The sequence below is a fragment of the Pristiophorus japonicus genome, chromosome 4 (assembly GCF_044704955.1).
Source record: "Pristiophorus japonicus isolate sPriJap1 chromosome 4, sPriJap1.hap1, whole genome shotgun sequence".
Lineage (NCBI taxonomy): Eukaryota > Metazoa > Chordata > Chondrichthyes > Pristiophoridae > Pristiophorus > Pristiophorus japonicus.
Window position 1 is genome coordinate 186,043,715 of NC_091980.1, and position 144,179 is coordinate 186,187,893.

At 44.9% G+C, this 144,179-nt stretch overlaps 1 protein-coding gene across 10 annotated transcripts; it reads right to left on the bottom strand.

Annotated features, from left to right (window-relative positions):
• Positions 1-3,854: 3,854 nt before the first annotated feature.
• LOC139263193 (serine/arginine-rich splicing factor 5-like) lies at positions 3,855-72,127 on the bottom strand. 10 transcript variants are annotated; one of them, XM_070878902.1, is made up of 8 exons: positions 71,941-72,127; positions 41,898-42,045; positions 41,728-41,798; positions 30,005-30,124; positions 26,093-26,162; positions 21,781-21,854; positions 12,297-12,404; positions 3,855-5,479 (listed from the first exon to the last, which is right to left on the bottom strand). In XM_070878902.1, exons 2-8 carry the CDS (start codon positions 42,018-42,020, stop codon positions 5,233-5,235), a joined length of 813 nt encoding a protein of 270 aa, XP_070735003.1. In that variant the 5' UTR covers positions 42,021-42,045; positions 71,941-72,127; the 3' UTR covers positions 3,855-5,232. The 10 variants fall into 10 exon arrangements, 9 of the variants coding, with proteins under 9 accessions (XP_070735003.1, XP_070735002.1, XP_070735007.1 ...); XM_070878901.1 differs by lacking the exon at positions 71,941-72,127 and adding an exon at positions 64,672-64,746; XM_070878906.1 differs by lacking the exon at positions 71,941-72,127 and adding an exon at positions 64,672-64,695 and having other exon boundaries at positions 41,898-42,042.
• Between the last annotated feature and the right edge of the window lie 72,052 nt (positions 72,128-144,179).

Sequence of the window (144,179 nt, forward strand, 5' to 3'; positions counted from 1 at the left end):
AACCGTCTCCTTTTCACCATGGATGTCCAATCCCTCTACACTTCCATCTCCCATCAGGGTCGCCTGAGGGTGCTCCACTTCTTCCTCGAGCAGAGGCCCATCCAGTCCCTATCCACTACCACCCTCTTTTGCCTGGCTGAACTTGTTCTCACATTGAACAACTTTTCCTCTAATTCCACTCACTTTCTCCAAATTAAAGGTATTGCTATGGGAACCCGTATGGGTCCTAGCTATGCCTGCATTTTCGTGGGATATATGGAACATTCATTGTTCCAGTCCTACTCGGGTCCCCTCCCTCACCTCTATTTCCGGTACATTGATGACTGTATCGATGCCATTTCCTGCTCTCGTCCCGAACTTGAAAATTTCATTCACTTTGTCTCCAATTTCCACCCTTCCCTCACCTTCACATGGTCCATTTCTGACTCTTCCCTTTCCTTCCTCGACTTCTCTGTCTCCATTTCTGGGGATAGGCTTTCAACCAGTATTCACTATAAGCCCACTGACTCCCACCTGGACTACACTTCCTCCCACCTCATATCTTATAAGGACTCCATTCCATTCTCCCAGTTTCTCCGTTTCCGTTGCATCTCCTCTGACGATGCCACCTTTCACACTAGTGCCTCTGACATGTCTTCCTTTTTCCTCAACCGAGAATTCCGCCCCACCGTGGTTAACATGGCCCTCGACCGTGTCCGTTCTATTTCCCGCACCTCTATTCTCACCCCTTCCCCTCTCTCTCAGAACCATGACATAGTTCCCCTTGTCCTCACCTTTCACCCTACCAGCCTCCACGTTCATCAGATCATCCTCCGCCATTTCCACCACCTCCAGCATGATCCCACTACGAATCACATCTTCCCCTCCCCTCTCAGCGTTCCGAAGGGACTGCTCCCTCCGCGACACCCTGGTCCATTCTGCAGTCACCCCCAGCAACCCCTCCCCTTCCCACGGCACCTTCCCATGCAAGTGCAGGAGATGCAACACCTGCCCTTTTACCTCATCCCTCACCACTATCTAGGACCCCAAATACTCCTTCGAGGTGAAACAGTGATTTACTTGTACTTCTTTCAATTTAGTATACTGTATTCGCTGCTCACAATGTCGGACTCCTCTATATAGAATCATAGAAATTTACAGCATGGAAGGAGGCCATTTCGGCCCATCATGTCTGCGCTGGCCGACCAAGAGCTAACCAGCCTCATCCCACTTTCCAGCTCTAGGTCCGTAGCCTTGTAGGCTACGGCACTTCAAGTGCACATCCAAGTACTTTTTAAATGTGTTGAGGGTTTCTGCCTCTACCATCCTTTCAGGCAGTGAGTTCCAAACCCCCACCGCGCTCTGGGTAAGACATTTCCTCTCAAAACCTCCTACCAATTACTTTAAATCTATGTTCCCTGGTTGTTGACCCCTCTGCTGAGGGAAACAGGTCTGTCCTATCTTACCTCATAACTAAAATTCTCCAGTCCAGGTACATCAATGTGGTGGCCAGAACTACACACAGTATTCTAGCTGTGGCCTAACTACTGTTTTATACAGTTCAAGCATAACCCCCTGCTCATGTATTCCATGCCTTGACTAATAAAGGCAAGCATTCCGTATGCCTTCTTAACCACCTTAACTCCCTGGCCTGCTACCTTCAGGGATCTGTGGACATGCACTCCAAGGTCCTTTGTTCCTCTACACTTCTCAGCGTCCTACCATTTAATGTGTATTCCCTTGCCTTGTTAGCCCACCCCAAATGCATTATTTCTCACTTCTCCGGATTGAATTCCATTTGCCACTGTTCTGCCCACCTGACCAGTTCATTGATATCTTCCTGCAGTCTACAGCTTTCTTCTTCATTATCAACCACACAACCGATTTTAGTATTATCTGCAAACTTCTTAATCATACCCCTACATTCAAGTCTAAATCATTGATATATACCACGAAAAGCAAGGGACCTAGTACTGAGCCCTAAAGAACGCCACTGGAAACAGCCTTCCAGTCATAAATATACCCATCAACCATTACCCTTTGCTTCCTGCCTCCGAGCCAATTTTGGATCCAACTTGTCACTTTGCCCTGGATCCCATGGTCTTTTACTTTCGTGACCAGTCTGCCATGTGGGACCTTATCAAAAGCCTTGCTAAAATCCATAAACGCTACATCAAACTGCTGTTACACATACACTACTGAATACAGAGCCCACGACAGCATCTGTCATTGGGGAGACCAAGCGTAGATTAGGTGACCGCTTTGCTGAACACCTCCATTCAGTGTGTAAGTGTGACCCTGAGCTTCCGGTCGTCTGTCATTTTAATTTTCCACTCCACTCTGATATCTCTGTCCTTGTACTCCTCCACTGCAGGAATGGGGTACTGAAATGCATGATCAGCCATGATCATATTGAATGGTGGTGCAGGCTCGAAGGGCCGAATGGCATACTCCTGCACCTATTTTCTATGTTCCAATGAAGCTCAACGTAACCTCAAGGAACAGCGCCTCATCTTTTGTTTAAGCACTTTATAGCCTTCTGGACTCATCAAGTTCAACAATTTTAGAGCATAACCTCTGACCACCTTCCTGCCCCCTGCAATCTTATGTTTTTTTCCCCTCTTTTATCCCTTTGTCTATAATGGCAACCGGTCATTACTACGCCATTCACACCCTATCCAGATTAACCTTTTTCTGACGTCTGTCATTACCATTTCAATTCAGCCATCATCCCTTTTGTCTCTCTAATCTCTCCTGCCTTCCACCTCATCACTTTTGTTCTTTCTTCCCCATCCCCTTTCAGTGTTTAAGTATGTGCTCTTTTCAAACATTCAGCAATTCTGACGAAGGATCATCGACCCGAAACATTAACTGTTTTTCTCTCCACAGATTCTGCCTGACCCGGAGATTTCCAGCATTCTCTGTTTTTATTTGAGTACAAGAATAGATTGGCAGCTAACATAAATGAGAATTCAAAAGTCTTCTATAGGCATATAAATAGTAAATGGGGCCGATAAAGGACCAAAAAGGTCAATGCACTGGGTACTAAATGAGTACTTCACATCTGTCTTCACCTCGGAAGATGCTGTCAAAGTCAAATGAAAGAGCTAGTGGAGATACTAGATGTGATAAAAAGTTACTAGAAAGGCTGACTGTACTTAAAGAAGTTAAGTCACCAGGACTGGATGCGATACATCCAAGGATGGTGAGGGAAGTTAAGGTGGAAATCACGGAGATACAGGCCGTAATCTTCCAAACCTCTAAGATACAGGAGTGGTGCCAAAGGACTGGAGAATTTGAAATTTACACCTTTGTTCAAAAAAGAGTGCAAGGATAAATCCAGCAACCGCAGGCCAGTCAGTTTAACCTCGATAGTGGGGAAGCTTTCAGAAACAATAATCAGGGACAAAATTAACAATCACTTGGATTAATTGAGGAAAGCCAGCAGATCTATTAAACGCAAATCGTATTTAACTAACTTATCGAGTTTTTTGAGGAGGTAACAGAGATGAAGTTGATGAGGCCAATGCGGTTGACCTGGTGCACATGGACTTCCAAAAAGGAGTTTGATAAAGTGCCACATAATAGGCTTGCCAGCAAAGTTGAAGCCCATGGAATAAAAGGGACAGTGGCAGTATAGATACAAAATTGGCTAAGTGACAGGAAACAGTGGTGAACAGTTGTTTTTCTGACTGAAGGTATGCAATGGTGTTCCCAAGGGGTCGGTACTAGGACCACTACCTTTCTTGATATATATTAATGACTTAGACATGGGTGTACAGGGAACAATTTCAAAATTTGCAGATGACTCAAAACTGGGAAGTATAGTGAACAGTGAGGAGAGTAATAGACTTCAAGACATAGACAAGTAGACATATGGCAGATGACTTTTAATACAGAAACATGCGAAATGATACAATTTGGTAGGAAGAACGAAGAGAGACAATATAAACAAAGGATACAATCCTAAAGGGGTGCATGAACAGAGAGACCTGGGGATATATGTGCACAAATCATTGAAGGTGGCAGGAAAGGTTGAGTAAGTGATTAAAAAAAACACACAGGATCTTGGGCTTCGTAAGTAGAGGCATAGAGTATAAAAGCAAAGAAGTTATCATGAACCTTTATAAAACACTGGTTCGGCCTCAACTGGAGTATTATGTCCAATTCTGGGCACTGCACTTTAGAGAGGGTGCAGAAAAGATATATAAGAATGGTTCCAGGGATGAGACACTTCAGTTATGTGAATAGACTGGAGAAGCTGGGTTGTTCTCCTTGGAGCAGAGAAGGTTGAGTGAGAGGAGATTTGATAGAGGTGTTCAAAATCATAATAGAGAAAAACTGTTCCTATTGGCGGAAGGGTCGAGAACCAGAGGACACAGGTGATTGGCAAAAGAACCAAAGACGACATGAAGAAAAACTTTTTTACGCAGTGAGTGGTTATGATCTGGAATGCACTGCCTGAAAGGGTGGTGGAGGCAGACTCAATCGTGGCTTTGAAAAGGGAACTGGATAAGTACCTGAAGGAAAAAGATTTGCAGGGCTATAGGGAAAGGACGAAGGAGTGGGACTAGCTGAAGTGCTCTTGCAGAGAACCGGCACGGGCTAGACAAGCCGAATGACATCCTTCTGTGCTGTAACCATTCTATGATTCTATGAATTAGAGGCAAAAGTGTATCACTGAGCCAAGGCTGACAAAGAAAAAGATGAAAATACAGTGAAATCATGCTTTAGTAAAAATGCTTTTATAATAAGCTTAAAGGTCATTGTGCAGTTGCACTCAGCAGCAATGGCAAACATTTTTATTTAAAGCCTTTCATTTGAAGAAACAATTAAATACTCTTTTTAAAAAAAAATAAAATGTTGTGTGATAACTTTTATTTAGTTTCAATCAAAGGTATAATGTTCAGTTATAATTAACAGAAAGACTCTCCAGTTCATATTAGTTTAAGATGTACCAACAGTTTTTTGTGAACAACATTCTGCTAGTATTATTTTACTCAATCTATCCATTATATATTCAATACGAAAACAACATACAACTTTTAAACCAGTTCTAATACAAGCAAATTTATTTTGCATTAGTGGATTTTTGTGTATTAATTAAAAGAAAGAAAAAGTGTCACCTTTCACAGTTCAACATAAACAAAAATCCAGCTGAACAAAGAAAAGCATCCGCAAACTTACAAACAGTCTCAAGTAAAACATGGTAACTATCAGTTTACAGAAGAAAACAACTTTTACAAACATTGTCTAGTCAGCACTTTCCACAGAACGTGACCTGGACCTTGACTGGTTTGTCAATCCAGAAGGAGATTTTGATCTTGAATGTGCCCGGTTATTCGTTGATGGCTGATCTTTTCTGTCAGGTGATCTGCTGGCAGAACGGGATTTACTGTGGCTCCTGCTTCTGGACCTACTTTCTGACTTTGAACATCTGGGTGATGGGGACCTACTGCGAGATCTTGAGGAACTTCTCGAATGAGATCTGCTTCTGGTTCTGGAAATGATTAGATTACCAAGTTTTCTTATTGTCAAATACTTAGTGACAACTAATCAACAATTTAAATAGCTAATTTAATGTAGAAAAAAGCCCCACAGCACTTCACAGGCATTTGAAAGTTTTTTTTCTAAAAAAAAAGATGTGATGCATATACAGTACCAGCAACTTGAACAATCTGTCAAGATAAAAAAAAATCTATCTGCTGACATATTTGTGATCTTAATTGTTTCCCTGCCCCCCTGGAGATAGTGGTATTAAGGCCAGTCGGTGACCAGCTCCACAACAAATTAGAATTCCTACAGATCAGCGCTTAATACATACTACCAGTTGTCTAAGCCATTGAAATTCAGTTTATGCTCAATATACAGTAGGATGAAACAGTGAATATCTTCCACGCATGAGCTAGGTTTTTTTTTGGGGGGGGGGCTATGGGGAAGAGCAACTTTTGTGGGAAAAGCACATGGACTTAATACACTTCCCTTTATGTTTAATAAATCCAGAGATGGATTCAAACATTGTGCTAAGTCTGGCTTAACCAATAATATTGGTCCCACTCATAAAAACAACCAGATGTTGGAGCCAGTCATGTAATAAACATTAGAAGTCTCACAATGGCGTAGTAGCTCTATATTTCTTTTTAATAGATAGTAGTAACTTCCATTTGCTGTCAGACAAAACTCAAAAGTTGAACCACATACTAAAACCCGTGACCTGACACCAATCCAGTTTGGCTAAAAAACAAATGCTGTGATGCAATAACATTTACATACAGAAAAATTTAGTACTCAATTCACATCCGAAATGCAAGAATACAGGTTTCTGGGATCAACTTCTGTAATTACTGTTCCATCCAAAAATATTTCAAAAATAAAATCAGCAATCCAATAAAGCCAAAGGCATAGCAAATGCATTTTCATTGGATTTAGAAATATTGGGCACTAGCAACTTCAGAATTCAGTCTTTGCAAGGGGTATAAAATGTCAGGTGCATTCCAGTTCCCTCTATGGAATTCTTCATGCAAGAACAGACCAAATCAATCATTCAAATGAGATCCTTCAGTGACTTAATAGTAAATGCATCGAGTGACATGCTGCAGAACCCCAGATAGGTTTGGTTCCTGATTTAACTGATCATAGCAAGAGCAGCAATTGGGGGAGGGGGGGTGGGGGTAATGAACAAGAGTTCCCAATCATTAATATAGAGACTCGACTGGAAAGTACACGTGTGACGTCATGCAAGTGCAGGATTAGATTGAGCTGTGATTTCCCCCTCCCCCTATGGTCGAGCATTCTGATATTCATTATCGAAGCACATACAGAAAGGATGGTCACTTGAGCAAGATATTAGAAGAGCCCCTGGACATATTGCGACATAGGACAGGAGGAGGCCAGTGAACCCCTTGAGCCTGTTCCGCCATTCAATGAGATCAGGGCTGATCTGTGACCTAATTCCATATACCCGCCTTTGGCCCATATCCCTGAATATCTTTGGTTAACAAAAATTTAGCAATCTCAGATTTAAGATTAACAATTGATCTAGCATCAATTGCCATATGTAGAAGAAAGTTCCAAACTTCTACCACGAGTTGTGTGTAGAAGTGTTTCCGAATTTCACTCCTGAAACGTGTGGCTCTAATTTTTGGACTATGCCCCCGAGTCCTAAACTCCCCACCCAGCGGAGATAGTTTAGCTCGATCTACCCGATCTGTTCCCCTCAATGGGCTCAAGTTTCCCTCCCTTGTAAAAACAGCGCACCTCCGTGTGGTGTGCTGAGTTTCTGGTAGAAAAAGTGCACAGAAAAATTAACTCACGATTCGGACCGATCCTCGGGTGTTGTTTACACGCAGCGTGGCGCAGCACAATGAGGGGGGCGGAGCTAGGGCCGTGCTAGCTAAACAGAGCCAGCAGGGGGCGGGGCTAGGGTCCAGTGTCTGTTTGTGCCGGCAGCGTTGCGCATGCGCGATGGAGTGGTTGCGCATGCGCAATGGTGTATTAACATTGGCAATCGGCCATTTTTAAAGGGAAAGCCTCGAGTGTGATTTTTGGTGCCTGATTGATTTTTGGAGCCTGAAGGTAAGACACCAAAGAGTCTTTTGTTCTCTCCCCCCTCCAGCCATGTGACTTCTCTCTCCTTCCTCGTCACCACCCCCCACCGCCCCCAGCCTACCGAGTTCAGCATTCTCCCTCCCTCCCCACCTTAAGATGCCGCGTTCTCCTGCACCTACCCCAGGCCGAAGGGACTCCCGTACCAGCTGGTGCGGGCCCGTAGTGCATCTCTTCTCTCCCGTCCCCCCCCCCTTAAAACAGCGTGTTTAGCACCCACCACGTTGAGCATTCTCCCTCCCCCCCCCAACCACCCCTCTCTATCCCAGGCCAAAGGGACACCCGCACGGACAGCCGCTGCCGACTTTAATTCAAGGTAGGATTTACTTCAGTTCTTGTTAATTTAATTATTTACTTCAGTTCTTTATTTTTTTATTGAATGCTCATTACTCTTTGTGCTTTGTTTGGTGCTTTAAGTGTAGTTACTCGCGCCGATTCCTTAACTCTAGGTAAGGTTTTTCTGTGCGGACAGAAGTAGCAACATACGCTGGCCGAAGTTAGTTTGGAGCAAATATTTGCCAGCCAAACTCGCTTAAATGGCCAAAACAGGGGTAACTGGCTGGGAATGCCCCCTTTTGAAAAAAAAATGAAACTAAAAAAAACCTAACTAACTCACTTACACTGGCGCAGATTAAATGGCCAGAATTGCAATTAAAAAGATACTCCAGAAAAATCAAGTTGCTCCAAAAAAAAGAAGAGCATCTCCTGGGGAAATTTGGGTCCAATATCTTGAAAACTGCGATCAGATCACCCCATAATCATCTAAATTATAGGGAAGACAACTCTAATTTGTGTAATCTCTTCTTGTAATTTAACCATTGAAATCCGAATACAATTCTGGTAACCCTATGCTGCATTCCCTCCAGGGCCAATATATCCTTCCTAAGGTGAGGTGTCAAGAACTGCTCACAGTACTTCAGGTGTGGTCCAATCAGGGCTTTGTACAGCTGCAGCATAACTTCTACTCATGTATTCTAGTCCTCTAGATATAAAGCCCAGCATTCCGTTAGCCTTTTTAATTATTTTCTGTACCTGTTCATGACATTTTAATGATCTATATACTTAGACCCCCAACTCTCTTTGGACCTTTACTGTTTTTAGCTTTTCACCATGTAGAAAGTACCCTGTTCTATTGTTTTTAGGTCCAAAAGTGGATGATGACCTCACTTTTGCCTACATTGAAATCATTTGCCACAGTTTTGCCCATTCACTTAATCTATTGATACCCCTTTGTAATTTTATGCTTTCATCCTCACTGCCTACAATGCCACCTATCTTTGCGTCATCTGCAAATTTGGATATATGGCTTTCTATGCCATCAACTAAGTCGTTAATAAATACAGTGTCATCAACTACATAGTCGTCAAACTGAGGAGTGAAAATAGGGGAAGGGGAGGATAGGAAACCAAAACTTTCACCGTTGAATCTGGACTGATCGTATAACATATACATCTATTATATTTCAAAAATGGCAGGTGGCTCACAACATTCCATTTTTAAATACATTTGTCAATATGGGCCTATTAAAAATTCCATTATTAAAAAAAGTTCCATATTTACCTACAATATCTGTCAATACTTGTGACGATGTGACATAAGTTACAATGTTAAGTTTGCTAATACTAACAGCTTATCTCAGGAACAAATCAGAAAAAAATCAGTGCTTGTTCAGAAATGAAACCGTGTCAGTACAGGTAGACACATCATTGTTTTTCAAAAAACAAATGGTGACCTCTTGAAACACTATCAGAACCTCTTGACTTCAAAAAAGAATTTCGGACCTGCCTAGTTTAAAAAAAATATTGGGCCCTCTTCAATGTATGAAAAACTGGACCCTTATCATTCATTGAAAAATTGGAGACTTATTATTCTTGGGAAAATCAGGGCATTTCTCCACTGCCGCTCCTTTTACAATCCCGACCAAGGTAATTATCTCCCAAAGTAGTTACCTCTCACCCGTTGCCAACTGAATTAGTTTGCCTACACCTTATCCTTTCTCCCCCTCCCATTTTCTCCTTATGTTCCCCATCCTCTGCCCTGGTCCAATTATTCCTCTGCCTTCCAACCCTCAGCACTTGATCTTGACTACCCTTGTGCAACGCCATAGGAGATACTTCGTAGATAAACATAATAGTTTTCTAGAACAATCTATTCATCGGAGTAGACAAATCAAGCATCTGGAGGACATATGGCTCCAATCATTCAAGAGAATTTTTTCAGTCAGTACGTAGCAAGCCCAACAAGGGAGAGGGCGATTCTGGACTTAGTTTTAGGGAATGAAGCTGGGCAGGTGGATGGGGTATCAGTGGGAGAACATTTTGGTGCTAGTGATTATAATTCAGTTAGATTTAGGGTAGTTATGGAAAAGGACAAAGAGACCAGAAATAAAAGTTCTTATTTGGGGAGAAGCCAATTTTACTAAGCAGAGATGTGATTTTGCCAAAGTGGACTGGAAACACTACTTTGAAGGTAAATCAGTGTCAGAGAAATGGGAGGCATTCAAGGAGGAGATCATGAGGGTTGAGAGCAAGTATGTTCCCTTAAAGAAAAAGAGTGGGACTAACAAATCTACAGCTACCTGGATGTCAAGGCACATACAGGGTAGGATTTTTTAAAAAAGGGAGGCTTATGACAGATACCGAGGGCTCAATACTGCAGAAACCCTAGAGGACTATAGAAAGTAGAGGACTATAGAAAGAGCAGGGGTGAAATTAAAAAGGAAATTAGGAAAGCAAAGAAAGGGCATGAAAAAATGTTGGTAAGTAAAATCACAGAAAACCCAAAGATGTTTTATAAATACATTAAGAGCAAGAGGAAAACTAAAGAAAGCCTATTAGAGATCATGAAGGTAATCTGTGCGTGGAGGTGGAAGTCGTGGATATGGTTCTTAATGAATACTTTACGTCTGTTTTCACAAAAGAGAGGGGCGATGCAGACATTATAATTTGGGAGGAGGAGGTGTGAAATATTAGATGAAATAAACACAGTGAAAGAGGAAGTATTAAGGGGGTTTAGCATCTTTGAAAGTGGATAAATCCTCAGGCCCGAATTAAATGTATCCCAGGCTGTTGAGAAACAAGAGAGGAAATAGCAGAGGGTCTGACCATCATTTTCCAATCCTCCCTGTCTACAGGTGTGGTGCCCGAGGACTGTTAACATTGTACCATTGTTTAAAAAGGGATAGAACAATGTCAATTCAGGCCAGTCAGCCGAACCTCGGTGGTGGGAAAACGAATGGAAAAAATTCTGAGGGACAGGATAAATCTTCATTTAGAAAGACATGGATTAATCAAGGATAATCAGCATGGACCCTCCTCAAAAAATTCAATCAGGTTAGTCAGACATGATCCTCCCTTATGTCTGACTAACCTGATTGAATTTTTTTGAGGAGGTTCGATGAGGGCAGTGAAAATCATGTAGTGTATATGGATTTTAGCAAGGCTTTAATAAGGTCCCACATGGCAGACTGGTCACAAAAGTAAAAGCCCATGGGATACAAGGCAAAGTGGCAAGTTAGATCCAAAATTGGCTGAGGCAGGAAGCAAAGGGTAATGGTCAATGGGTGTTTTTGTGACTGGAAGGTTGTTTCCAGTGGGGTTCCGCAGGGCTCAGTACTAGGTTCCTGAATGTAGAGGGTATGATTAAGAAGTTTGCAGATGATACTAAAATTGGCCGTGTGGTTGATAATGAAGAAGAAAGCAGGAAGATATCAATGAACTGGTCAGGTGGGCAGAAAAGTGGCAAATGGAATTAAATCCGAGAAGTGTGAGGTAATATATTTGGGGAGGGCTAACAAGGCAAGGAAATACACAATAAATGGTAGGATACCGAGAAGTGTAGAGGAACAGAGGGACCTTGGAGTGCATGTCCAGAGATCCCTGAAGGTAGCAGGACAAATAGATAAGGTGGTTAAGAAAGCATACAGGATACTTGCCTTTATTAGCAGAAGCATAGAATATAAGAGCAGGGAGGTTATGCTTGAACTATATAAAACACTAGTTTGGCTACAGCTGGAGTACTGTGTGCAGTTCTGGTCACATTACAGGAAAGATGTGATTGCACTGGAGAGGGTACAGAGGAAATTTACGAGGATGTTGCCTGGACTGGAGAATTTTAGCTGTGAGGAAAAATTGGATATGCTGGGGTTGTTTTCTTTGGAACAGAGGAGGCTGAGGAGAGACCGTATTGAGGTGTATAAAATTATGAGGGGCATAGATAAAGTGGATAGGAAGGACCTATTTCCCTTAGTAGAGGGGTCAACAACTAGGGGTCATAGATTTAAAGTAATTGGTAGGAGGTTTAGAGGGGATTTGAGGAGAAATGTTTTCATCCAGAGGGTGGTGGGAGTCTGGAACTCACTGCCCGACAGGGTGGTAGAGGCAGAAACCCTCACCACATTTAAAAAGTACTTGGATGTGCACTTGAAGTGCTGTAACCTACAAAGCTATGGACCAAGAGCTGGAAAGTGGGATTAGGCTGGATAGCTCTTTGTCAGCCGGCACGAGCATGATGGGCCAAATGGCCTCCTTCTGTGTCATAAATTTCTATGATTCTATGATCAATTGTAAGCAAAAAGTTAGAGATCAATTGAAAATGATCAATGATAGTCCACTGGACTGGAAACTATAAAGTTGTTTCCACATCATATGGAAACAGTAAGAAAGAACTTTAGTAAATTGAAAAAACAAATGTCAAGTCTCAGTAACAATTACCTGCGTTTCCGATCTTCAATTAATCTTATCTTTCGACCATTTATCTCTGTACCTTCCAACTTGTCAAGAGCATTTTTCATATCACTATATGAGGCAAACTCAACCACCCTAAAACAAACAAATTACATTTTGAGAAATTTACATCTGGTTATACTGATAATCTCAATGAAAGAGTTAAATCATGCAGTATTTTGCCCCTATCCCAATAGCTCAGGTGGTAAGTGCACTGCCAGTGTGAACTAAAGCCACAACAGAAGGTCCCTGGTTTGATCCCCAGTCTGTGCTGAATTAGCACTCAGTTGGTGCTATCATTTGGGACTATGGAGGATATCAACAAGAGTTCTCATCCTAATGGCTAAACTGAATACCTGCTGTAAAGTGAACCTACATGGACAGTGGGCAAGGATGGAGCAAGGATGGGCTGTGATGTGGAGAGAACCTGGTGTTCATGGAATCATTGCAAAAAACACACCTTCAAGAGAAAGAGAACATTGGAAGAATTTTTTTTTTAGGGCAGCTAATCAACATGCACGGATAGTTCCTCTACACTCCACGATTCCATCCATACTATAACAGAATCATCAATCTGCCTTGGAGTTGCCCTTGAGGCTGGTAGACAATGCCACGTAGACACTCTGAATTCCAGAATACAGTTGTGGCTTCTATCCACAAGAAGGGGGAATTATAGAGAGTCTGAAATCCAGGAGAGCCCACTGATATCAGCGGTTCTTACGGTGGCTCTCTTGGAATTGCTGCAGCACCTAGATCAGATGCTCTGGAGTCACACAGGACCGTCAGAAAGGAATAGACTGGATTCCAGTCTCAAGGAATGTGTAGAACAGATTGTGGCTTTATTTGAGATTGCAAGGCATCACAAGCCTCAGCGAAACCCACATTTCATTGATTTCCACAACACATTCAACTTAATGCCTCATCAACAAGCTGGCAGCCCTGGGAATATGCAGCCAATCTTGGATTTTATCTGGGATGATCTGTACTCCAGCTCCAAAATCCATACAAGGGTGGATAAGGTTCTTCGCGACCCGAACACTTTCAAAATAGGAGAGACACAAGGTGGTCACTCATCCTAACTGGTGTCATCATCACGATGTGTTGAAAAATATTGTATGGTATGAACTTGCAGTGTCTGTTCTGCTTAAACTATTGTAGCATTAATTCTTGAAAATTAAATTGTGTTGTTGGTGGACTCACCTAGAGATTTACTACTCTTATCAAGCATCTTGACAAATGGGCTAATTTGTGCGATACGCTGTTGGGGGCCACCAAATGCAGTATTATGCTTTGCACAGCCCAAAAGATGATTGTGAAGGTAATGTTTGGAAGATACAATGGGCATTTGCTCCAATTGTGTGTCATTTCTTGGGGTCCCAATGGATGCAAACTTTAGTCCTTTGCGACTGTTCAGAAAGGACAGAGGACACTTTGGTCGTTTTCATCTTTCTGCAAAATTCCAATGCAGGTAAAGCTTGTGAAATATTACACGTGCAAAATGAAATTCATGGTTCAGAACTTCTAAGACTGCAACAGAATGCCTTCCTCTGGACTGTGTGCAAAATCCAGGAGCTGATTGTGAGATGGATTGATAAGCCTGTATGTGACATTTGATTTGGACATCTGCCTGCATAGGTTCTTCCACCATGCTGAAGGCAGATAGCTCTTGTACAACTAATGAGGAAGCTCTATTGCTGGAAGGCACGACCAAGTGTGAGAGCATGTGCTCATATATCCAGTGCTCTGCACCTAACATGGTTGGCTTGCAGAGAAGTTTGGCTGCTGCTGAAGCTCCACACCTGCAACCAAGGGAACCATCATGGATATACTATGTGTGTCCATGCCGTGGTCAGGAGGATAGTGGCAATGCAATCATACATTTTTCAATGAGTAATGCTGCTCACCATACCACTGACAAGGAGTTCCTGGTACATGCTGTCCAGCTAATGAAAGTGTAACTTTGCATTTTTCAGTTATCTAATGACCAACTAGCGACTATACTCCTTCATGCTGATGTGGCTTTAAGATGACAAACATGATGATTGAAGTCAGCTCTCTGGTAAACTCGATAATCCAATACCTGAACCAAGCAGGTCCATAGTAACCAGTCTGCCTCAATAATGGAACCTGGTGGATGGCATTTTTCCAAGTCTGCTCCAAATAACCCCGCAATTGTGTCTTAATAAGTAGGTTGGTCCTACTTGGACAAGCAACAAGAAGCTTACTGGGGTGTTGCACTTCCGAGTGACATGGTTAAATTCCAGAAATATCCCTGCACATACCCTGGAATCCTAACATCTTAGTTTTACCTTCTTGCATCCAAGCTGTTTGGCTGTACCCCCTCGGAGAGAGATACCAGGGTGACCAAAAAATCAAAACAACTTCCATTATTGCATTTTACACAGATGCAATGAACAAAAACACCATGAGAAACTAAAAACAATGTAAGTGTTCTTGTACGTGCAAGAGTAATTATTTTTCCATTGGTCAAAGCAAAGGGTCGCTTGTCATCACACAGTAACATTACCAGTTACCCAATGTGTGATAGTTCAAGCTACTTTCCCCAAAATGCTGCTTTGATTAATATAATGTGTTGGAATTCCTGCATTGATTATGCAAATCAATGTCCTTTACCAGAAGTGACTGGGACAATTAGAATTGGACCACACTCATTTAGTTAGAGAATAATAAATGAGAAAATGTATATCTATCGTGAATGTTGACAAATCAGGAACTATTTAAAATTAAGCAATTTGAATGTGCCAAATCTAAAATACACCAGTTATTAATATATTACAAGGTGTATGTTTAATATTTTAAAAAATCCACCTCTACACAATTCTCTTCCCTCACAAAGTTACTAATTCATGCTGTACAGTTTCACAGGCAGCTGCACCCCTTCAGTATCTCACCCAAGTGGCCATCCAATGCGTGCCAGTGGGCTATTCAATCAGATACTCCAGCCAATAGTAGTGCTGCTATTGCTATCCAACTGAGATCAGCTAACTCAGAACAGCTGAGTGATTGAACCTGGACACTCTCTGGTGTGGAATGCTCAGTTCCACACTGGGCAGTACATTTACCATCTCAGTCACCAGAAGAGCCACTTTTGCCTTCTTTAATTGTCAGTTGTTCCCAATTCACTTGACTTCACAGCAGAAACTCAGATGTAGAACAATGAAGGTTCCTAGATGGAATGAAAGTTTATTTGGGGTATTTTATAATGACTCAGCCAATCAGAAAAATTCTAACATAAAAATATGCAGAATACTTAACAGTGTTCAATCAAATGCTATGTTCACACTGAGCTCATGTTTTCTTTCCCATTCTTATTTACTTGTTACCAGAAGTCTCTCAGATTTCACCTCCCCATAGAATCAGCAACATTCCCGAACAGACCACATGACAGAGATTAAATAGAAATAGATTGGTTCTACCACTACTTCAACTCCTTTAAAATAAAATACCAATTTAATAGCCTGGCTCAACCAACAAGTTGAGGCAAACAACCCCATATTATAACTTAAGTCTAAGTAAGTGATGCTGAAGCTCATCAAGCTCCAGTAAGGCACATCTGGAGTAATGTGTAAAATGTGGTTTAAGAACATAAGAAACACGTAGGCAGTCCAGAGGAGAGCTACAAGGTTGAATTCATGAATTTAGAGAGGGTTTAGTTTTAAGGAAAGCTAGTTTATCTTTGAACTTTATGGAGAGGAGGAGGATGAAAGGAGACTTGGAGGCTATTAAGATTTTCATGGGCATGGAAAGTTCTTTTGTCAGGCACAGGGTTTGAGTAGTAGTAGACGTAGTTTAAATTAAGTTTCAAAAGAAAATTAGAAATTTAGGCAACCTTTTAAAAAAAAAGATAAGAGGGTGATAGAATCGTGGAACAGATTACCAACAGTAATCATGGAAAAGAAATCCACGCAAGTTTTCGAAAAGGACTGCAGGAAGTCCTATCAGGAAAGGTCTTTTAAGCTCCAGAATCACTAAGGAAACTGATGGGTGGTTTGGTAAAGTAAACTAGATGGAGGGGCCCAAAACATCATGATGCTACAATAAACAATCAAGTCTGCAACCAAAACGTACAACCTTCTATTGAAGAGCTGAGCACTATTTCAGTCAGTCACCCATCATTCACAACATCCTTTCAAAGCGTTCTAAATCTGACTTGGGAACCATTCTAGTTTTGTTAACAATGCTCGGGAAGCTGAGCAGTGCTTACCAGAACTAGGCCCAGAAATTACATGATAATATCAGTAATTTTGGAGCCCAAAAAATCGACATGAGCTGGCTGGTGAAAACATGGACTTCTTCATTCACAGCATTCTCTGAATAAACTACAAAATAAAACCAAATTGCAATCTTCATCTTGATATTTACTTTGACACAAAAATGCTAAAGCAGTTATCATTCAGCACCATTACTTCAGCAAGTAACAACATTGTATAATTACACAGGGTGTTTAAAAATTAAATACTAAAAAATACAATTTGCAAAACATAAAGAATCCCTTCTAGTTGACATTCTTGGACATAGATACAGATGCATTAGTTTCTTTTTGGATCAGTCAACTTTTAGGGTACATTGAGGCAAACATATTATGACAATGTAATGACAGACTTGTGTAATGTAAAGAACACTATTCCATGTTGTGCGAACTTACATTGACAGCATCATTGACAGAAGTTATACAAATTACCCAAAATAAAAACTCTTGAAAGCAATTCAAAAATAATAACTTCAGTATTGTAAGCATAACTATCAAAATGTTCAGTATAGCTGTTCTTCAACTAAGTATTATATGCCACATTCATATATTTCCACAAGTAAATAGTTAGCTAATGAAGATACAGGTCCTTAATCTTCTCAGTTGATTTTCATTGTACTTGCCTCCAAAAAGTTAACACTTCCATGTTAAACATCTATTCCTTCTATGCAATCCATAAAAGCTTACAGCACAGGAGGCGGTCATTCAGCCCATCACTTCTGCACTGGTTCTTTGTGAGACCAATCAAAAGCCAATCTCACGGCCTTGATTTCTCCCCATAGGCGTTTATCCCGCTCTGATTCAAATGTTTATTTAATAATCTCAACCGCATCCACTCCCTGTGGCAAAGCATTCCATGTCTCAAGAACCAAAGATTTTCTCCCAACCACTCTCCATGACTATTTTAAATGAGAATCCCTCATCAGTGACTTCCCAACCAGAGAAAAAAGTCTTTCCCTGTTCATTTTTATCAACATTTTAAAAGAATCTGTTAAATCTCTTGTTAGCCATCTTTACTCCAGTGGAAATAGTCCCAGTATCTCAAGTCTCTCCTCATAACTATTGTTTCCCATCCCTGGTATCATATGGTCAATCTATACTTTCCGCTCCCTATGGTTTTAATGATCTTTCTATAATTCGTCCTAAAATGGCACTCAGACTTTCACAGTATTTGAACCCCAAGTCTCTGCTTATCCGATCCAATCCCATAGTCAGGTTCAGAATCTTTCCATTAAGTGTATATTCTCATCCCTTGCTTTCCCTCAGAAAATATTATCTCACACTTATCCACATTATTGTATTTGTCATATGTCTGAGGACTCCGTTAATCTATCTACTCACATCTTTTATAGCCTTCCTCACTGTTTGCCAACCCCTACTTATCTGTCATCAGCAAATTTTGAATTGTGCTGTTCAAATCTTGTACATATGATGTACATGAGAAAAGTGAACCTTCACTGACTCCTAGGGTACATCATTTCCAACCACTCTCCCATCTGAGCAACACTCATTTACCCTAACTCACTGTTTCCGGTCCGACAACCAATTTTCAATCCGTGCTACATTTCCTTTTCTAGCATACAGCTAAACTTTTCTAATAAACCTCTTGATACTTTATTGAATACCTTCTGAAAATTCATATGCATTTCATCTACTGCATTTCTTTTATCTATGCAATTGATCATTTCTTCAAAACACTATTAAATTTGACAAGGACAGCTCATCTTTAGCAATTGTGTGCTGACTACTTGATTAACCCATACCTTTCTAAATACTCACTAATTTTATCTCAAATTATGGCATCTAAGAGTTCGCTTATAACTGATGCTAAACTAACTGATCTGTTACCCGTTTATCCTTCTCTCCCTTTCTGAACAAAGGTGTTACATGGCTACTCTCCAGTCCCACAGCACAATTTGCATATTTAAGGAGAATTAAATAATTGCTGCCAGAGCTTCCCCATGTCGACTTCAAAAGCCTAGGCTGCATACCATGAGGTGCTGATGATTTATCCACTTCAAGTTCTGCTAACTTTCTCCAGAAGCAGTTCCTGTTCTACAGTTATCTCTTAACAATTGCTAGATATCCTGCTCTGGTACACCTACATTCTGATTTGGACCACAATTTTCAAAAACTGATGCAAAATATTTATTTAATGTCTCCAATATATATCTTCATCCTCCACAATTAGACTCCCTTTCATCCTTGAACAGTGCTATCTCTAACTATTCTGTTACTTTTTATAAGCTAACAAAAGCCCTTACTATTTCATTTTATATTACTGCTAGCCTTTTTCATATTCCCTTTAAGGCCTTCTAATCTCCCTTTTCATCTCACCACTGCGCATTCTATATTCCTAATGATTTGTGTACTATTTTGCCCTAATTGTATCACATGCCTCCATTTTATGTTTCAGTTTAGTTTTATCATCTTTTTATCCAAGGAATTCTATTCTTTAATGAGCTCCCTTTTTGCCTTGTAGGAATATATATATTTTGTACTCTATCCATCTCATATTTGAAGATTTTACACTGCCGATCCATCAACTGGTTTGCAAACTTTTCTGCCCAATTGCTCTCCTACTCGTCAATTATTTTTCCCACTTAATTTCCTCAAATTAATCAAGCAATGCTTCAATAACTTGTTGGACTAAAGAAAATATTGATTTCGAAAGCAATCCCGGGTGGATTCTAAAAAGCATTCTTCACATGCATTATTCTGGTTTAAATCACCCAATATTATTGTTCTGTTATTCTTACATATTTCACAACGTGAATGGAAACAAGAGCGAGTTGTTTGCAAATAAGCCAATAACTTAATTATAGCCGATCATAGTCCTTACAGCCAATGTGAACCAGAAAATACACCCACTTCCCCCACCTTTCTTCAATGGAACATTTTATTATATTTTCACGCTATTTTCCTAAATTATAATTTAAAATTAAGCAAAATTAAAGAAATATCCCAAGACAAGGCTAATATTCTTCTCCTTCAATATCCATCGACAAAATACTTCCTTTATTCACTTTCTCCCTATCCCCAAAAAGCACATAGTGGCTAGCTTTAAAATTACGGTCAATCACCTTAGCATTTGAAATTTTAGATAGACCATTTAAGGGTGGTAGATAGGCGAACTGGAAATAAAGATAAAATCATGTAACATATCGGGCCCAAGTTTCCACATGATAAAAAACGGGCGCCCCTCCGAGCTGGGCGCCCTTTTTTCGCGCCTAAAACGGCGCCGGAAAAAAAACTCGCGATTCTGGAGAGCCCTGCAGCTCCTTGTCTGTTTGGCGCGGCGCCCAGGGGGGCGGAGCCTACACTCGCGCCGATTTTGTAAGTGGGAAGGGGCGGGTACTATTTAAATTAGTTTTTTTTCTGCCAGCAACGCTGCGCGTTGGAGCGTTCGTGCACGCGCAGTGTGAAGGAAACATTGGCACTCGGCCATTTTTGTAGTTCTTTGTAGTTGTTTAATTTTTGAACATTTTTTAATAAAACCACATTGCCATCAGCACATCAGCACTGAGGCTTCCTGCTTACTGCCCCTCCCTCCCGTTCGCGGGAACGACGCTGAGCTGACTGTAAGGCTTCCACCTCAAGTGGAAGGCTGCTTGCTGCCTGGTTACTGCCTGCCTGCCCCTCCCTCCCGTTCGTGGGAACATCGCTGAGCTGACTGTAAGGCTTCCACCTCAAGTGGAAGGCTGCTTGCTGCCTGGTTACTGCCTGCCTGCCCCTCCCTCCCGTTCGCGGGAACGACGCCACATCGCTGAGCTGACTGAAGCACTTTCACACAGGTAGGAAGATGGTTTATTTAATCTTTTCTTTGCTTATAAATGTTTATTCAGGTTGGATTTATTTGTATAATATTTGTAGAAGTATAAATAAGGATTTATTGTAGAATTTAATGACTTCCCTTCCCCCCCACCTCGTTCTGGACGCCTAATTTGTAACCTGATTTTTTAATGTGTAGAACAGGTTTTTTCAGTTCTACAAAAATCTTCACTTGCTCCATTCTAAATTAGTTTGGAGTACATTTTCACTGTGGAAACTTTGAAATCAGGCGTCAGTGGCCGGACACACCCCCTTTTGAAGAAAAAATTCTGTTCCAAAGTAGAACTGTTCTACCTGACTAGAACTGCAGAAAAAAAAATGTGGAGAATTGCGATTTCTAAGATATTCCATTCTCCACCAGTTGCTCCTAAAAATCAGGCGCAAATCATGTGGAAACTTGGGCCCATCGTTTCAGTGATTAACTTAGAAAAATGAGGTCGAAACTGGGAGGCCAGCCACAATAAGATGATTTAAAATTTTTTTTTAACTTGTAACTATTTTAAAGGAAACAGAGCTACATTTTGCAGATGAATTTTCAAAGAGGAGGTTATTACAAGGCCTTAATCGGCTCAAACTTTGTGATAACGTTACAGAATATCACATAGTTTTCTGAAATGATACTAATTAGCTGGCTGTAAGCATGTTACTTAGATTGTATGTCACTATCTTTATGCCTATTCCTGCAGAAAGTGCAGATAAATAGTTCAAAGCTTTGTATCAAGAAATGCCGCATAAATCAATTAATTTCAATAATCAGAAAATATACATGTTCCTGCTTACAAGTGCATACTGTTGTATTAAACCACAGCTCCAAAGCTATGCCAGCTCACATTGCTTTCAGATGATCAATTTGGGGTTTTGCATAAATGTCTTTATATTAAAAGAATGGATCGAAAAAGATGAAAACATCTAGCGCAGTAATCCTAAATAATCGCATTATATTAAAATAAAATTGACAGCAAATCTTTTGAAATAGCCAGATATTTGGAAAGGTTCTTGCTCACCTATTTTAAAGATGCATTATAATACTGATGGGTGAACATTCATTACATTGAAAATCTTTACAGCACAGAAATAGGTCATTTGGACTAGCAGGTCTATACCAGTGTTTATGCTCCACATGAGCCTCCTCTCATCTTACTTGATCTCACCCCATCAACATATTCTTCTATTGCTTTCTCCCTCATGTACTTATCTAGTTTCCCCTTAAATGCCCGTCTCATTAAGTAATGTAACTATCATCTTGTCTTAAACATTAGTACGAGACAGATGGAAATAAGATAACAATGCATTTACTGCTGCCATAATATTATATTTTAAAAAGTCTAAATCATACAAATAAAGCTAATGGGCATAGCAAACTCAACTTACCCTTCATTCTTGTTGTTTCTGTGTGCATCCACAAAGGTGACCTCTCCAGCCTGTCTCATCAAGTCCTTCAAATCCTACATACAAGAATAATATTTATTTATTTAACAATGTACACTTTCATATTTACAGATTACACATTAAAACACGTTAAATATGATTTGAAAGTTTCCAGTGGCAGTATTAAGTTAGCTTTTGTTCATCATGGCTCAAAATTAGGTAAATTAATTTTTAAAAATCATTAAAAAAAATTCCTATTTGAATTATTAAACAGTACGAATATATATTTTTGCATACTTTTACAAAGAACTTTCAGTTACTTATTGGTTCTAACTGCACCACAGAACCATTACTTTAAAAAAAATCACAAATTAATTGATTGTGGTTAACCCTGAACAAGGGACAGAGTGAAAGAAAATTCACCCATTTAGCACCACCCTTGTGAGTTAAACACAGGTTCATTTTATTATTAATTTGTGAAATCTATTTGAATAAAAAGAGAAAAACTAAACGTATGCTTTCAATACCGTTCTTTTTATCAGCCCTAGGCTAGTCGCCTTGCAAGCTGTAGCTACTATCACCCAAGCACCAGCGCAGCCTTACCAGAGAGCCACTCTTCAATCTTGTGCATTTCGGACTTTCGGGAATTAGGCCTCAAGTTTCTGGATCCACATTCATTCACGGAAATGGAAACTGCTACAGAATTCCTAGGCAGTATTGGCTTCCCTTTTCTTATACTGATCTTCCAAACAACCCACTAATGAAATCCCATAATTTCAATCAGAAGCAAAAACCCCTCGAGATAAGGATAGGATACCTTGTTGACAAGAACCATACAAAAAAGGTTAACCTGATAAAAGTTGTCGTTAATATTCTCCTAGTTTCTAGCGCACCCATTTAAAATTGAGCATTAAATATATTATGCATGCCAACCTACAACCAAATTAGTCAAGCCAGAACTTCCATAAGTGTCACAAGTGTGCAAACTGCATACAAATGAAGGAGAACTGCATATAAATGTCAACTAGATTACCTGATCATATAAAAAAAGCGAACCGCAAGCCTCACAAGAAAACAGTGGCCACCCAAACATAGGCACTTGGAGGTAGTTTACATATCCTTGGGAGCGAAATGACAGTGGGCTAAGCATGTAGTAAGCATGTAGTCTTTGACAATTCCTCCATAATTGTAGAGTCAAGTTTAAACTAAGCCCAAGCATAAGCGAATTAAGTAACAATGGCAGGTATCTTTCAAAAAGAAATAAAGTAATAGCACTGGATACCAAATTAAAATTTAAAAAAATCTAATCTTGAATGACTGATTTCCAAACATGGTAACTTGCAAATAGTTGCTGAGCCAGTTATTGTGTAAACAAATATTGAAAATCAAAACCTTTTTGGTGTTACAGTGCAACATTGTGACACTTTCTAGAAATAACACAAGCCAAGAAAAAGCTTGCATTTAACTACCATCTTATTAGTTTCTGTGGACATCCTAAAGCACTTCTCAACTAGTTAATTACTTTTGAAGTGCAGTCACTTGTTATGTGGATAAATGCAGCCACCAATTGTGGAAATGGCAAAGCCATCAACAGCAAATTAGGATAACAACCAAAAGGTTCTGTTGGTTGAGGAAGCAATATTGGCAAGAATATTGGAAGAACTCTCTGTTCTACGAATACTAAGAACTTTAGGATACACCTGAACAGGCAGGACTTCATTTTTGCATCTCATCTGTTATGACACCCCGACTTTGCAACTTTCTCTGTACAGGTACAATATCTCAAATCCGGTAACCTCGGGACCGAGACCGAGGCAATTTTCGGATTTTTCTTGATTTTGGAAAAGAAAATCAAGAGCGGTATGCTACTGAGACAGACAAAGTACTAATGGTACTTGGGTCAGGTCGGGTTAGGCCGGGTCGCGGGTCATTCTTCAAGGCCCAGACCGATCGCACGCCATTCAAAACATAGTGGTGAAGCCGATAACTAGTCTGGCACGCCGGTTTTTGAACAATAATTCTGGATTTTATTTTACTGATTATCAAATGGGATTTTCTCAAAAAACTGTCCAGTTTTTGGACAATTCCAATTTTTCGACAGCCGGATTTGAGACGTTGAACCTGTACTGCATTTGAGTCTTACCCAGATTATGTGCTCAAATCCTGGAGTAGGGCTTGAACACACAACCTTCTAACTCAGAGGTGAAAGTGATACCAGATGACCCAAGCTGAAATCATGTGTTCTAAAAGTTCACCTGATGTTTTATGCAAAGTCAATTCTACCCAGGCATTCAACTGATAGTCTCAATTTTATACTTACAGGATACATCTGTCTATAATTTGGAATTTTCCTAAATATATGCTGTTTAAAAAAAAATTGAAGCATGGAGGTTTGTTTAGAGTTCCCCAACATCATTTGGCAATGTTGACATGAATTGTTAAGATCAAACAAGCAGCATGGCCAACTAAAGACTTATGCAGTATGTGGAATAGCTGTTCAAAGGGTCTCCCAGGGACTCGCATCACACTCCACATAAAATCATTAGAAAGAGTATTTTAAGATCAATGCAGCACATTATAGAGAAAAACTTGCCACTAAAATGTGTTCTGTAGCACTAGAGCAAGAGATTCTGTTTATGAGAAGTTCAGGATCAAGAACATGAGCCAAAGCAACTTACCAATTGAAGAATCCAACTCAGGAGATTATGAATGTGGGGATGAAGACACATTATCTAAATAGCATGCTAATATGCTCAAGAATGTTTAAACATGGTAAAAGCATTTCTTCATGTAATATCAAACAAAATTGTTCTAGGAAAATCCAAAATAGGGTCACCATGTACATTATTAAGCACACAATAAAAAGACTAATTCATTGAAACCAGAACAGCAGCACAGTAATCTACTGCTCTGTGTTGCACTACAGAACAATACACTATGCTAATCATAGATGTTAAGCTCATATTTCTTTTGCTTTCAATGCTCAATGTATATAGTCTATACACTTTGAAACTGAAACAGGGCAATTCTTTCCATTAAAAACTGTTTAATTGATTTCATTCAGTAGATGAATTTTAATAGCCCTCTGCTTAACCACTTGATGGTATGCCAGTGGCACGATACCACATATTTAATTAAAATACAGAGTGTAACTGGGCAATGTTTCATTCCCAGTATACTCCACAAATTATTTAAATTTGTAACATGGCCAATTGGTGACTTTTGCTAACTTACCACATTACTTTGTAGAAAACTACCTTTTATCATGGTTATCTTGTTTTGCAACCTTAGGTGGAGTATGACGTCTCACTTCCAGAGGCAAACCGAGACTCAATTGTATTCATTCAGCATTTTATATCTGCATTTACTCTAGAGATACCCAGCTACTAAACAAGATTTCCAGCAAAAATTAAGGAAAACATTAATACATAATAATGGTAAATATGTATTAGACTATACATTACATTTCACATTTAACGTTTAGTTAGTTTTGTTTAGGATGCAAAATCCAGGTTACACAAGGTTAAATTTAGGCAAGTGAAATACCAACTGATCAAAAAGTTAATGTTGGGTCCCTGTAGTATGTTAAATGTACACAGAACCAAATGTGAACTTCTTTCCCCAAGGCATTTGTCTTATAACAGAACTGCAAAAAGTTAACATATTCAGTGTTTTGCATAAACTGTATTTAACTACAGTACTGTAGCTTTAAAAACAATTAAACTACTTATGAAATTATATTTGGTGGCCCTGTAGCTTTGATGGTAGAGCACTGAACTCTCAAGCAGAAAAGTGCGTTCTATCCCCAGTCTGCTAGATGGGCCACTGTGTACCAGCAGAGCACTCCATCTCAGATGGAAAGGTAAAACAGGCAGGAACAGACCCACCGTACAAAAATGCACCCTTCCAGTTGTCTGATCACGAAGTGAACGGATGCTGGCCATGGAGAAGTCTATAGCCCAGACCATGCCACTTTCCCAGTTGAAGGAGGAAATGTGTTGACAAGAGGTAGCAGATGGGGACCTAACAGGAAAACAAGTTATCTGGTATCAGCTGTTTAAGTTTCTGGCACTTGATGTATTGGTAAAAGTATCATACTCAATATACATTCTTCAAAACAAAACCACAACCGTAACTATTCTAAGAGTTGTGGGTTTTGGTAGATTTGATTTTTCAGCTCTGGCACATTATACTAGGCTGATATTGTACTTCGAGGCATTGCCACTTGCACACATCCAGGCATGTAAATGCTATAATTCAAATATTTAACTAATTATACAATAAAAATGTTTTATAAATAAATCACAGCACTCACCTGCCAACTGACCCTAGAGGACAAGTTTTCCACAATGATTCTGTATTCAGTACGAACTGGACGGCCATATCTGAGAAACAAACCAAAATGTTTTATTGCATTCTGGTATGATACAGATTGCACTTCAGTGGTGATTTGAGCAGAGATGCAGGTACACTGTTCACTTGTATCATTGTGGAGCAGACAAAGCCGTATATACTCAAATGCAAGCAGCAAGAGCTGTCCTAACAGTTGGTCCTTCAATCACAAGAAAGTAAAAGGCAGGTTGCTGCTGCACAAGAGTTTCAGAAAACTTTAAGACAAGCAAGTTTAAGGTTTTCTTGCTGACTTAGTGGGTAAATGGAACTCATGGTGTGGTACAAGTGGTACTGTTGAGTAAGTTAATTTCAACTGAGGCAGCACAATTGGTTGCAGTTCTGCAGGGCTGGGATTGGGGAAAGAGAAATTGTCCATGTTTTTATTCATGATCACTATTCTTGTGACCGCAGCTGGAAACTGTAAGTGCGTGGATGTCGTGAGGATAGAACTAGGCTTGGTTGTGATGTTCCCCAAGACAAAATAGTCTATATATATTCCACAAGTGAGTACGATACTAGAAAGCTGTTGATTCTGTAAAACAATATGCAGCAAAGAGGCAGGGCCCAAAATTCGGCACCATTTAGCTCCATTTTTTTTTGAGTTAACAAGTGTTTTTTTGGAGCTAACTTAATTTTGCAAGTTTTGCCAATGGTATAACGCCGTCCTTAACAGATAATGGACCTTTTTTTAAAATACTGTTTTTCTGACGTCACTTAGGCTCAAACCCACCCATTACGCCATTTTTTCCCGTTTATGCATGTTTCACCAATAATGATTTACAATTTTTAAAAATTATTTTATTTATTTTAAGGACAGCGCTAAGGACTACTTTGTAAAACCTTACCGTACCAAGTCGGAGTCCGATCGAAATTGACGGTAACGGGGGCTTAGGGTTGATTTGTTGTGTTGATCTATATTTATTATGTTCCTATTGATTGTAGTGATGCAATATTATCTTTGAATTACTCCATTATAAAAGAAAGTTCGTTTATTTTTAGGACTTAATATTTACTGTGATAAAACACTTGGCGGGGATAGGGACGGTCGCAGCGGGCCATTTGGCCAGGGATAGGGATGGTCGCGGCGGGCCATTTGGCCAGGGATAGGGACGGTCGCAGCGGGCCATTTGGCCAGGGATAGGGACGGTCGCGGCGGGCCATTTGGCCAGGGATAGGGACGGTCGCGGCGGGCCATTTGGACAGGGACGGCGGACCATTTGGCCAGGGATAGGGATGGTCGCGGCGGACCATTTGGCCAGGGATAGGGATGGTCGCGGCGGGCCATTTGGCCAGGGATAGGGATGGTCGCGGCGGGCCATTTGGACAGGGATAGGGACGGTCGCGGCGGGCCATTTGGCCAGGGATAGGGACGGTCGCGGCGGGCCATTTGGCCAGGGATAGGGACGGTCGCGGCGGGCCATTTGGACAGGGACGGCGGGCCATTTGGACAGGGACGGCGGACCATTTGGCCAGGGATAGGGATGGTCGCGGCGGGCCATTTGGCCAGGGATAGGGATGGTCGCGGCGGGCCATTTGGACAGGGATAGGGACGGTCGCGGCGGGCCATTTGGACAGGGATAGGGACGGTCGCGGCGGGCCATTTGGACAGGGACGGCGGACCATTTGGCCAGGGATAGGGATGGTCGCGGCGGGTCATTTGGCCAGGGATAGGGACGGTCGCGGCGGGCCATTTGGCCAGGGATAGGGACGGTCGCAGCAGGCAATTAGGCCAGGGATAGGGACGGGCGCGGCAGGCCATTTGGTCAGGGATGGCGGGCCATTTGGCCAGGGATAGCGACCTACTTGCGAGCCATTGGCAGAGTCCGGCGGTTCGGCAGGTTCACGTTTCAGCATCAAAACACTCCCAGGGCAGGTACAGCACAGGTTAGCTACAGAGTAAAGCTCCCTCTACACAATTATATAAAAGCAGCCCTCAGTCCACATTTCCTTCCTCCCACACCCGTGAACCGGACAGCTCCTTCCCTCCCATCGTGCCTTGTGTTATCCTGGAAAGTTAAATTCTTGGGCATGCGCAGAACGGGCTTCACTTTATTGGTGCAAAAAATTAACTCCACCCTCAAAACCGAGGTGTTTCTGCGCCAAATGAAAAATAATTTTGGCGAAACTTCGGACTTTTTTGGACTAAGAAAACAACCATTAATCTGAAATAACGGCAAAAAACAGCAGTGTAGAATTTTGGGCCCGCAGAGCATTCAAGTGAGGAGAGAAAATTGAGGGAGAAATTTTTTTTCCCCAAAAAAGCATATTAAAAGTAGGGACCACAATGGGACAAACTGTAAAAGATGCTACATAACTGCAAGAACGTTCTTTAAGTTGTAGTGCAAATGCATCTGAAAGCAAGAACAAATCTGTTGCAGAAAAACTTCTCCGAAAACAAGGGACAGGGAAGAGCAGCAGCTTTGTAAATGTGATTATCAATTCATTTATCAAGCAAAATGAACAATGCACTTTTAATATTTCTACATGGTTTTAATAGGTATGGTATAGGTTTTATTGAAAAGAAACATTCCTTTTGGGAACATTCTTTTACTTTTTTTGACCTAATGTTGGTATTACATTGAGATAGTGGATAGCAGTACATTCCTCCCCTTTCCCTGGATGTTAAACAAAACAGATTCAACTATCACCAAAATATACACAACAAAAATGGCTTCAGACGACTTCTTATCCAGCGCCGCTAGATAGTTCATTAGAGTAACTAGCATTTAGGGGTACAGTAGCATAGTGGTTATGTTACTGGTCTGGTAATGCTGAGGCCTGAACTAATGATCGGGTGACGAGAGTTCAAATCCTACCACGGCAGTTGGGGAATTTAAATAATTAGATAATCTGGAATTAAAAAGCTAGTATCTGTAATCGTGACCATGAAACTACCGAATTATTGCAAAAACCCAACTGGTTCACTAATGTCCTTTAGGGAAGGAAACCTACCATCCTCTCTATGACTCCAGACCACAACAATGTGGTTGACTCTTCACTCCTAGCACACCATTCAATTGTACCAAACTGCTACGACAAAGTCAGCACTGTGGCAGTACCTTTAACTCAAGGACTGCAGTAATTCAAGGCGGCGGCTCACCACCCACCTTCTCAAGTTGCAATTAGGGATGGGCAATAAATGCTGGCCTTGCCAGCGACACCCACATCCCGGAATAAATAAAAAATAAATTATTTCAATCAGCTCTTCAACTATTAATCCCATTTAGAACAAATTAGAATACTATAGCGTGGAAATGACTGTTATGCAAATGTTTAATAACTCTTCTTTTCCGTTATCTTGTCTTGGCCCACTGTGCTAACCATAGCTTTATACTTTAGGAACAATTTGTTTTGCTTTCATTCTAGCCGGTACTTCCATTGTTATCCACATTGGTCTTTTTTCAGATATCCTTTTCCCCTATTCTCTACTCATTGCTGAGCATTTTTATTGTATTCAATCTTTGTCCTATCATAAGCCTAACCTTAAACTCCACATATCACAGTTCAGTGTTTCCATATTTGTTTTTCTTATGTATTTAACCCCTTGTAACCTGCATCACACCAGAGGGCCTACCTGTTGGGAGTCCCAAGGGATCCCAGCATCCCTTGGGAGCACAATATATAAGCAGGCCACCCATGAGGTGCCTGCACTCTAGAATCTTAATCAAGGAGCTAAGGTCATACTTGCTCATTACACATAGTACTCAGTCTGACCATTTATTATGAGTGTAACAGTTTTGTTCTCTGCAAGCATATAATTTAAACGCAAAGTCCAACATTCCCTTTCCAAGAACATGAACATTGTTATTACAAATGATTTATCGGAGGATCTCACCTTCCCTCTCCTCCTTCACCTCCATTACCACGTGATCTGCGATAACTGAAGCGTGGTGGGATTCTGCCTCCTCTGCGCCAACCTCCTCTTGATCGTGATCGAGCATATTCAATTGTAACCCTATGAAGATTATTCAGAAGGTTAAATTTCAAACTTATGTAACTTCATAGAAACATATAAATTTACAGCGCAAAAGGCCGCCATTTCGGCCCATCGTGTCCACGCCGGCCGACAAAGAGCCACACAGCCTTCGGTCAGCAGCCCTGAAGGTTACCTATGAACAATGGTGGACAGGTAAAGAGCATCCGACCTAACCTGTCCACGCCACACAACTGCGCTACCCCATGTATTGCAACATTTTACACTCCCGAAGCCATGCGTTCTCCAGGGAGAGGCAAAAAAAGATTAAAAATCCAGGCCAATTGGGGAAAAAAATCTGGGAAAATTCTTCTCCAACCCATTCAGGTGATCAAAACTAGTCCAGATCACTCTGGCCATATTAGATTCTCTGAAGTACTTACCATCGTATCTGCACCAGCCAACAAGAGGTTATCCAGTCTATCCAATCTATTCATTTCAGGAACTAAAGGAAAAGTTCCACCACCCCTATCTTCACCCCTCCACTTCTTCTAAAGGCACCAACTCCTGCCAGTGGACGGTTCCATACGTACCTGGCATCATCTGGCATGCACCTAGACAGTGATCGCAGCAGGCATTTTTGACCAAGCATGTTGGAGGTAGCTACACAGCATGATGTGCACATAGGGTTGCTTTTATTCCCCCAAGTAGGGCTGAAAAGAATATTTTAATATCGTGCCACCAATGCTGAGATCAGCTAACTCAGCAAAGATTAGGGATCAAGCTTTGGACCTTCTGGTCTATCTGGCTCATATACATGCTGCCTTTATTAATTGAGTCATCCAAGAAGCCACAAGGTTGCGGGCTAGATTTTTGGCGACTGTGACCGGGTTTTCACCATGATTTGACTCTCCGTGGTGAAAACCCGGTCGGCGGGATCTTCGGGCACCTTTTTGTGGTGGCGCTTCCACGTACCGCTGGGGAGAGGTGCGCCAACGTGAAATGCCGCGGATTGCATTACCGTCGTACTTTCAGCACTCTCCGCCACGCCCAGAATACCGTGCAGCCCTGCCAGCATTATGAAGACCTGAAAAAAATGGTAAGTTATAGTTTTTATTTTTTAATTATTTTTCAGCGATTTAGTTTTGTGAATGTTTTTTGTAATTTTATTGTTTTTGTTCCCCCGCCCCCTGCCCAAGGTCTCTCTGGCCTCAGACTAAAGTTGCCGAAACTCGCAGGTTGTGCCGCAAATCCCCGTGCAATGCCGACATTTAGGCCGAAAAACGGTAGCGCAGCGAAAACGGTAATTTTGGTGTAAAACTACCGTTTTCGCCGACAACCGAAAATCTAGCCATACATGTGTTATTTTCAGGTCTGAATTAGATTTTAGGTTAGGATTCTGAATGCAACAGTAAATTCTAGGTATCGGTGTAGGTCAGTATAAAATGAAATGCAGTACGTGGCCAAAGCGTAATAAACTATCACTTGAAATTGAAACAAAGTGTTATTTCTTAAACAGAGGTCTGTCCCCAGCCCCAAGTTTAAATCATTGTGAACATTAATATAGAATAATTTTTGGTCCATTGTGTCTGTGCCGGTTCTTTGAAAGAGCAATCCAATTAGTCTCATTCCCCTGCTCTTTACTCATAGCCCAGAAAATCTTTCCTTTTCAAATATTTACTCAATTCCCTTTTGAAAGTTATTATTGAATCTGCTTCAATAATGTGGCAACACTTTTAAAATTCACATAACTCTTCTCTGGCCATATGTCAGAAATGTATTTTAAGTAGTAACAGCTGAAAAAGTTGAAATGATCACCAATGCTTTCTTCCAGTTGCTAGCTTGTTCCTTATAGCTGTAAAAGGTGCTATAATTTTAAAAATAATGTTCTGAAGAAAATTAAATTGCAAGAACATGGGGCCCAAGTTTCCACACGCGCCTAGAACGGTGCCATCCCAACCTGGACGCCCGTTTTTCGCGCCACAAAGTGCGCCTAAAAAAATCCTCGGTCTCCACCTCCCTGCAGGTCCTCTGGCCCTCGGCGCAGCACGAGCTGTGGGGGGGCGGAGCCAGGTCCCTGCGCTGAAAACAGTGCCGGGACCTCTGCACATGCGCGCTACAGTGGGCACGCAAGTGCAGTAGCTCCAGGCGCCGAACTGTGTGGGAGGGGCCCGAAGCACGCAGCCCCTAGCCCTGGCTGAATGGCCTCACTGGGGCTGCGTGAATAAGGCTCCTCCCACACCCAGCTCCTGCTCCCCCCCCCCTCTTCCGACCAGACCCGACACCCGCTCCCCGCAGCCCCCTGCCTCCGGACCAGACCCGACACCCGCTCCCCCCCCCCCCCCCCCCCGCCTCCGGACCAGACCCGACACCCGCTCCGTCCCCCCCCCATCCCCGACTGACCTGCGCTCCTGTTCCCGCTCCCCGCCTGGACCCGACCCGCGCTCCTGTTCCCGCTCCCCGACTGGACCCGACGCGCGCTCCTGTTCCCGCTCCCCGCCCCCCGCCTGGACCCGACCCGCGCTCCTGTTCCCACTCCCCGCCTGGACCCGACCCGCGCTCCTGTTCCTGCTCCCCGCCTCCCCCCGCGCTCCTGTTCCCGCTCCCCGCCTCGCCGACTGGACCCGACCCGACCTCCTGTTCCCGCCCCCCTGACTGGACCCGACCCGCGCTTCCGCCCCCCGACTGGATCTGATCTGACCTATCTGACCTACCTCCCTCCCTCCCTCCCTCCCCCTTCTCCCTCCCTCCCTCCCTCCCCCTGACCCGAACCAACCCAACGCCACCTACCTGTAAATCTGGTGCTGGGGACGGGCCCTGCCCGAAGTCTCGGGCCGGCCCGTTCAGCCTTCAGTCTCGAAAGGCCTGCCTGAAGCACTTTCACACAGGTAGGAAGATGGTTTATCTTTTCTTTGCTTATAAATGTTTATTCAGGTTGGATTTATTTGTATAATATTTGTAGAAGTATAAATAAGGATTTATTATAGAATTTAATGACTTCCCTTCCCCCCCACCTCGTTCTGGACACCTAATTTGTAACCTGCGCCTGATTTTTTAATGTGTAGAACAGGTTTTTTCAGTTCTACAAAAATCTTCACTTGCTCCATTCTACTTTAGTTTGGAGTACGTTTTCACTGTGGAAACTTTCAAATCAGGCGTCAGTGGCCAGACACGCCCCCTTTTGAAGAAAAAATTCTGTTCCAAAGTAGAACTGTTCTACCTGACTAGAACTGCAGAAAAAAAATGTGGAGAATTGCGATTTCTAAGATAGTCCGTTCTCCACCAGTTGCTCCTAAAAATCAGGCGCAAATCATGTGGAAACTTGGGCCCATGGAATCAGAATTATTCTACAACTGCTGCACTCTGCCTGTACCAAATGTTTCAATATGTCTCCCAGCTCGACATTTTCAGAACAAAGTGGGTATGTAGCAATAGTTACAAAAAAGATTCAGATAGCAGACAGCAAGAGACAAAGCTCAAACTAGAATGAAAATTACATTTTCTGTTATATTTAGTTACAGCCTTCCCCCACCAAAAATACAACTGAACAGCTATTAATGACATATCCCCAAGATTTAAAAAAAAACTGGCCTATTCCTAAATCCATAGCTTATGTGAAAGAAAGCTGCGCTCAACAATTTCAAAAAATCTACTTGCTGAGAACAAGCCAATTGATCATTTGAGGCTGGATCCTAATACAGGCATACAGGATCATGCATGTAAAGATCTCTCAGATATGAGGAATGCACAGCAAAGATGGAACAGAGCTGCCAAGATCCTTTAGCTAATGCAAATGCATGGAGCCACATTTCAAAATTTGTCAACTCTTCACAATGACCTCACCATTATGAATTTGAAGCAAGGAGGAACTTCTGCCTGAACAGAGTCAGGAGATCGGTCCCAAGTTTCAGAAATCTTATCCAATTTGCAAGGTTCAGTCAGGTTTCTGCTCACTATGGACTAAAATGAATGATGAATTCTATTCATGGTGTTTTTCAAATAAATGTGAATATATTTGTAAAAACTGTCCCACCTCTTAAGTGTACTAAGGGTCAGTGGAAATTGGTGGATTTCAAAGAGTCTTCCATGGGTAAAACAAGAACAAGTATTTATTTTTCACGTTGGACCAGTAAACTCACTCCTGCATTAATGAGCACCTAACACAAAACAAATATTTAGTCTGGCAAGCTATAAGTGTTCATTATAGGTGGAGTTGAACAGCTACTGAATAGATTAAGTAACAGATCTAGCCATCATTGTACTGATCAGGCTAGAAGATTGGGAACATTTTAGAAACCAACAAAGGGTGACTAAAAAAATAGAGGGAGAAAATAGATGATGAGAGTAAACTAGCACGAGCAGTAAACTGGAGTACAAAAGCAGGGAGGTCCTGCTGCAACTGTATAGGGTATTGGTAAGGCCGCACCTGGAGTACTGCGTGCAGTTTTGGTCACCTTACTTAAGGAAGAATATACTGGCTTTGGAGGGGGTACAGAGACGATTCACTAGGCTGATTCTGGAGATGAGAGGGTTACCTTATGATGATAGATTGAGTAGACTGGGTCTTTACTCGTTGGAGTTCAGAAGGATGAGGGGTGATCTTATAGAAACATTTAAAATCATGAAAGGGATAGACAAGATCGAGGCAGAGAGGTTGTTTCCACTGGTAGGGGAGGCTAGAACTAAGGGGCACAGCCTCAAAATACGGGGGAGCCAATTTAAAACCGAGTTGAGAAGGAATTTCTTCTCCCAGAGGGTTGTGAATCTGTGGAATTCTCTGCCCAAGGAAGCAGTTGAGGCTAGCTCATTGAATGTATTCAAATCACAGATAGATAGATTTTTAACCAATAAGGGAATTAAGGGTTACGGGGAGAGGGCGGGTAAGTGAAGCTGAGTCCACGGCCAGATCAGCCATGATCTTATTGAATGGCGGAGCAGGCTCGAGGGGCTAGATGGCCTACTCCTGTTCCTAATTCTTATGTCTTATGCTTATGTAGCAAGAAATATAAAAACAGACAGTAAGAGCTTCTACAAATATATAAAAAATAAGTGAGTAGCTAAAGTAAATGTTGGTCCCTTAGAAGATGAGACTGGGGAATTAATAATGGGAAACAAGGAAATGGCAGAGATTTTGAACAAATATTTTGTATCTGTCTACAAGGTAAAATACACTAAAAGCTTCCAAATAATAGTAGAAAATCAGGGGGCAAAGGGTAGGGAGGAAATTAAAACAATTATCACTAGAGAAAAAGTACTAGGCAAACTAATGGGATTATGGGTTGAAGGCCTCCATCCTAGGGTCTTAAAAAAAGTGGCTGCAGAGATAGTGGATGCATTAGTTGTAATCTTTCAAAATTCCCTCGATCCTGGAAAGGTCCCAGCAGATTGGAAAACCAGAAAACCCCTATTCAAGAAAGGAGGGAGACAGAAAGCAGGAAACTATATGCCAGTTAGCTTAACATTTGTCGTTGGGAAAATGCTGAAATCCATTATTAAGGAAGTAGTAGCAGGACATTTAGAAAATTATAACACAATCGAGTAGAGTCATCATGGTTTTCTGAAAGGGAAATAGCGTTTGACAAATTTATTAGAGTTCTTTGAGGATGTAACGAGCTGGGTGGATAAAGGAGAACCAATAGATGTGTATTTGTATTTCTAAAAGGCATTTGATAAGGTGCCACAAAAAAGGTTACTGCACAAGATAAGAGCTCACAGGGTTGGGGATAATATATTAGCATGGATAGAAGATTGGCTAACTAACAGAAAACAGAGAATCGTGATAAATGGGTCATTTTCAGGTTGGCAAACTGTAATTAGTGGGGTGCCACAGGGATCAGTGCTGGGGCCTCAACGATTTACAATCTATATTAATGATTTGGATGAAGGGACCGAGTGTATTGCTGACGATACAAAGATAGGTGGGAAAGCAAGTTGTGAGGAGGACATAAAAGGCCCAAGTTTGAACTGTTCATTAGAACGGCACACCTCCGAGCCTTGTGCCTATTTTTTTTTAGAATTAAAAGTGCGCCTAAAAAGTACCTCGCTATTTTGAATTGTCTGCAGGCCTCCATTCCAGTCGGTGCAGCGCAGCTTGAGCTGTGGGGGGGCGGAGCTATTGACGTGCTGTGTCTACACAGCCGGCATGGGGGCGGGGCTAGGGCCCAGCATGTCTTGAGTGCCGGCAGCGTTGTGCATGCGCGTTGGAGCGTGCACACATGCGCAATGGCACAGAAACATTGGCTGGGTGAGTGCTTTCCCGCCCCAGGCCCTGGCCGAAGATATGCTGCTGCGTGATTTTCTTTGCTGCTGGGTGAACGATTTCCAGCCCCTGGCTGAACGGAGAGGCGCTGCGTGCTGCAGTAGGTGAGGTGGGGACTTTTTTATTTATTGATTGATTGATTTTTTAATTTTTTGAATGATTGATTGATCATTTTTATTGATGATGGTTCTTTTTTTTTTTTTAAAGTGAAGGTGTTTAGTGCTCTCTCTTTCTCCCCCCTCCCAACCCGCCAAAAAATCTCTGGCTAGCTGCGCTGATTTCTTAACTCTATACAAGGTTTTTCCTGGCGTACAAAAGTGGACACTTACTCCGTTCTAATTTAGTTTGGAGTAACTTTTCGCAGTTCAAACTTGCAAAACAGGTGTAAGTGGCTGGACACGCCCCCTTTTGAAAAAAAACTGAACTAAAACGAAACTAAACTAACTCACTAGAACTGGAGCAAACTAAATGTGGAGAATTGCAATTTCTAGGATACTCCAAAACAAACTAGTTGCTCTAAAAAAAAAAGGAGCAAATCCAGTTTAAACTTGGGTCCTTAAGAGTCTGCAAAAGGATATAGATAGGTTAAGGCAAAACTGTGGCAGATGGTGTATAATGGGGGGGAAATGTGAGGTTATCCACTTTTTATTAAATATTTAAATGGAGACAGACTACAGAATGCTGTGGTACAGAGGGATCTGGGTGTCCTCATACATGAAACACAAAAAGTTAGTATGCAGGTACAGCAAGTAGTTAGGAAGGTAAATGGAATGTTGGCCTTTATTTGCAAGGGGGATGGATTATAAAAGTATGGAAGTCTTGCTACAACTATACAGGGCATTGGTGAGACCACATCTAGAGTACTGCATACAGTTTTGATCTCCTTATTTAAGAAGGGATATACTTGCATTGGAGGCAGTTCAGAGAAGGTTGATTCCTGGGATGAAGGGTTGTCTTATGAAGAAAGGTTTAGCAGGTTGCGTCTATACTCATTGGAGTTTAGAAGAATGAGAGGTAATCTTATTGAAACATACAAGATTCTGAGGGGGTTTGACAGGGTAGATGCTGAGAGAATGTTGCCCCTCGTAGGGGAAATCTAGAACTAGGGGGCATAGTTTCAGAATAAGGGGTCGCCCATTTAAGACGGAGATGAGGAGAAATTTCTTCTCTCAGAAGGTCGTGAATCTTTGGAATTCTCTACCCGAGAGAGCTGTGGAAGCGGAGTCATTGAACATATTCCAGGCTGAGATAGACAGATTCTTGAACTATAGGGGAGTCAAGGGTTATGGGGAACCGGCAGGAAAGTGGAGTTGAGGCCAAGATCAGATCAGCCATGATATTATTGAATGGTGGAGCAGGCTCGAGGAGTCGTATGGCCTACTCTTGCTCATATTTCATGTTCTTGTGTACTAAGACTGATATGTACTGGTCCCCGAGGTTGAAGATGACATGCATTTTATGCTCAATAAGGGGTCAAGTTTCAGCCTGAGTTGCTACTATTTTTTTGGAGCAACTAATTTAGAATGGAGTATCTTAAAAATTGCAATTCTCGGCCTTTAGTTTGCTCCAGTTCTAGTCAGTTAGAACAGTTTCATTTTAAAACAGATTTCTTTTCAAAAGGGGGCATGTCTGGCCACTTACGCCTGTTTTGCAAGTTTAGGCAGCAAAAACTTACTCCAAACTAACTTAGAATGGAGTAAGTGTAGATTTTTGCACGCTCAAAAAAACCTTGCCTACACTTAGAAAATCAGGCGTAGGGAGTGAGGGGTGGGGTTAACAACCACTAAACACTTCACTTTTACAAATAAAGAGCCATCATCAATAATAAATAAACCAATAAACCAATCCAAATAAATTAAATTTTTTTTAAATATTAAAAATCACAATAAATAAAAAAATTATTTCTACTCACCTACTGCAGCACCAGGGAGAAGAGGGGAAGAGAAGATGATGGGGGGGGGGGGGGCGGCGAAGAGAAGATGATGGGGGGGGGGGAAGAGAAGATGATGGGGGGGGGGGAAGAAGAGAGATGATGGGGGGGGGGGGGAAAGAGAAGATGATGGGGGGGGGGAAGAAGAGAGATGATGGGGGGGGAGGGGAGAGAGAGAAGATGATGGGGGGGGGGAGGGAAGAGAGAGAAGATGATGGGGGGGGGGAGGGAAGAGAGATGATGGGGGGGAGGGGGAGAGAGAGAAGATGATGGAGGGGGGGGAGGGAAGAGAAGATGATGGGGGGGGAAAGAGAAGATGATGGGGGGGGAAAGAGAGAAGATGATGGGGGGGGAAAGAGAGAAGATGATGGGGGGGGGGGAAGAAGAGAGATGATGGGGGGGGAGGGGAGAGAGAGAAGATGATGGGGGGGGGGAGGGAAGAGAGAGAAGATGATGGGGGGGGGGAGGGAAGAGAGATGATGGGGGGGAGGGGGAGAGAGAGAAGATGATGGAGGGGGGGGAGGGAAGAGAAGATGATGGGGGGGGAAGAGAGAAGATGATGGGGGGGGAAAGAGAGAAGATGATGGGGGGGAAAGAGAGAAGATGATGGGGGGGGGGGGGGGAAGAGAAGATGATGGGGGGGGGGAAAGAGATGATGGGGGGGGGGGGGAAAGAGAAGATGATGGGGGGGGGGGAAAGAGAAGATGATGGGGGGGGGGAAAGAGAAGATGATGGGGGGGGGGGGAAGAGAAGATGATGGGGGGGGGGGAAAGAGAAGATGATGGGGGGGGGGAAGAGAAGATAATGGGGGGGGAAAGAGAAGATGATGGGGGGGGGGAAGAGAAGATGATGGGGGGGGGGGAAGAGAAGATGATGGGGGGGGGAAGAAGATGGGGGGGGGGGAAGAAGATGGGGGGGGGAGAAGATGGGGGGGAGGAAGAAGATGGGGGGGAGGAAGAAGATGGGGGGGGAGGAAGAAGATGGGGGGGAGGAAGAAGATGGGGGGGGAGGAAGAAGATGGGGGGGGAGGAAGAAGATGGGGGGGAGGAAGAAGATGGGGGGGGAGGGAAGAAGATGGGGGGGGAGGAAAAAGATGGGGGGGAGGAAGAAGATGGGGGGGGAGGAAGAAGATGGGGGGGGAGGAAGAAGATGGGGGGGGAGGAAGAAGATGGGGGGGGAGGAAGAAGATGGGGGGGGAGGAAGAAGATGGGGGGGAGGAAGAAGATGGGGGGGGAGGAAGAAGATGGGGGGGGAGGAAGAAGATGGGGGGGGAGGAAGAAGATGGGGGGGGAGGAAGAAGATGGGGGGGAGGAAGAAGATGGGGGGGGAGGAAGAAGATGGGGGGGGAGGAAGAAGATGGGGGGGGAGGAAGAAGATGGGGGGGGAGGAAGAAGATGGGGGGGGAGGAAGAAGATGGGGGGGGAGGAAGAAGATGGGGGGGGAGGAAGAAGATGGGGGGGGAGGAAGAAGATGGGGGGGAGGAAGAAGATGGGGGGGGAGGAAGAAGATGGGGGGGGAGGAAGAAGATGGGGGGGAGGAAGAAGATGGGGGGGGAGGAAGAAGATGGGGGGGAGGAAGAAGATGGGGGGGAGGAAGAAGATGGGGGGGGAGGAAGAAGATGGGGGGGAGGAAGAAGATGGGGGGGGAGGAAGAAGATGGGGGGGGAGGAAGAAGATGGGGGGGGAGGAAGAAGATGGGGGGGGAGGAAGAAGATGGGGGGGGAGGAAGAAGATGGGGGGAGGAAGAAGATGGGGGAGGAAGAAGATGGGGGGGGAGGAAGAAGATGGGGGGGGAGGAAGAAGATGGGGGGGGAGGGAGAAGAAGATGGGGGGGAGGAAGAAGATGGGGGGGAGAAAGAAGATGGGGGGGGAGAAAAGAAGATGGGGGAGGGAAGAAGATGGGGGAGGGGAGAAAAGAAGATGGGGGAGGGGAGAAAAGAAGATGGGGGAGGGGAGAAAAGAAGATGGGGGAGGGGAGAAAAGAAGATGGGGGAGGGGAGAAAAGAAGATGGGGGAGGGAGAAAAGAAGATGGGGGAGGGGAGAAAAGAAGATGGGGAGGGGAGAAAAGAAGATGGGGGAGGGGAGAAAAGAAGATGGGGGAGGGGAGAAAAGAAGATGGGGAGGGGAGAAAAGAAGATGGGGAGGGGAGAAAAGAAGATGGGGGAGGGGAGAAAAGAAGATGGGGGAGGGGAGAAATGAAGATGGGGAGGGGAGAAAAGAAGATGGGGAGGGGAGAAAAGAAGATGGGGAGGGGAGAAAAGAAGATGGGGAGGGGAGAAAAGAAGATGGGGAGGGGAGAAAAGAAGATGGGGAGGGGAGAAAAGAAGATGGGGAGGGGAGAAAAGAAGATGGGGAGGGGAGAAAAGAAGATGGGGGAGGGGAGAAATGAAGATGGGGGAGGGGAGAAATGAAGATGGGGAGGGGAGAAAAGAAGATGGGGAGGGGAGAAAAGAAGATGGGGAGGGGAGAAAAGAAGATGGGGAGGGGAGAAAAGAAGATGGGGAGGGGAGAAATGAAGATGGGGAGGGGAGAAATGAAGATGGGGAGGGGAGAAAAGAAGATGGGGTGGGGAGAAAAGAAGATGGGGAGGGGAGAAAAGAAGATGGGGAGGGGAGAAAAGAAGATGGGGGAGGGGAGAAAAGAAGATGGGGGAGGGGAGAAAAGAAGATGGGGGAGGGGAGAAAAGAAGATGGGGGAGGGGAGAAAAGAAGATGGGGGAGGGGGAGAAAAGAAGATGGGGGTGGGGAGAAAAGAAGATGGGGGTGGGGGGAGAAAAGATGGGGGGAGGGGAGGGGAGAAAAGAAGATGCCAGGATGCTGCCGCCGTCTCTTCGGGCGTGGCCCACCCCAGCAAGATGCAGGGCGGGCGGACCCCGCCGACGACAAGGAAGCCGGGCCCCGCCAAGGACTTCGGGCGGGGCCCGCACGCAGCCGATGCCAAGCTGCCGACGCCTCGGGCGTGGCCCGCCCTCAGCGAGAGGCCGGGCGGGCAGGCCCCGCCGCCGAGGTAAGATACGCAGGCCACTCGGCCGGGGATAGGGGCGACGTCCCTTCAGCCTGGGATAGGGTCGTCGCCCCGGAGACAGGATGCCGGCAGCTACTGCGCACGCGCACAGCCTCCACTGCACACGCGCGCAGCTGCCGGAACTGTTTTCGGCGCAGTCTGTGGCTCCGCCCCCAGCAGCTCCTGCTGTGCAGCGCCGAGGTGGAATTGGGCCTACAGCTATCTGAGAATCGCGAGGTAAGTATTCGGCCCAATTTGTTTTCTATAAATTAGGCGGGCCTCTCCGACGTGCGCCATTCTAGCGGGCGGCTGAAACTTCACCCCTATCATTCTACATCCACATTAATATAGATAGCAATAATCTGGACAGGAAATAAGAAGAGTTTTGAATTCCCTTTGTTTGGTGAGGCATGCACAACATTAATTGTAATGCTGAATGGGGTGAACGATTACCTTTCATTGCACAGTTCTTTCCCATTCAATTCATAGACTGCATCATCAGCATCTCTGTGATCTTCAAATTCCTGGAACAGAACAACTGGTTGCAAATTAGCTTTCTAACAGGTAGGTGCACAAGGAATGAGTCATCAAGTTTCACTAGCCAAAAATCACTTTGCACTTACCACAAAACCAAAACCATTTTTTAAGTTGATTTCTCGAATGCGTCCATATCCCTTGAAAAACCTCTCAACATCCTTCTCTCGGGCATGAGGGCTCAAGCGACCGATGAATACTCGGCAACTCATTTTAACTCAGATGTAGTTGAACCTGCTTTTGTTAAAACATTAAACATATAAAAATATTAAATTCAAAACAGAACACAGCACTTGCTAAGGAAAATAAAACCAACACATTTTGCAATTTACATTTTAAACTAAACTGTTAATTTATTTGAATCCTATTTTACAATGCAATTTTGCCAATTTATCAGTTACTTAAATGGGTTAAACGTGCACAGTACACTAACACCTAAAACTGAACATAACCAAACTTAAAGGGATTCTTTTCAAATTCAAACATAATTTTATCCAAGATTTACAATATCTGTTTCTTCTGTGATTAGATGCCAACATAACAATGGAAGTGATAGATTAGTAAGTTCCAAACTAAATCTTTGCCTAGCTATTCCAAGTTATAAAAAGAAAATAGTACAACTAATCAAACGACAGGAAATTAAATGAAGAAACCAAATGGTTTTCTTGTAAGCCATCACATCATAGTTTCATTGACCATGCAATGAAAGAAGTCAAATTTAGCGTGGCATCATATTGTAAATGCAAGGGATGCAAAATTCACTAAGTCAAAAATTAATGGCTAACTATTTGGGTTGGGGCTGTTTCTACAGGAAAGAATCGGTCACTGGAGATGTTCCCATGAGGCAGCTATAACATTTGCATAGCTCATATGGAACCTCCAGTGGTAGAAATCAGTTACTGCAGTGATACAGGACTAAATAATCCAATACTTACACTTAAAAAGACTGCAATATTTATGACATTGCAAAGGGATTGTAAATCAAGAATCTAGAACTACTGGACAGCGGGGCTAGATGACGGCAAAAGGTTGGTACGCCAAAGGAACAACTTTAAAATGTGCCACGCAGGCACATTGGGAGCTTGCACTGGCACTGAAAAGAGTTCACAAGTCCATCCAGGCCAGTTGCATTCCCATCATCACAGTTCCATGTCTACTACTCTTGGACTAGCTGACCGGAGTTAATTACTACATTAGACACAGTGCATAATTTTGACATAAAATAATTTCCTCCTCTTCTGGCCATCATGGTTCAATAAAAAGAGCTGAACCTCCATTGTACAAATCTCAATTTTGATTTAGTTGGTAAAAAAAAGATGGCATATTACTAATAGCAAACATGTAAATTAGGAGTTAGGTTGGGCTGCAATATCGTTTCCGGAGATCGAAAACTTCTGCATAAATTATCAGCCATCTTGAGTATGTTGGCTTTAAGCTCTACCACTCTTAACAAGGCTACCATTGAAACTTGCTACTCTTGATTTGACACAGTCTATGCAAGTATTCAGTTATAAACAAAAAAATACATGAACATTATCTGGGACAGGTACAAATGAGCTTTTACCAGCAACTAGGAAACGTACATCCAGTTTCAAGGCTGTACAGAAAAACAGCTAGAAAAGAACAGCTGATTCTCGTCAGACCAGATTGGTATCCAGAGTCTTCAATGCCACAGTTCTGGCATACCTGCAGTACACAGATGAGCAAAGCAACTGGATTTCCATACTCTAGCAATTTATTATATAACAATCTGGACTAGGGCCAGTCCACAGTGAGGCCCTGTTTCTGCGAGTCTCATTTACTCTTTTTTCTTTCTCTGTAACAAAAAATAAATTAAAAAAAAATCTTTAATGTGAAAAGAAGAGGATCTTTATTAATTCCTCTCTTTCTTTATCCATCTTCTTCCATTTTCTTGGTTGCAGGTTTAGTTTCACTATCCCGTGTTTTTCTTCTCCATTTCTGTTTCTCCAATTAGTCCCAAACCATTTTAATATGCCCACTATCCCACAACATTATCCTGTTCACCGACAAAGATGCATGCATGCTACTTCCACAATGGTGGCATCACAACAGCCACTGTATCTCCATCATGAGCATATTATTTTGCATAGATTTTAAATGTACTCTGAAAATGCAATCATTAGAAATCATCAAAACCATTTTATACAGGAATTAGTCTTAATACATAAGTTACTTGAAGTTATTACAGACACTAATATGGATGGACAGGTAAAGCTTGGTACAAAGTCCTTTCAGGACTCACTTCAAAGATGTAGAAAATCTTTAGTCAAATTGCAATCTTAAACAATGAAATCGGGTCAAATCTCAAAGAAAAATGTAATTGCAGTTTTCAGAGAAACCCAGCGATGCAGATCAATCCAACATAATCAGTTGATAAAAGTTTACAATACATTGTCAGTATATGCAACCCCTCCCACACGTACTGACAAGTGGTACCTGCAGTATACATTTTTCTAACTTTGCAATGTACAGTTTAATATAATTGTTTTTCTTATTCATGACTCATTGCATTCCCTGCTGCTTTTCATGCACTAATCACTGATATTAAATATTATTCAATTTCCTGAGAACTGAAAATAAAAGGTGGCAAATTGTTGTTTGGATCATGATGAACTACAAAATATTTAAAACATGTCTAGAATAGAACATGCATACAATGGGAACGAACAGAAATGGATCCTACCCAGGATTCAACACATCCATAATATATATACCTTGACGCCAACACTGATCGTACGTTTAAAATGGACACTATTTTCACTCAAAAGTGATGATCCAAGCTTTGAGGTTCTGCTGTGTTGTTGGAATTAGATTAAAACTTATTTTCAGTTCCAGTTTGTCTAATAGTGAAGCACCTCACTTTTAGACACAGTTTAGTTTAAATTTTAAAAACACTCAGCTGAGGCTGTGAACTGCTCACTCCAGAGTCCGACACTAAAAGATGCACTAGAGCAAATTGTCAGCATCTCATCAGAACGTTTGACACGGAGTGCAAAAATAAGGGACAATTTTAATGAAGTTTAAAAAAGGTTACTGCATAGTATTTTCCTTTTGAAAGTGTAGACATAGTAATATTTCTAGACAGTTACGTATACGTAGAAACAATTTGTAGCAGTAGATAGAAAAATGTCTTGATATGGCTAAGCACACAACATGCATTTAAATAAATGGACACATATCTACTTGATCAAGACTTCCCCCTCTATGACTAACTTCATCTCCAATACCAAAGTTTTTGAAGCACTGCACCATTAGTTCAAAAACGATTAGAGGTCATATAGACCAGTGTTGTCCAATACGTTAGCCACATGTGACTAATTGGGAATCCATAGAGTCATAGAACCACAGACGGAGGATAATCGGCACGTCGAGCTGGTACTGGCTCTCTGCAAGAGCACTTCAGCTAGTTCCACTTCTCCTCGCTTTCCCTGTAGCCCTGCAATTTTTTTTTTCCTTGAGGTACTTACCCAATTCTCGATTGAATCTGCCTCCACCACCCTTTCAGGCAATGAATTCCAGATCCTAACCGCTCACTGCGTAAAAATGTTTTTCCCCATGTCGCCGTTGGTTTTTCTGCCAATCACCTTAAATCTGTGTCCCCTGGTTCTCGACCCTTTCGCCAATGGGAATAGTTTTTCTCTATCTACTCTTTCTAGACCCCTCATGATTTTGAACACTTATCAAATCTTTTCTCAATCTTCTCTGCTCGAAGGAGAACAATTCCAGCTTCTCCAGTCTATCCATGTAACGGAAGTTCCTCATCCCTCGAACAATTCTTGTAAATCTTTTCTGCATCCTATCTAAGGTCTTCACATACTTCCTAAAGTCCGGTGCCCAAAACTGAACACAATCTTCTTGTCCTGTTTGACCTTGAGCTGAGTTTTAAACTCCACATCCTGGGGAGAATTTATGATGCCCTTCGTACTTCCGGGATCTGAATGGCGCAACAAAGTCCAATAAAGCAGTTGACAATCCATGCTGGAAATGTACGCAACACCATATTGGTCCGGTCGTGTGATAGGCATCCATGGCGGCTGCCACCTGCAACAAGCACAGGCAGTATTTAAATATGGTAATCAGGGTCTTGTGTCTGAAACAGGGCCCTTGTGTCAAATTGGTGTCCTTGAGCGCCTGACAGGTCACTTCCTTAATTTGCCCAGCAAATTATGGTGGGAACAATCAGTAAGCAGATTTCACAAGCAGTACTTAGAGATCCTCACAATGGTCAAGGTAAGCACTCTCTGGTTATCTGTTTTAGGTTGCTTTTGGGCCAGGTTTTTGGCTGTTTTGGCAAGTGTTTTTGTATTTAATATTTTTGCAGAGAGGTTATGGAGGGCAATAACTGTGTCACAGGATTTGCTTGTTCTGAATTACTGAACGTGGGACTGCTGCTGGGCTTAGTATTAAACCTCCCAAATCAAGGGGAGCAGCAGCAAGGAAGGCAACAAAGACCAGAACAGGCTGCAAGGAGACGGTGAAGGAGGCAAGGGCGCAGGCGGCATTACAGCACGTGGGCATTCAGGAACAGAACATCAATACTGAACCTCTCAGAGTGTGTAAGGAGGAGGTGTTTCAACAGGGAGACAGTCACTTACCTATGCCACCTTCTGCAGTGAGAATTGGAGCCCAACACCAGGGCTGGAACGTCATTGCGTGTGGCAGCAAAGGTCATTGCAGCTTTTTATGCCTCTGGCTTCTTCCGAACTGCTTCTGGTGACATCAGCAAATTTGGTCAGCTGGCTGTGCACAGCGATCCAGGAGATCCTTGATGCACTGTTCATTACTTTCCCCATGGAGTCTGATAAGCAGCAAGAACACTGGGATTTGCCCACATTTCTGGATTTCTACGGATGCAGGGCACCATAGACTGCACTCACATAGCCCCGCGTGCTCCCCATCAAGAATCAGCTCTGTATCTCAATAGAACGCATTGCCATTCGCTCAATGTTCAACTTGTTTGTAACCCAAGTATCCAGTTTCCTGGCAGTAGACATGACGCTTTCATACAGTCCTCAACACCCTCTCTCTTCCATCCAGACCATCGGGTGGGCAGACTGGCTGCTGGGCGACAAGGGCTATTCCATAACCAACTGACTCATGACTCCTGTCAGGAACCGGGCACAGAAGCAGAGCTTCAACATTACAAGAGCCTGCAGTAACAATGGTTCTTACTGAGCAGACCATTGACATCCTGAAACAACAGTTCCAATGTCTGGACAACTCAGGAGGAGCCCTTCAGCACAGTCCAAAGTGAGTACCAAGATTCATTACCGTTGCTGCATGTTCCAAAATCTTGCCATCCAAAAGGGAGCTGCTTTGGAGCTGCCTCAAAAGGAAAAAGCGTAGCAGGAACAGAAAACAGAGGACAAGGAGCCACACGATGCCAAAGAATATCAAGGCGCAGCAGTACAGAGCTGCCAGAGCTGTAAGTCAGCATTGTATTGAGGAGATTTTCCCAGAACAATGCCCTCCCCTGACCTGAACACCAATACTCACTCTTTCCATTTGAGCTAACATATTAATGCCCACAAACAGTACAACTTCACGGGAGCTCCCATTAGATCACTCCCATCATCATCATCATAGGCAGTTCCTCGAAATCGAGGAAGACTTGCTTCCACTCTAAAAGTGAGTTCTCAGGTGACTGTACAGTCAATTGCGGGAATTACAGTCTCTGTAACAGGTGGGGCAGACAGTGGTTGAAGGAAAGGGTGGGTGGGGAGCCTGATTTGCCGCACGCTCCTTCTGCTGTCTGCGCTTGGTTCCTGAATGCTCTCGGCGACGAGACTCGAGGTGCTCAGCGCCCTCCCGGATGCTCTTCCTCCACTTTGAGCGATCTTGGGCCAGGGACTCCCAGGTGCCGGTGGGGACATTACACTTTTATCAAGGAGGCTTTGGGGGTGTCCTTGAAGTGTTTCCTCTGCCCACCTGGGGCTCGCTTGCCGTGTAGGAGTTCTGAGTAGGGCACTTGCTTAGGGAGTCTCGTGTCTGGCATGCGGACGATGTGGCCCACCCAACGGAGCTGGTCGAGTGTGGTCAGTAAGATTATGAAGACAAACAGCAATACCAAACCAAAATTCATTTTTACTTCCACCAGACTCCATTGTTGATTTCACAAATGGTTACAAGACAGTTACATATCAATAAATCGCCCTTGTTCAAAGACGCAGTGTTCACCTTGTGTGCTGTTTTACCTATTCTAGTGCTCCAATGATATGGTTCCCCTGTGGCTACAGCTTGGGAGGTATAATGCTGCTGAACGTAACAGAGGACACTTGAGATGGCCATGGTGCGCGACCAAGGAGCTGTAGATGACCTGGCTGTTGCCTGCTGGGTCTCGCTCTGGCCTGGGCAGTCTATATGGCACCAAGGGTAGTGGTCTAAAGGCTGAGGAGAGCAGGAGCGCTGTGACTGGATAGACTCCTGGGGAGTCGATGCTGCTCAGGCGATTGAGCCATTGCTCTGCGTGAGAACGGAGTGCAGGCACGCTGGGAGCCTCTTAAAGCCCCTGTTCAGGCTTTCCTTCATCAGGCTTTGCAAGTCAGTAGAGATGCTGGACCCCAGAGCTAAGAAGGCAGCAATCCGAGTGTCCATCGGCACTGTCACCAGAGGCTCCATTGCTGTGGGGCCCCCTGCAGTGCCCATAGAGCTGGCCACTCGCTCCATGTTTGACTGCATGGTTTACATGCCATGTGTGAAAACAGGACACAGTTGGAGCTGGACTCTCCATGCTCTCTGACACTGTGTGCAAGCTTGCTGGTAGGCAGTCCAGCGCACTTAGAAGGTCCTGCAGATTGCCAGTCTTCATAGAATCATAGAAAATTACAACACAGAAGGCCATTCGGCCCATCGTGTCCTTGTCGGTCGACAAAAGAGCAACCCAGTCTAATCCCACCTTCCAGCACTAAGTCCATAGCCCTGTAGGTCACGGCTCCTTAAGTGCACATCCAAGTACTTTTTAAATGTGATGAGGGTTTCTGTCTCTATTACCCTTTCAGGCAATGAGTTCCAGAGCCCCACCACCCTCTGGGTGAATTTTTTTTCCCTCATCGCCCCTCTAATCCTTCTCCCAACTACTTTAAATCTATGCCCCCTGGTTATTGACCCCTCTACTAAGGGATATAGGTACTTCCTATCCATTCTATCTAGGACCCTCAATTTTATACACCTCAATTAAATCTCCCCTCAGCCTCCTCTGTTCCAAAGAAAACAACCCCAGCCTATCCAATCTTTCCTCATAGCTAACATTTTTCAGTCCTGGCAACATCTCCTCTGGAGTCAGGTGAGGCCTCACTAAGGCCCTGTACAACTGCAGTAAGACCTCCCTGCTCCTATACTCAAATCCCCTAGCTATGAGGGCCGACATATCATTTGCGTTCTTCACCGCCTGCTGTACCTGTATGCCAACTTTCAATGACTGATGAACGACACCCAGGTCTCGTTGCACCTCCCCTTTTCCTAATCTGCCGCCATTCAGATAATACTCTGTCTTTGCGTCTTTGCCCCCAAAGTGGATAACCTCACATTTATCCACATTATACTGCATCTGCCATGCATTTGCCCACTCGCCTAACCTGCCCAAGTCACCCTGCAGCCTCCTAGCGTCCCCTTCACAGCTCACACCGCCACTGTCGAAGATACCGATTCAAGGCAAGACTCTTAACACAAGCAGACTGTCAGATTGTTAGTTTATTTTTACTTGTATACAAGGGGAGAGTGCCCTAGTCAAAGGCTTAGGGTAACAACTCTGACAATCTACAGAAATATGGAATATTTATACCCCTAAATAAACAACTATCATATGTGATGGTTCCTCTTTTTTTTTTGTAATTGTGCAGAGTTTGGCAGTTAATTTAATTACCTCATCAGTGTTATCCAATGGCTACTTGTCTTAGCTACATTTTCCTTATTTTGGGCTAACCTCTCCTTGTCCTGTACACACTGTCTGTTTTTTTTGGTTTACACATCCTTATTGTGATTATAATTAGACAGAGAAGACAGATGACCTTAGCTGCTGTGAGGTAATGCAACCCGTGGTTTCAACTGCTGACAGCTTGTTTGGTATAGTTGCTGAAGTAAGCTCTAATTCTTAGGTTGACCAAATATAATGTCCCAGCAAGCCTTGCAATCTATGGTTGCTCTTTTTCCATCTTTCCACACCACCCAGTTTAGTGTCATCTGCAAAATTGGAGATATTACACTCAATTCCTTCATCTAAATCATTGATGTGTATTGTAAAGAGCTGGGGTCCCAGCACTGAGCCCTGTGGCACTCCACTAGTCACTGCCTGCTGTTCTGAAAGGACCCGTTTATCCCGACTCTCTGCTTCCCGTCTGCCAACCAGTTCTCTATCCACGTCAGTATATTACCCCCAATACCATGTGCTTTGATTTTGCACACCAATCTCTTGTGTGGGACCCTTGTCAAAAGTCTTTTGAAAGTCCAAATACACCACATCCACTGGTTCTCCCTTGTCCACTCTACTCGTTACATCCTCAAAAAATTGCAGAAGATTTGTCAAGCATGATTTCCCCTTCATAAATCCATGCTGACTTGGACCGATCCTGTCACTGCTTTCCAAATGCGCTGCTATTTCATCCTTGATAATTGATTCCAACATTTTCCCCACTACTGATGTCAAGCTAACCAGTCTATAATTACCCGCTTTCTCTCTCCCTCCCTTTTTAAAAAGTGGTATTACATTAGCTACCCACCAATCCATAGGAACTGATCCAGAGTCTGATCACCAATGCATCCACTATTTCTAGGGCCACTTCCTTAAGTACTCTGGGATGCAGACTATCAGGCCCCGGGGATTTATCTGAAGGCGGATTAGAGCTTCTGAAGCTTAAATGGAAGAGGCATGGGTTGGAAACAAATAGTTGGCTTCTGAAAACAGCAGCAATTGCTCATATATCAATGGTTTAAAAACCTGCAGGACTTCTCTTCCAGCCTTGACAGATGCCACGCTCCCACCTGCCCACGATGTCCATCATCCGCATTTCAAGTGGGGACAGCAAATGGATGAATTGTAGACTTACTACTGTGGCTGCCTAATCCCTATTATTGTGGACCTTGCACTGCAAGAAGGAAGGAAATGTGTCAGTGTTAGAGTAGCAAGAGGTTTTGAGGACGTGCATGTCAGGGTTGAACAGTGTTGCTGGCAAGTGATAGATTGCAGAGGTGTGAGAAGGTGAAAGTAGTATATATATTCCACTAAAAATCAAGAACAAGCTAAACACTGGTGAGACACCATGGAAGAAAAAAGCCTTAATGGAAAAATTGAAGATAAGAAAAGAGCATGGACAGCAGGGAGAGTATGATAAGGGAGAATACAAAGAGATTTGGAGAGAAGTCAAAAAAACAATTAGGAAGCAAAGAGGAACTATGAAATGAAATTATCAAGGAACATAAAACAATATAGTAAAATATTTTACAGGCACTTAAATAATAAAAGGAAGGTCGGGGTGGGAATAGGGCCACTTAGGGATGGACAGGCAGCAATAGAGCGATGGCAGAAATATTAAATAATTACTTTGCTTCAGTAATTACCAGGGGGAGAGAGCAGATGGACATGACATTGAATGATGAGATTAGTAATGAGATAACTGCATTTAAAATTGATTAATTATATTAAGTAAACTAATCAAACTCGAAGAGGATAAAATCCCTGGTCCAGACCGATTACATCCACGCATTTTAAAAGAATCTAGGGAAGAGATAGCAGAGGTGTTACTACACATATTTAACAATTCATTAGAAAAAGATGTAGTGCCAGAGGACTGGCAGATAGCTAATGTAATACCTATATTTAAGAAGGGAGAAAGAACAGGACCAGGGGATATAGACCAGTCAGCTTGACATTGGTGGTCGGAAAAATATGGAATCCTTACTAAAGGAGAAAATAGAACATCGAGAAACCAAAAATATAATAATGAATAGTCAGTATAGATTTCAAAAGGGAATGTCTTGCTTGACCAACCTCATTCAATTTTTTGAAGAGGTAACAGAGAGAGTAGACAAGGGTAATGCAGATGTAATTTATCTAGATTTTCAAAAGGCCTTCAATAAGGTACCACATAATAGACTAATGAATAAGGTCAGAGAATGCGGAGTCAGGGGACAAGTAGTAGAATGGATCGCTAGCTGGCTTCAAGACAGAAAGCAGAGAGTAGGGGTAAAGGGTAGTTATTCAGAGTGGCAGAAGGTGTAAAGTGGGGTCCCATAAGAATCAGTGCTGGAACCACTGTTGGTCACAATTTATATTAACGATTTAGACTTTGGAATCAAAAACACAATTTCTAAATTTGCGGATGACACCAAATTTGGGGGGTGGGGGAAAGATAGTCAACACTGAGGACTGAATCAAATTACAGGGAGACATTAATAAGCTTGCAGAATGGGCATATAATTGGCAAATAAATGTTAACATAAATATGAATTACTGCATTTTGGTAGGAAGAATAGGAAGGTCACATATTACTTGGAGGGTGCGAGTCTGGGTGGGGTAGAGGAGCAAAGGATCTCGGAGTACAAATACACAATCACTATAAGTTACGGCACAGGTTAGCAAGGCCATAAAAAAAAAAGACAACCAAGCACTAGGATTTATATATAGAGGAATAGAATTGAAAAGTAGTAAGTTACACTAAACCTGTATCGAATCTTGCTTCGACCACACTTGGGAGTACTGTGTACCATTCGGGTCACCATGTTATAAAAAGAATATAGAGGCACCAGAGAGGGTGCAGAGAAGAGTTACAAGGATTATACCAGAAACATGAGGGTATACCCAGCAGGAAAGGATGAACAGGCTGGCTCACTTTTCTCTTGAAAAGAGAGACATGGCTGAGGGGTGACCTAACAGAGGTCTTTAAAATTATGAAAGAGTAGATCAAGAGTGAGTGTTTCCACTTGTGGGGAAGATCAGATCTAGAGGCTACCAATATAAGATAGTCATCAAGAAATCAAATAAGGAATTCAGAAGAAACTTCTTTACCCAGATAGTGGTGAGAATGTGGAACTCGCTATCACAGGGAGTGGTTGAAGCAATTAGCATTAAGGGGCGGTTAGATAAGCATATGAGGGAGAAGGGAATAGAGGGTTTTGCTGATAGCGTTAGATGAGGAAAGACAGGAGGAGGCTCGAGTGGAGCATAAATGCCGACATCGACTGGTTGGGCCGAATGGCCTGGTTTCTGTGGAGAGCAGCAGGTGCAGTGAGCTGCAGAAGGAGCAAAAGGAGGTGGAGTGCAGTGCACTGCAGTGTTTGGAGGAATTGCTGGTAATTGGAGGAAGGAAAGTTTGAGTGTGCTGGGGCAAGAGGTAGTGTAAGGTTAAGCAAGTTACCTTAGCTATCCTCCTATGATCATTACATTTTATTTGACATTGCAGCAACGTCCTGGTTACTTTTGACACTCACGTGCTATGCTACCTCTGCCCACTCATGTTGCGCAGCTTGGCTGGATATCTTCCTTCCTCCTATTTTAATTAATGAGGGGCATGAATTTGGGCTATTCTTTGTGGCTACATGACAAGACATGTGCTCCGAGCGCGGCAACCATTCTGTACATAAAAACGCAATTACAGCAATTTCTACCCAATCATATCAACACTGTGTTTACTTCCACACCACTAGCCCTCTGTCATTGAGAAATTGAATCCGCCATCACTAATACCGCCTATTTCCACCTCCGTAACATCGCCTGACTCCGCCCCTGCCTCAGCTCATCTGCTGCTGAAACCATCCATGCTTTTGTTACCTCTAGACTTGACTATTACAATGCACTCCTGGCCGGCCTCCCATCTTCCACCCTCCATAAACTTGAGCTCACCTAAAACTCTGCTGCCCGTATCCTAACTCGCGCCAAGTCCCGTTCACCCAACACCCGTGCCCGATGACCTACACTGGCTCGCAGTTGAGCAACACTTTGATTTTAAAATGTTCAGTCTTGTTTGTAAATCCCTCCATGGCTTCACCCCTCCCCAGAAACAATCCTTCTAAGCTGTGCAGCTCTCTGCTGGTCCCGCGCAGCCCGGGACCGGCTTTTTCAATGTTAAATTTCGCAGATGCACAAAACTGTGAATGGGCTGCTCAGCCCCTTAAAAGGGTCATGCATCCAAAAATAAATTACAGAGAACATTGCTCACACTCTGTACCCTCCTTCAGCCCTACAACCCTCCGAGATAGCTGTGACTCTCCAAGTATGGACTTCTGTATATCTCCGACTTTAATTGCTCCACCATTGGTGACCGTGCCTTCAGTTGCCGAGGCCCTAAGCTCTGGAATTCCCTCCCTAAACCTCTCCACCTCTTTCTTCTTTCAAGCCACTCCTTAAAACCTACCTCTTTGACCAAGTTTTTGGTCATCTGCCCTATTTCCTTACGTGGCCCAGCGTCAAATTTTGTTCGATAATCCCCCCCTTTGAAGCGCCTTGGGACATTTTACTATGTAAAAGACACTATATAAATTTAAGTTGTTGTTGTCACTTGCCAGGCTTGACTATCCTCACACTTCTTGATGCAAACATCCCACCCACCCCCAATTCTCCACCCTCCATAAATCCCAACTTGTTCAAATCTGTACATGTATCCTACCCCACACTAAGTCCCACTCATTCATCACTCCTTTCCATGCAGACCTACTTTGGCACCCTTTTTTCCTGGTGCATCAAATTTAAAATCTTTATCCTCTACAGATCCCTCTATGGCCTTGCCCCATCCTACCTACACCGTATGGTGAAGTGACTTTGTTGTAGCGATTTGGTAAAACTGAGTGGTTTGCTGGCCATTTCAGATGGCGGTTAAGAATCAAATCACATTGCTATGGGTCTGGAGTCACATGTAGGCCAGACTGGGTAAGGATGGCAGATTTCCTTCCCTAAAGGACATTAGAAAACCAGCTGGGGTTTTTAATGACAATCTGGTAGTTTTCATGGTCACTATTACTGATTACTAGCTTTTTAAAAAATATATATATATTCCAGATTTATTTAATTAACTGAATTTAAATGCCCCAGCTGCTGTGGTGGGATTTAAACTCATGTCTCTGGATCATTAGTCCAGGCCTCTGGATTACTAATCCAGTAACATAACCAGTATGTTACCATTCCTCTGACTCCAGCCTTCTCTGCATCCATCCTCCCCTCATGCCACTACTGGTGGCAGAGCCTTCAGCCTGTCTGTCCCACTCTCAAACTCCCTCGCCAAATCCATCAGCCTCTTTCTATCTTTAAAATCCTTCTCAAAACATACATAGAACCTTAGTTAGACCACACTTGGCGTACTGTGCAGAGTTCTGATCACCATATTATAAAAAGAATATGGAGGCATTGAGAAGGTGTAAAAAAGATTCACCGAGGATGGTACCAGACCCGAAAGGATATACTTATCAGGAAGGACTGAACTAGCCAGGGCTTGTTTCTCAAGAAAGGAGAAGGCTGATCGAGGTCGGTCAAATAATGAAAGGGTTTGATATGGGTAGACATAAAGAAAATGTTTCTACTTGCGAGGGTGTCCAACACTAGCGTCTATAAATACAAGATACTCACTAATAAATCCAATAGGGAATTCAGGAAAAACGTTTTTACTCAAAAAATGGTAAGAATATGGAATGTGCTGCTACAAGGAGTCGTTGTGGTAAATAATAGATGCATTTATGGGAAAACTAGACAAGCACATGAGGGAGAAAGGAATAGAAAGATATGCTCATAGGGTTGGAGGAAGAGGGGTGGGAGGAGGCTCGTATGGAGCATAAACAATGGAATAGAAAGGTTTGGCTAAATGGCCTATTTCAGTGCAGTCGAGTCGCTATAACTCAATGAAGTTATTGTCGGTTCTGGGGGTAAATACACTGTGTGGTGTGGTACTGAAACATACAGACCAGGAAGATGTCAGAGGCTTGATCGTTGGCCTATTTCAGCTGTATGGACATGTAATGTCTGTAAGCTTGTAATCCACCGGTACGCTTGCGGCCTTCCGCAAGAGGTGGGCGCCGGAGGGACTGGAGTGCATCATCACCCCCAGCAACCAAATTTTAATTTGATTTTATGTTTTAAAGTTTAATTTGTTTTAATTGCCGGTGTTTTTAGTGTGCCCCTCCCCTTTTATAGGGGGCACTTGGAATTTTTTTTTTTTTGATTTTAGTGCCCAAAAAAAAAATAAATACAAAAAAACAAAAAAAAAGGGCCTTGGAAATGTTTGGCGTGTCCCCCAGATTGGAGGGCACTTGACTTAACTGTTATCCAACCAAAAGAGTTGAAAGCTTGTAATGTTTGTAGCGTCACACTGTGGATGTGGACGTATTGTGTACTGCAAGTGCAGGGTTAATAATAAACAGAACCAGGCAGAGTTCCGGAGACTTCTGAGAGAGCTGCTTGCTATGTTGGAAGCTGTGTGAGCTGTGCTCTGTGAAGATATCACATTTGGCGATTGAGATGGGATTTTTCGGATGATTTAAAGCTTAAATTTTGTTGGTGAAGGATTCAACCAGCCGACAGAGAGACTTTGGAAGTTTCTGTCTTTGGAAAAAAGCTACAAAATCCGAAGTAAAATACAGCACACGGTGTGAACAGCTAGAGATTAAAATGGCAGCACCCGGTGTATTGGGATATTTGGGTGAATATAGACACGACCGGGAACGTTTTAAAGCGTATGTGGATCGGCTAAAATGTATTTCACTGCAAATAACAATCGAAGTTCCAGACAATGCAGTCCAGAACCGGGCTGTGTTGGAACGTAAGAAAGTGATCTTATCGGAGGCAGATCCGGCATTATACGAAACCCTTATAAATCTGCTTGTGCCTGACGAGCCAAAGGACACAACGCTTAAAGAGATTTTAACGAAGCTGGAGCAGCACTATAACCCCAAACCTTTAGAAATTGCTGAAAGCTATCGTTTTGGGATTCGGAATCAAAAGGCTGATGAAGTATCAGTGATTACATCGTAGCATTAAAAAAGCTATCGATGCACTGAAATTTTGGAAACTTTCAAAACCGCGCATTACAGGATCATCTTGTTTGTGGGGTGAAAAATGATGCGATCAGAAGGAAGTTATTAATGACGGATGACTTGACTTTTGAGATTGTCAGACAGCGAGGTCGATGGGCATGGCCGAACAATATTCCCGAGAATTAAATAATGATTACGGTCGTCAGTCAAGCGAGGTAAATCACCTGCAGGTTCAAACTAAAAGAGTGGTGGGGGCCCAAAGTCTCAGAAATTCAAACAGAGCGTCGAAGTTGTGCTATAGGTGCCTGGGACAACACATTGCTCAAAGTTGTCCATACATGAAAGCAGAGTGTTTCTTCTGCAGATAGACTGGGCATCTTGCGAAGGCATGCCGACTGAAGGGTAAACCAGTCTTTAAAGCTATGAGTCCAGCGTTCAAAGCTATGAGTAGAAATCTCAAGAGACTACATAGCATGGAAGAACAACAACAGGATGAGGAGATGTTAGAGTCACACGTCATCAGGAGCACGAGGTTAACGGACAGCGATTTGGAAAGCATCAAAATCCACATAGATGTTGCGGGATTCAAGATACCAATGGAAATTGACACGGGTGCATCCGTGAGTGTAGTACCGGAGTCACTGTACCTCGACAAATTGCGTGATTTTCAACTGGAGAAATCCAAGATAGAGCTGCGAGGCTACTCTGGAGAGAAAATTCCTGTGGTAGGTCATATCACCGTACCGGTGAAATATAAAGATCAATTTCAGAACTTGCCTCTAATAGTAGTGAAAGAAGAAAAGCCTGCCTTACTAGGAAGAAATTGGTTGAGCTCACTGAAGCTGGATTGGAGTAAGATTTTCTGTGTGGAAGCAAGATTTTCATCAACGGATGAGGTTATCAAGCAGTATCCGAAGGTGTTCTGCGAAATGGGCAGTCCGATCCAAGACTTCAAGGCGAGTGTCAGGGTACAGAAGGATGCGAGATCGGTTTACTACAAGCCATGTTCCGTGCCATATGCACTCAAGGAGAAAGTCGAGCAAGAACTCAAAAGACCAGAGACTGAGAACATTATTTGTAAGATAGATCGATGTAATTGGGCTACACCCATTGTTGTTGTACCTAAGTCCGATGGTAAGGTAAGATTGTGTGGTGATTATAAAGTAACCGTAAACCAGGTTCTAGAGGGTAATGTCCCCAATACATTGCCGAATATAGAAGATTGGTTCACAACACTGACAGGTGGTCAGATCTTCTCAAAACTGGATCTTCCGAATGCCTACTTACAGCTTGAACTAGATGAGGAGTCCAAGTCATGTTTGACTATAAATACTCATCTAGGCCTATATCAATTTAATAGGCTACAGTTTGGAGTGTCTTTCGCCCCTATCATATTCTATGGGGTGATGAACTAGATTTTGCAAGGTATTGGAGGGGTAGTATGTTATTTGGATGACATACTAATTTCAGCACCAAATAGGCAAATTCATAATAACATATTGAATGAAGTCCTCAAACGGCTAGAGAAGCACAGAGTGTGAGTGTCTGCTCGTAAGTGTGAGTTATTTAAAAACTCAGTGGAGTACTTAGGGTACAGAGTAGACAAAGATGGTTTACATCCAACCATGGAAAAATTGGATGCAATTAGAAATGCACCCACTCCCAGGAATGTTACTGAACTTCGTTCATTCTTGGGTCTTTTGAACTATTATGGGAAGTTCCTACCAAATTTGGCTACAGTATTACATCCACTGAATGAACTTTTGAAAAAACAGGTCCATTGGAAGTGGTCAAAAGAATGCGATACAGCATTCAAAGAGTGTCAAAGCAAATTGGTAGAGAGCACCATGTTAATTCACTATGACATATCTAAGGAGATTAAGCTAGCATGTGATGCCTCTCCGTATGGAGTTGGAGCAGTAATCTCCCATGTATTAAGTAGTGGGGAGGAGAGACCAATTGCTTTTGCTTCACGCACTCTCAGTGCCAGTGAGAGTAATTATGCACAAATTGAAAGGGAAGCTTTGGCATTAATTTTTGGGGTCAAGAAGTTTCGCAAATACTTGTATGGTCGTAAGTTTACCATCGTTACGGACCATAAGCCCCCAACAGCAATCCTCCATCCAAAGTCCCCAGTTCCAACATTAGCTGCAGCCCGAATGCAGAGATGGGCTTTGATTTTGTCAGCATATACATATGATATTGAATACAGACGATCAGCTGATCACAGTAATGCTGATGCAATGTCTAGATTGCCTTCCTCATCACAAGTTACATCCGATAGGGAAGAAGTGTTTTACTTTTCATACATTGATGAACTGCCAGTCACAGCTGAAGAGATTGGTAGAGCAACCAAACGTGACCCATTGATGTCAAAGGTGCATGAGTATATTGCAAATGGATGGCCAAACCAGGTAACAGACAAAGATACACATCCATTCTTCATTCGAAGGAATGAATTATCAGTCAATAAAGTTTGTATCATGTGGGGTGCAAGAGTGGTTATACCAAATAAATTCAGGTCCAAATTATTAGGAGACCTCCATGACCAGCACCTGGGAATGTGCTTGACCAAGAGTTTTGCACGCAGTTATTTATGGTGGCCAGGTCTTGATAAAGATATAGAGTACATTGTGAGTCACTGTACGACATGTCAATTGGTAAGCAAGCAACCATCACCAGTACCATTACAGCCATGGAAATGGCCCCCGGAGTGTGGCAAAGGTGGAGTTAGAAGGACAACAATTGTTCATTGTGATTGGTAGCCATTCGAAGTGGGTTGAAGTGTTTCCAATGTGGAAAATAACAATAAGTTAAACATTGGACATTTTACGAAAATTATTTTCTTCATTTGGCCTCCCTGAAGAAATTGTTCGGATAATGGACCACAATTTCGTTCAGAAGAATTTGCACAATTCACGAGCAAAAATGGTGTGAAACATACCAAGGTTCCACCATACCATCCTGCTTCGAATGGTGCAGCAAAGCGCACTGTACAAATTGTAAAACGTGCCCTCATAAAACAAATGTTAGATCCAAATCCAAGGAAAGGACAATTGTCATTGGATCACAAATTGGCTCATTTCTTTTTTTTATTATATATCGAAATACTCCTCATACAACTTCTGGTAAAACACCAGCAGAGTTGTTTCTCAAACGACAGCCACGAACCAGATTCTCGTTGTTAAAGCCAAATTTGGCACAGTCCGTAGAAGAGACACAATTAAGACAGAAAGAGAATCAGGATAGAGGTAGAGTAAAAGAGAGAAGTGTGAAATTAAATCAGAAGGTGAGAATGAAGAACCAGCACCATAAATGGTTAAAGTGGTTACCAGGAAGAGTGGTGAAGATATGTGGTCCTCGCACATATTTGGTAAAGATGTTTGATAATATTGATCATATTTTACCTACAGACATGGAAGGAGTTGAAGGTGGGAATGATTAAATTATTTCTGACTCATCAGATAGTTTTGATATACCAGCAGCAAATCCTAAATCCAATGACTGGAAACAAATCCAGGAGAGAATCAGAATGAAAGTCGGAGTCCGAGTCAAGAAAACAAAGAGCCTGAAGTTAGAGTGAGTTCAAATGAAAATCAAGGAAATTCTGTGGAGTAAAACGTTCCTCAGGATGAGCCTCGAATGAGTTTACATTCAACACCATGTTTGGAAGGTTCTGTTCGAGAGCGAAGGTAACCTCTTCGAAACAGAAAACAAGTGGTAAAGTTAAATTTGTAAATATGGAAAAAAATTAAGTTTATATCCTGTGTTATGTATAAACATGAAAGTTATGTATGTTTGTTATGATGGCTTCTTCATTAAGGAGGGAGAAGTGTAATGTCTGTAAGCTTGTAATGTTTGCAGCGCCACACTGTGGATGTGGACATATTGTGTACTGCAAGTGCAGGGTTAATAATAAACAGAACCAGGCAGATTTCCGGAGACTTCCGAGAGCTGCTTGCCATGTTCGAGCTGTGTGTGCTGTGCTCTGTGAATATATCACAGGACACTACAATGTGTGTGTCCCGGGGATAGAGAAGAAGAAATCAGAAATCCTCAAGCGTTCATAAATCCGATAGGTATGCAGGGAACCCTACTAAAGGTGCACATGTGGACATCTGACAAGGACAGAATTGAGTTCAGCTGAAATACCCCCTCAAATAGCCTACTGAATTCACAAACTAGATTCACATATTTGGACAAGATATCAAAAGGCAGCTTGGGACCTGTGTTATTGTAGTAGACTTTAAAAAGGAGAACACAAGGGAGAAATCAGTGAACTGTAATCAAGTGGGGGCAGAATTAAGCTTGGTTGTAATGTCCCCCATGGTAAAATAGCCTCCTTACATAGATTCAAATGGAGAATGGGCAATTGAATGTGGTACCAGAAGACTGCCAGTCAGTACCCATGGATATGTACCCCTGTAAGAATCAGATTTCAGCAAAGATTAGACAGCTGCCAAAAAATGTGGGTAAAAAACCTTCAATATGTCAACTTTCTCAGCAGACTTCAAGGCTTACTGATAAAAGTTAAAAATTGTTGCCATGTTTGGATTTCTTTGTATTTTATTGGAACGAGAAAGGCCACCTGCTATACATGAATGCTGCAAAATACAGTAAAATATTGAACAAACCACATGAGTAAGTGAAAGGGGATGGCACGGAGAGAGCGAGCAGCTCCTACAAATGACCATGGATTAAAACGGATACTTTTTCAGGGCAGTTTTTGCAATGGTTGGGATTTGTTTTAACTTGGAGAGAGAAGAGAATTGCAAATCTTAAAATGCTGCAACTACTTTGGAACTGTAAGTGACATGGGTAGTCCCTAGTTTTCAACACTGTATTTGAACACAGTACTTTAATGGGCATAATTTTTAGTACCGTATTTGAATACTTAAGTTCTTAAAATCAACACGACGACCGACAAAACTACAAGAACTGACCGGAAAATGAGCCATATCGTCGTAATGAGACGATGATAAATTCAAACCATCAGTTTAAAAAATCTCTTCTAATTAAATGCACGAAACAACATATTTTCGTCATTTACTTTTGATGAAACATATACAAACCCACGCCCTTCTCAAGAAGTATTTTGAACACACATTATTGACAATCCCTCCTTCTACTCCCACCTCAGGAAAGACACATATTCACCACCGACATTTCTAAATCATTACTTTTTGAAAAAGAAAATTCCGTTCAGGCTGACCATGACAACATAAATAATTTCGACATAAACAACCAGGCAATCGCCAGGCGACCTTTTAAACCCTGCAGTATTTTGTTTTTAAAAAGCAACATTTTATTTTTTGATTTGTAATAAATCTGAATAAAGCAACAAAACAATTCTTGTGCGTGGAGCTTTTCCTGTTACACCCTCCAACCCCCACCAAGTTAACCAGTTCCAGTAAGTCAATGAAACATGTCCTGTGGCTCCCATTTCACTTTCTAGTTAAAATGACTTCTGTCAACATGCCCAGTGTTTATTTGAGGGAAGGGGGCGGGGGTCCGATCGCCCGCTGGGGGGGGGGGGGGGGGGGAGACACGGCCGAATTTCGGTCACAACCTTTAATGGATGGTCGAATACACCGACATGAAGGGTGTTGGAGATATTGGGGCCGGGGGAGCGGGAGCTCCGGCTCCCTCACACGGCAATCGGCCTTGGAAAGCAGAAGCAGTAGCCTGCCTTCCCCGTGAGGGACCCGCACATCTCCAGGCCCCCGCCCTCCGCTCGCTCGCTCGCTCAGTCAGTCCGCCGCACACTTACTTCCTTTTCCTCTTTCTCTCCCTCAACCTCTCTCAAACCTTTCAGCTGCTGACGACTAACAATGGCCGCCACCTCCTCAAGCACAGGCGAGATACCGTGTGAGGCGAAAGAGTGTCCCACCACCTCCTCGCCCACACCGCCCGCTCGCACTGCCCCCTTCAGACTGGGAGGAGCAGCCGTTCGAGCCTCACCGCAGCGGCTTGCCTCATGTCCCGCACCGCCCTGACTAAACTTGCAGTTACTGCGGATGCAACTCATCACTGCCCATCATACTGCTTATAATATATATATATATATATATTTTTAATTACATCCCAAAACCAAACATGGTGAGGACAGGAATGGGTATGGTTATTGCGGGTTCAATTCATCACTGCCCATCATAGCAACAACTTGTATTGATATAGCGTCTTTAACGTAGTGAAACGTCCCAAGGCGCTTCACAGGGGTATTATGAGAATTTTTAAAAAAATTGACACCAAGCCGCAAAAGGAGAAATTAGGGCAGGTGACCAGTCAAAGATGTAGGTTTTAAGGAGCGTCTTGAAGAAGGCACAGAGGCGGAGAGATTTAGGCAGGGAATTCCAGAGCTTGGGCCAAGGCCACAGAAGGCACAGCCACCAATGATTGAGTGATTGAAATCAGGGTTGCTCAAGAGGGCAGAATTAGAGGGACATCCTGAGGGAGTTGTGGGGCTGGAGGAGAATACAGAGATAGGGAGGGGAATGGCCATGGAGGGATTTGAAAATAAGGATGAGAATTTTGAAATCGAGGCGTTGGTTAATGGGAGCCAATGTAGGTCAGCGAGCACAAGGGTGGGTAGGACTTGGTGCGAGTTAGGAAACAGGCAGCTAAGTTTTGGATCACTTCTATTTTACACAGGGTAGAATGTGGGAGGCCAGCCAGGAGTGCATTGGAATAGTCAAGTCTAGAGGTAACAAAGGCATGGATGAGGGCTTCAGCAACAGATGAGCTGAGGCAAGGGCGGGGATGAGCGATGTTAAAGAGATGGAAATGGGTGTTAGTTATGTTGCGGATATGTAGTCCAAAGCTCATTTCAGCCTGAGACAGCAGTTGGGGAGAGGAATGGAGTCAATGGCTAGGGAACGGAGTTTGTGTCGGGACCGAAAACAATGGCTTCAAGTCTTCCCAATATTCAATTGTAGAAAATTTCTGCTGATCTAGAACTAGATGTCGGACAAGCAGCCTGACAATTTCGGGACCGAGGAGGGATTGAGAGAAGTGATAGTGAGGTAGAGCTGGGTATTATCAGCGTACATGTGGAAACTGACGCTGTGTTTCCGGATGATATCACCAAGAGGCAACATGTAGATGAGAAATAGGAGGGGGCCAAAGATTGATCATACTGCTTATAATATATATATATTTAAATTACAAGCCCGAAACCAAAGATGGCGAGGGCAGGAATGGGTTACAATCAAGGTTTCAAGCTTCAATTTCTGATTTTATTTAGCGGCTGGTAAAAATTTTAAATTGAAACCCCTAATAAGTAATGTTTCTGCATTAAAAGACACAAAAATAAGTGGAAAAATATAGTTCTATTTTTAAAATAAGGCTGTTGGTATCACAAAGACCATTTGGGTGGCAATGCCGCTTTTTTTGAATGTTGCTACTTTTGGGGGGAATAAGTTTTAAAAATACATTCTCTCCTTTCCCCTCTCCTATTTCTTTCCAGCCCATGCACAATCTGGAAAGAGGGAAATTAAACCACTTTCACCCAGTGCTTCACTCATAGTGCTCTGTTACCAGCTATGAGGAGGTGCTGTCCATCCTTTCTCACTTTTGAATTCCAACCCCCATGAGATAAAGGCTAACATTCCATTAACCCTTTATATAACTTTTTTTTACCAGTGCAGTATCTTTGCTCCCACACAGCTCCTAGTCGCTCACCATTAAGAAAATATTTTGATTGCCAATAGAGGATAAATAACTAAAGGTTAAGTTACCAAAGATAAGAGATGAAAGCAAAATACTGCAGATGCTGGAAACACTCAGCAGGTCAGGCAGCATCTGTGGAGAGAGAAAGAGTTATTGGCCCTGAAATTCCGAGGAGGGCTTCCCACGGGTAAATCCTGAAAAAATAGAAATAAACTGCGCACTTACCTGGAGCTGCTGCGCACATTGGGACTTCCGATTCACAGGCCTCCTCTCCCAACGACGTGCAGCGCGTGCACGTCAGGACGTCTGCAGGAGTCACGTGTGCCTGGACACCCAATCACAGGTAAGTATTTTCTCATTCATCGTAATAGGACATTCGTAAGTTACGAATCTCCTATACTATGAATGAGAAAAACCCCAAAATGCACAAACACTATACAAAACATTTAAAAAACACCTCACACAATAAACTAATAGAAATTAAAAATGTTACACATGTTTTTTAAATTAAAAAAATTCCCGATTTAAAAAAAAATTAGGGTTAGGGTTTAAAATAAAATTATCTGAGTGGGCAGGGTTTTAACATAAATGTATTTAAAATTTTTTTATTTTCATCATGTTTTTTCTATGTTTTTAAACTCTTACACCTGTAAAAGTAGGCTATATGCCTGCTGTCTCAGGCGCAAGATTTTAAAGTACAATTGCAGGGCAAGATATTCGTAAATATCGGAAATCTTGCCCTGCAAGTGTCCTCGCTCCTGAGATATGGAGGATCTGTCAAGCCAGAAACTTGATAGGTCGGAAATGCCGGTTTTCAGCGCATGCGCATTGCACGCTGAAAACCGGCTTTTCCGATGCCTTCCCGGGTCTGTAGAAACTTCGTACGGACCCAGGACGTCGGAATTTCAGGGCCAATGTTTCAAGTCGATGACCTTTCGAAAGGTCATCAACCCGAAATGTTAACAAGGTAAGAGATGATTGCTGTTGGTTAGACTTCTATAAAATCCTGAAAAAACTGTGTCATTGAAGAACTAACAGAAAGCTATCAAAAGACATGGAATTGATCGAGACTTAGGGACTAACCATTACAACTCAAAGGTTCCCAAGTGCTTTGTCTCCTTCACACTCTGTTGATTATTTGTATCAATGACCTCCTCCAATCATCGTGCAATCCATCAGGTGTCAGCCTTGACTCAGTGGCAGCTATCTCATCCGAGTCAAAAGGTCATGGGTTCAAGCCCCACCACTCCAGAAACTTGAGCACATAATCTAGGCAAACATGAGTGCAGTATGGAGAAAGTGCTGCATTGTCAGAGGTACTTATGAATAAGACATTAAACCAATGCTTCTCAGGTATATGTTAAAAATCCTATGGCATTATTTGAAGAAGAGTGGTGAGTTCTCCTGGTGTACTGAACAATATTTATCTCTCCAACAACCTCAAAAACAGATTGTCTGGTCATTTATCTCATTGCTTTTTGTGGGACCTTGGCTGCCACTTCTACTTAAATTATAACAGTAAATACATTTAAGAAGTACTTCATTAGCTGTGAAACACTTTGGGACATCCTAAGGTCATGAAAGGCACTGTGTAAATGCATATTCTTTCCATCTATCCATTCTTTTATGGATGATTACAATCAACATCTTCTTTCAGACTACATACCCTCATCGCACACAACCTTCAGAAGGAATTGGGGTGATTATGGAAAAAACATGAAAGTGTAGATATTTTTTAGATAATTTTCACTAGGTTTTCAATCACCGAGTCTGTACCTTCTTCATATCAGTGATCAAAGCATCAAATGTCAAAAAAAAATGGTGGGAATAGATCCAAACGATACAGCAATTTTATCAAAAAAAGTCACACCAAAAATAGGGGCAGCCTTCCAAAAATCAGATGGAGGGTAGTATGATGCAATGTATGAGGGCATTGAGGAACACATGCTAGATTTCAATCCCTGAGGCATCAGGTTCAGTTACAGTTCTGTGAAATGAACTAAAGAGAAAGTCCTTTCTGAACAATACTCATTCAATTAATGTCAGCTGAGAACCCCATAATCTATCTACAATATATTGAAAGTCTTATGTACAGCAGGTATTATCACACACTTCTAATTCTGAACCAAAGAAGTGTGAGATAATGCATTTGGGATGGCTAACAAGACAAGGAAATACACAATAAATGGTAGGATACTGAGCAGTGTAGAGGAACAGAGAGACCTTGGAGTGCAAATGTGCTATCCACGAAGTTCTCAGCCACGTGGATACACCGCAGTGACTCCAGCTGCCGCTCAAGCTCCAAAACCCAGAGCTTGAGTTGCTTTAGATGATAACACTTTCCTGCACATGCGGTCGTCTGGGCTTCCCACATGGCACAGGATGTGCACTCCGTGGGACTGAGCTGCCCTGCCATGCCTCTATTTAACAGACTAGTACTGTTGGCGAGAGTTTAAACTAGGCAGAAGGATAGGAACCTCCCAGTAGGGATTGATGCATAGCTGGAATTGGAAAGCAAAAAAGTAGAAAGTGAATTTGGAAGACTGAGAAAACAAATGCTAGAAAATAGACAACAAGGAAGATTGGCAGTGCTAAATGGTATATACTTCAGTTCAAGGAGTATAGGGAATAAGGCAGATGAGCTGAGAGCACAGAAAGACACGTGGGAGTATGATATAGCTATTACTGAGGCACGGCTGAAAGAAGGGCAGGTATGGCAGCTCAACATTCCTAGTTACAGAGTTTTCAGACAGGATAGAGAGGGGGTAAAAAGGGAGGGGGTGTTGCAGTAATTGATTAAAGAAACAATTAAAGCTGTGTTGAGGGATGATATGTTGGAAAGATCATCAAATGAGGCCATATGCGTCGAATAAAAAAGAACAAAAAAGAGACTATCACACTGCTGGGAGTGTACTATAGACCCGCAAATAGTCAGAGGGAGCTAGAAGAGCAAATGTGTTGGCAAATTTCTGAGAAGTGCAAAAACTATAGGGCAGTACTAGTAGGGGATTTCAACTGCCCGAATATTAACTGGGATAAAATTAGTGTGAAAGGCATAGAGGGTGCAGAATTCCTAAAATGCATTCAGGAGTACATTTTTAGCCACTATGTCATCATCATCATAGAAAGTCCCTCGAAATCGAGGAAGACCAGTAGGTAACCAGCCCAACGAGGGAGGGGGGCGTTTGTGGACTTAGTTTTAGAGAATGAAATTTGGCAGGTGGAAGGGGTATCAGTGAGTGAGCACTTTGGTGCCAGTGATCATAATTTAGTTAGATTTAGGGTAGTTATGGAAAAGGGCAAAGATAGACCAGGAATAAAAGTTCTCAATTGGGGAAAAGACAATTTTGATAAGCTGAGAGGTGACTTAGCCATAAGTGGACTGGAAACAGAGCATTCAAGGAGGAGATCCTGAGGGCTCAGAACAAGTATGTTCCCTTTAAGAAAAAGGGTGGGACTAACAAATCTAGAATCCCCTGGATGTCAAGGGACATACTGGATAGGATAAAGAAAAAATAGCAGGCTTATTACAAATACCGAGAGCTAAATACCGCAGAAACTCGAGAGGGGTGTTGAAAGTGCAGGGGTGAAATTAAAAAGGAAATTAGGAAAGCAAAGAGATAGCATGAAAAAATGTTGGCAAGTAAAATCAAGGAAAACCCAGAGATGTTTTATAAATACATTAAAAGCAAGATAACTAAAGAAGGATTAGTGCCTATTGGAGACCACAAAGGTAATCTGTGTGTGGAGGCGGAAGACGTGGATATGGTTCTTAATGAATACTCTGCGTTTGTTTTCGCAAAAGAGAGGGGCAATACAGACATTGCAATCGGGGAGAAGGACTGTGAAATCTTAGATAAAATAAACATAGTGAGAGAGGAAGAATTAAGGGGTAGCAGCTTTGAAAATGGATAAGTCCCCAGGCCCGGATAAAATGTATCCCAGGCTGTTAAGAGAAGAAAAAGAGGAAATAGCAGAGCTCTGACCATAATTTTCCTATCCTCTTGGAAGAAGGGACTGAGTGTAACGTAGCCAAGTTTGCTGACGATACAAAGATGGGAGGAAAAGCAATGTGTGAGGAGGATACAAAAAATTTGCAAAAGGACATAGGCAGACTAAGTGAGTGGGCAAAAATTTGGCAGATGGAGTATAATGTCGGAAAGTGTGAGGTCATGCACTTTGGCAGAAAAAAAATCAAAGAGCAAGTTATTATTTAAATGGAGAAAGATTGCAAAGTGCCGCAGTACACCGGGACCTGGGGGTACTTGTGCATGAAACACAAAAGGATAGTATGCAGGTACAGCAAGTGATCAGGAAGGCCAATGATATCTTTGCCTTTATTGCAAAGGGGATGCAGTATAAAAGCAGGGAAGTCTTGCTACAGCTATATAAGGTATTGGTGAGGCCACATCTGGAATACTGCATGCAGTTTTGGTTTCCATATTTATGAAAGGATATACTTGCTTTAGAGGCAATTCAGAGAAGGTTCACTAGGTAGATTCCGGGGATGAGGGGGTTGACTTATGAGGAACGGTTGAGTGGATTGGGCTTCTACTCATTGGAATTCAGAAGAATGTGACCTTATCGAAATGTATAAGATTATGAGGGGGCTTGACAAGGTGGATGCAGAGAGGATGTTTCCACTGATGGGGGAGACTAGAACTAGAGAGCATGATCTTAGAATAAGGGGCCGCCCATTTAAAACAAAGATGAGGAGAAATTTCTTCTCTTAGAGGGTTGTAAATCTGTGGAATTCGCTGCCTCAGAGAGCTGTGGAAGCTGGGACATTGAATAAATTTAAGACAGAAATGGACAGTTTCTTAAACGATAAGGAGATAAGAGGTTATGGGGAGCGGGCGGGGAAGAGGAGCTGAGTCCAGGATCAGATCAGCCATGATCTTATTGAATGGCGGAGCAGGCTCAAGGGGCCGTATGGCCTACTCCTGTTCCTATTTATTATGTTCTTATGCATGTCCACAGATTCCTGAAGATAGCAGGACATGTAGATAAGGTGGATAAGAAGGCATACGGGATACTTTCCTTTATTAGCCGAGGCATAGAATATAAGAGCTGGGAGGTTATGCTTGAATTGTACAAAATACTAGTTAGGTCACAGCTAGAGTACTGCGCATAGTTCTGGTCATCGCATTACAGGAAAGATGCGATTGAATTACAGAAGGTAGAGAGGAGATTATGAGCATGCTGCTAGGACTGGAGAAGTTTAGCTATGAGGAAAGATTGGATAGGCTGGGATTGTTTGAATAGAGGAGGCTGAGGGGAGACTTAATAGAAGTGTATAAAATTATGAGGGGCTTAGATAGAGTGGATAGGAAAGACCGATTTCCTTTAGCAGTGGAGTCAATAACCAGGGGGCATAGATATTAAGTAATTGATAGAAGGATTAGAGGGGAGTTGAGGAGAACTTTTTTCACCCAGAAGGTGGTGGGAGTCTGGAACTCACTGCCTAAAAGACTGGTAGAGGCAGAAACCATAATCACGTCTGCTCCACGACGACATGCAGGCCGTGATCCTTATCAATGGATCCATCACAGATCCAATCCACGTCTGGACCGGGGTCAAACAGAGCTGCGTCATTGTCCCAAACTTCTTCTCAATCTTTCTCGCTGCCATGCTCCACCTCACAGTCAACAAGCTCCCCGCTGGACTGGAACTAAACTACAGAACCAATGGGAACATGTTCAATCTGCGCTGTCTCCAGGCCAGATCCAAGACCACCCCAACCTCTGTCATCGAGCTACAGTATGCGGACGATGCCTGCGTCTGCGCACATACAGAGGCTGCACTACAGGACATAGTCAACGTATTTACTGAGGTGTACGAAAGCATGGGCCTTACGCTAAACATCCGTAAGACAAAGGTCCTCCACCAGCCTGTCCTCACTGCACAGCATTGGCCCCCAGTCATCAAGATCCATGGACACCGTGGACCACTTCCCATATCTCGGGAGCCTCCTATCAACAAGAGCAGGCATCGACAACGAGATCCAACACCGCCTCCTGTGCGCCAGTGCAGCCTTCGGTCGCCTGAGGAAAAGAGTGTTTGAAGACCAGGCCCTCAAAACTGCCACCAAGCTCATGGTCTGCAGGGCTGTAGTAATACTGCCCTCCTGTATGGCTCAGAGACATGGACCATGTACAGTAGACATCTCATGTTTCTGGAGAAACATCACCAACGATGTCTCCGCAAGATCTTACAAATCCCCTGGGAGGACACGTGCACCAACATCAGTGTCCTCATTCAGGCTAACATCCCCAGCATTGAAGCACTGACCACACTCGATCAGCTCCGCTGGGCAGGCCACAGTCCGCATGCCACACACGAGACTCCCAAAGCAAGTGCTCTACTCGGAGCTCCTTCACGGCAAACGAGCCAAAGGTGGGCAGTGGAAACGCTACAAGGACACCCTCAAAGCCTTCCTGCTAAAGTGCAACATCCCCACTGACACCTGGGAGTCCCTGGCTCAAGACCGCCCTAAGTGGAGGAAGTGCATCTGAGAGGGCGCTGAGCACCTCGAGTCTCAATGCTGAGAGCATGCAGAAATCAAGCGCAGGCAGCGGAAAGAGCGTGTGGCAAACCAGTACCACCCTCCCTTACCCTCAACGACTATCTGTCCCACCTGTGACAGAGTCTGTGGCTCTTGTATTGGACTGTTCAGCCACCAAAGAACTCACTTCAGGAGTGGAAGCAAGTCTTCCTCGATTCCGAGGGACTGCCAATGATGATGTACTTGAAGTGCTGCAACCTACAAGGCTACGGACCAAGAGCTGGAAAGTGGGATTAGCTGGATAGCTCTTTGCCAGCTGGCACAGACATGATGGGCCGAATGGCCTCCTTGTGTGTTGTAAATATCGATTATTCTATGATCATAGGCAAACTTATTCTACCACACCCGATTCCTATCGCAGTCTTCCTATATGATTTCAACTGTGGATTTCCCCTAGCCCTCATTTCATTTTCTCAAGGGCTGCAGCAGGACACAGAGGTAAGTTAAAACAGTTGAACAGCTCCAATGTGAACAGAAATCAAAATACTGCAAATGTTGGAAATCTGAAGGATCCATCTCCAAAACCTGTTGTCTGTTCTCTCCACAGCTGCTGCCTGACCTGCTGAGTGCTTCCAGTGTTTTCTGCTTTTAAACAGCTCTAAAGTAGGTATGAATGTAGGACAGTTTAAACTTTTTAATACACTGGCTCTTATAATCAGGATAATTTACACTTTGAAATGCAGTTAGCCAATATGGTGGGAGACATAACAATGGTCCGAAATGCAGCCTCCTGATAAGGCCTGTTATTGCCGGAAAGCGGTGTGGCGGTGTCAGATGGCCGCCGATTTTTTGTGGAATGGCCGCCGCTAGCAAAATTCACCTCGGTGGTTTTTCCAGGAGTCACCACTTCCACTCTGCTGCTGCTGGACCCTCAGAAGTGCGTCATCAAAGCGCACACCGCTGATCTCCAGCCCTGAAGCAAAATTTACCTTGAAAAATCTTGCGGCTGCCACTCGGTGCCCCCGATAGTTTTTTCTGTCGGTGCACTGTGTTTCCGCTGTGTGCAAAATGGCGGCGTGGCCACCATTAAAGGGGAGGGTGCACTGCCGCGGCCGCCATCTTATTTTTTATTGTCGACCCGACAAATGTGCTCCCAGGTTCGGCCGGGCCCGGCCAAAACCCTCCCTGGTGGCCCAGTGGACCTAACTAAAAGAGTCGCAGAGCTCGCAGCGGCTCGCCCCTTTAAGTGAAGAGGAGAGACGTGGTGACGCGCCAGCGTGATGACGTCATCAGTGCCACGCTGATGACTGACAGCGGCAGACACTCCGCCCACCCCCCCACTTCCGCTCCCAGTTTGACCGACTTCCGCCCCGCTGGAAAAAAAAAGACAAAGTGCTGAATTTTGCGCAAGAGGCCATCGCATCCACTGCGGCGGTGAAAACTGCTGAAACACAGTAAGTGTGCCCCGTTTCCGGCAGGGATGAATTTCAGCCCCCAAAAGTCTGACCAATTGTGGCAGATACCAAAAAAAATTGTCAACCATTGCATGCTTGCTCCCACAGGAAGATTCTACAGTAGTAGAATCTATCAGATTTGGGACTGCAAGATTTCAAATTTAAAGGAAGACTATACTTAAATGGAAACTATTGATGGACAATTCTGAAAAGAAAAAAAATCAAAGAATATAAATGGGAAGACAAGAAGGTGGGGTTAAGATCATTTGAAAAGAGACAGGCTTGTTGCGCCATATTGTCTTTGCCCGCTCCTAAAAGTATGAGAAAACAACCCTACCTGTCATAAAGGGGAGTATGAATTTAACATTGGAGGCAGACATTTTCTAATAATTTAGATATTTCCAGTCTCATTTATATTTTTATGGGATCATAGTCCCACTGGGATACAAATAGGGTCCTTGGTCACAGATGATTTCAAGCTTTCTTCCCTCCTCATCCACCAGTGGTACACCACAAATATTATATTCACATTTTTTTTAAAATAACACAGATCAACTCTACTAAACTGAGTAGCAAGTAAATGGATGGAAATTGGAAACTCTGAAATATTTCCTGTCCAGCACCCAATCAATTTACTAATGGATCCTTTCTGCCTGGGCTGCACATTTTATTGTATCTACAGCTCAGGTTGTTCAGTCACATGCTCTGTAACTTCTTTCATCTTTCCCAAGGTGATATGGGAGACTTGGCATCATCATGAGGGATTCACTCAACTTTGGGAAAATGCCATTAGATTGGAACAAGCTAATACAACAGACATATTCAAAGAAAAGGAAAAATCTAATCCTGCATACAGACCAAATGGTCTTCCATCAATGTCAGGTAAAATAGTGGAATCAATTATTAGGAGTGAACTTGAGGACTAATGTGTTTGAGAGAAATCTAGTAACAGATAACATGGTTTTAGAAGAGGAGATCCTGCATGACTAGCAACCTTGACCTTTTTGAAGAGGTCACACCCATTGGACAATGAAAAAACATATTATGTTGTGTACTCAGATTTCTAAAAAGCCTTTGATAAAGTAGCTCACAGAAGGCTGTTACTGAAACGAAAGCAGTGGGAATTCTAAACTAAAACCTGTGTGCACACAAAGAATTGATGAAAGAATAGGATATGCTGATAGTGTTAGATGAGGAGAGGTGAGAGGAGGCTCATATGGAGCATAAACGGCAGCATAGATTAGTTGGGCCGAATGCCTGTTTCTGTGCTGTAGACTCAATGGGCCCAAATTTGCGCAGGAGTTGCTCCATTTTTTTTTGCAACTTGATTTTTCTGGAGTATCTTAAAAGTCCCCATTCTGTACATTTAATTTGTGCCAGTGAAAGTGAGTTAGTTAGAATTTTTTTTAGTTAAATTTTTTTTCCAAAAGGGGGCGTTACCAGCCACCTAAACCTGTTTTAGCCATTTAAGCCAGTTTGGACAGCTAATAGTTGCTCCAAACTAACTTAGGCAGCGTATGTGGCCACTTGTGGCTGCACAAAAAACCCTTATGAAGAGTTAAGAAATCAGCGCAGGTAGCCAGAGGTGGGGGGCCGGGGGGGGGGGGTGGGGGGGGAAGCAGGGAGGACCTTGCCAAGCACTAAACACCTTCACAACAACATTCAAGAAGCATAAAAACCATCAATAAGAAATAAAATATAAATAAATAAAGAATAAAAAATAAAACTTAAGTCCTACTTTCATAACTTGGCTTGGGAAGTCAGCAGGCCTGCCGGTGCGAGAGGCCACTCTATTGGAGATAGGTGCAGATGGATGGGATGCCCAGGCAGGAGAGAGAGCGTGTTGATAAATGGCCACACTCAACACACAGCAGGCTGGGCTCGCAGAACACGGAGGCTGCAGGAGTCAACTCCGAGGGACTGGTGGACTTCTCTTTCCGAGGACTGCTGATTCCCCCCACCACCCAGATCAAAACTCTTTCCCCACCCCCCACATCAGAACTCTCCGCCGGTGCGGGAGGCCACTCGGCCGGGGATAGGTGCGGCACTCTCTCCATGACGTGCAGCAGCCCGGCGCGTGTCGTGAGGCCATTGGGTCCCATGCTGCAGAGGAGCTACTGCGCATGCGCAAAACCTCCAGTGCGCATGCGTTGAGCTGCCGGCACTCTTTTGAGTGCAGGGCCCTAGCTCCATCCCCTAATTGAATTGCCACGCCATGCCAAGCACAAGGACAGTCGACAGAGCAGAAAGAATACAGGATATCTTTTCGGCGCCGTTTTGGGCGTAGGAAGTTGGCGCACCTCACGTGAGTGCGCCGAAAAACCAGAGGGCCAAATTTGGGCCCTATGTAACTCCATGTAAATAAAATGGGTGGGTACTTGTTAAAGGAATGATGTTGAGGGGAGGCAGTGAATATTTTGAGTGGTGTGCTGCATAGGCCCTACTGTTTCTAATCAGGCTTAACAATTTGAAATCCAATGCAAAGTGATGAAATTTGCAGATAATGCAAAACCAGGAGGGGAAGCTGAGTTGCAGGAAGTAACCGGGGGCCAGCAAAGGGAATTAGATAAAATCTCCAAATGGGCAAATCAGTGGCAGATGAAATTCAACACAGATAAATGCAAGGTGCTGCACAATGGGAAGAAAAATGGGTCAAAATATACTATGGAAGGTTTTGAAATGCAAAGTGGAGAAGAATCTGGTATTGGCCGTAGATTCAATATGTAAACATGACAAATCACTATGGAGCAGCGATAAACAAAGCGGATAGAATGCTGAATTATCATGCCAGATCAATGGATGGGTGTCGTGCCAACGTCACACTGTATCCTGGTGAGACCGCACCTCAAGCATCATCCAAAAATAAGGAAAATATTCAAACTTTGGAAGCAGTGCAGAGAAGTATCAGAAGGCTGATCCCCAGCATCAAAGGGTTGAGTTATGGGGGAAAACTGGAGAAGTTGGGTTTTTTTTAAACCTTGAAAGGAGGCGACTGAGGGGAATCCTTATAGAAGTATATAAGCTATTAAATTATATACATAGATTAATCTGGAACACCACTACTAGGTGTGCCAAGATACTAGGACAAGGGAAAAGAAGTCAAAATTGGTAAAAGTACAATTTATGATCGACATCAGGAAGAACATCTTCATGCAAAGATTGATCAACTGCTAGGTAGGATCTATCATAGGCAGTCCCTCGGAATCGAGGAAGACTGGCTTCCACTCTAAAATTGAGTCCTTGGGTGGGTGAATAATCCAAATTCAAGTGCCACAGTTCCTGTCACAGGTGGTACAGATAGTCATTGTGGTAAAGGGTGGGTGGGACAGGTTTGCCACAGGCTCTTTCCGCTGCCTGCGCTTGATTTCTGCATGCTCTCGGCGATGAGATTCGAGGTGCTCAGCGCCCTCCCGGATGCGCTTCCTCCACTTAGGGCGGTCTTTGGCCAGGGACTCCCAGGTGTCAGTGGGGATGTTGCACTTTATCAGGGAGGTTTTGAGGGTGTCCTTGTAACGTTTCCTCTGCCCACCTTTGGCTCGTTTGCCGTGACGGAGTTCCGAGTAGAGCGCTTGCTTTGGGAGTCTTGTATCTGGCATGCCCAGCGGAGCTGATCAAGTGTGGTCAGTGCTTCAATGCTGGGGATGTTGGCCAGGTCGAGGATGCTAATGTTGGTGTGTCTGTCCTCCAAGGGGATTTGCAGGATCTTCTGGAGACATCGTTCGTGATATTTCTCCAGCGACTTGAGGCGTCTACTGTACATGGTCCATCTAGGTGGGGTAGTGGAGGTGAAAAACTTAGATTCATTCAAAATGGAATTAGATGATGTGGGTGTGTGTGTGGGAGGGGTGGGGAGTAAGACTATTAAAATTCTGCATGGATGAGTTAAAATGAGCCAAATGACCTCCATCATCTGTATTAAATTTTGGAACTTAGTCAAAAATGAAATATGATTGTGGTAATGTGGCAACTAGTGCCGATATAGAAAATAAGGGCTAGAAATTGCAATGGGGCACTAATTTTTGCAGGAGCGCAAAAGTATCGATGGGTGCTACACAAGCGAAGCCGATGCGAACTTTCGGTTGAGCGCTTCAGGAGGGAAGCGAAGAGCCAAATCAAGCTCTAACACTTCCTTTGGAGCGCTTAACGGAACAAAAGAGAAAGAGAGAAAGACTTGGATTTAGATAGCGCCTTTCATGACTCCTGGACATCTCAAAGCAACTTACAACCAATGAAGTACTTTTTTGTTGTAATGTGGGAAATGCGATAGTCAATTTGCACAAGGCAAACTCCCACAAACAGCAATGTGATAATGACAAAATAATCTGTTTTTGTTATGTTGATTGACGGATAAATATTGGCCAGGACGCCGGGGATAACTCCCCTGCTCTTCTTCGAAATAGTGCCATGGGATCTTTTACGTCCACTTAGTAGAGCAGATGGGGCCTCGGTTTAGTGCCTCATCCGAAAGAGGGGTGGTAGCGGCAGAGCACTGCACAGTGCAGCGCTTTGCCAAATCCATGGGTTCTTTTCCTCACTTAAAAGGAAGGGCCAAATCTGAGGTTGTTTGAAGGTGAGGCTTCGACTGGTCAGCGACGGCAACTGTGATCCGCGAAGATCAACCCCAAGCACTCTATCAGAGTGCAGGGCTGATCAATCGCAACATGGGAAAAATTTAAAAAGCAGCACAGTGGGTTGAAAGTAGAATTTTCGCCCAGCTGGCCACTAATACCTTTAATTACCCCACCCCAAGTGGCTGGCCGAGCTCACAACGCCTCCTGCAGCTGTCGTTGTTGATGCCCGGCGAAGCTGCATGGGGCGGAAGCGAATTTAAGATCTGGGGCGATAATGGGACACTGCGCACCAGATGATGTCACGATCTCCGGGGCACAGGAGAGCGAGGTGATGAGGATAACCGCCAGTGCTAACCTGCCAGGGAAGTTCACGGGCGTCGGTACTTTCACCGTGCCTGGTCAGAAAGCCATTAGCGCCCCATTATCGCCCCCCCCCGGCCTGGAGGCGCTAATGGGAGGTGTAAAGGAGGCCAATTTCTCCCTCTAAAACATATTTTCAAAGGTCCTGTCCTGGTGATCATTGCTTTGTCTGTTGGAGCCATTTATGTGATTAATTTAGGTGCCCTATTCATAGCTGCCATGTGGTTGCTAGGGTAACATTTATTGTTATTCTGGCATGTTCTGTAATTTGAAGGTGAAAGGAAAACAGCTGTTGAAATATTCAGTGCTGTTATACCCATTAACGAAATGCAAATATATTTCTATGAAAGTTCTGTCTCATGGGTTGAACAATGCAGCCTATGTATAAACCTGTTATTCACTTAGCATGGAATTGGTTGTATAAATGTTTTTCAGAAGGATGTTTACTATTCTCTTTCTACGCCTGGTAATGATTTAACAGTCTGTGAATGGTTACAGTTTTCTGGAGTTTGTATACAGACAATAGATTACATAATAACTGTACACGGTGTTCAAGAACTTGCTGTTTATTGTTCGCTCACTGTGACATTTTCAAACCTCTCAAATGAATGGTGTTATGTATGTTAGCTGGGTTTTATCTGCCACCGGAGGGTGCGACTGTCGGAGTCCTAATGGTCACTGGCAGACACGTGCAAACCGTGTACATAATGTTGGCAGCCATGTTGAATCCTCACTTTGAGAACAAATAAACTGGAGTAAGGTCATGCCTGAATTAGCTCACCGTACTTAGCCTCGTGGAGTTATTCGATACTTAACAATTGGCGACGAGTTAAAAATACAAACTTTCACGCAACCATGTCTGTTGGAATTTTGCAGAGATTTGTGGAAGGGGAAGACTGGGAGGATTTCACTGATCACCTTGGCCAGTACTTCGTAGCCAACGGATTGAAAGGAACCGATAACATAATTAAGCGCAGGGCGGTTCTCCTCACCGTTTGTGGGTCAAAAATTTATGGCCTTATCAAGAATCTACTCTCACCGACTCGACCAATGGATAAGACTTACGATGAATTGTGTATGTTGGTTCGGAACCACTTTAAACTGAAGGAAAGCATCATCATGGCGAGGTATCGTTTCTATACGCACAATCGCTCCAAGGGCCAGGACGTGGCAGAATTTGTCACCGACCTGAGACGTCTAGCTGGGCCATGCAACTTCGGAGCTGCATTGGAGGAAATGCTGCGGGACTTTTTCGTGCTTGGCATTGGCCACGAGGTCATCCTTCGAAAGCTGCTGGCTGTTGAATCTCTAAACCTGAGCAGGGCCATCACGATCGCCCAGGCATGCATGTCCATGGGCGAAAACTCGAAACAGATATCTTTCCAGCATTGAAACTCACTGGCAAGTACTGTGCATAAAATGATATCGTCGACAGGCAGAGCTGCATATGGCAGGGCCTACTCGTCCGCGTTCATATGACCCGTAACTGCTCAAAGTCTGCCATCGGGGGCGAATCAAATCTCGCCTTGTTGGCGTTGCAGGGGCTATCATAGGGCCCATCAATGCCGATTCAAGCAGTACGTGTGCAAAGGCTGTGCAACAATGGGACACCTTCAGTGAATGTGTCCGCAACCAAGGAAGCATGCTACGACACACCACGTGGCTGAGGATGATCGATCCAGCGTGGATCAAATGGCACGGACAATTCAACCCGAGGTACAGGATGAAGAAATGTATGGGGTACATTCTTTTACCAAAAGTCCTCCAATAATGCTGGAAGTTAAATTAAATGCGGTTCCAGTATCCATGGAATTGGACATGAGTGTGAGTCAGTCAATAATGAGCCAGAGGGCTTTCGAAAAGCTATGGAACAAAAAGACCCAAACTATCAATGCGAAGCTGCGTACCTGCACCAAAGAGCTCATACCAGTCATTGGCAGCGCGGCAGTAAAGATATCGTACAATGGAGCTGTACATGATTTATCGATGTGGATCATTCCAGGCAATGGCCCAACACTGTTCGACAGGAGTTGGCTTGAGAAAATTAAATGGAACTGGAACGATATTAAAGCTTTATCATCAGTGGATGACGCTTCGTGTGCTCAAGTGCTGAGCAAGTTTCCCTTGTTGTTCGAACCAGGCATCGGCAACTTTACGGGAGCCAAGTTGCAGATCCACCTAGGCTCGGATGCAAGACCCATCCATCACAAGGCTCGGGCGGTTCCGTACATGATGACAGAGAAAGTCGAGATCGAACTGGACAGACTTCAACAGGAAGGAATCATATCACCAGTCGACTTCAGTGAATGGGCCAGTCCAATTGACCCGGTGTTGAAAAGTGATGGCACGGTCAGGATCTGCGGCGACTACAAAGTAATGATCAGCCGAGTCTCGATACAGGATCAGTACCCGTTACCCAAGGCTGACGACCTGTTTGCAACGCTAGCGGGGTGGAAGTCGTTCACCAAATTGGACCTGACCTCCGCTTACATGACACAGGACTGGTCGAATCATCGAAAAAACTGACGTGCATCAACACACACAAAGGACTGTTTATATACCGCAGATGCCCTTTCAGAATTCGCTCGGTGGCAGCCATATTTCAGAGAAACATGGAGAGTTTGCTGAAGTCTGTCCCGAGAACCGTCGTGTTCCAAGATGACATCCTGATCACCGATCGCGACGCCACCGAACATCTGCACAACCTGGAAGAGGTTCTACTTCGTCTGGACAGAGTAGGACTCAGGCTAAAACACTCCAAGTGCGTTTTCATGGCACCAGAAGTCGAATTCCTGGGAAGAAAGATTGCAGCAGACGGCATCAGGCCTATGGACTCGAAGACAGAGGCCATCAAGAATACACCCAGATCCCAGAGTGTGATGGAGCTGCGTTCGTTCCTGGGTCTTCTCAACTATTTTGGTAATTTTCTACCTAGTTTGAGCATATTGCTAGAGCCCTTGCACATGTTGCTGACAAAGGGTAACAACTGGGTTTGGGGCAAATCTCAAGACAGAGCCTTTGAGAAGGCCAGGAACCTGCTATGTTCCAATAAATTACTGGTACACTATGACCCATGTAAGCGGTTAGTGCTGGCCTGTGACGCCTCATCATATGGGGTCGGTTGTGTGCTCCAGCAAACCAATGTATCAGGCAAACTCCAACCAGCTGCATACGTGTCCAGAAGTCTGTCTAAGGCTGAAAGAGCCTATAGTATGGTAGAGAAAGAGGCTTTAGCATGCGTATATGGGGTTAGGAAAAAGCACGCATACCTGTTTGGGCTTCGGTTTGAGCTTGAAACAGACCACAAGCCGCTCATTTCATTGTTTTCTGAGAGCAAAGGTATAAACACCAATACCTCGTCCTGCATCCAAAGATGGGCACTGACATTATCCGCTTATGATTATGTCATCCACCTCAGACCAGGCACTGAAAACTGCGCTCATGCGCTTAGCCGGCTACCACTGCCCACAACGGGGGTGGAAATGCCGCACCCTGTAAACTTGCTGCTGGTCGAGGATGCCTTTGAGAGCGAGGGGTCACCCATCACGGCTCGCCAAATTAGGACCTGGACCTGCCAGGATCCTGTACTGTCAAGCGTAAAAAGGTACGTCCGAAATGGAAATTGGTCTGCCATTCCCAGGGAAATGCAGGATGAAATTAAGCCTTATAGCCACCGCAAAGAGGAATTGTCTATTCAGTCTGATTGTCTTTTATGGGGTAATCATGTTGTTATGCCAAAAAAAGGTAGGTAAACTTTTGTGTGAGATTTACACAGTACCCACCCAGGCATTGTCATGATGAAGGCCATTGCCAGGTCTCACTTTTGGTGGCCTGGCATTGATGCGTGCATCAGTGCAACACTTGCATGCAACTGAGTAACGCACCTGTGGAGGTTCCGCTGAGCATGTGGTCATGGCCATCCAAACCGTGGTCAAGGATCCACATAGACTTTGCCGGCCCCTTTCTCGGCAAAATGTTTTTAGTGGTAGTGGACACTTACTCCAAATGGATTGAATGCATAATCATGTCATCCAGCACGTCCACAGCCACTATTGAAAGCCTCCGGGTGATGTTCGCCACTCATAGCCTGCCCGATGTCCTTGTCAGCGACAACGGACCGTGTTTCACCAGTTTGGAGTTCCACGAGTTTATGACCCGTAATGGCATCAAGCATGTCAGGTCTGCCCCTTTCAAAACCGCGTCTAACGGTCAAGCGGAGCGGGCTGTCCAAACCATTAAGCAGAGCCTAAAATGCGTGACTCATGGCTCCCTACAGACCCGCTTGTCCCGCATTCTGCTTAGTTACCGGACGAGACCCTACTCGCTCACTGGGATCCCTCCTGCCGAGCTGTTAATGAAGAGAGACCTCAAAACCAGGCTCTCCCTTGTACACCCGGATCTCAATGATCATGTCGAAACCAGAAGACAATGGCAGCAATGGTACCACGATCGCGTGGCCGTATCACGTGATATTGCTGTTCGTGACCGTGTGTTTGTCCTGTATTATGGTCATGGTCCAAAGTGGGTTTCTGGCACGGTTTTGGCCAAGGAGAGGAACAGGGTGTTTGTAGTCAAACTGTTAAATGGCCAAACGTGCAAGAGGCACATCGACCAAACTAAACTGTGATTCACAGACAACCCAGAACAAATTGAAGATGACATCATCATCGACCAACCAACACACATCCAACCATCAGTTTACCCTTGTGTCATTCATCAAGACGAACCTACCATCCCCGACAGTCCTGTCAGACCGACTGCTCCGCAATGCAGCAATGGTCCTACTAACTCACCCAAACTTGGGTTCGAACTGAGAAGATCAACCAGAGAGCGGAAGGCCCCGGACTGTCTCAACTTGTAAATACAATCTGTACCAAGGACTTGGGGGGAATGATGTTATGTATGTTAACTGGGTTCTACCTGCCACCTGCGACTGTTGGAGTCCTAATGGTCAATGGCAGACACGTGCAAGCCGTGTATATAATGTTGGCAGCTATGTTGAATCCTCACTTTGAGAATAAATAAATTGGAGTAAGGTCATGCCTGAACTAGCTCACCGTACTTAGCCTCAGGGAGTTATTCGATACTTAACAAATGGTCTTCAAACATACTGGAAGGATGTTTCCAGTGGGGTCCCTTGCTTTTTGTGGTATATATCAATGATTTAGATTTGAATATAGGGAGTATGATTAAGAAGTTTGCAGATGACACTAAAATTGGCTGTGTGGTTAATAATGAAGAGGAAAATCATGGACTGCAGGAGGATATCAATCAACTGGCCTATGGGCAGAGCAGTGGCAAATGGAATTTGGAAAGGGTATACACATTAAGCGGCAGGCCACTTAATAGTGTAGTTGAACAAAGGGACCTTGGAGTGCTTGTCCACAGATCCCTGAAAGTAGCAGGCCAGGTGGATAAGGTGGTTAAGAAGACATACGGACTGCTTGCCTTTATTGGCCAAGGCATAGAACACAAGAGCAGGGAGGTTATGCTTAAATAGTATAATGCTCTGGTTAGGTCGCAGATGGAGTACTGCCGTATTATAGGAAGGATGTGATTGCACTAGAGAGGGTGCAGAGGAGATTTACGAGGATGCTGCCTGGAATGGAGAATCTTAGTTATGAGGACAGATTGGATAGGCTGGGTTTGTTCTCATTGGAACAGAGGAGGATGAGAGGAGACCTCATTGAGATGTACAAAACTTTGAGGGGCATGGACATAGTGGATAGCAAGGGCCTATTTCCATTGGTGGAGGGGTTTATTACGAGGGGGCATGGTTTTAGGGTGGTTGGTGGAAGGTTCAGAGGGGATTTGAGGGGGGGCTGCTTCACGCAGAAGGTTGTGGGAGTCTGGAACTCACTGCCTGGAAGAGTGGTGGATGCATAAACCCTCACCACATTTCAAAGGTGTTTGGATGGGCACTTAAAGTGCCAGAATCTGCAGGGTTATGGACCTAGAGCTGATAATTGGGATTAGACTGGATAACCTCGTGTTTGCTGGCGCAGATATGATGGTAAGTACTTCAGGGAATCGAATATGGCCAGGGTGATTTCCTGGACTAGTTTCGATCGCCTGGATGGGTCGGAGAGGAATTTTCCCAGATTTTTTCCCCCAATTGGCCTGGGTTGTTATCTGGTTTTTGCCTCTCCCAGGAGATCACATGACTCCGGTTGGGGTGGAGTGCAGAATGTTTCAGTGCAAGGGGTGTCGCAGTTGCGTGGGGCGGACTGGTTGGGCTGGGTGCTCTTTACCTTTCCGCCATTGTTCATTGTTCATATGTTTATATGTAACCTTCAGGGCTGCTGACCGAGGGCTGTGTGGCTTTTTGTCGGCGGACGGCGGATACGATGGGCTGAAATGGTCTCCTTCTGCGCTGTGAATTTCTATGTTTCAATACTGGGCCGAAATTTGCATTCGGTGGTGTACCTCTGAAGTACACCTCAAATCCAGAAAAAAAATCCGAACCCACCCACTGGTTCCTGGGCTTTGGAGACTTCAGGTCCTGGGCCTCCAGGTGTACGCCTGCATAAAGGCCTACGGTTCCTAGGGATGCCGAAGGTTCGGAAGCGTTCCTGGGATCAAATGGGCTGGGTCCTGCTATCAGAAAGGAGAATTCCTCACATGCTTATGGGGATTCTGTTTCCAAACATATTATTTTGCCTCTCCCAGGAGATCACATGGCTCCGATTGGGGTGGAGTGCAGAATGTTTCAGTGTAAGGGGTGTCATTCGGAGGTGTACCTCTGTTGTGTGGGGCGGACTTAACCATGCATCTGCCCCTTGCATGAATTTTCTGTACCATTTGTGCATAAGTAATGTTATGTGCCATTAGGTTCACCATTATTTGGACAGGAAAATCTGCTCCATTGTCATCATCATCATCATCATAGGCAGTCCCTCGAAATCGGAAGCAAGACTTGCTTCCATTCTAAAAGTGAGTTCTCAGGTGACTGTACAGTCCAATTTTTGCATCTCTTGAAAAGTGGGTGAGGGCGTGGGGCTTACAGCCAACATCCGCTATAAATGGGTGGTCTTTCTGTCAGTCATAACCATTTGTAGAAATTACCTCAAAATATAGCAATTTGTAAAGTAATTTTATTTTCAAATTGTAAATGTCAACAATAAGAAGGTTGAGGGATAATTCAATCAAGGTATTTAAAATGATAAAGGGATTTGATAGGTAGTTACAGAGGGCCCAAGTTTGCCCAGGAGTTGTTGACTAAAGTTTTCCTGGCTGAAATACAATTGTACACTTTATTGCAGCATTCATTTGTTTATTTACCATTGCAGAAAGTCAGACACAGAGCAGAACCTGTATATTTATTTATGAAGTAGTAATATGCATTTCCATAAGGAAAACAGTAAGAACTAATCACAGTTGATGTACTCTTCTGTAACCAGCGGGGTCTGCCATGTACTGTGCACCACCAACTCATCATGAGCATTGTCATGTATTCAACTGTCATTGTAATCCATGTATAAACTGACCTAAGTTGTACACCGTGAGAACACTGACCACTAGGTGGTGAACTTGTGGGAGACACTCCTAACCGGGACTTTCAGGTATAAAAGGAGAAGCTCCACCCACCTTCAGCACTTGAGGTCTTGGTAATAAAGGTTACTGGTCACAGAGTGACCTTCTCTCAAGTGTGGGCCTCGTGTGCATTTGTACTGTATAGTAAGGACATAATATTGGCGACGAGAAACTGGGATTTAAACCATGCGAGCATGGCCACTAGCAGCACAGACGAGAGGTACTGTGTTGGTGATGAATGGGACGATTTTATTGAGAGACTACAGCAAAGTTTCGTCACTAATGAATGGTTGGGACAGGATTCGGCCGACAAACCCAAGGCTCATCTCCTGACGGTTTGTGGATCCAGGACGTACTCCCTGATGAAGGACCTTCTAGCGCCAGAGAAGCCGGCGGACAAGACATTTGAAGAGCTCAGTAAGTTGATCGTGGAACACTTTAAACCGGCGTACAGCATGCACATGGCGAGACACCGGTTTTATACGTGCTGGTGGTGAGAAGAGCAAAGCATTCCAGACTTCGTGGCAGATCTCCGGTGACTGGTGAGCCTATATAAGTTCCCAGATGCATGCAGAGCAGAGATGCTGCGAGACTTTTTTATTGAGGGCATCGGGCACGCTGGGGTTTTCAGGAAACTGATTGAGACCAAAGACTTGACCCTGGAAACGGTGGCTCTGATGGCCCAGACATTTATCTCAGGGGAGGAAGAGACCAGAATGATGTTTGAAAAAAATCTTGGTTTAAATGCAGCAAATGACAGGGAGTCAATATTGTTAACGCGGCACACAGTTCTCCAGGCAGTCTTGGGCAATCGGACATGCCCGAGCATGTAGTCGAACCCAAAGGGGGAATTCAGCAGAGACAATGGCTAGCTGAATGGCGATTCATGCCATCGCAATGGACAATGCGGCCAGTAATGGGGCCATCAACACCTGTCAATGGTGTGCTTAAGGACAGTTACAGAGACAGTCAGAGACGATCGACTGGTAATGGACCTTTTGTTTCCAACAACGGCTCATGTTGGAGGTATGGAGGCAAACACATAGCCAGAGCTTGCAGGTATCAGCAATATACCTGCAGAAACTGCAACGTCAGTGGGCACTTGGCGCTTATGTGCAGGAAGCCTGCAACCAGGTTGATGTACGAGGAGGACCGGCCCGATGTAAGTCCTACAAGGCCAAATGGACACTGGGGGAAATCGCTGGAAGCTGAAGTTCAGCGAGTTCATATGGAGCACATATACAGTTCATACACCACAACGCCACCGATAATGATGAAAGTGCTCCTCAATGGCATCCCAGTATCAATGGAGCTAGACACAGGGACAAGCCAGTCCCTGATGAGTATCAAACAGTTTGACAAGTTGTGGGCGTCCAAGGCCAGGAGGCCATAATTCGTGCCGATTGACACACAGCTACGGACATATACAAAGGAGATCATTCCGGTGCTAGGCAGCGGCATGGTAATCGTGACCCACAAAGATTCGGAGAACAGGTTGCCACTCTGGATTGTCCCGGAGGACGGGCCCGCACTGCTGGGGAGGAGTTGGCTTGCTGTCATGAACTGGAAATGGGGCGATTTCAATGCAATTTCTTCTGTGGAGTGAATATCATGCTCACAGGTCCTGGACAAATTTGACTCACTATTTCAACGTGGCATTGGCACTTTCATGGGGACCAAGGTAGTGATTCACATAAACCCGGACGCCAGGCCAGTACATCACAAGGCCAGAGCGGTGCTGTACATGATGCAGGAAAAGATAGAAGGCGAATTGGACCGCATGCTGAGGGAAGGCATCATCTCGCCAGTCGAATTCAGTCGGTCAGGATATATGGCGATTACAAGGCCACCATCAATCGGGTGTCACTCCAAGACCAGTACCATCGACCGAGAGCGGAGGACCTCTTTGCGACGCTATCCGGTAGCAAACCTTTTTCAAAATTGGACCTGACCTCAGCTTACATGACCCAGGAGCTGGCGAGTGAGTCAAAGAAGCTGACCACCATCATGACACACAAGGGGCTGTTTGAGTACAACAGATGTCCATTCGGGATTCGCTCAGCCGCCGCGATCTTTCAACGAAACATGGAAAGCCTCCTCAAGTTGGTTCCAAGGACGGTGGTTTTTCAAGACGACATCCTCATCACGGGTTGCGATCCTGAAAAACACCTCCACAACCTGGAGGAGGTGCTACGCAGACTGGACTGGGTAAGTCTGAGACTGAAAAAGACGAAGTGCGTCTTCTTAGCTCCAGAGGTAGAGTTCCTGGGGATGAGGCTAGCAGCAGACGGGATCAGACCCACTGCGTCCAAAACGGAAATGATCCAGAGAGCACCCAGACCTCGTAACACGATGGAGCTGCGTTCGTTCCTGGGGCTCCAGAACTATTTTGGTAACTTTCTTCCCAAATTGAGCATGCTGTTAGAGCCACTACACGTGCTCCTACGCAAAGGTCGCGAATGGGTCTGGGGGGACAGCCAGGAAAGGGCTTTTGATAGAGCACGCAATTTGTTATGCTCCAATAATCTGTTAACACTGTATGACCCATGTAAGAAACTTGTTTTAACGTGCGATGCGTCGTCCTATGGGGTCGGGTGTGTGTTGCAGCATGTTAATGCCAAGGGTCAGTTACAGCCGGTAGCTTATGCCTCCAGAAGTCCGTCCCAGGCAGAAAAGGGCTACGAGATGGTAGAAAAGGAAGCGCTTGCATGTGTATATGCAGTAAAAAAAAATGCACCAGTACCTGTTTGGCAGGAAATTTGAGCTGGAGACAGATCACAAACCCCTAATGTCCCTTTTGGCCGACAACAAGGCCATAAATACAAATGCGTCGGCCCGCATACAGGGGTGGGCACTCACGTTAGCCGCCTATGACTATACAATTCGGCACAGACCGGGCACTGAAAACTGCGCCGATGCATTCAGCAGGCTCCCGCTAGCCACCACCGAGGGGGCAACCGAGCATGCTGCTGAGATGGTCATGGCTGTTGAAGCTTTCGAAAGCGAAGGCTCACCCATGACAGCCCGTCAGATCAAAGTTTGGACAAATAGAGACCCACTACTGTCTTTAGTCAAGAAATGTGACTTGAATGGGGACTGGGCAGCCACGTACGGGGCATGCCCTGAGGAATTTAAACCATTTCACAGGTGCAAGGATGAACTCTCAATTCAGGCCAATTGCCTACTATGGGGAAACCGTCTAGTCATGCCCAGATGGGCAGCGAGGCGTTCATCCGAGAACTCCACAATGAGCACCCGGGCAGTGTCATGATGAAGGCAATTGCCAGGTCACACGTTTGGTGGCCAGGGATAAATGCATACCTGGAACTTTGTGCTCGCAGGTGCAACAGGTGTGCCCAGCTGGCCCGCCAAGCCATGGTCACGCATCCATGTGGACTACGCAGGTCCTTTCATGGGAAAAATGTTTTTGGTTGTCGTAGACGCCTACTCCAAATGGATCGAGTATGACATTCTCAATTCAAGCACATCCTCTGCCACGGTAGAAAGTCTATGGGCAATGTTCACCGCCCATGGTCTACCGGACGTCTTGGTCAGCGACAATGGCCCGTGCTTTACAAACATTGAATTCCAGGACTTCATGGCAGGAAATGGAGTCAACCATGTGATAACGGCACTGTTCAAGCCGGCCTCAAACGGCCAGGTGGAACGAGCAGTGCAGATAATCAAACAGGGGATGCTCAGCATCCAAGGGGGTTCCCTACAAAGCTGCTTATCACGCCTCCTGTTGGCCAATAGATCCCGACCACACTTGCTCACAGGCGTTCCACTCGCAGAGCTGCTAATGAAAAGGACGCTCAAACCAGGTTATTCCTTATACACCCCACCATGAAAGAAATTGTTGAGAGCAGGCGCCAGTCACAATGTGACTACCATGACAGGAATGCGAGGGCGTGATGTATTGATGTCAATGACCCTGTCTTTGTCCTCAACTACGCTGCAGGGCCCAGATGGCTCGCAGGCACTGTGATTGCTAAAGAGGGGAATAGGATTCTGGTAGTTAAACTTACCAATGGACAAATCTGCCACAAACACGTGGATCAAACAAAAAGGAGGTTCAGCAATCCCATAGAAGAAGCAGAGGAAGAACACGATGTAGAGTTCACTCCACCACAGGTGACTGAACACCGGAACCAAGTGGAGGAGAGCCCAGTCACTGTGGGCAGTCCGGACAGGCCTGAGGCACCGCAAACAGCAGACACTCAGGCCAGCGCCCAACAACCGGAGCCCCAACTCAGGCGCTCTACAAGGGAGCGTAAACCACCAGAGAGACTCAACCTGTGATCCCAGTAAGACTTTGGGGGGGAGGTGATGTCATGTATTCAACTCTCATTGTAACCCATGTATAAACTGACCTAAGTTGTACACCGTGAGTACACTGACCACTAGGTGGTGAACTTGTGGGAGACACTCCTAACCTGGACTTTCAGGTATAAAAGGGGAAGCTCCACCCACTTTCTTCACTTCAGTGCTGGTTAATAAAGGTTACTGGTCACAGAGTGACCTTCTCTCAAGTATGGGCCTCGTGTGCATTTGTACTGTATAGTAAGGACATAATAAGCATCACCAGGGAGATCTACAGTTTATATAATAAAAGTCTTGCATGTAGAGACAGTTCCTATTAGTGTCTGTTACTTCCAGCAACATTTACTATCGTTATCATTTCGTATTTATGTAGTGTTAAAAAAATAGGAGCGGCGAGCAGCAGCCTGGGAGCAGCGTGGAGGCATACTACTCCAGGGAGCAGCACGAGCTGCGACGGCAGCAAAGAGTGACGTCATCAAGGTCCAGGTCGGTGATTGGAGCGTGGACAGGTACAGCAGGAGCCGCGAGGTCGGGGCGAAGGACCAGCGAGAGACTGTAGAGGGATGTGATCGGGGCCCAGGAGAGGCGTGAGTTCGGAGCCAGGGGCCCAGGAGTAGCACGGGCCAGCCCACACTGCAATATGTGTGCGCACTAGGTCCGTGCAGCAGAGCAGGTCTCCAGTCGTCTTGGGTAAGCCTTGCCACTGGACCAAGACCTAACTCTGTCATGCCCTTGTGGTGGCTGGTGTGCAATGGTCACCACACATTAAAAAAATCCATGCACAGGCATCTTCCACCCCTTCAGGAAGTAGTTCAGGACCTGGAATCCTAGCTCCTTCATTGGAACACCTGTGAACTTATCCTTTTTTGGCGTGGAAGCAAGTCATCCTCGTTTCGAGGGACTACCTATGATGACAGTCCAATGTAGGAATTATAGTCTCTGTCACAATAATTAAATAATTTACACAACTGGAATAAAAATAAATGTTCCCATTTTCAAAAAAAACTCCCTTTAATGAAGCATTTGCAATAAAAATTTAGATTTTTGAAAAATAATTTTAAACATATTAACCCGGGACAAAATTTACATAAACGTATTTTAAATGTTTGCGAATGATTTTACATTAAAAATGTTTAATTTGACATTTATATTAACCCTTACATTGGTGAAAGCAGGCCCGACGCCTGCTTTTACCAGGCATAATAGTTCCATAAGCATTTGCTGGGCAAATAGCCCAACTCTACGCCAGCAAAAGTGATTTTTGGGTCAGTTTGTATGATCTGTCAAGGCGAACCTTGACAGACCACAAGTTCTGGGTTTTCGTGCATACTCTGTCATCGGCCCTGCAAAATCCGAACCACTATTTAACAATAACTCAGGACTTGTAAATCATAGCTGTACACACTTCCTGTCTGTGCCACTTGTCTTCCTTTTTTGTTACTATTGTGTTCCTAACACAGATGAGACTGCACACAGGGAGGTTAAAGTAACAGTGACCTCAATCTTTATTAAGACACTCCAGAGCGAGGAACAGGGGCCGGCTTATATACAGTGCTGGGATCCCTTGGGACTTCACGGGATGCGCTCCCTGATGGTGGAACATGGGAGTGCATGCTTTACAGATACACAACATCACTCCCCCTCCCAAAAGTCAAAGTGAAAACTATTTACAAGGTGAGGCGGTCGGGAGCCTTTCTTTCCCTGGTGGACCGCCTCGGTACAAATGTCTGTTCTGGTGTGTTGGCTGCACCCTCGCTGGGCTGGCGTGTTGTTGGCCCTGCAGGGCTGCTGGGTGAACCTGGCCTTGCTGGGCTGTTGGGCGTGATGGGTTCGATTTCCAGGTCCGGGGTGGTGTCGTTGATCCTTTGAATGTGTGTTGTGGGCTCAAAAAAGGTGATGTCTGCTGTGGGTTGTTCAGGGCAGTCTGTGAACTGCAGCCTCGTTTGGTCCAGGTGCTTTCTGCATCTTTGTCCATTGTCTAGTTTAACGACAAACACCCTACTCCCTTCTTTAGCTATCACCGTGCCCGCGGTCCACTTGGGACCATGTCCATAGTTTAGCACATACACAGGGTCATTCAGATCAATTTCCCATGACACAGTGGCGCGACCATCGTTTACATTTTGTTGCTGTCGCCTGCTCTTCACCTGATCATACAGGTTGAGGTGAACCAGCGAGAGCCTGGTTTTAAGTGTCCTTTTTATGAGTAGCTCAGCCGGGGGCACCCCTGTGAGCGAGTGGGGTCTCGTGTGGTAGCTGAGCAGTACTTGGGACAGGCGGGTTTGGAGTGAGTCTTCTGTGACTCGCTTGAGGCTCTGTTTGATTGTTTGTACTGCCCGTTCTGCCTGCCCATTGGAGGCTGGTTTAAACAGGGCCGAGGTGACATGTTTGATCCCACTGCGGGTCATGAAGTCTTTAAATTTGGCACTGGTGAAACATGGCCTGTTGTCACTGACCAGTATGTCAGGCAGGCCGTGGGTGGCAAACATGGCCCTCAGGCTTTCAATGGTGGCGGTGGCGGTGCTTCCCAACATTATTTCACATTCAATCCATTTTGAAAAAGCATCCACCACCACCAGGAACATTTTACCGAGAAACGGGCCCGCGTAGTCGACATGGATCCTTGACCATGGTCTGGAGAGCCAGGACCACAAACTTAGTGGTGCCTCTCTGGGCGCGTTGCTCAACTGAGCACACATGCTGCATTGCCGTACATAGGACTCTAAGTCAGAATCGATACCGGGCCACCACACGTGGGATCTGGCTATCGCTTTCATCATTATTATACCCGGGTGTGTGCTGTGGAGATCCGAGATGACTGTCTCCCTGCCCTTTTTGGGTAGCACTACGTGGTTACCCCACAACAGGCAGTCTGCCTGAATGGACAGCTCGTCCTTTCGCCGCTGGAACGGCTTGATTAGCTCTTGCATTTCAACGGGGATGCTGGCCCAGCTTCCATGCAGTTTTTTACTAGGGACAGCAGAGGATCTTGGCTGGTCCAAGTCCTAATCTGGCGGGCCGTGACAGGAGATTTATCATTCTCAAATGCTTCCATGACCATCAACAAGTTTGCAGGCTGTGCCATTTCCACCCCCGTGGTGGGCAATGGTAGCCGACTGAGAGCATCCGTACAGTTCTCGGTGCCTGGCCTGTGTCGGATGGTAGAGTTATACGCTGAAAGCGCGAGTGCCCACCTTTGTATGCGGGCTGAGGCATTAGTATTTATCCCCTTGTTTTCAGTGAACAGGGATATGAGGGGCTTGTGATCGGTTTCCAGCTCAAATTTGAGGCCAAACAGGTACTGATGCATTTTCTTTACCCTGAACACACACGCTAATGCCTCTTTCTCAATCATGCAGTAGGCCCTCTTGGCCTTAGACAAGCTCCTGGAGGCATCGGTGACAGGTTGCAACTTCCCCGCAACGTTAGTTTGTTGTAATACACACCCGACTCCAAACGACGACGCATCACATGCTAACACAAGTCTTTTACACGGGTTATACAATACAAACAGCTTGTTGGAGCATAAAATGTTTCTGGCTTTCTCAAAAGCAATTACTTGGGTTTTTTCCCCATACCCAGTTCTCACCTTTACGCAATAACACATGTAGGGGCTCTAAGAGGGTGCTTAACCCCGGTAAGAAGTTACCAAAATAGTTGAGGAGTCTCAGGAATGACTGCAGCTCCGTGATGGTCTGTAGCCTGGGCGCGTTCCTGATAGTCTCTGTCTTGGTGTCTGTGGGTCGAATGTCGTCCACCGTGACCTTTCTCCCCAAAAACTCCACTTCTGTTGCCATGAAGACACATTTCGACCTCTTCAGCCGCAGCCCAAGCGATCCAGTCGCTGGAGGACCTCCTCCAGGTTTTGCAGGTGCTCGACGGTGTCCCGACCCGTGACCAATATGTCGTCCTGAAAAACCACCGTGCGTGGTACCGACTTGAGTAGGCTCTCCATGTTTCTCTGGAAGATCACTGCAGCCGACCGAATTCCAAACGAGCATCTGTTGTAGATGAACAGTACCTTGTGCGTGTTGATGCAGGTGAGGCCCTTCAAAGGCTCCTCCAGCTCCTGCGTCATGTAGGCCGAAGTCAGGTCGAGCTTGGTGAACGTCTTGCCTCCTGCCAGCATCGTAAATAGGTTGTCTGCCTTAGGTAGCGGGTATTGGTCCTGTAGCGAGAAACGATTAATAGTTACTTTATAATCACCGCAAATCCTGACTGTGCCATCACTTTTGAGTACTGGAACAATTGGGCTGGCCCACTCGCTGAATTCCACTGGAGAGATGATGCCCTCACATTGCAGCCTGTCCACTCTCTCCCTCATCATGTGAGGTACCTCCCGCACCTTGTGGTGAATGGGTCATGCCTCTGGGACCAAGTGGATCCGCACCTTTGCCTGGAAAAGTTTCCAATGCCTGGCTCAAAAAGAGAAGGAAATTTGTTAAGAACCTGGGTACATGAGGCCTCATCGACATGTGATAGCGCTCGGATGTCATCCCAGTTCCAGCAGATTTTGCCCAGCCAGTTCCTTCCAAGCAGTGTGGGACCATCGCCCGGGACAATCCAGAGTGGCCGTTCATGCACCGTGCCCTCGTAGGTGACCTTGACTGTGGCACTGCTCAGGACAGTGATAAGCTCTTTGGTGTACATTCTCAGTTTTGTGTGGATGGGGCTCAGGGCTGGTCTGAGTGCCTTGTTGCACCACAGTCTCTCAAACATCTTTTTACTCATGATGGATTAGCTAGCACCAGTGTCCAGTTCCATGGCTACGGGTAAGCCATTCAATTTTACATTCAGCATTATAGGTGGACATTTCGTCGAAAATGTGTGCACCCCGTGTACTTCAGCATCTGCCTCCTCTCTCTGAGGCTCGAAATTGCTTTGATCTACCATGGACCAATCTTCCTCTGCCACGTGGTGGTTAGCAGGTTTTGCAGAGCTTCCCCATTGTTCCACAGCTTTTGCAAACATACCCTTTGAAGCGGCATGAATAGGCTGAATGGAAGCCTCCACAATGCCAACAAGGTGTGAATTGCCTTGCATTCAACCTTTGTTGCGGACTCTGAGTCATCTGGGTTACCTGAGGCCTGCTGGCAGTTGCAGACTCGTGGTTTCTGCCCTGTACCTTTCTGCTCGCAAATACAGTTCCAGTTAATTTATGAACGTTGCTAGTACTTGTGTGCTGAGAAATTTGTTTGGAGTTATCATTGGTGGACATAAACGCCTGTACTATCGCAATGGCCTTACTGAGGGTCGATGTCTCTACAGCCAAAAGTTTTCGTAGGATGGTCTCGTGGCCAATGCCCAGTACAAAAAAGCCTCTGAGCATTTGCTCCAAGTAGCCATCAAACTCACATTGTCCTGCAAGTCGTCTTAGCTCGGCGATGTAGCTCGCCACTTCCTGACCTTCAGATCGCTGGCACGTGTGGAACCGATACCTCGCCATCAGTACGCTCTCCCTCAGGTTAAGATGCTCCCGAACGAGTGTACACAGCTCCTCATATGACTTATCTGTGGGTTTCACTGGAGCCAAAAGATTCTTCATGAGGCTGTAGGTCGGTGCCCCGCAGACCGTGAGGAGGACCGCTCTCCTTTTTGCAGCGCTTCCTTCTCCGCCCAGCTCGTTGGCTACAAAGTACTGGTCTAGCCGTTCGACATAGGCTTCCCAGTCCTCACCCTCCAAGAACTTCTCCAGGATGCCCAGTTTGCTGCATCTTTGCATTGGATTCGTATACTCGTCGCCAGTTATTGTGTTCCTAACACAGATGAGACTGCACACATGGAGGTTAAAGTAACAGTGACCTTAGTCTTTATTAAGACCCTCCAGAGTGAGGAACAGATCTTAGGGGCTGGCTTATATACAGTGCTCCCAACGGATGCTGGGATCCCTTGGGACTTCAGGGGATGCGCTCCCTGGTGGCTGAACATGGGAGTGCATGCTTTACAGATACACAACAGTTACACTTTTTGTCTTTTTTTTCCCATTATAAATTCCTAAAAAACATAAAGAACGGAAACCACCCGTGTAATTGTCTTGTTCTGATTCCACCCTCCCAGCATCTCAATTTTTGGCTCTCCCAGCTCCTCAGTATGAACTGCAGAGCAACTAATGTGCTCCAACCAACTCTGCTTCTCTGCTTCCCCAATTACCTTAAGTGTTCGTTATTTGATAAATAATACCAAATTAAGGTAGTGAAAAGGACAGAATATATGATTTTAAAATGGGGATTGAATTGCATCTGTCTACCCTGGTGTGATTATCCCCTGCCTTCTCCTACACCTCCAATGTTCCCAAACCTACAGCCAAACATATGAGTACTCCCATCTACAAGCACCCTCCACCATGATTGTTCCCAGAGTCCAATGCCCCGAAGTCCTCCCAATCCCCAGACTGCAATCAAATTAAATGCTCAAAAACTCCAGCACTCCACAACTCATTTTGCACAATTGTTCTGGGTCCGCCTCCAGTTCTAGGTCCAACTCTAGGGGCATAGTTTCAGAAAAAGGGGTCGCCCATTTAAGACAAACATGAGGAGGAATTTCTTCTCTCAGAGGGTCATGAATCTTTGGAATTCTCTACCCCGGAGAGCCGTGGAGGCAGAGTCATTGAATATATTTAAGGCTGAGATAGACAGATTCTTAAACTATAGGGGAGTCAAGGGTTATGGGAAACTGACAGGAAAGTGGAGTTGAGGCCAAGATCAGATCAGCCATCATCATAGGCAATCCCTTGAACAAGGATGACTTGCTTTCACATGAGTTTACAGATGTTTCAACGAAGGACCCGATGTTCCAGTCCTGAACTCCAATTGAGGGAGTGGAAGATGCCTGTGCGTGGATTTTTTTTTACATATGATGACCGTTGCACACCAGCCACCACATGGGCTTGACAGAGCTAGGTCTTTATCCAGTGCCAGGGATTAACCAGGATGACTGGAGACCTGCTCTGCTGCAGGGACCTAGTGCGCACACATATCGCAGTGTGGGCCAATCCGTGCTGCCCCTGGACCCTCGCCTCTTCTGGGCCCCGTACCCTCATTCACCACACTTCTGCGACAATCTCTTGTCGCTCCTCCGCCCCAAACATTCGCCGCACCTCTGTCATGATCCCTCAGCCATGATCTTATTGAATGGTGGAGCAGGCTCGAGGGGACATGTGGCCTACTCCTGCTCCTATTTCTTATGTTCTTATGTTCTTAAATGCTTACTCAAATTTATTTGTTAATACTTGTACCCAGTATTCAAAATGATTGTTCATTAAATGAGGTAAGAAATCCTAGAACTACAACATTATTCAAGTTTGGAAAGAGGTTCTGAAGATGACCTGAATTTAAAATGTTTTGCAAAACTTTTATGTATTGCTTGGTCTTTGCTTTAAAATGTCACACCCTAAACTGATATACAGTAAACATAAAGAATAACCACAACATGCCAACATGTGTTTATTTATGTAAATAAAGAAGTTGTATTTATATAAAACTTCTGGATGTCCCAAATCACGTAACAGCCAATGAAATACTTATTATGGCCCCAAGTTTCCACTTGATTTGCTCCTGATTTTTAGGAGCAACTGGTGTAGAACGGAGTATCTTAGAAATCGGAATTCTCCACATTTAGTTTTCTGCAGTTCTAGTCAGGTAGAACAGTTTCACTTTAGAACAGAATTTTATTTTCAAAAGGGGGCGTGTCCGGCCACTGACACCTGATTTCAAAGTTTCCACAGTGAAAACGTACTCCAAACTAACTTAGAATGGAGTAAGTGAAGATTTTTGTACACTTGAAAAAACCTTGTCTACACTTTAAAAAATCAGGCGCAGGTTACAAATTAGGCGTCGGGAACGAGGTGGGGGGGGGGGGGGAGGGGGGAAGGGAAGTCATTAAATTCTACAATCAATCCTTAGTTATACTTATACAAATATTATACAAATAAATCCAACCTGAATAAAAATTTATAAACAAAGAAAAGATTAAATAAACCATGTTCCTACCTGTGTGAAAGTGCGTCAGGCAGGCCTTTCAGGCAGCGGTGTGGCGTCAGTGTCTCGACGGCAGCGGCAGCAAGCAGCCTTCGAGCTGAGCTGCAGTGCTTGAGGCAGGGGTGTGGCGTCAGTGTCTCGTCTCGACGGCAGCAGCAGGCAGCAAGCAGCCTTCGATCTGAGCTGTGGTGCTTGAGGCAGGCCTTCATTCCCCGCAAAGATGCAGCACCCGGACGGACTTGAGGCCATTCGGCCATGGGATTGCAGCGGCGTCAGTGGCTGGCCGGGAGCCGAAGAATGAACACAGGACACACGCAGCTGCAGATTTAAAATTCTTTAGGCCGTTCGGCCACGCTTATGGGGCGGCGTCAGTGGCTCGAAGGCAGCCGAAGAATCAGGAGCGGATGTGAGGCCATTCGGCCATGGGATTGCAGCGGCGTCAGTGGCTGGTCGGGAGCCGAAGAAAGAACAGCAGCAGCCTTCGAGCTGTGAGGGGGACTGACTGAGGCCATTTGGACAGGGAGAGGCAGCCACATCGACATCTTTATATTTAAATTTGCAGAATGGGTGCACCACATATTATACAATGGTTTGCTTCCTCATGCAAGAAATTCTTTGTTCTTGGTGGACGTTGATCCATTGCAAAGTTGAATTGGCACTTTTATTTCTCCAAACACACAGTCCTTAATTTGCAGGCACCGGTTCTGCAAGTTTAGCAGTGAAAAGCTGAACTCACTGATTTCAGCAGGTGATTTATTCAGCAGTGCTGCTAAAAGCTCTCCCTCACACACAGAAATATCAAGAAAATTAAAATACAAGCCTTTGCAGGGGTCCAAGAAACAAATCTTCACTTTTTCTGCAGTACTTTTAAAAATGGCCGAGTGCCAATGTTTACTTCAGACTGCGCGTGCGCGAACGCTCCAACGCGCACGCGCAGGGTTGCCGGCACCAAGAAGCCTCATTTCAATTGTACCCACCCCCTCCTACAAAATCGGCGCAAGTGGTAGGCTCCGCCCCCTGTGCGCCGCGCCAAGCAGACATCGAGCTGCAAGGAGCTCGAGAATACCGCACTTTTTTTCCGGCGCTGTTTTCGGCGCGAAAAACAGCCGCCCAGCTCTGAGGTGCGCCTTTTTCGCCGTGTGTGGAAACTTGGGGCCAAAGTGTTGTCACTGTTGTAATGTAAACAAATACAGCAGACAATTTGAACACCCCAAGGTCTCACAGACAGCCATGAAATAAAGAGCTAGAATAAAAAAGGGAAGGTGGCTCAACCGTGGCTATCTAGGGAAATCAGGGATAGTATTAAAGCCAAGGAAGTGGCATACAAATTGGCCAGAAATAGCAGCGAACCCGGGGACTGGGAGAAATATAGAACTCAGCAGAGGAGGACAAAGGGTTTGATTAGGGCAGGGAAAATGGAGTACGAGAAGAAGCTTGCAGGGAACATTAAGGCGGATTGCAAAAGTTTCTATCGGTATGTAAAGAGAAAAAGATTAGTAAAGACAAACGTAGGTCCCCTGCAGTCAGAATCAGGGGAAGTCATAACGGGGAACAAAGAAATGGCAGACCAATTGAACAAGTACCTTGGTTCGGTATTCACTAAGGAGGACACAAACAACCTTCTGGATATAAAAGGGGTCAGAGGGTCTAGTAAGGAGGAGGAACTGAGGGAAATCTTTATTAGTCGGGAAATTGTGTTGGGGAAATTGATGGGATTGAAGGCCGATAAATCCCCAGGGCCTGATGGACTGCATCCCAGAGTACTTAGGGAGATGGCCTTGGAAATAGCGGATGCATTGACAGTCATTTTCCAACATTCCATTGACTCTGGATCAGTTCCTATCGAGTGGAGGGTAGCCAATGTAACCCCACTTTTTAAAAAAGGAGGGAGAGAGAAAACAGGGAATTATAGACCGGTCAGCCTGACCTCAGTTGTGGGTAAAATGATGGAATCAATTATTAAGGATGTCATAGCAGCGCATTTGGAAAATGGTGACATGATAGGTCCAAGTCAGCATGGATTTGTGAAAGGGAAATCATGCTTGACAAATCTTCTGGAATTTTTTGAGGATGTTTCCAGTAAAGTGGACAAAGGAGAACCAGTTGATGTGGTATATTTGGACTTTCAGAAGGCTTTCGACAAGGTGCCACACAAGAGATTAATGTGCAAAGTTAAAGCACATGGGATTGGGGGTAGTGTGCTGACGTGGATTGAGAACTGGTTGTCAGACAGGAAGCAAAGAGTAGGAGTAAATGGGTACTTTTCAGAATGGCAGGCAGTGACTAGTGGGGTACCGCAAGGTTCTGTGCTGGGGCCCCAGCTGTTTACATTGTACATTAATGATTTAGACGAGGGGATTAAATGTAGTATCTCCAAATTTGCGGATGACACTAAGTTGGGTGGCAGTGTGAGCTGCGAGGAGGATGCTATGAGGCTGCAGAGTGACTTGGATAGGTTAGGTGAGTGGGCAAATGCATGGCAGATGAAGTATAATGTGGATAAATGTGAGGTTATCCACTTTGGTGGTAAAAACAGAGAGACAGACTATTATCTGAATGGTGACAGATTAGGAAAAGGGAAGATGCAACGAGACCTGGGTGTCATGGTACATCAGTCATTGAAGGTTGGCATGCAGGTACAGCAGGCGGTTAAGAAAGCAAATGGCATGTTGGCCTTCATAGCGAGGGGATTTGAGTACAGGGGCAGGGAGGTGTTGCTACAGTTGTACAGGGCCTTGGTGAGGCCACACCTCGAGTATTGTGTACAGTTTTGGTCTCCTAACTTGAGGAAGGACATTCTTGCTATTGAGGGAGTGCAGCGAAGATTCACCAGACTGATTCCCGGGATGGTGGGACTGACCTATCAAGAAAGACTGGATCAACTGGGCTTGTATTCACTGGAGTTCAGAAGAATGAGAGGGGACCTCATAGAAACGTTTAAAATTCTGACGGGTTTAGACAGGTTAGATGCAGGAAGAATGTTCCCAATGTTGGGGAAGTCCAGAACCAGGGGTCACAGTCTAAGGATAAGGGGTAAGCCATTTAGGACCGAGATGAGGAGAAACTTCTTCACCCAGAGAGTGGTGAACCTGTGGAATTCTCTACCACAGAAAGTAGTTGAGGCCAATTCACTAAATATATTCAAAAGGGAGTTAGATGAAGTCCTTACTACTCGGGGGATCAAGGGGTATGGCGAGAAAGCAGGAAGTGGGTACTGAAGTTTCATGTTCAGCCATGAACTCATTGAATGGCGGTGCAGGCTAGAAGGGCTGAATGGCCTACTCCTGCACCTATTTTCTATGTTTCTATGTTTCTATAATCTGCTTTACTGGTGTTGGTTGAGGGATAAATGTTGACCAGGAAACTGGGAAAACACCCTTGCTTTTCTTTGGATAGTGCCATGGGATCTTTAACATCTACCTTAAAGGGCAAACAGTGCCTTGGTTTAACATCTCATCTGGCAATGCAGCAGTCCCACTAAGCTACTTAGGTGTTAACCCAGATTATGTACTCAAGTCTCTGGAGTGGGATTTGAAACCATAATCTTACGACTCAGAGGCAAGAATTCTATCACTGAGCCAAGATTGTCATGTACGTGTAGTATGTAAGGGAATACATTTATTTACCTATCTGCAATTTGTAAGAGAAATACTATTTACTTTCCAATCTTCACATGTGTTCCTAGTGCCACAGTCCTTGTGGAGATAAAGTTTCGTCTTCATACTGAGGACACCTTCCCTCGTATTGGCCCCAAGTTTCCACACGCTACAAAACGGGCGCCCCTCCGAGCTGGGCGCCCGTTTTTTGCGCCGAAAAAAAAAGGCCCGATTTTGGAGCCTTTTTTCCTGCCGACAACCCTGCGCGTGCGCGTTGGAGCGTTCGCGCACACGCAGTGTGAAGGAAACATTGGCACTCGGCCATTTTTGTAGTTCTTTGTAGCTGTTTAATTCTTGAACATTTTTTAATAAAAGCACATTGCCATCAGCACTGAGGCTTCCTGCAGCAGTGAGAAGGCTGCAGGAAGCCTCAGAAAGTTGAGGCAGTCGTTTCCCGACGGCCTCCCCCCGCCCACCGTCGGGAAATGGCTGCTGAACTTGTGAGGCTTCCCCCCCAGCCCGCCGTCGGGAACGGCTTCCTCCCCCCCCCCCCCGCTGCGTTCAGTTGGTCCCGCACTCCCTCCCGCCCCCCCCCCCGCCCGCCGTCGGGAACGGCTTCCCCCTCCCCCTCTGCCGTCGGGAACGAACGGCTGCCTCAACTTGAGAGGCTTCCTGCAGCATTCTCCCTGGCTGAAGCACTTTCACACAGGTAGGAAGATGGTTTATTTAATCTTTTCTTTGCTTATAAATGTTTATTCAGGTTGGATTTATTTGTATAATATTTGTAGAAGTATAAATAAGGATTTATTATAGAATTTAATGGCTTCCCTTCCCCCCCCCCCCCCCCATCCCCCACCTCGTTCTGGACACCTAATTTGTAACCTGTGCCTGATTTTTTAATGTGTAGACAAGGTTTTTTCAGTTCTACAAAAATCTTCACTTGCTCCATTCTAAGTTAGTTTGGAGTACGTTTTCACTGTGGAAACTTTGAAATCAGGCGTCAGTGGCCGGACACGCCCCCTTTTGAAGAAAAAATTCTGTTCCAAAGTGAAACTGTTCTACCTGACTAGAATTGCAGAAAAAAAAATGTGGAGAATTGCGATTTCTAAGATAGTCCATTCTCCACCAGTTGCTCCTAAAAATCAGGCGCAAATCATGTGGAAACTTGAGGCCATTATGTGACATTACCACCATGCTAAATGAGATAAGTTCAGGACAGATCTAGCAGCTCAAAACTGGGCATTCATGAGGCACTGTGGGCCATCAGCAGCAGCAGAATTGTATTCTACCACAATCTGTAACCTCATGGCCCAACTGTACCATTACCATCAAGCCAGGGGACCAACCCTGGTTCAATTAGGAGTGCATGCCAGGAGCAGTACCAGATGTACCTAAAACTGAGGTGCCAACCTGGGGAAGCTGCAACACAGGACTGCATGCATGCTAAACAGCGGATGCTGGTTATAGACAGAACTAAGCGATCTCACAATCAACAGATCAGATCAAAGCTCTGCAGTCCTGCCACATCCAATCATGAATGGTTGTGGACAATTAAACAACTAACGGAGGAGGAGGTTCCATTAATATCCTCATCCTCAATGATGGCGGAGCCCAGCACGTGAGTGCAAAAGACAAGGCTGAAGCGTTTGCAACCATCTTCAGCCAGAAGTGCCGAGTGGATGATCCATATCGACCTCCTTCTGAGGTCCCTACCATCACAGAAGCCAATCTTCAGCCAATTCGATTCAGTCCACATGATATCAACAAACAGCTGAACACACTGGATACAGCAAAGGCTACGGGCACTGACAGCATCCGGCTGTCATGCTGAAGACATGTGCTCCAGAACTAGCCGCACCTCTAGCCAAGCTGTTCCAGTACAGCTACAACACTGGCATCTACCCGACAATGTGGCAAATTGCCCAGGTATGTCCTGTCCACAAAAAGCAGGACAAATCTAATCCGGCCAATTACCTCCCCATCAGTCTACTCTCAATCATCACTTGAATACCACCACCCTGGCTGAGATCAGTTAGCTCAGGACAGACCAGGGATTGAAACTGGTCCTTTCTGCTCTCTGTGACTCAGCATTGCACCAGACAGTGCAATTAACCACTAAGCCCATTGGGGACTCCCAATGTGAAAAGTCTTTCACATTTTGCATCAGTAAATCTTGCCACTGAAGAGTCTCCCCTCCGTTTCCACTAATTGTTGTCTGGTTTCACATTAGGACAAAGTTTGAAGAGGAAATCAGGGGGGCCGAACGGATCCATGATGCGGTCAGTAGATCGATTTTCAGGACGTTGAAATTTTTTCCAAGTCCCAAAGGAAATCGGTCACAGTGGGGGCGGGACATAGATTGAAAGGCAGGCTGAGGGGATGACTATGGGACGGACCGGGACTCCGCTGCTGTCAATCAGTGGTGGAGTAGTGGTGATGTCACAGCACATGTATGTCACCATGCTCTCTTCCCGACATTAAACGGGAGATAATCGGGTATTTTAGATCTTCGGCCACGGGGCTACCAGGGAGGGCTTCGGCCGGGCCAGCGGCTTGGCACCCAAGAGGGGGTGCCACGCTACCCGTTGGCAGCCTAGGTGAACCTGTGGCACCATCTTGCCGGCCAATCGGGAAGTCGGCTGGCAAAAATTATAACATGGCAGCCGCGGCAGTGGGCCCGCCCCTTAAAGGTCCGCCGTGCTGCCGGGCCGCACTCACTGTGGATAAGGTGCACAAAGCTGTCGGGGGCACCGCGCGGTGGGGGGATAGATTTTTCTACCGTAATTTCAGGCAGTTGATTTTTAGGGCGAGGGAAAGTGGCGGTGCGCATTCTGATGACACACTTACGAGTGGAATCGAGACCAGGCTGAAAAATCTCCGACTTGGATTTGGGTCGGGTCGGCCATTTGATGACAAAGCGGCGTCCATGAGATTTCGCCGAATGGCCGCCTCAAACGGACAGTAACATCTCTCTCCGGGAGCCTGAATTTCGGCCCCAGGATGTCTAAAAGAAAACAATTGCAAAGAATGCTCATTAATGTTGGCATTTTTGAGGGGATGTGGAGGAGTGAAATATGTTAATGACATCACAAGAGGGCCAGCTTGGGGGGGTCCCTTTGATCTGCAGAGTGTGAAGGAAATGATTATCAGCAAAAATGCAAACAGCCAATTAACAAAAGAAACAGGTGAATTGTTTGTGAGATAAATTCTCTATTCTATTGACCTCGAAAGGGAATCAAGCAGAAAATGTTAAACCATTTACTTACTTGTGATGCTTCAGTGACTTAACATTTTAATCTAAGGTTGTAACATACAAAACATTTTTGGCTTTTATTTCAACCCGATATGTTTTATTCAGCCTCACATCTGTTATTATACATTGATATCTTTGAAAGCCTATTTCTAAAATAGAAAAGCCGATTTCTGTTACAATGCCACCTGCTTGCTCTTTCTTTTCATAAGCACAGAGGAATTTGGAGTGGGAATAGACCATTCGCGATTCAATAAGATAGAAACATAGAAAATAGGTGCAGGAGTAGGTCATTCGGCCCTTCGAGCCTGCACCGCCATTCAATGAGTTCATGGCTGAACATGCAACTTCAGTACCCCATTCCTGCTTTCTCGCCATACCCCTTGATCCCCCGAGTAGTAAGAACTACATCTAACTCCTTTTTGAATATATTTAGTGAATTGGCCTCAACGACTTCCACAGGTTCACCACTCTCTGGGTGAAGAAGTTTCTCCTCATCTCGGTCCTAAATGGCTTACCCCTTATCCTCAGACTGTGACCCCTGGTTCTAGACTTCCCCAACATTGGGAACATTCTTTCTGCATCTAACCTGTCTAACCCCGTCAGAATTTTAAACGTTTCTATGAGATCCCCCCTCATTCTTCTGAACTCCAGTGAATACAAGCCCAGTTGATCCAGTCTTTCTAGATATGTCAGTCCCACCATCCCGGGAATCAGTCTGGTGAACCTTCGCTGCACTCCCTCAATAGCAAGAATGTCCTTCCTCAAGTTAGGAGACCAAAACTGTACACACTATTCCAGGTGTGGCCTCACCAAGGCCCTGTACAACTGTAGCAACACCTCCCTGCCCCTGTACTCAAATCCCCTCGCTATGAAGGCCAACATGCCATTTGCTTTCTTAACCGCCTGCTGTACCTGCATGCCAACCTTCAATGACTGATGTACCATGACACCCAGGTCTCGTTGCACCTCCCCTTTTCCTAATCTGTCGCCATTCAGAAAATAGTCTGTCTTTCTGTTTCTACCACCATAGTGGATAACCTCACATTTATCCACATTATACTTCATCTGCCATGCATTTGTCCACTCATCTAACCTATCTAAGTCACTCTGCAGCCTAATAGCATCTTCCTCGCAGCTCACACTGCCACCCAACTTAGTGTCATCCGCAAATTTGGAGATACTATATTTAATCCCCTCGTTCAAATCATTAATGTACAATGTAAACAGCTGGGGCCCCAGCACAGAACCTTGCGGTACCCCACTAGTCACTGCCTGCCATTCTGAAAAGTACCCATTTACTCCTACTCTTTCCTTCCTGTCTGACAACCAGTTCTCAATCCATGTCAGCACACTACCCCCAATCCCATGTGCTTTAACTTTGCACATTAATCTCTTGTGTGGGACCTTGTCGAAAGCCTTCTGAAAGTCCAAATATACCACATCAACTGGTTCTCCCTTGTCCACTCTACTGGAAACATCCTCAAAAAATTCCAGAAGATTTGTCAAGCATGATTTCCCTTTCACAAATCCATGCTGACTTGGACCTATCATGTCACCTCTTTGCAAATATGCTGCTATGACATCCTTAATAATTGATTCCATCATTTTACCCACTACTGATGTCAGGCTGACCGGTCTATAATTCCCTGTTTTCTCTCTCCCTCCTTTTTTAAAAAGTGGGGTTACATTGGCTACCCTCCACTCGATAGGAACTGATCCAGAGTCTATGGAATGTTGGAAAATGACTGTCAATGCATTTCCAAGGCCACCTCCTTAAGTACTCTGGGATGCAGTCCATCAGGTCCTGGGGATTTATCGGCCTTCAATCCCATCAATTTCCCCAACACAATTTCCCAACTAATAAGGATTTCCCTCAGTTCCTCCTTCTTACTAGACCCTCTGACCCCTTTTATATCTGGAAGGTTGCTTGTGTCCTCCTTAGTGAATACCGAACCAAAGTACTTGTTCAATTGTTCTGCCATTTCTTTGTTCCCCATTATGACTTCCTCTGATTCTGACTGCAGGGGACCTACGTTTGTCTTTACTAACCTTTTTCTCTTTACATGTCTATTGAAACTTTTGCAGTCCGTCTTAATGTTCCCTGCAAGCTTCCTCTCGTACTCTATTTTCCCTGCCCTAATCAAACCCTTTGTCCTCCTCTGCTGAGTTCTAAATTTCTCCCAGTCCCCGGGTTCACTGCTATTTCTGGCCAATTTGTATGCCACTTCCTTGGCTTTAATACTATCCCTGATTTCTCTTGATAGCCACGGTTGAGCCACCTTCCCTTTTTTATTTTTACGCCAGACAGGGATGTACATGGCTAAACTTCTACATCAACTCCGCCCAATCATATCCGTTGATTCCCTTAGTGGCCAAAAAACTATCGGTCTCAGTCTTAAATATACTCATTGACTGAGCATCCACAGCCTCTGGGGTCGAGAATTCCAAAGATTCACAACTCTTGGAGTGAAGAAATTTCTCCTCATCTCAGTCCTAAATGGCCAAGCCTTTTAACCTGAAACTATAACTGTTCTATAGACCCCCCAAACAGTCAGAGGGAGATAGAAGAGCAAATATGTAGGCACATTTCTGAGAAGTGCAAAAACAATGGGCAAATAAAGTAGGGGATTTCAACTACTCTAATATTAACTGGAATAGAATTAGTGTGAAAGGTATAGAGGGAGCAGAATTCTAAAATGCATTCGGGAGAACTTTTTTTAGCCAGTACATAGCAAGCCTAACAAGAGAGGGGGTGGTTCTAGACTTAGTTTTGGGAATGAAACTGGGTAGATAGAAAGGGTATCAGTGGGAGAGCATTTTGGTGGTAATCATCATAATTCAGTTAGATTTAGGGTAGTTATGGAAAAGGACAAAGATAGACCAGGAATAAAAGTTCTCAATTGGGGAAAAGCCAATATTACTAAGCCTAGATATGATTTGGCCAAAGTGGATTGGAAACAGCTACTTGAAGGTAAATCAATGTCAAAGAAGTGGGAGGTATTCAAGGAGGAAATCGCGAGGTTTCAGAGCAAGTATGTTCCCTTAAAGAAAAAGGGTGGGACTAGCAAATCTACAGTCAAGGCACATACAGGGTAGGATAAAGAAAAAAAGGGAAGCTTGTGACAGATACCGAGGGCTCAATATTGCAGAAACCCTAGAGGATATAGAAAATGCAGTGGTGAAATTAAAAAGGAAATTAGGAAAGTAAAAAGAAGGCATGAAAAAAAAATGGCAAGTAAAATCAAAGAAAACCCAAAGATGTTTTATAAGTACATTAAGAGCAAGAGGATAACTAAAGAAAGAGTAGGGCCTATTAGAGGGCAAATAATAACCTGTGTATGGAGGCAGAAGACATGGGTTTGGTTCTTAATGAATACTTTGCATCTATTTTCACAAAAAAGAGGAACGATGCAGACATTTCAATCAGGGAGGAGGAGTGTGAAATATTAGAAGAAATAAACATGAGAGGAAGTATTAAGGGGTTTAGCATCTTTAAAAGTGGATAAATCCCTAGGTCTGGATGAAATGTATCCCAGGCTGTTAAGAGAAGGAAGAGACGAAATAGCAGAGGTTCTGACCATCATTTTCCAATCGTCTCTGGCTACAGGTGTGGTGCCGGAGGACTGGAGGACAGCTAGCATTGTATCGTTGTTTAAAAGTGGAGAAAGGGATAGACAGAGTAATTACAGGTAAGTCAGCCTAACCTTGGCAGTGGAATAATTATTGGAAACATTCTGAGGGATAGGATAAATCTTCATTTAGAAAGACACGGATTAATTAAGGACAGTCAGCATGGATTTGTTAAGGGAAGGTCGCGTCTGACTAACTTGATTGAACTTTTTGAGGGGGTAACAAGGAGCGTCGATGAGGGCAGTGCATATCATGTGGTGTATATGGATTTTAGCAAGGCTTTTGATAAGGTCCCACATGGCAGACTGGTCACAAAAGTAAAAGCCCATGGGATACAGGGCAAAGTAGCAAGATGGATCCAAAATTGGCTCGGAGGCTGGAAGCAAAGGGTAATGATTAAGTTGGATTGCTCTTTTCCGGCCAGCATGGACACAATGGGCTGAATGGCCTCCTTCTGTGCTATAAATTTCTATGATTCTACGATACCTAGCTCTAGATTCTCCAGTCAGCTGAAACAGGCTCTCAGCATTTATCTTGTCATACCCTCTAAGAATAGTCCTTTCGTCTAAGGAGTCAGTCGAGTGAACATTCATTGCACCCCCTCAACTGCATTGTTGCTATTCAGATAGATTTGTGGGTCCTTGTACATGTATTACAGAAAGTTAACATGCGGGTATGGCAAGCAATTCGGAAGGCAAATGATATGTTAGCTTTTATTGCAAGTTGGGGTGTATAACGAGTAGCCAATCCACCACCAACAGTTTTCAGCCTGACAGTGAAAGTTAAAATCTACCCCCAAGTCTCATCATCAGGAGCTTTCAGTTTAAGGTCACACCATCCCGAGGGCTTAGTAGGTCAGGTTGAATTCCGGGACTCACTTCAGTTTATTCATCTCAGTTGGGAAGAGGTTTGATAGAGAAGACAGGCTGTGAGAATACACAGACCTCCTAGTTAGAGCTTCTACGTGCAACTCAGCACATTGCATTAAGTCATCAATCAACTTGACATTTCAGGACCTGTGGCAGCGAGCCAATTAAAGGTTAACAGTATATTAATTGAGCCAATAAGGTCAAAGAAGGCGTGTTCTTTTCTGTAAATTGATCAGGTATAAAAACAGCCATGTTTTACCATGTGTCTCAGAAGGACAAAGGACCTGGCATAAGGCCAGAGCTTATTGCAGCTGCCAGAATAAAATTATGTTAAAATATCACCAGAGTTCGCATTTCATTGAAAATTAAGAGATCTAACAATTTTGGCGTCACGAACAGGATCGCTGAGGGAAGAAACTAGATTTTGGACATCGGACCTACATACTGAGGTAAGGACTCCTCTTTATAAAAGTCCTCGGTCAAAAGTCTAAATTCGCCTCTCCTTCTACGCGATTTCGAAAGTCTCTGGTTTGCGAACCCTCCGGTTGGTAGTCGGCTCGAGCTCCCATAGACGTCTAACTTCGGCGGTGTGTTAGTTAATTAATCACCGATTCACTGATTGGCTGAAAAGCCTACGACTCGAGACCCCAGTAAAGAAATCAGTATTATGGCAGCAGGAGATAAGAGCAAAGAATTGCCTATAACTGTTAAAGGTGGGCAGGCAACACCTGAGGTTTCGATAGATGAAATCCTCGAACAGTTGAAAGAATACATAGAGCAACAATTCAACTTATCTAAAACCTGTATTAAGATCGAACAAAAGTACGGAACCTCCAAAGGACAATGGTCCTTGGACGAGATCAAAAGGGTCTGGGGAAAAACGACCCGTATGAAAAATAAAGAGCGAATCAGATGGTCCCTAGCTGTTATGGGACAGATCCGACAGCGGAATGAAATTATGATGCGTTCCCAATATGATAGGGACCTGACCAATACAAAGGACCAATTGCAAGCAGTTTGTGAACAGCTGAGACAGAAAAAGTTTGAACTTGAAAAGTCGGAAGCGGAAGTTAAAGATCTTAAAGAATGGAAAAAATCATTAGGTCAAGACACAGTAATAGGAAAAGGAAAATGTATCGGTCAATTCCCAGGGTACCCATGTTTGGATAAATTAAAAGCGCAAACCCGAAGACACGACCGAGGAATAGATACAAATTCTGAGTCTTCCGACAAAACAGGGTCGGAGGATGAAGAATTAGGGGTGCGCTTTGCCCCGTTTAAAAAAAGACGAGTTGTAGTCAAATCAGAAGAGACTGCGGATGAGAGCGGAACCAAAAAAACGAGGAAAAGGTATGCAGAATACTTATTTCATGATCCGGCAGACCCAGAGAAAATTGATAAATGGTCCAAGGAGTTGCCCAATCCAAAGAAAGGGGGAGTGAAAACATGGGACCAATTGGACCGCTTAAGAAATATATATCAACTTCATCCCTGGGACGGAGTGCAAATTTTGACCATTATGGTGCCAAAAACACAGGGAAGAAAATTGCACGACAAGGCAGAAGAAGCTTTGGCGTAGGATGAGCAACAATTAGACGCAAGGTGGGAGGCGATTAAACACTGGCTGCAAGCCTTCAGTCCAGCCAAGACAGACTGGGGAAAAATTGCAGCCTGCCAACAGAAAGGAACAGAGGAGGTCCTGGAGTATGACGAGCAGTTTAGATGCACGTGACTAGAACATTCGGGTATGAATAATACAGATGAGGAAATGGATGAACAAGTGTTTGGACCACTGAAAGCAGCTTTCGTGGCAGGTCTAAAGCCAGAACTGTCCAAAATGCTTAAGGTAGTGTTACCAGACTGGGAAGGTAGAGGAACTACCTTTGCAGCATTGGTGAATCGATGTAACCAATTAGATCGGGATATGGGAGCTAAATTCCAAGCCCTGCAGGCTGTGGGATGGAAATCCCAGGATTCTGATAAACAGTTATTGGGAAAATTACCCGAAAAATTTCATTATTGTGGAAAAGAAGGTCACTGGGCCAAGACGTGCAGGGCAAAACAGCAAGGTCATGGCCGGGGAAGAGGACGCAGCCAGGGATACAATTCAGCCAACAAATCAGGTTTGTCACAAGATAATGACCTCATAGAAGCATTTAAGCAACTGACAATACAACAACAGAAGGCGTTAATTGGGATAGCAAAAAACGATTAGAGCCCGCCCTGGCCTCCCTCCTCACACTAATACAACAGAGGGGAGATGGGCTATATATAATTGTAAGGGTGGGCGATAAGGATGTGGACTGTCTTTTAGACACAGGGGCGGAATTAACATGCTTACCCCTACAATATGGAGACTTTTTGCCGTTGGATGGTAGGGCACGTACAGCCTATGGAGTTGGGGGCCATAAAATGGAAACTAAAAGAACAACACCGGTACTTATAGGGCTGGGTCTACATGAAGTAACCATGCCGGTCTGGATAGACCCAGTAGATCAACCCCTTTTGGGAATGGACGTTCTAATCCAAGTAGATTCTTCGTTGCATTTTGAGGATGGTCGGGTGACATGGTCAATTCGAACTTTGAAGAAAGAAGAATTGAAGGAACACCTGATATGGGCTAAAGATAAGAACGATTGTGGCCTACTCCAGATGGAGCCTGCATCATTTACCGGGACCAAGCCTCCACGAACTAAACAGTATCCCATCAATCCAACTGCCATCGCGGGAATCTTACCGGTTATTCAGCAATTAGAGAAACAAGGGGTGCTGATTAAAACGCATAGCTCCTCCAATTGCCCCGTGTGGCCGGTACAGAAATCTAATGAGACTTGGCGTTTGACTGACGATTATAAGAAAGCTAACCAGTGTATTGATCAAAAAGCTCCTTTGGTCGCAGATCCCTCCACCATTTTTAATGCCCTCAAACCGGAACATAAATATTTCTCGGTTATAGATATGGCCAATGGATTTTGGTCGGTGCCTCTGGCACCAGAGGTTCGACAGTGGTTTGCTTTTACTGTCCAAGGACAACATTATACTTGGACCCGGTTACCGCAGGGTTTCCACAACAGCCCTACGGTATTCCACATGGCTTTACAAAGCCATTTGCGAGAATTACCTTCCCTGTCATCCTCAGTCATCCAATATGTAGACGATATCCTGCTAGCTTCAAACACAGAAGAACAGTATGAACAAGATTTACGAGCTTTGCTGGACCACCTTTGGCTGAAAGGACATAAAGCCAGCATCGACAAAGCACAAATATCCCAAGAAGAGGTTGTATACCTGGGACAAAAGATTTCACAAGGAAAGAGAGAACTTACCCAGGATAGAACTGCAGCCATTCGGGCTGCTAAAAAACCCACCACTATTCAGGAACTAAGGTCTTTTTTGGGATTGTGTAACTTTAACAGAAATTGGATTGACTGCTTCACACAGCTTGCTCAGCCACTGAATGATATCTTAAAGAGGAAACGTGCCTAAAGAAGCTATCACCCTCACTAAGGAACAGCAAGAGGCCTTCCTGAGTTTGAAAAAGGCTTTGTGTTCGGCACCGGCTCTGGGAATCCCCGACAGTGGTAAGCCATTTACCATGTTTGTCCATGAGAAAGAAGGATACATGACAGCTATACTGACATGAAAAAGGCTTTGTGTTCGGCACCGGCTCTGGGAATCCCCGACAGTGGTAAGCCATTTACCATGTTTGTCCAGGAGAAAGAAGGATACATGACAGCTATACTGACACAAGAACATGGGGATCGGCAAAGACCTATTGGCTATTATTCGGCAAAACTGGATGCGGTAGCCCTCGGATGGGGAAGTTGCTTAAGGGCCATGGAAGCTACGTGTCGAGCGGTAATGACCACTGTGGGTCTCGTCCTCGACCAAAAGCTGATTGTCAAGTGTCCCCACACCATACATGCTTTGCTGTCTATGAATAGAATGTCTCAGGTGACGGCAGCTAGATGGACGCGCTGGACAGCAGTTTTGGAAGCTCCTAATCTCCATATCATCTGGGCCAGCACAGTTAATCCCGCAACTATGCTCCCGATGTCAGAATCGAGGGAGCAAGAGGGGGGAGAATGTGAAGAGCATGACTGCGGGGAGATTTTAAAAGAAACAGAAGAAGCAGCCTTAGCAGCAGAGGAGCTTCTGCACAACCCAGACCTCATCCTGTTTACAGATGGTTCCTCCTTTGTTGACAATGGTACCAGAAAATCAGGATGGGCAGTTACAACCTTATATGAGGTAGTGGCAAAAGGATGTTTACCCTTAGGAACATCAGCACAACAGGCCGAGTTACGGGCCCTGTCAGAAGCATGTCGAATAGCACAAGGATAGACAGCTAATGTCTATACAGATTCGCGTTATGCTTTTGGAGTCGCTCACGACTTTGGTCTGTTATGGCGGAAAAGAGGATTCCTCACTGCTGCTGGTACACCTATCCGAAATGGAAAAGAAGTCCGAGACTTACTAGAGACCATACAATTACCTCAGGAAGTGTCCATCCTGAAGTGTAAGGCCCATGTCAAGGAAAATACCACGGAAGCACAGGGAAATGCCCTAGCCGATCAGGCAGCTAAAGATGCCGCCTCACAGGGCGCTCCCCCAGAAGAACCAACACAGATGTGCAGATTGAAAGCACTCAGGATTCTGAAACGAGACCTTCAAACAATGCAAGGCGAGTGCTCCCTTGAGGAAAAATGGACATGGATTGAGGCAGAAATTAAGCTATGTGAAGATGGTGTCTGGAGACAAAGAGTTACCGACAAGCCAGTCGCGCCACAAGCGCTTATGCCTTTTTTAGCCCAACAGATCCACTCGTGGGGACACTTTGCCTCCCAACAGATGACGGCACGGTTCCAGAAAAGCTGGTGGGATCGGGGATTTAAAAAACATGCCCAGCTGGTAGCAGACCGCTGTGTGGCCTGTCAGAAAAATAATTCTGGACCCATCACGGTAATGCCCCAACTGAGGCCTCCTGCCCCTGTCGGACCATTCCAGCATCTGCAGGTCAATTATATATCTCTTCCTCCATGCCAAGGATACACTAACATTCTTGTCATGGTCGACAGATTCTCTAGATGGGTAGAAGCTGTCCCAACTAAAAGAGCCACAGTTAATCACACTGCAAAGGTCTTGTGTAAGGATTACATTCCCCGATGGGGAGTCCCGAGTAGTATTGACTCAGATCAGAGAACACACTTTACAGGTGCTGTCTGCTAAGAAGTCTGTAGGTTACTGAACATTACGTGGGATTTACACTGTCCTTATCATCCACAATCATCAGGACAAGTAGAGCGAATGAATCGAACTCTGAAACAACAGCTTGCCAAATATCACCAAGAAGGAACACCATGGCCCCAGGCATCACCAATAGTGCTATGTAGCATTAGGGCAACCCCAAACAGAACTACAGGCCTAAGCCCGTTTGAAATTATAACAGGAAGACCCATGTCGCTGCCAGGAACTATTGATTTACGGAAAGCTGATGCTCACTTAATGAGTGACATTTTGTTATCATACTGTCAGAATTTAACCAATGCTATTAGTTCTGTTTCCCGACAGGTACGGCAGCTTGGGGTAATCCATCCAAAGGAGGACACGATATCATCCCAGGAGTCTGGGTCTATGTGAAAAAGTTGCATAAAGAACCTTTGGGTGCCAAGTGGGAGGAACCTTATCAAGTGTTATTGACCACCCAGGCAATAACACTTAAAGTCCAAGGAAAGAAAGCCTGGATCCACGCTTCACACATTAAACGAGCACCCGTAACTGAAGCTGAAATCTAATAAGGACAATTACTTTTTGCCAAAATGTATAAATTTACTGTATTACTGACTGTAGGTATTCTAGGCATATGCCTACTTCTTACTAGCTGACCCTCTGCACTAAAGGGAAATAGTAGGGTAGCCAGGGAATTACATGTAAATACCTTTTTACATATGTCATACATTTATGCCAAACAAAGTAACATTTCTAGTTGTTGGGTAAGTGCACATATTCCTATTCACTCAAAGGGAAGAATTCCCTTGAGGCCAGTTCCCTTGAATATCTCGGAAATGGCTGAGTGGATAATTAATCAAAACAAAACAGGCAATGCGTTTCAGGATACGGAAAACTGGGCACGTAAATGGAAGTCAGCAGGTTACAATCTGACTACCTTTGAAGGGGGATACCAACCGTGCTACAATAATTCCAAACGGCCCCCATTTTTTATTATCACTAATACAACGGGAATAGGAAGACCGGGGGAATCGGTCTGTCTGATTAGAAACATCAAAGGAGGCCAAAATATGGGGTATAGTAACTGCTCCTGGAATTATAATATAAGCAAGCCATGGAACCGTCCAAACTGGGCCAATGTGGGAGTTTTTAGCGTAACGGGGATTCTGAATAAAATAGGTGGAAAAGCCTGGACAGACCCCGGAGTGTTGCTGACAAAGAAACAGCTTACATTCATTGCCTATAATGGCACCTATTGGGTGTGTGGCCACAAGGCCTACGCTTGGTTGCCCTAGAATTGGACGGGATCCTGCTATTTAGCCTACATTGTGCCATATATGTATCATATAAAGTCACTGTCGGAACAGTTACACCATCCTAAGAGAGCTATCACAGAAACAGAGAGGTTCTTTGCCATTCTGATCCCCAGGTATGGGACCGCCAGACTGGCAAGGGAATCCATTAACATGGCATTCGTTGTGGAATGGGTAGCCAATGATACCTCAGAGGCCCTAGTTAAAATCAATGCAGAAGTGGTAGCAATCCGCACTGTAGCCCTACAGAATAGACTGGCCCTTGACTACATCCTGGCTGAAAAGGGAGGTACTTGCGCCCTACTCGGAACTGAGCGTTGCACAAATATCGCAGATAGCTCCGAAGAAATTACCCACTTAGCGGCGCATAACCAAAAGGAGGTTCAATAGGAGCGTCATTGGTGGAAGGTTTAATTCTATTTGTTGTAATTATTTTACTTTTATATTGTTTGTTTATGTTGATTAAATGTTGTTGCGACCAGGCGACTGTAGCTGCTGTCCTGCAGGTGCAACACCTTGCAGGTCCCAGCAGACCGTCTGTACGTGGCACAGGGTATGCTATGCTTAAGGGAAGGTTGTTTACTGGTTGAATTAAGATATTGATTTGGATTAAATTGGAATAAGGTTAATTAACCTACTAAAACCAGACTTCCATTGTGGCCACGATGGAATTCGGGTTGATGTAAATTTGTGTGGAAGCTACTAGTCCGGACATGTGGCGAAACACATCAACAAATTTTAGAAGGAAACTCTATTAACATGTATAAAATTATTTTGTAGAATGTTTAACCAGTGACACCTGATGTTTTATGATTCAGTTTGTGAAAGAATCAAAGGGGGAATTGATAGAGAATTCAAACAGGCTGCAGATAGACAGATTGTGAGAATACACAGACCCCCCAGTTAGAGCTTCTACGTGCAACTCAGCACATTGCATTAAGTCATCAATCAACTTGACATTTCAGGACCTGTGGCAGCGAGACAATTAAAGGTTAACAGTATATTAATTGAGCCAATAAGGTCAAAGAAGATGTCTTTTCTGTAAATTGATCAGGTATAAAAACAGCCATGTTTTGCCATGTGTCTCAGAAGGACAAAGAACCTGGCATAAGGCCAGAGCTTGTTGCAGCTGCCAGAATAAAATCATGTTAAAATATCACCGGAGTTCGCATTTCATTGAAAATTAAGAGATCTAACAAGGTTGAAGCATTACAATTGGTCTCAACAGATCTTTCGTGGTGAAGGGGTGGATATGTCGAACAAAAATGAACCAGGGTCTTACTTCTGTTCACTATCCAATGGTCTATGGTGGAATATACATGTGACTAGACATTGCTGAGAAAAGGTTCCACTTCTGCAACTGTGTTCCTGCCTTCCCCACACTGAACGACCCACTGACGATCGTTGCCTAGCTCACTTATGGAGATTGCCAACTTGGTTATAAGGTTATAAGGTACATAGTTGCGGCTGACTTAGAAGTACTTGATTTACACACTTGAGCATGCTCACAGGTTTAAAGAGCTATTGAATTGTGAGTGGCTTAGCCAATCACATGATGTTCACAAGACTCAATAAAACCCCAGCCATTTAGGTTTAGGGGATCCACGATGAGACATGTGGTTGTGAGTTTGGTGGATAAAATGGTAATGTGTAGTGTGATTGTTAAACATTTGCTCATAAACTAACTAGTTCTTAATAGCAATGTGTTGCTATGAATTCTTAAGCAAAGAACCCATGAAGCAAGTACTTTACAATACCAAAAACAGAAGCGTTTCATACCCCAACACTAACCTCTCTCATTTTGATGAGCACAAAATAATTAGGAAGAAGCAAAAAATAGATACTTTTAAACTCTAATTTGCTCATCACGGCAAATATTTCTACAAGTCCCACTCCAGGACTTGAGCACAAAAATCTAGGCAGACATTCCAGTGCAGTACTGAAGGAGCGCTACACTGTCGGCAGTGTTGTATTTCAGATGAGATGTTAAACCAAGGCCCCCCGAATGCTCTTTCAGGTAGACATTAAAGATCCCATGGCGCTACTTTGAAGAAGAGCAGGGGACTTAGTCCCGGTGTCCTGGCCAATATTTATCCCTCAACCAACATCACTAAAGAAGATTATTAATTGGTCATTATCATATTGCTGTTTGTGGGAGTTTGCTGTGCGCAAAATTGGCTGCCGCATTTCCTACATTGCAACAGTGACTACACTTCAAAAATATTTAATTGGCTGTAAAGCGCTTTGGGAGGTGCTATATAAATGCAAGTCTTTCTTTATGGCACATTAGAACAATGCAACATTATACACATTCAGTATTTTCAAAGGGCTAGAACCCCCACTTTTTTTGTATGCTTAACGCCCACTTAATGCCCATTTTACCACTGAAATGACGTATAACGCCCATATATCATCCATTTTGGCACAAAATGGAAACTGATGGGCTTTTTTAGGAGACTTATCGCCGACCGTTATTTTCCCAATGGGCTTAACGACGAGAAAAAATATTACCACCCGCCCACTTTTTTTGGGCGGAATCAGCAGAATGGACGATTTCAACCCCATATTATCGCCCAGTGTTACTTTCTTCACGGAATTAACACTGAGATTCAATAATAATGCCCGGTGACTGTTTTTTGTCGTAAAAAGCATATTTATCCAAACTAGCGGCCATGGAGATTGCCCACCGTCAATTTCACCACCTCGCACACATATCGCCCAGAATATTGCCCACTCAAAAAACCACACACAAATAGTGGAACTACCTGGGACGGACGGCAGCGGTGTGGCTGGCATTTATTAAATCCCACTCTTATGTGAGGAGCTGATATCAGAAAGATTTGCCTGAAAGACCGCTGATGTGAGTGACAATGCTGACAAACTGCTGTGTGTGTGCAGCTCAGACATCAATGGTGCCCATCATCTTGGTGCCAGTTAAAGTTTACGTTGATTGATATTAAGTTGTATTTAACCCTTTCACGGTAAAGAATCACCAGTGTGCAACGGTCCAGCTAACCGAGACAATGCGCAACAAGGTTATGTTCAATAACAAAAGTTTAATAGCAACATTGGTCTGAATCACAGCCAATAACACCCAACCTCCGTCCATACCCAACTTTTCCCACCATTGACATAAATCACATGTTCAACATGTCCACCAACACAGAATACAAAGGCAAAGCAGGAGTGTGGTCCCCAGCCCCCATACATTGCAACAAATTGCATACATCCAGATGGATACATAACACAGCCATCACCTGCACACATGCACCTCACTTTCCTTCCCCCCTCTCCTTTTTCTCCCCACCTCTACCCCTTCGCCTCCTTGCTCCACAGTGCCTGGCCGAGGAACACCTCAGGCACTACCTCATTGGAGGGGGGGCGGGGGGGGGGATGAAGGCAGATGCGGTGGTTGCACGGGTATGGGAGCAGGGGGTGCTGAGGGGGCAACATTCTCTGATGCAGAAGCGGGATCTTGGTCCTTGCTCTCATCTGTCGTTCGCAGTGGTGGAGCGGAACCTAGGGGTGGAGTGCCACGCTCGGGGACCACTGGGAGGCTTGTGGCAGCAGTGTTCCTGGCTATTGCATCCAGGGACTCCGCCATGCACAGAATGTACTCGGTCATGGTGGTCAGGTGTCAGGATATGCCACCCAATACCTCGATGAGCTGGTCACCAATGTCTACAGTCCTCCTGGACAAATGCACCATCTCTCCGCTGTCATGTCGTGCTCATGGAACAGACCTGCCCCGTCCACAAGGCAGCCGCAGGGACGGCGCCGTCCTGGGGACAAATGCGGTGCTCTGTGTAGAGGTGCTTGGGGCCGGCACCTCCAGAGTGGAGGCGGAATGACCGGAGGACCACGAGATGGCCTTGGGGTGGAATGGCTTCTGGAGCGTGACGATGCACGTTCTTCGAAGTCCGAGCTTTCATCCGTCGATAACAGACCCAGCGGATTGACAATTGGAGCTCCTCAGCACCAGATGTTGTAGGATCATCCGCAGACTCCTGTCCCGCGCCTCCACCTTCTGGCCTCTGCGGTCTTGCCTGGGGCCAAGCTGCTGGCTGAGCTGCAAAACACAAAAGAGGTTGTTAGAGGAGAATGGGGTGCTAGGGTATCAAGGTGAGTCCAGCGCTACACGCAGCATATGCACGACAAAAGCACCACCGCTCTCAAAATCATCGCAGACATCATATTTCATGACCATCAACACATTGTGCATTTCCATGATTTTCATGAGGTCAGCATTATTTCTATGATACTTTTAGAAATCACCTATCATATATGATGATATGATTGTTCGGATATCAGTTGGTGTGGCATCTATTGACTTTAGATCACGCAGTGGTGTAAGCTTTACTCACCTGGCATCACTTCAGGGTCTGCAGATGCATCTGTGGCTGTCCAGGGGTGCTTCCCCATGAGTGCGAGCACCTGCTCCTCCATCTCAGTGATGTCGCTGGGGACTGGTGGCCCCCCACCCGTTCGCCTCTGCTCGGACCTCATCGTCGCTAGCTTCTTCTGTAAAAGGTACCCGGACGACATGGCATGAGATCATTGCATGATATCATTGCTAGGTACTGTCACAGACACTGCTACAAGACATAACCGAAAGATGTAATCATGATTATTATGATTAGCATTCTTTACCTGAAGACGTGCATCGTGACCACAGGCTTTGAGTAAAACATTCCCGGTAAAAGTGCAAGACCTCACATCTGCTGATAGTCACTCATGACTGTTACAAATCAAGTTATATAAATACATAAGTACATGTAAATCAATGTAATACTTACTCTTGCGGATCCCACAAGGTCGTTCTATCATTTGCGGCATTGGTTGCCCTCACGCACCTCGTTGGTCACCGACGAGACCACTTCTGCTATCTCGATCCATATCCCCTTGGGGTGGGCTTCCCACGCTCTCCCTGTGTCAAATCACACCAGCATGATTCGACCTCCTGCCTCGTCCGAGAACCTCCTGGCTCTTTTGCGGCCTCCAATGTGCTCCTCTCCCACCTCATTGCTCTCTCCAGCGTCAGTCTCCATAGTGTGCTGTGATGCCTCCTCCTCTCTCTCCATTATAAGGGAAACTTCGATCAAATATGTGGCTGGTAACAGCTAATTTTTGTTTGCCTACTTGCTGTGAAGCTCTAAAGTCTCCCTCCTTCCTCCCAAAGCAGCCACACCACACGCAGACATGCCTTCAGCCCCTCTTAGATCCCTCTCTCTCTGTCTCCTCTTCTGCGCATGTCCTGGTAACCCTTGACATCCAGAATCACGGGAATTGAGCGTTGCCATGCCATTGCTAAGGATGGCTACACTTTATGGCAGAAGGTCAGAAAAATGTTACACTACTGCCCATTTGACATCGCTCGCGGTAACGCCCATTTTCAAAAATGTAAACAAGGTGCTTTAAGAATGGGTGAGAAGCCGGCGATCTGAAAACCTTCTTTTACGGCCACGTCGGAAGTAACGCCCATAATCACACCACCCCAGTGTCTGATTTAAGAACATCATATGCAGAAAGCCAGGTTTAGGAATCGAATACCTGCCCAGTTGTTGATTGACAAATAAGGCACAACACATGTGACTCTTAAATCAGGAAAGTGATGAAAAATATATTACAAGCTCAGTCCTAACTGGTGTTAGAATCACATCACAAATTGTAACAAGTGATATTTAGTTACTATTTTTCAATCCCAGATACTTTCAGTTGTTGCAGGAAACACTGTACATCTGTGCCTGTGGAGTCATGAGATGAATCCCAAAAGTTAAAATCAAATTGCGCGAAGCCACATGGAACATCACGTTCTCATCAGTAAAGGAACAAATGTTAATGGAGCATTGTAGGCACCAACTCAAAAATGTAGGTTAATTTGTAACAGGGGCAGTGAGAAATTAACATTCTGTATATATTCTTTTCTTATGGCATCCAACATGTGTGACCAGGACAGCAGTGCACTCTTTTCAGGGCCGGATTAAGTACAGCAAAAATGGCCACCATGCTTCACCCTTTGGAGGATAAGCCACACCCTGAAGTTTCACAGGAATGTGTAACTGGAACCGCCCATCCCATGGTCTCACTGCCTTTGCAAATTGTAACTCGATCCACTTTGACATCTTGGAGTGACAGAGCTCCCCAGAAGGCAGCAAGGGCCAGCCAAAGTCCTGTACCCCAGTCCAAGTACATCCCTCCCCCAGCCGAAGTGCCTTACCCCAGCCAAGTTCATCTCCCCCCCACCCCCCCGCCGAAGTGGCTTACCCCAGTCCAAGTGCATGCCTCCGCCCCCACCCCCCCGTCTGCCCCGTCAATGGGGCAGGCATTGTGTATGGTTTATTAACAGGTTTATTGGGTATGAAGTGAATAGTGACAGTGGTGGCTTCTGGATATCATCCACTCCAATGACGTCCCTAGCAGCGGGTAGGAAGAACGTGATCTGTCTTCCCTGAGTTCCCTCTCTCCCCTCCGATTCCCCTCACCACCTGTGTCTCTCCTCTCCGCCCCAGCCTTTCACTTTCCCTCAGACTCTCTCTCCTTCATCCCCCTCCCTGCCCCCTGCCGCTTCTCTTCTCGCTGCCGCCCAGACCCACCGCTCGGCCCCATGCAGGCCGCTCTCGGCCCCACGCTGACCGCTATCGAGAGGGGTCGGAGCGGGAGAAAGTTGGGGGTGGGGCGGGAAGAGAGGGGAGAGGGCTGGGGCCTGAGCGGGTGAAGAGAGTCGGAGCCTCAGGTTCTGCTTCTCGGCATCACATGGAGGGAATGATTCGGGGATGGGGGCGAAGCTTGACGGGGATGTGGCTTGACAGATGTATGTCTGACAAAGGGTCAGCAGAGCCACTGACCTCACCATCATTAACTTCCACTGCGGCTAGTTTCCCCGCACCATAATAGCCTGGTTCACAATGTATATCAGCTCCCTTATGTCCAACGTCCCCTCCTCCTCCCCCCATTGGTGCCCTGCCCCTCCTGGGTATTAAATGCTAGTTTCTCTTGGCACACTATTACCAGCAGTGGTTGAAGGTAAGCATCTGAAGGGAATCTGTCTGCAAGCACTGATGAAACTGGAAGGACAATTGCTAGAAGGACCCTGTAATGTGAGAGATTGGGGTTGCATTTAGATGTTTTGAAGGGAGTTACAAAAAGTGGTTCCAGCTGGAAGAGTTATAGATCCACGGAGGCAAAGTGCAATGTGAATGAAGACTTATTTTTCCATTTAAGAAGTGAGTGCAATCAGTGAAGAGGGTCCCATGGTATCAAAATGAAAGGAGAGATGGCACTGGTCTTTCCTTGGCTACTCTGGTCAGGTCATTAAGGTTCTTGTGGCACTATTCTGGAAGCAAGAGAGATGGCACCATTGCTACCTCTCTCCACTTGACTCTGGTGTTGGCTCTGGGTAGCCTCCTTCTCTGTGAAATTCTGGGCTCACCTCCTTCCACCACCACTTTCCCGACTCCGTCCTCGTGAGCCTCCGGAGCATGACGTAGAAGCTATTATAATGTCTTTAGAAATCAATGCATTTGGGCATTCTGGCAAAAGCTGGAGGTTAAGACACACGCCAATTACCTGTTGTATCTCTAAGAACCTGTTGCCACCTTCAGTTTTTGAAAGCATTTAATGCTTGCAGCAGCATATTTCCGCCCCCACCCCCAAACAATGACTCAGTCCTGGCCTGCCAATGTATATTTAAATTGAGCAAATCCTGGGAAAGCCAGTGGTGCAAGTCACCAGTGGACATAAATCCCAACCAGCTGGTGTAATGCTCGAGCAAACCACAATCTGGATTTCTAGAACCATTGTTTCAAATCAAGACTTACTCTTTGGTGTCTAAACCCCGCTGGTCCTCATTATGTTCTTTGTTAATATCTCTAAATAACTTTACCATTGTGGGTAACAAACTCAACTCTCTAAGGGTTCATGATTTAACTATCTCAACTTTACAGATAGTTACCAAAAACTCCTAACCACGTTATCTGCTCCAGTGCACTTATACTCTGTTTCTTCCCTGAAAGACATGGCTCTAATTTTTAGGCTATGCCCCCTAGTCCTCGACTCCCCAACCAGCAGAAATAGCTTCTCTCTAACTACCCTATCCTTTCCGTTAATATCTTGAAAACTTTGATAAAATCACCCCATAACCTTTTAAATTCCAGGGAATTCAATGCTAGTTTGTATAATCTCTCCTCATAATTCAACTGTTGGAGTCCAGGTATCATTTCCAAGCCTCTCAAAGCTGCTGTGTGAGCACTGGGATGTCTGAGTGCCTGCCAAGGAATTTGTTTTTTCCCCTCTCTGCAATAGTGCTTATCGCTTTACTCAGTGCTTCCTCCTGTTAGTATACATGCACAGCAACACTGGACTGTCAGTGGGTCAACATAACAATGAGCAGTTGCGAAAATTCTCTTCAGAATAGAACATTGAAATTTAGATCAGACATTGTTAATACTATTCATAATGAAGAATGTCATTTCATTCTGGACATTTCAGATTCCCTCTCCCCACTCTCCCATGTAAGTAGAATGTTATTTAAGAACAAATCAGATCAACCCAATAAAAAATAAATCTATTATATTACTTTTCAAAAAAACCCCTGCATAAATGAGATTTAAGAAGTTGAATATTGTAAATTATCCAATATTCATGCACAGGTTTGGGAGAATTTTTTCTATTCATTCATGGCAAAGCCAGTATTTATTGCCCATCCCTAATTGCCTTTGATAAGGTGGTGGTGAGCCGCTTTCTTGAACTGCTGCAGTCCGTGTGGTGAAGATATTTCCATAATGCTGTTAGGGAGTTCCAGGATTTTGACCCAACGACGATGAAATAATGGTGATATATTTCCAAGTTAGAATGGTGTGCGATTTGGCAGAAAACTTGCAGGTGATTGGGTTTCCACGTGTCTGCTGTCCTTGTCTCCTAAGTGATAGAAGTTGTGGGTTTGGGAGGTGCTGTTGAAGAAGCCTTGGCGAGTTGCTGCAGTGCATCATTTAGATGGTAGACACTTCAGGCAAGGTGCATTGGTGATGGAGGGAGTGAATGTTTAAGGTGGTGGATGGGGTGCGAATCAAGCGGGCTGCTTTGTCTTGGATGGTGTTGAACTTCTTGAGTGTTGTTGGTTTTCCACTCATCTAGGCAAGTTTGGAGTATTCTATCACACTCCTGACTTGTGCCTTGCAGATGGCTGAAGGGCTCAGAGGGGTCAGGAGGTGAGTCACTCGCTGTAGAATGCTCAAACTCTGACCTGCTCTTGCAGCCACAGTATTTATGTGGCTGGTCCAGTTAAATTTCTGGTGAATGGTGACCCTCAGGATATTGATGGTGGGGCATTTGGCGATGGGAATCCTGTTTGAATGTCACAGCTGGTGGCTAAACTCTTTCTTGTTGAAGATTGTCATTGCCTGGCACTTGTGTGACGTGAATGTCACTTGCCACTTATCAGCCAAAACCTGAATGCTGTCCACGTCTTGCTGTATGTGGGCATGGATAGCTTCATTTTCTGAGGAGTTGCAAATGGAACCGAACACTGTGCAATCATCAGCGAACATCCCCACTTCTGACCTTATGATGGAGGGAAGGTCATTGATGAAACAGCTGAAGGTGGTTGGACCCAGGACACTGCCCTGAGGAACTCCTGCAGCGATGTCCTATGACTGAGATAGAATCATAGAAATTTACAGCAGGAGAGGAGGCCATTTCGGCCCATTGTGTCCGCGCCGGCCGACAAAGAGCTATCAGCCTAATCTCACTTTCCAGCTCTTGGTCTGCAGCCCTGTAGGTTATGGTACTTCAAGTGCATATCCAAGTACTTTTTAAATGTAGTGAGGGTTTCTGCCTCTACCACCCTTTCAGGTAGTGAGTTCCAAACCCCCACCATCCTCTGGATAAAAACATTTCCACGCAAATCCCCTCTAAACCTCCTACCAATTACTTTAAATCTATGACCCCTGGTTGTTTTCCCCCTCTGCTAAGGGAAATAGGTCCTTCCTATCCACTCTATTTAGGATCCTCATAATTTTATACACCTCGATAAGGTGTCTCCTCAGCCTCCTCTGTTCCAAGAAAACAACCCCAGCCTATCCAATCTTTCCTCATAGCTAAAATTCTCCAGTCCAGGCAACATCTTTGTAAATCTCCTCTGGATCCTCTCTAGTTCAATCACATCTTTCCTGTAATGTGGTGACCAGAACTGCACACAGTACTCAAGCTGTGGCCTAACCAGTGTTTTATACTGTTCAAGCATTACCTCCCTGCTCTTGCATTCTATGCCTTAGCTAATAAATCCTCGTTATCTACCTGGCCTACTATTTTCATGGATCTGTGGATATGTACTCCAAGGTCCCTCTGTTGCTCTACACTTCTCAGTATCCTACCATTTATTGTGTATTCCCTTGCATTGTTAGCCCTCCCCAAATGCATTACCTCATACTTCTCGGATTTAATTCCATTTGCCACTCTTCTGTCGACCTGACCAGTTCATTGATATGTTCCTACAGTCTACAGCTTTCTTCTTCATTATCAACCACACAGCTGATTTTAGTAACATCTGCAAACTTCTTAATCATATCCCCTACATTCAAGTCTAAATCATTGATGTATACCACAAAAAGGAAGGGACCTAGTACTGAGCCCTGCAGAACCCCACTGGAAACAACCTTCCAGTCACAAAATCACCCATCAACCATCTAGAGGTAGGTATCGTAGAATCATAGAAATTTATAGCACAGAAGGAGGCCATTCAGCCCATTGTGTCCATGCTGGCCGGAAAAGAGCAATCCAGCTTAATCATTACCCTTTGCTTCCTGCCTCTGAGCCAATTTTAGATCCAACTTGTCATTTTGCCCTGGATCCCATGGGCTTTTACTTTCATGACCAGCCTGCCCTGTGGGACCTTATCAAAAGCCTTTCTAAAATCCATATACACTACATGATTTTCACTGCCCTCATCGACCCTCCTTGTTTCCTCCTCAAAAAATTCAGTCGAGTTAGTCAGACATGACCTTCCCTTAACAAATCTATGCTGACTGACTTTGATTAATCTGTGTCTTTCTGAATGAAGATTTATCCTGGCCTCGATGATTATTGGCCTCGAACAACCATAAACTTCTTCCTTTGTGCTAGGTATGACTCAATCCTGTGGAGAGTTTCCCCCGATTCCCATTGACTTCAGGTTTACTAGGGCACCTTTGATGCCACACTCGGTCAAATGCTGCCTTGATGTCAAGTGCAGTCACTCTCACCTCACCTCTGGAATTCAGCTTTCTTGTCCCTGTTTGGACCAAGGCTGTAATGCAGTCTGGCAGAACCCAAACTGAGTATCGGTGAGCAGGTTATTGGTGAGAAAGTGCCACTTGATAGCACTGTCGACAACACCATCACTTTGCTGATGATTGAGAGTAGACTGATGAGGCGGTAATTGGCTGGATTGTATTTGTCTTTTGTGTGAACAGGGCATACCTGGGCAATTTTTTACTTTGTCTGGTAGATGCCAGCGTTGTGGCTGTACTTCAACTGCTTGGCTAGATGCGGGGCTAGTTCTGCAGCACAATTCTTTCGCACTACAGCCGGGATGTTGTCGGGGCCCATAGCCTTTGCTGTAACCAGTGCGCTCAGCTGTTTCCTGATATCACGTGGAGTGAATCAAATTGGCTGAAAACTGGCTTCTGTGATGGTGGGGACCTCAGGAGGAGGCCGATATGGATCATCCACTCGGCACTTCTGGTGGATGATGGTTGCAAACGCTTCAGCCTTATCTTTTACATTGCTGGGTTCCGCCATCATTGAGGGTGAAGATGTTCATGCAGCTTCCTCCTCCCATTAGTTGTTTAATTATCCACCTCCATGTACAACTGGAGTGGCAGGACTGCAGAGCTTTGATCTGATCCATTGGTTGTGAAATTGCTTAGCTCTGTGTATAGCACGTTACTTCTGCTATTGAAGATAGATCAAAGAAAGAGGCTTATAATGTTGCCAAAAAGAGTAGTAAGCATGAAGAGTGGGAGGATTTTAGATTTCAGCAAAGGAGGACCAAAAAATTGATAAGGAAAGAGAAAAAAGTATATGACAGTAAATTAGCAAGATACATAAAAATTGATTGTAAACGGTTTCTATCGGTATGTAAATAGGAAGATATTAGTGAAAGTCAATGTGGACCCATTAGAGGCAGAGATAGGAGAAACTATAATGGGTAATAAGGAAATGCAGAGACATTAAAAAAATATGTTTTATCTGTCTTCACAGTGGAAGACCTAAAAACATTCCGGAAATAATGAGGAACCAAGGATCTAGAGAGAATGAGAAACTTAAAGAAATCAATACAAGACATATGGCTGGATTTTTGGCTTGTGTGATTTCGGGACGGTAATGGCGACGGGGTGGTCCTGATACCGCCTGGAAAAAGTTTGCGTCCTCGTCTGCAAAATTTGCCAAAAACTGAGGTTCTATGATTGGGGGCGCAAAATCAGGCGTTACACGCGGAAGCTTTTGCGCTCCAGCCGGAAATCGTGGCATTACAAAAGTTCAAAATTTCACGCATGCGCAGACACGTTTTAATTTTCAGTGCCGTGAAACATAACATTGTCTATTATATGGTTTTCTTTAGGTGGGGGGAGGTTTTTTTTTACTTTGTTGCAGTAAAAGTTATGATTCATCCTTTGCCATTGGTGTCTAGTGTATCATTCCAACATTCATCGGAGATGTGCCTTTATGAGGGCACATAATGTGTCCAGTATTAGCATCATCCCTCAGGTTCCTCCATTTTGGAGAGCTGGCCCATTATGAGCTGGTGACATGTGACTCTTGGTCTGGCAGCATCTCCACGCTGCCTCCCCCCTGGATGGTGTAGCTATCCAATGGGGGCCTCGCCAGGCTCGCACTCCATAATGAATTTGGATATCTGTTGAGGGGAGTATTGAAGGCTGCCTCCAGAGCAGTCCAGGCATCGGTCTGCCTGTAGGAGATGGCATATTTCCGTCAACACTTCCTTTCAGAAGCGCAGCTTTCTCACACACTGCTCATCAGAGAGCTGGAGGTATGAGCGTTGGTCCTGTAAACCTGTATGGGGTAAGCCCTCCTCCCCAGACGTCTTCGGCCTCTCCTCATCCGTGGGCTGACATGGCTAAGAGCCCTTGTTGTATCCTGACGCTGCCTACCAATAGCAAGGAGGATAAAACAATGGCCAGCTATTAATGCCCTCCATTAAATTCTTTCAGTGAAGATGTAATGACACTGTAATGGCAGATAACAGTCCTATTTTCAAGACAGAAATTCACGCAGCATGCTGTGTGCAAACATTGCAGTCAATGTGACCTGCAATGCAAGAGCCTCCTCCCTCAAATTAATTATGCTGCAAATACCGCCTACTGGACCGTGGGAATACCTAATTCTTCGGGCGTTTCCTGGGACGAGCGTATAATGGGGCGTTAGGGCCTAATTTTGCCTCGGGACACTAGGACAATTTACGTCATGATCTCAGTGAAACTAGAGGGTGGGGCGATAAGTTTTTGCACTGCCAGTTTTTGCACCCAGAGCCGAATTTGCCAACCAGGTGGTGAAAGCTGGATGCCCGCAGTTACACCTAAAACACACTTTACCGTCTCTCCGGGGCGCTACCAGAGGCGCAAGAGAGCTGAAAATCCAGCCCATAGTGCTGCAGAAATTAATGGGATTAAGTGGTGACCAATCCCTGAACCCGTCGACCTGCATCCTAGGGTTTTAAAAGAGGTAGCTGCAGAAATAGTGGATACTATTCTGGATTCTGGAGTCGGCAAAATGCTAGAATCTATTATTAGGGACATGGTAACAGAGCATTTAGAATATTGTAATATGATTAGGTAGTGTCAACATGGTTTTATGAAAGGAAAATCGTGTTTGACAATTTTGAAGATTATAACTACAGTAGTAGGATGGATAAGGGGAAATCAGTGGATGTAGTGTATTTGGATTTTCAAAAAGCATTCAATAAGGTGCCACACTAGGGGCCCAAGTTTCCACATGATTTGCGCCTGATTTTTAGGAGCAACTGGTGGAGAACGGACTATCTTAGAAATCGCAATTCTCCACATTTTTTTTTCTGCAGTTCTAGTCAGTTAGAATAGTTCGACTTTGGAACAGAATTTTTTCTTCCAAAGGGGGCGTGTCCGGCCACTGACGCCTGATTTCAAAGTTTCCACAGTGAAAACGTACTCCAAACTAACTTAGAATGGAGCAAGTGAAGATTTCTGTAGAACTGGAAAAACCTCTTCTACACATTAAAAAATCAGGCGCAGATTACAAATTAGGCGTAGGGGAGGGGGGGGGAAGGGAAGTCATTAAATTCTACAATAAATCCTTAGTTATACTTATACAAATAAATCCAACCTGAATAAAAATTTATAACCAAAGAAAAGATTAAATAAACCATGTCCCTACCTGTGTGAAAGTTCTTCAGGCAGGCCTTTAGGAAGCGGTTTGCCGTCGGGACCGAAGGCTGAATGGGCCGGGCCCGAGATTTCGGGCAGGGCCTGTCCCCAGCACCAGAGGTAGGTGGCGTTGGGTCGGGTCGGGGAGAGAGGTTCGGTTCGGGTCGGCGGGGAGGGGGAGAGAGGGAGAGAGAAGGAGGGAGGGAGGGAGGGAGGTCGGGGGGGGGGCGGGGAGGTCAGGTCGGGGGGGGGGAGGTCAGGTCGGGGGGGGAGGGGGAGGTCAGGTCGGATCCAGTCCGGGGGCGGGAGTAGAGTCCGGTCAAGTCGGGTGGGAGTGGCAGCGGCAGACGCAGACGGGTCGAGTCGGCGGGGGGGAAACAGGAGCGGCAGCGACAGGCGGGTCCGGTCGGGGGGGCGGGGGGGGGAGCAGGAGTGGCAGCGACAGGCGGGTCCGGTCGGGGGGGCGGGGGGGGAAGCAGGAGCGGCAGCGACAGGCGGGTCCGGTCGGGGGGGCGGGCAGGAGTGGCAGCGACAAGCGGGTCGGGGGCGGGGGGGAAGCAGGAGTGGCAGCGACAGGCGGGTCTGGTCGGGGGGGCGGGGGGGGAGCAGGAGCGGCAGCGGCAGACGGGTCCGGTCCGCGGGGGGGAAAGCAGGAGCAGGAGTCAGGAGGAAGCAGGAGCTGGCCGTGAGAGGAGCCTTATTCACGCAGTCCCAGTGAGGCCATTCGGCCAGGGCTAGGGGCTGCGTGCTTCGGGCCCATCCCACACAGTTTCGGGCGCCTGGAGCTACTGCACTTGCGTGCTCACTGTAGCGCGCATGTGCAGAGGTCCCAGCACTGTTTTCAGCGCAGGGACCTGGCTCCGCCCCCTACAGCTCCTGCTGCGCCGCGCCGAGGGCCAGAGGAGCTGCAGGGAGGTGGAGAATACGGAGGGTTTTTTTAGGCGCACTTTGTGGCGTGAAAAACGGGCGTCCAGGTCAGGACTGCGCCGTTGTAGGCGCGGCTCGAAACTTGGGCCCTAGAAGTTATTACACAAAATTAGGACATGGGATTGGGGGTAATATATTAGCATGGATTGAGGATTGGTCAATGAACAAAAAACAGAGTGTAGGAATAAATGGGACTTTTTTGGTTTGGCAGGCTGTAACTAGCAGCGTACCACAAGGATCGGTGCTTGGGCCTCAGCTATTTACAATCTATATTAATGACTTAGATGAAGGGACTGAATGTAAAGTATTCAAGTTTGCCGATGACACAAAATTAGGTGGGAAAGTAGCTGTGAGGAGGATGCAAAGAGGCTGCAGAGAGATATAGACAGGTTGACTGAGTGGGCAGGAACATGGCAAATGGAATACAATGTGGAAAGTCTGAATTTATCCACTTTGATAGGAAAAGACAAAAAGCAGAATACTTTTTGAATGGTGAGAGACTGGGAAATGTCTGCATTCAGAGGGACCTGAGTGTCCTTGTACATGAATCACAGAAAGTTAACATGCAGGCACAGCAAGCAATTAGGAAAGCAAATGGTATGTTAGCTTTTGTTACAAAGGGATTAGAGTACAAGAATGAAGAAGTCTCACTACAATTATACAGGGCATTGCTGAGGCCACACCTGGAGTACTGTGTACAGTTCTGGTCTCCTTACTTAAGGAAAGACATACTTGCCTTAGAGGGAGTGCAACGAAAGTTCACTAGACTGGTTCCTGGGATGAGTGGATTCTCCTATGAGGAGAGATTGAGTGGACTAGACCCTAAAGTTTAAAAGAATGAAAGGTGATCTAGCTGAAACATATAAAATTCTTAAGAGTCAACTGCATTGCTGTGGGCCTCAAGTATATAGGCAAGACCAGGTAAGGGCAGGGGAATAGCATGGATATTATGGCAATGTCCTTTGTTTAGAATGAGATGTCAGGAGGGAACTCACCAGGTTATTAATAGTTGTTCACAGTCTAAAAAAGGATCATCAAGATTGAATAGGTTACTAATTGCAGACTGTTTGACCGCATGCCTTGATTGAGGGCAGAAGATTGGCCACCATTGCATTGTGCATGTGTCTGAGCACCTTCACTATATTACCAAGAATATGTCTCTCTTCCATATGTAGTCCAGACTACCTTCCCGATTGTGTAACTGTTCACCTGCTCCAAACATTGTACCACTGTGAACCTATCTCACAAATTTGTTGAACAAATTTACCCACCACAAGAATGGATGTGTTAGATTCCAACATTAAGAGATGGGGTTACCTAACACATATATTGCAGCGCAATTTTAAAAACGTTTTAAAATGACGGGAGTCTCTGATTGCCCTTTCCCAACTGAGAACTTGGGCTAATCAAATAGTGTGGTGAAGATACAAAAGTAACAATACAATTTAGGTGCATTAAGAAAACTGTATGTATGCAAAGTAAGAGGAAACTGAATCCATTAGCTTTTTTGTTCACTCATTGTGGAAGATCACTATAGAGTTAATCTGTTGTCAGAATATAGGAACATGAGTAGGCCATTCAGCCACTCGAGTCTGTTATATCATTCAATTAGATCATGGATGATCTGTATCTTAATTCTATTTACCTGCCTTGGTTCCGTAACCCTTAATACCCTTGCCTAATCTCAGTTTGGGTTACTTTTGATTGCCAGCATCATTTAATGTATAAATACATCCTTTGCTAGAGTGCATTTTTCGGCATTAACCAAACATACAAAAATTTCTGTGTAAAAATAAAGAATCCCAACTTACATTTAGTACAGTTTAAAAAGGCAAAACTTTTAGCATGTACTTTCCTTTTGTAAGGGGGGGTGGTCTCTATGAGGGAGTCAGGTTCCCTTCTGACCAACTTGAGCGATTCGAATCGCTCCCACTCCCTTGGGTTCTGTACTCTGGATTTATTTGGGAGTTGTGACAAAAGTGCAAAGGACACTGATTTGAAGCAAAGAACTTTGTTTTTATTACAGTCAAGGTAATACAGACTTATTACTCTAGTAAGAAAATACAAGGCCAAATTTACAATCACTCTAATAAATAACAATACAAGGAAAGGTTCAAGATCAAACTTATAATCACTCCAATAAAAAATACAAGGAAAGATACAAGGTCAAACTTAAAATCACAAATCATTCTAATAAAGAACCATGCACTACACATTCAAAGGGGGGTCACAGTAAATTATACCTCCCACCTCCCAATACCTAATTCTAGCTAGGTTAGGCTCCAGGGCATGCAGGGACTATGCTTACCAACCTTTTTGATAGTTAACGGTAGATCGCAGTTGTTTTTCCCTTGATACCACGTTGACTGTGATCGGTCGCTGTTGCGATGGTGATGTTCTTCCTTCCCTCAGGACTTCAGGACTTCGAGGCTGGAGAAGTTAGTTTACAACGGTCGTGTTGGTTTCTCTCCTTGTCTTGATGAGGTAGTAACAGCCTTGTAGCTACCTAGCAATCACCTAACCTCTGTTGAAAACAGGGGTCAGTTATACAATTTCAGTGGTTCTAATCTTGGAGCCAAATCTGTTCAAAATCCTTTGTATAATTTTGGCGGGCTTGGTTCTTCTTTGTAAAATTTTGTCGGGCTCGTTAAAAGTTGATATATCTTGGGTGGGTTGATGTTCGAAAATTGTTTCCTGATGGAAATATTAGTTTGGTAATTGCAATGTCCTTTTGTGCTTAGTCTTTTGCATACAGGCTGGATTGGGCCTCTTTGTGATGTATATGCTGAAATGGTTGTCCAGACCCATGTTGATGGGCAGCTACCTCTGGTTGATTTTGTGATGTTAATGTTTCCTGTGGGGGAAGGATTTTCGAATATTCATTCTTCCAGACAGGTTAACTCAGTCCTCACACCCAGATAGCTTTACTTAATTAGGCTATCTCTTGCTAGTCCCGTAGGTCCGCCCACAGACTTGAGTTTGTCTTTTAAAATCCAACATTCTATTAAAGTTCGTTGTTTCTTCCATAAGCACTTTAGAGTTCCAAACTTTTCGGTAGATAGTCCCAAATTAAATTTCCTTTCAAATGAGCCCAAACACAGGGGGGGTTTCTTGTGAATTTTGCATCCCTTCACTTTATGGAGATTACTGCAAATGTTACCAAGAAAAACATACTGACCCAGAATTTGCAGGTGGGATGTCGGCAAACCGGCAGCATTCGCTGTCATTTCACATTTGAAACTGACCATTGACAGCTCCAAAACAGGCTGCGGTGTCGTCACCCCCACCCCCACCATCCCACAGAGCCAGCAATCCATGTAATCACTCAAATCAGGGAAACTGACAAAAACATCCACAGTAATTACGCTGTTAAATTCCCCACTAAAAGTTAGACCCAAAAATGATTAGGTGTAACTGGGGTTTTAATAGCGTATTGACTGCTAAACAAAGGTGCAGTAACCTGCAGGGTTACGGACCTAGAGCTGGTAATTGGGATTAGACTGGATGACCTTTTGTTGGACATGGCAGATATAATGGTAAGTACTGCAGGGAATTTAATACGGCCAGGGTGGACTAGTTTTGATTGTCTGGATGGGTCGGAGAGGAATTTTCCCAGATTTTTTTCTCCCTAAATTGGCCTGGGTTTTTATCTAGCTTTTTGCCTCTCCCAGGTGATCACATGGCTCCGGTTGGGGTGGAGTGTAGAATGTTTTAGTATAAGGGATGTCGCAGTTGTGGTGAGGCGGATTGGTTCGATGCTCTTTGCCTTTCCGTCATTGTTCATAGGTTTATATGTAACCTTTAGGGCTGCTGACCAAGGGCCTTGTGGCTCTTTGTCGGCCAGCACGGACACAATGGGCCGGAATGGCCTCTTTCTGCACTGTAAATTTCTATGTTTCTATGTTAAAGCCCTGAAAAATTAATTTAAATTTTGTGCTGTATAACTTTTATCTATTTTAATAAAAAATAAAATTAAGAACCTTAAAAAAAAAACATCTTTTTAAAAGTTTGTCTATCTTTATTTCAGGTTTGCCTTTTCCCTGTGAGAGCCCTAATCTTTGTTCTGCTCGCTCTCACATTTTTAAAAAGTTAGAATTTGAAGAGCTTGCTCATTTCCTTGTTTGCTGTCTATAAGAATTCTGCATTTTGATTGGCTGCTTATACAGCTTGTTGACATCACAGCCGCTTGCACAGGGTATCCCCACTAACCTCGGTTGATTTAAATTGAAGATCGGAAAACCCAAAGTTTTTGACACAGGGATCACGAGATCCTTGTGCAAAGCGTACTTTGAGGCCAGCATTGAATGCCTTTGCTTTGCCACTGATCGCAAATTCCAGTCTATTAGATTTTATAACTATATTTTAAAAGAAACTACGTGCTAAACAGAATGCTGAATACTTTATTGGTTAGAGTTACTGTGCAACAATAACTAAAGCGACTTTATTTGTTGCTTCTTTCACCAATTACTGTTGCCTTGTTAAGTTTACGATACCATTTTGCCTTCATTTAATTGCTCTAGATTCAAGCTACTATGATCCTTTGGTAAAAGCGTATAGTTCAGCATGTGCTCTCCTTGCAGCAGAGAACATGGTGCTCTCCATTACATTTATTGCAAGGCTGCCACTCTGCATCACTTCATCCAGGAACGCAGGCAGATAGAATATCCAAAGGTTCACTTTCAATAGAACATTATCCATCCGTTACAGACCAACACGATGGATTTTAAATTTAAGCAAATATAAATTGGATCTTCTCCGATAACCAGTGGGAATCTGAAGCTTCATTTGTCACTAGATCTCATCAAGTTTCAACAGCAAAAGTTTACAACATTCAAAGGCTACTATGTCCATGGTAGTTTTGCTGAAAATTCCTATTTTAAAAACTCAGTGGGAGAGCGAGTAGTTGATCCATACAGAGCAGGTAAGTCCAAGGTTTGACCTGTAGTCAATTGGGAGGTAGTTGCTCTTCGCAATGGTTGAGTTGACCAATTAATGCCCTGGGTTAGCGAAGGGTGGAAAAAAAACCTGCCAGCATCCCATTTCTGGATTGCTATCTGGCGACTCAGGCTGGAATTACAAGATCATCATCATCATAGGTAGTTCCTCGGAATAGAGGAAGACTTGTTTCCACTCCCAAAATGAGTTCACTGGTGGCTGAACAGTCCAATACGAGAGCCACAGACTCTGTCACAGGTGGGACAGATATTCGTCGAGGGAAGGGGTGGGTGGGGCTGGTTTGCCGCATGCTCCCTTTGCTGTCTACGCCTGACCTCTTCACGCTCTTTACGTTGAGACTCGAAGAACTCAACGCCCTCCCGGATGCACCTTCTCCAGCTCGGGCAGTCTTCGGCCAGGGTCTCCCAGGTGTCATCCGAAATGGAGGAGGACGCTCCATAGACCCTCACGGTTGACAGTGTCAAAGGCCTTTGCAAGATCAAAGAAGGCCATATATAAGGGCTGGCGCTGCTCCCTGCATTTTTCCTGCAGCTTCGCGCTGCAAAGATCATGTCCGTTGTGCCCCGTAGGGGACGAAATCCGCACTGTGATTCTGGGAGGAGCTCCTCAGCCACAGGGAGAAGACGGTTGATGAGAACTCTAGCGACAACCTTCCCAGTGGCTGATAGCAGGGAGATGCCCCTGTAGTTGCCGCAGGCAGACTTGTTTCCTTTTTTTAAAAAAATGCAAGCATCAGAAGCCAGAAACGCCGTTGGCCTTGTGGGTAAATAGTCTGCTGACACTCACTTTCAAGGCTGACAACAAGACCACTTGGGCGAGGTAGTGCAGGGCGACCAACACCAATGGATATGCATCTCAGTGTGGTGTCACCATCATCAGGAGAGGAGACAAAGGGAACATTTGAGACAATTAACAATTCTGTTCCACCAAAGAGTCACACAAAAAAACTCATCATCATCATGGGCAGTCCCTCAGAATCGAGGAAGACTTGCTTCCATTCCTGAAGTGAGTTCTTTGGTGACTGAATGAGAGTCACAGATGGGACAGATAGTCATTGAGGGAAGGGGTAGTTGGGACTGGTTTGCCGCACGATCTTTTCGCTGTCTGCGCTTGATTTCTGCATGCTCGGCGTTGAGACTCGAGGTGCTCAGCGCCCTCTCGAATGCACTTCCTCCACTTAGGGCAGTCTTGGGCCAGGGACTCCCAGGTGTCAGTGGGGATGTCGCACTTTATCAGGGAGGCTTTGAGGATGTCCTTGTAGCGTTTCCGCTGCCCACTTTTGGCTCGTTTGCCGTGAAGGAGCTCCGAGTAGAGCACTTGCTTTGGGAGTCTCGTGTCTGGCATGCGAACTATGTGGCCTGCCCAGCAGAGCTGATCGAGTGTATCAGTGAGTCAGTGCTGGGGATACACCTGTCCTCCCAGGGGATTTGTAGGATCTTGTGGAGACATCGTTGGTGATATTTCTCCAGCAACTTGAGGTGTCTACTGTACATGGACGATGTTTCTGAGCCATACAGGAGGGCAGGTATTGCTACAACCCTGTAAACCATGAGCTTGGTGGCAGTTTGGAGAGCCTGGTCTTCAAACACTCTTTTCCTCAGGCGGCCGAAGGCTGCACTGGCACACTGGAGGCAGTGTTGGATTTCGTTGTCGATGCCTGCTCTTGTTGATAGGAGGTTCTTGAGATATGGGAAATGGTCCACGGTGTCCAGGGCCACGCCATGGATCTTTGTGACGGAGGGCAGTGCTGTGCAGTGAGGACAGGCTGGTGGTGGACCTTTGTCTTACGGATGTTTAGCGTAAGGCCTATGCTTTCGTACGCCTCAGAAAATACGTCAACTATGTCCTGGAGTTCAGTCTCTGTATGTGCGCAGATGCAGGCGCTGTCTGTTTACTGTAGCTCGACGACAGAGGTTGGGATAGTCTTGGATCTGGCCTGGAGACGGCGAAGGTTAAACAGGTTCCCACTGGTTCTGCAGTTTAGTTCCACTCCAGCGGGGAGCTTGTTAACTGTGAGGTGGAACATAGGGGCGGAAACTGAAAGTGGAAACCAAAACAAAAGGACAGATTTTTCAAGTGATATCATTGGTTTGACCACTTGCTGATCAGAGACAGAGAACCAAAACAAAATAAACACAGTGGAAGCTATACAAAGTAGCAGTAACGTGTAGCACTTTTAAAGCAGCAAGGTGGGATTTACTGCCACTCAATTCCTAGTCTTTGATTTGCTGCAGCGAGCAAGGATCATGCAGAAAGTAATCACTTCTCCATAGAGATTGGGCTCAATTTTCTCCAAGCCTGTTTTCTGGCGTATTGCCAGAGTTACGCCCGTTTTTCTAGGTCAGAAATGTGGCAGAAATATTTTGCCAAAGTTTCCCCGATGTATAATTGGAATTTGGCACCGCGCAGTGTGCCCAGTCACCTCGGGGGGTGGAGCTTACTGTCTGTGCCGAAAAACAAAGCCGCACCTTCTGCGCATGCACGGAAAAAAAAAGTTACAATGGACGCACATGCTCAGTACAGCTCAGGTTTGGCAATCGGCCATTTTTAAAGAGCCAGTTGTGTGTGTGAGAAGGAGTGCTGTGTGAGAGCATTGGGAAAATCGCAGCTGCAGCAATGCACAAAGTGCAAGGACCAAGATTTTCTTACAGAATGAAGTGGAGACACTAGTTACTGTGATTGAGACCAGATGGCAGGAGCTGGACACCAGCAGAGGTCACATAAAAATTCCACCCAAAGAAATGAAGAAACACTGGAACCAAGTTGCAGAAGATTACTGTGCAATGGTGACCACCACGAGATCTGGAGGCCAGTGCAAAAAGAAGTGGCAGGACCTTGGTCAAGTAGTTAGTGTAATATTTTCAGTTATTCAATGGAATTGCAATTGTAAATGTGACCATCTGTACGTCCCTCCCAGGAGAAAGACACCCTCTCTAAAAAGTTGCATTTTCATCTTTGCAGAGGAAGGTGGCACATAATAAAAGGGAAAGAACTCGAACAGGAGGAGGCCCGGCAAATCTGCAGCCACTGACACCCTTGGAAGAGAGGGTCGCTGCTTTGATGGGTCTTGCCTGGAAAAAAGCAATCAGTACTGCACAAGCTGGGCCCACACTCAAGGGAGAGGGTAATTCCTGCAAATTCATCATGGTCCTTCAAATCAGCCTGCTGCCTGGCCTGCGCTGCATGAGCCTACTCATGCCACCCATCCTGCCCCCTCCTCTGCTGATAACCATTTGACTGTTCTGTTATCTTTTGCAGAACTTGGAGCCAACCCTGACGATGCAGAAGATTGACGAGGATGAGCCTGAAGAGAACATTTTCAAATCCAACCCTCCAGACCAAGAACATGGGGATGAGGGGATGGAGCTGGATGAAGCTCCCACTGTTGTACTGACTTTGGAGGAGGTGCCACTCATGGAGGTGCCAGCCTCTTCCGTGACTAGTGGTTTGAGTGTTGGTGAGACATTCCATGGTTTCACACCTTCCGAGGTTGTGAGTCCCAGTGGTGTGGTGCAACGAGGCACACCCAGGGCCCCACTGTCCCAGGCTGTGGGTCTCAGTGTTGGGGTGCGAGCCACACCCATGGGGAGGAGGGGAAGGAGAGCTTGACTGCGCTCTGCTGAGGTGCAGGAACTAACAGATGTGGTTCAGAGATGTCATTGAGTGCGGAGAGTATTGGCCTTACCCGATCACTTCTGGATGCCATCAGTGGGATGAGTGATGAGGTAGCGGGACTGTCGGGAGAAGTAACAGCAATGACATGAGAAATGGGAACGATATCCGGGACCATCAGTGAGGGAATAGTGGCCATGAGGGAGAGAATGAGAGAGGTAGTGCAAACACTGTCACTGCCCATGAGAAGGGGAATGTTGCAGGGCGTTGAGACACTGTCAGGGTGCATGAGGGAGGGAATATTGCAGGTTGTTGAGACATCTTTGCTCAACATGAGGGAGGGAATGTTGCAGGTTGTTGAGACATCTTTGCTCAACATGAGGGAGGGAATGTTGCAGGTTGTTGAGACATCTTTGCTCAACATGAGGGAGGGAATGTTGCAGATCGTTGAGACACTGCATGAGGAACGGAATGTTGGAGTTAGCTGCTGCAATAATGGAACATGCCCAGACCCCGCGCCCATTGACAGAATCAACTGTCATTCCCACTCCAATCCCCAGACCAACCTCTGAAAAGCCCAAAGCCGGGTCCTCCAACTTGCCGCCAGGGCCCTCTAACTTGCCGCTTGACACCTACGACCCCCAACTTCAAGACATGCGCAGTACCCGAGATGTTAGAAAGAATAAACTTGGTATCAAGCCCAGAAACACTGCCACTGCCTGCGGGCAGGGGTGGTGGTGTATCCAAGACCAAGCGCAGCGGGCGGTCTTAGAATAAGGGGGATGAAAGATGGGTGGGTGCAGCCTTTCTTTGTTGCTGCTATTATTTTTCCCGCTGGGGTGGAACTAAACTATAGAACCAGTGGGTACCTGTTCAACCTTCGTCGCCAAATTCAAGAGCGTCCCATTCTTTGTCGTCGAGCTACAATACGCGGATGATGCTTACATCTGCGCACATTCAGAGGCTGAACTCCAAGTCATCGTCAACATCGTCACCAAAGCGTCCGAAAGCATGGGCCTTACACTAAACATCCGTAAGACAAAGGTCCTCCACCAACCTGACCCCGCCACACAGCACTGCCTCCCAGTCAAGATCCACGGCGCAGCCCTGGACAACGTGGACCACATTCCATACCTCGGGAGCAAAGGCAGAGCTCCAAGCCTTCCGATCGGCACCTCTCTCTCTCATCTCCCCCGCACCAACCCCACCGCGCCACCTTTACTAATTGTAGTCTTGTGACTTTTCTCTCACTCCCCCTCCCCAGGCTCCAAGCCTTCTGATCGGCACCTCGCCCTCTCTCTCTCCTCTTCCCCCGCCAACCCCCCCCCCACGGCTTTTTTTTTAGCCAAGCCCCGAGCCAGTGTCCGGGTGCAGGGCCGATTCTGCCCGCCAAACCTACAACCCTCCAGCCCTGCTTCAAGACGTTCGCCGGTGGCGTGTGAATGAGTTAAAAAGAGAAAACTTCTGAATCCAACAAATTTACGCTTCTACATTGACAGGTTAAAAAAAGTTGAACTTTATTTTTGATTTTTACAGTGTTCTTGACTCCCTCCAAAATCTTCGACTTAAAAACAATGGTGTCTTTCAGCGCCGATTTCTCAATGTGCGCTGGTTTTCTTAACTCACCAGAGGTTTTTTGGGAGTGGCCAGATACACTGACCTAAGAGAAAAAATGTTGGCCAAACTGCGAACAATTGAAAAAAACGGAGCAGACATGAGGGAACAAATAAAAGCAAATAAAATCTGACCTAGAAAAATCATAAGTCAGTCAGTTACCCTGGCGCAGATCGTACGGGGAAACTTAAAAGAAAATACACCAAAAAAAACAGCGTGCGCCAAAAAAATGGCGAAAATTAATAAGGAAAATTGAGCCCAAAGTGAGGGAGCTGAGAGAGAAGATCAAACACACAAGTTATCCGAAATCTCACTTACACACCTCAAAGTAATCAGTTCAAAGTCACACTGGCAGAGGAGGTGTTTATCCTCCTGACTGCAGAGTAATGGGCTGGAATTTGCTGATGCATACAAATGATTGCGTGACATATGCCATCATTTCCTGGGAATTCTGTCCTGCTCCAGACACCCTTGCTGTAAAAGTTAAAACAGCTAATTATCATAGCCCCGCCCCCTATTAACATCAATGGTGAGATCGGGTTTGCTGAATTAATGACCTGGTCATCGCCACAGCCACTTAGTCTATTGCAGAATGGTGCTGGTGGGCTCAAAGTGTGTTGGGTGCATTAACAGGAATCATAATTTACGGTTTAAATTAAGAAATAATTGTGACATGATGGCCCCGACGGAAACTTGGTTGAGGGGTGATGACACCTTACCCTTAAATGAAACCTCCCTGCCTGGCTACACCTTCCACCACTTGCCCCGCCCAGACTGCCATGGTGGTAGTGTGGCTCTCATCACCAAATCACATCTTGGTCTGTCCCCTTACTCCTCCGGCACTTTCTCCTCCTTTGAGCATCTCGCTTTATTCCACCCCTCTCACCTCTCTTTTTAAATTTTTGTTCTCTACCGCCCAGCCAAGTACGATACAAATGTATCACCAAACTATCTTCATTGCTTTCTTCTCTCAGCATCGAGCAAGTTCTCATCCTTGGTGATTCCAACCTCTATCTCAATTCATCATGCTCTCCCTCCTCCGAGTTCATTACCTTCCTATCCTCCCTTAATCTCTCCCTCCACGTGAACTCCCCAACCCATATTCACGGCCACCCCCTTGACTTTGCCATCTCTTGTGGTCTCGCTATTCCCACCGTGTTAATTGCAGATAAAACCATCTCTGACCACTTCCTCGTATCACTCTCCACCCAACCCTACATCCTTCTGTGTCCGCCCCTGGATAAAAAAACTCTCCAAGCTCTCTTACAACTGCACTTATGAAATCCCAACTGTCCAGCCATTGGCCCTCCATTCACCATGACATTTCTGCAGCCACCGATCTGCTCAACCACACCCTCACCACCACCTTTGATGTCTTAGCCCCTATTAAAACAATTACTCTCTCTCACCCTGGCTGTTCCCCTTGGTACGGTCCTCATCTCTGTTCCCTCATGTCCAAGGGACGCAGACTTGGAAGGATAAGGTAGACAACTGGTTTAGCAATTCACTGCCAGATCTGGCCGGACCACATAAAGCATTATTGGGTCCTACTCTTGTCTGCCAAAATTGATCACTATTCCAGAGTTATTCTGGAATGCAAAGATAACACCCGGCTACTATTCTTTACTGCTAACCGTCTTCTTAAACCCCTCTCCCGTGTCTCCAACACACTCGCCTCCAACAACATGGACTTCTTTGACTCAAAGATTGAGGCCACCCGATCAGCTGCCTCTGCCACTTACATAACATAAGAACATAAGAACATAAGAATTAGGAACAGGAGTAGGCCATCTAGCCCCTCGAGCCTGCTCCGCCATTCAACAAGATCATGGCTGATCTGGCCGTGGACTCAGCTCCACTTACCCGCCCGCTCCCCGTAACCCTTAATTCCCTTATTGGTTAAAAATCTATCTATCTGTGATTTGAATACATTCAATGAGCTAGCCTCAACAGCTTCCCTGGGCAGAGAATTCCACAGATTCACAACCCTCTGGGAGAAGAAATTCCTTCTCAACTTGGTTTTAAATTGGCTCCCCCGTATTTTGAGGCTGTGCCCCCTAGTTCTAGTCTCCCCGACCAGTGGAAACAACCTCTGTGCCTCTATCTTGTCTATCCCTTTCATTATTTTAAATGTTTCTATAAGATCACCCCTCATCCTTCTGAACTCCAACAAGTTCTTTCTTCCCCTAGCCTACTGGGCCAAACTTCCTCTGAGGTTCCCCCCTGCCCTAGCCCTGAACTCGCATCTTTCTCCAGTTTCTCTCTGATCTCCCCTCTTGACCTCTCCATGCTCATCTTGTCCACAAGACCCACTTCCTGCTCCCTTGACCCTATTCCCACTAAACTGCTGACCACCCAACTTCCTTTTCTGGCTCCCATGTTAGCCGACATTGTTAACGGCGTTCTCTCCTCAGGTACAGTCCTCCTCTCCCTCAAATCTGCGGTCATCACCCCTCCCCTCAAAAAAACAACCCTTGACCCCATTGTGCTTACTAGCTATTGCCCCATCTCCAACCTCCCTTTCCTCTCCAAAGTCCTTGAACATGCTTTTGCCTTCCCAATCCGTGCCCATCTTTCCCGGAACTCCATGTTTGAATCCGTTCAATCCGATTTCCGCCCCGCCACAGTATCGAAACGGCTCTCATCAAAGTCACAAATGACATCCTTTGTGACTGTGGCAAAGATAAGCTATGCCTCCTCATCCTTCTCGACCTGTCTGCAAACTTTAACACGGTAGACCACTACATTCTCTACCTTCGTCCAACTGAGTGGGACTGCACTTGCCTGGTTCCATGCATATCTATCTAATCGTAGCCAGATAATCACCTGCAATGGCTTCTCTTCCCGCCCCTGCAACGTTACCTCTGGTGTCCCCCAAGGATCTAGCCTTCGCTCCCCTCCTTTTTCTCATCTATTTGCTGCCCCTTGGCGACATCATCTGAAAGCACAGCACCAGTTTCCACATGTACACTGACGACACTCAGCTCTACCTCACCACCACTTCTCTCCACCCCTCCACGGTCTCCAAATTGTCACTGCCTGCTCAACATTCAGTTCTGGATGAGCAGAAATGTTCTCCAATTAAATATTGGGAAGATCGAAGCCATTGTCTTTAGTCCCCATCTCAAACTCCGTTCCCTGGCTACCGACTCCATTCCTCTCCCTAGCATCTTTCGGAGACTGAACCAGACTGTTCACAACCTTGGTGACAGATTTGATCCTGAAATGAGCTTCCGCCCACATATTTGCGGCATAACTAAAACCGCTTATTTCCACCTCCGTATCATCGCCTGTCACCGCCCCTGCCTCAGCTCATCTGCTGATGAAACCCTCATCCATGCCTTTGTTACCTCTAGACTTGACTATTCCAACGTACTCCTGGCTGGCCTCCCACAATCTACCCTACGTAAACTTGAGGTCATCCAAAGTCCCTTTCACCCATCACCCTTGTGCTCGCTGACCTACATTGGCTCCCAATTATGCAATGCTGCGATTTCAAAATTCACATCCTTGTTTACAAATCCCTCCATGGCCTCGCCCCTCCCCATCTCTGTAATTCCCTTCAGCCTCACAATGCCCCCCCCTCCGCCACCGCTCTAGAGATATCTGCGCTCCT

Excerpts from the sequence above, each read along its gene's own strand:
- LOC139263193 (XM_070878902.1), bottom strand. The coding sequence starts at position 42,020 with ATGAGTTGCCGAGTATTCATCGGTCGCTTGAGCCCTCATGCCCGAGAG. Across the intron at positions 30,125-41,727 it reads AAAGAACTGTGCAATGAAAG|GGTTACAATTGAATATGCTC; the intron begins GTAATCGTTCAC and ends TAATCTTCATAG. Across the intron at positions 26,163-30,004 it reads GGTGAAGGAGGAGAGGGAAG|ATATGGCCGTCCAGTTCGTA; the intron begins GTGAGATCCTCC and ends TTTGTTTCTCAG.